This window comes from Lepisosteus oculatus, chromosome 6 (assembly GCF_040954835.1).
Source record: "Lepisosteus oculatus isolate fLepOcu1 chromosome 6, fLepOcu1.hap2, whole genome shotgun sequence".
NCBI classification, from domain to species: Eukaryota; Metazoa; Chordata; class Actinopteri; order Semionotiformes; family Lepisosteidae; genus Lepisosteus; species Lepisosteus oculatus.
This window is the reverse complement of record NC_090701.1, coordinates 15,022,184-15,166,362: the sequence shown is the minus strand read 5'-3', so window position 1 is coordinate 15,166,362 and position 144,179 is coordinate 15,022,184. Positions and strand designations below refer to the sequence as shown.

The 144,179-nt window shown below is 34.7% G+C and overlaps 2 long non-coding RNA genes across 2 annotated transcripts; one reads left to right on the top strand and one right to left on the bottom strand.

Moving 5' to 3' along the window:
- Positions 1-82,477: 82,477 nt before the first annotated feature.
- LOC107078288 (uncharacterized) lies at positions 82,478-97,349 on the bottom strand. The gene is made up of 3 exons (XR_001479228.2): positions 97,285-97,349; positions 84,507-84,595; positions 82,478-82,556 (listed from the first exon to the last, which is right to left on the bottom strand). It is a non-coding gene; the product is annotated as an uncharacterized lncRNA (long non-coding RNA).
- A 1,440-nt stretch (positions 97,350-98,789) lies between these two features.
- Positions 98,790-139,601, top strand: LOC107078284 (uncharacterized). The gene is made up of 4 exons (XR_011189801.1): positions 98,790-98,898; positions 134,748-134,936; positions 135,059-135,106; positions 139,062-139,601. It is a non-coding gene; the product is annotated as an uncharacterized lncRNA (long non-coding RNA).
- Positions 139,602-144,179: the final 4,578 nt, after the last annotated feature.

The window sequence follows — 144,179 nt, the reverse complement described above, 5'->3', positions numbered from 1 at the left end:
TACCTCCAAAAGAGACTTAATCCATACTTTCCATATTGCTTTCTCAAATCATAAACTAAAGATATGTTTATTTCAAAACATCATCTTAAATCACCTGGGACTGCAGCTTTTGACTCAAATTCTCATCTATGAAATTTGACTTCATATATGAGGAATTCTGAAAACAGATGGTTTTAAATCCATTTTGATATAATTCTTCGCATACAAAATAGAATTAAAATAGAAATCTGATGAAAACCTTGCATGTTTTCAGAGATCATAAATCATTCAATCAATTTTAAATGAATGTGCAACACTTTCATCAGTCAAAGTTATGTATAAGGTTTCAGGTACTGTACTTTAACTGTTTGATCAAGGGTATGCGATGTGTGAAATAAAGAAAAATATATTTTGCAAGTAAAGTTGGTACAATGGTTGTTATAAGCTGTGAGGATTCTAATTTTGGTACACCTACTAAAGTAGGCTCCTTCGTTTTGCATACTGCAAGACTTTCCAATGTTTGCATTGTTTGACAATGTGCACGTGTACTGTATATTTCTCAAAAGAAAATGGGAAAGACCTGCTACTTTCTAGGAAGTGCCGAGACTAAAAATTAGGTACCCAGTTTTTTTCCAAGGACCTTTTTGTCTTTACAATTGCAGTCTCTTATATAATTCTCACCTGAAATTTTCCTGAATGTTATAGAATAAATGTCAGTGCCACAAATACAGAAGTGTCTATGTGCCATAGAAATTCATACTTGCTGACCTGTTCTGTCCATTCCCAGACAGCTCCAAGCTTCAACAGGAATTAGAATAAATGGGCTAATATGCTTTTATCTTCTGAATCAATATTTAAATCCTACTGAACATATATGTGGGATATCTTTTAACAACAGAGATTATGTTCTTCAAGAAAAAGACCGAAAACCTAGCAGAGCTTGCAAAGGAATATGTTAGAGCATAGAGTGTTGTCACTAGGTCATATTCAAACTCAGAGTACTGTAAGTCAATGAGGCTTGAATGCCTCTGATAAGGCAACAAAGAAGAGAACACTGGTATAAAACTGTGATTTATTTACCAAACCTCTTATCTTGAGGAAAGAAGTACCCAGGTGACATTTAATGTGAAATAAAATGTAAACAAAATTGCTTCTAAGGTAAAGTGTAAAGTAATAGCATTTGGCCTACTATTGAAAAACAAACATCAGAAAATATGTACCTTATGTCATGTGCATGCTTTCTTTTGCTGGACAGCATACAGTATTTGTCAATGCAATAAATCTATATTTTTTATGTACTAAAGCACTGTACAATACCCCTTACATAATACACAATGCAAGCAAAAAAAAAGAAAAAACACAGCAAGCTGACCAAGAGTTAAACGAATCATATAGTAGAAGCTTTAATAAAAAGAAGTCTAAATCCTTTAAACACCCAGTGTATTTGTAGAGTGGGTCTTTAGTACGGAAAAAAGACATGAATCAGCAGATTTCAGACTAAGAGCTGAATATGCCTCAGGCTGTGGAAGGACAAAGTTTTGTGGTAAGTAGTATTAGCGTAGAAGAGACAAATGTGTTTCAGGTACTAAAAGCACCCACGATTAATATATCCCCAGGGATCAATGAATACCAATAGTATTCAAGAAAACAAGATGTTATTCAGAAATTACAGATGCAACTCTTTCAACAATCAATGTAGACAGGAGTGGTACCTATGGACTAGAAAACGATTGTTTTTACTATTCCTAAAAAGGGTAACAAAAAAAATTATAGACCAATGACTTCTGTTTGATTTCCCTATCATGTAAGCTTATGGAAAAAAAAACTATTAGAAATAAACTGGAGGATGTAATTTTGTTTTGCCAAATTCAGACAGAGTGGTGTATTCTGGAATACTGTATATCCAGAATTATATTCTGCTGGACTCCGTGTGCCAAAGGATGCCCTGACAGCACAGGAAAAAAAATCATTTTAGGATCACACTGATGTTTCTAGTGGAATGTGCAAAAAACCTGAGATCTTGGATATGTCTACATGTTAATATTTAATTGGGGAGAAACTGAGAAGTCTGCTCGCTCATATTTGCAGCTGCTACACTAAATACTCCATCATATTCAGTGATGTTGTCAAAGGTCTAGTTGTAAATCTGTCTTTGAACATGCAAAATTACAATTGAGGAGATATTCAAGCATCTCTTTTTGCAAAAGAAGCCTTAAGCAGAATTATTAGAATTAGAAAGTATAGTCTCCCTCGGGCTGGCAGTTGACTTTCAGGCAACTTAGTTTCTGGTGCAGGTAGGACAGTTTATTATTTGGACAGTGTTGTCTGTAGTCATGTTATTAGCAACAGGAAAGATACCAAGGTTGCAAAGAACAAAAGCAAATGGATTTAGCAACTTTTAGCTTAAATTCTTACCAGAAGTGAATGGTTGTGACAGTGTAGTTGTTCCCTACCTATCAGGTTCCCCATTGGTGAATTATCCGACCTGTTAGTCTGTTATTAACAGAGGACTTCCAGTTAGAGTTTCAACCAGATATGCTGCCTTTGGAGCTAGAGATAGAGGAGCTCTATGGACATTCCTTATTATAGGTCTCTTCATAACGTATTGCACATTGTGAATTGAAGTGTTACATGTATTGTATTTTTCATTACTTTTCTTAAAACTATTCCATAATGAGACATGTTTTCAACTGTTTTATGAAATATATACAAAAAACGGAATTCCACATTTTACACTTAATAATAATTGTTCCTGTTATGTTTTTTACCTTTTTTGTTATATTGGCAAAAAAAATAAAGTATCATTGCAACACTTCTGATAATTTGTAAAATCTCACAAGGCCTGTGTAACAACAGGATTTTTAAAAATATGAGAAAGAAGCATGGGGTAAACATTTTTTTCATTTCACTATTTCAGAAATTAGGTAAAATTCTAATAATAATTAAACAAGACATTCATTTTAAAGATTATAGCATAATTAATATCTTGGTGGTAACTCACCTGGCTGAGGAAATGACAGCGCTTGATCCATCCCCCTCACTTACAAGGGAAAGTGCTGCATCATGAAGCTGGAGAAGTGGGAGGGGGGTAGATGTACAAAGAGCCATGTGCAGCTAGGGAACATTTATGCATAGGGGAGCGAAAGTGTGACATTAGAATTTCACCTCCTCCAGAACTGTATCAACATATTTAAATAATGAACATCTCTGTGAGATGGATCCCTCACCAGATTTTCTAGGCTATTGTGAACCAGAAGAAAAGAGGGGCTGCAGGAGGTTTTGTAGTTGCTGGGAATTAATTAGTTTTAAAATTATTTTAATACAGGACACAATTAATACTTGTGTATTTCTATGTACCTGTATGTGGGTGTTGAGTGGGAATGGGTATTATGTATTGACTGACAGCACTGGATTGGGGTGGATAATTGATTTGGTGATAATTGATTGCAGGTGTGTGACTGGGAAGATGTTACATTCTCACACCTGGTTGCTTTATAAAAATGAATTGGTGGCATATTTTTTTCCTTACTTACATTAATGAAGAAATGAATCCCTTTAGTCTGAGCTGCTGAGAAACCTATTACTTTTTACTATTTATTCCAGTGTTTTTATTTTTCTGTTTTATAGAAAATAGTTGCCTGAAAGTAACTTGTAATTTGTCTGAAGAGACGCAGTCACATATTTGTCTAATTAATTGACTTCTTAACTTTCTTTTTGTTGTGCATCATTTTCCAAAGGTCAAACTATTAACACAATCATCCATTCAGTAAATGCCACGACATAAAAGTCTTGATCCCTACCAAAAGTAGAGGAGTTCATTAATTAGGTGCTGTGTATATCACAGCTCAGAAGAGAGCAGTGAGCATTAAAATAATGTGAGAAAAAAGGTGAAAAGGTTTTAGTTCCTCTAAGTGTTCAGAAATTTTCAACAAAATCATTAAGTGACAGTGGGAGACAAGTCAGTGAAAGGTCATTTCACTGCACTTAAGATAGTTTTAATGTGACTGTTTTTTAATTAAATCAATAAAAACAAAAAAGCACATACAGTAAACATAACAGGAGAGCATATGAAATAAAATTTAATCACTTTCGCTACTTTACCCACTTGCAACTTGCAGAGGCATTGGAATTATTAATCTTTATATCTTGTAATGGTTTAAAAAATACAAGCATAGCATTTCTGGCAGAATATAATTTCATGTGAAAGCCAGGATGGGTCACTTCATGTTTCTTTGCACAGAACTTGCCAAGAAAGATGTGGATCAAGGAGCAATTAAATACTAATTGAACACCAAAGGCTGATCATTCTCACGAATATGAAGATAATTTAGAAAAATAGGAATAGTGTCTACTTAACACATGTATTATTGCTATAACCAAAATAGTAAATTAGTAAATTTAGTAAAAATTGGTTACTTAACTGCACATGGATAAATAATTTGCAATTTTCCATATAACCTATTAAAAATAAATGAATCAATAGCCTTTGGTTCCAGTATTCATCTGTTGTGTTTGAATGAATTTCAGTATACTGTATACAGTATGTGCCTTTGGCAGCAGTCTTACCACCATATGACCTGATTTCATAAGATAAGCAAGGTTAAGCCTGGTTATACAGAAGTAGGAGACTGTGACAGGCGACATTCTGTACAATAGAAGATACTGCCCTTCAGATGAATGTTAAATCAAGGTCCTGATTACTTGGTCATTAAAGATCCCACAGACGTTTTCATTTGAATAGGGCTGTTGACCCTATTCATGAAAATATCCTCTTAATTCATGGTGAAGTAATTACTCACAATCTTGTTCAAACTAGATTGCACTGTAATATTTTGTTCTTAATTTCAAAGTGGATCAGGTGATTGTGTGGGTTTTTGGAGTCCTTATAGTGGATATTGTTAGTCTCCTAAAAATCTGTTTAGCAGCTTTGGAGTAATGCGACCATGAAAACATACTGTTTCCAATTCAGAAATACTCTGTGTCAAAATTATGTCTGAAAGAAAAGAGAAAAGGGGCATGCTGTCAGAATTCCTCTCTAGGAAACCTAGAAACTCTAGGAAACTTTTTTTATTCATTTAGCCATAGCTTACTACAGCACCGACTTAACCTTCAGAGCCTGATTCTTCCTTAATAGGAACCTTGATTTTTTGAAGACAGTGTATGAATACAGTACATCTTAAGAGCCAAGTTATTACTTCTTCAAAGAAACTGATTAAGTGGAGTTTATTATAATGATCCAAGATAATTACCCAAAACACAATTTAAAGACATTTTTGTTTGCACTACAGTTGTATAAATTATGAGTACATTTAAATCACTAATAACATAGCTATAAATAACCTTAAATTGTAAATAACCTTATAATTGATTATAATAATAAGCTCAATAATTACAATCTTATCCAGATCTACTACACTGAATTAATTGCTAGTGTTATTACATTAACTACTGTAAAATGTATTAATTATAACTAAAATGAAAATAATACCTGAAACACGACTAAAGGGAAAACTAAAAATGTTTTACTTCATTATACTGTATATTCAACAGGAAACCGCATTTCTTATACAAATATTCATTACATTTCTGTTGTGACACAAACATGTAGAAACATTATCAACATATGTTGGCTTTTCTGTACTCCCTGTTATACCCCTCTTTGTATGAAATGGTAAAAAAAACAACAATTCATGTTTAATGTTTTAGGTTTAGGTTGCTTTGTAAATTTGCACTTGTAAAGGTGAAGCGTGCACCTCAGAAGGGCAGACTACTGCATAGGTTTTAATAACACTCCAATAATGCAACAGCCTTCAAAAAAGAGAGCGGACATGCTTAGGGAGTGTTATAAGTAGGAACATAACTATACAGAATGAAGTAGAAACAAAGGTAGTGAATGTGTAGAGCAATGGTGCTCAGTATTGCTTGGTAATGTCACACTCCTGACTTTTTAAGAGGGCAAAGATGTGTCGTGGCAATGCCAGGGTAAGTCAGAATTAAGTGTTGCTGTGCTTTCCTAAATGAGGCCCGATCTCTCTTTCTCATCTCTATGGTGCAGCCACAGAGAAGCTGTTCGTGCAGTTCTTATTTAAGGTGTTTTCTCTCAGATAATGAGCAACTCCCAAATGGGGATGCGCCCAGCCATGCTTGGCTATCATGATCAATGGCCATTCCAGGTGCCTACCTGTCTATGAGATTTTTGGGAACATCTGGATTGGGGTCCTTGATGTCAGCGGTCATTGTTACTCATCTCTCACCTTGACCAATCACTCAGGAACCTGCAGGGTGTGGTAACCCCACGTGGGTCTGAAATGCCCGCTAAGCTTTCGACCAATCATCACCTGTCTTGGTCTCAGTTTAGAGGACACTGTACAGCTCAGAAACTGCTTCTCCGGCCAATTTTCACACCCTCAGAGACAATCACTTGATGGCCAGTGTTGTCTTTATAGGGACTGGGACCTTGTTTCAGCAAAGTGTCGGCCCGGGGAATGCCCGTGCGTAAATCGCTAGCCAACACCAACGTGGATGCTTCGCTTGATCACAGGAGTATACGTTTGGACTCTTGAATACATATTTATTCAGCAGCAGTGCTACACCGGAAGCAAACCAAGTTTCTTCCCGCTAAAGGGTGACTTGCTCAGACCCGTGGTCACCCTCTGTGCATAGAGGCTTTCTACTAGTCAGTCGGACTACTAGTAGGTCCCTGAGAGAGACACCATTGGGCGTGTCGACACAATATAGCTTAATTTTTGTAGTAGATGGGGGCAGGGGAAAGACATTTAATTGAATTTGGCTAATAAGGTGGAAATTGTTTAATACAGAAATACATGTGGACACAAGTATTGAGCTCCTGAATATTACACAACATATAAAACTATACTGTATTAAGAAAAATACATTAATCAAAAACATAAGTACAAAAATGTAGAAACAACCCACTAAATGATACCTAAACATTATGTTTAATTTTAGATGCAGAACAAAAAATGATAAAATGAACTGAAATATATAATTGATTATACTGCATATGTACAGTTTGTATGTAATACTCACCAGATAACTCTATCTGCTAAACAAATGATAGTAACATAACAGCAAAAAGAAAATTAAAAAATGTAAGATGATTTTTGGAGAACAGATATCCAATTAAACCTCTATTCTATTAACACGGACATTAAATTAACTTAAATGATGTACAGTTTGGACATCTGTAAGCTTTAACAAATCAAATGAATGAATAATTTTGCTTCAAAACAAATCCGAATCTACACTACTTCTTAAATGTGAGAGTAAGTGTTCAGTTTTTGTTACACAAGTGATAATCTACACTGGTCATGTTTCCAAAACATATTCTATTCTGCTGTCTATTTGCACAAATAATGTGCTATTATGCACAAATAATATATTATATATATATATATCAATTTATAAATGTATAAAAACAGACTTGAAGTTTAAAAAAATAGAGCAGAATGAGAGGCATTTAGCTCTGCCGCACTGCTGACAAACTGCACATGCTGCCAGTGTAGACTAAGAGAAAAGGACAGTGTAGTGTACTGTAACAGGAACGGCAGACAGACAGCGATAATATGACGAATGTAGATCAGCCGGTACTGCCATTACCTTTACATGCAAAACGGATGCATTTCGTATGTATACTCAAATTCTTATGTATTAGTTAAATATCTTTTAAAATATCTGGACATTTTTTGGTATTTCATGCTGACTGATTTCCTTCTTTATTAGTTGTTTGGTTGGAATTAAGCTTGATAAAACCATGATAAGCCATGGTGACCACCTTTCTGTTGTTTGTCTGTGCAAGATTGGAAAGAAATAGCAAGGAAGGAAAAGAATGGGAAAAAAATAAGTTTCATTGTCCAGCACATGTTTTCCTCAAGAACTGAAACCTCCAGGTATGGAACTGTAAAGTGAAATAAGCTTCTGAGCTGTACTTTACACACTTCTGGCTCCTGCAGCCAACCTTTACACACTTGTTCTTGAATGATTCATCACACACATGTCATATGACCTTTTGCTATTTTACCTAGCATTTCTTTGCTCTACTGTATATTTTTGTAGCTCTCTGAGTTTGTTTACCCTTGTGTGGAAGACTGAGTGGACGCCCACCACCCTCAGGCCTTCCCTGGTCTCTTCTCTCATGTACAGTACAGTACTCCTGTTACTAACTCATAACACTCACAACCAGGAAGTTGAGTTTTCATTTGGACTCATTTTTATACAGTAGCACTCTGATCAGTCCTAGAAGTATTCTTTTACATTCTGACTAACTCTTAGGCTTTTTCTCTTGAAGTTTCCATTCTGACTCATTTTATGTACTGTATATTCTGTATGTTAGCCATTGATAAGTGGAACATGGGCCATAGAAACCTTTAAACTAAGTTTAAGAGAAATATTTAAACTAATCTAACAATAAACACTTGCATAGGTTGCATAAAAATCAAAATGAGATGACATACATTTTGGATCCTGAATTTTTAAAAAGAATATCAGTGAAGGCCCACAAATTGGACCCAGTACCTTTAGCATCATAAGCTCTTGAAAACACCGTTATACACATATAAAAATGAGACAAAGTCATATTGTGATGCCTTTTACATTTCTGTAAAATAAGTTATTGCTCACAGCTGTGCTGCAAGAGTGTATTGTAAATTATTCACTCACACTGTACTGATATTTGAATGGATAGTGTAGTTCTGTACCATCTTATACAATGATATTTCTCTGCAACAGATAATCTTCTAGTAAATAACAGCTCACTCACTTTGTCAGGAAATACATTTTGTAAACACAACTGTGATTGCTTGATGTTTAGATTGCTTGACAGCGGTTTGAGACTTATTTATATAAAAATATACAATTATTATGTAGAACAAGTTCCAATGTTATTGTATTAAAAATAAATAAGGCACCACTGTGAATTTGGTTTCTTTTGTGCATAATGTTATTGTTCTCTGTAGACTGAGTGCATAGTTAAATGATTGCAATTTATTTACTTCATTCCTGAAACAATTGTCTGTGTTCCTGCATTACACTCACAGTCAAACAATTTAAGTGCCCAGGGGCTACAAGGAGAAAGCTGTACAGGTTATTGTTTTTAGTAGCTTTTAAAGCAGTGGCCCATAGCCTTGAAAAACATTTTTTAGAGAATATTCTTTTTTATATTGTATTTCAAAAGGCTTATTCATAAAATAGAATTTGGTAGATTGACAATATTGCAGAAACAGGACCGTGTGTTAGATTCTTATTGCATATCCCTGCCTTAAGGGTTTTATGGTAAGATATATATACTGTATATGATTTTCTTCAGTTGTGTTTTAGTACTGAAATACTGTAAAATCCAAGATATAGCAATGTGCTTTTTAATATTTTATTATTTCACTTTATCAAAATCATTGTTTGCCTATGATTGTTCTGAGCACTCCAGATCAATGTGAGTGCTTTTCCTTGTGCTGTCTTACCATGTCTGCACATCAGCAATAGAAATTATGCTTCTATATAATATCTAGATACTGAGCACCAAGTATGAAAAAAATCAGTAAACTAGGAGGTAATTTTTCAAAATCTTAATTTCATCCATTCATTATTAAAATCAATAAAAAAGACCTACAGTACATTATATTACTGATCTACTGCATTGCATTAAAATAACCTGTGTCAAAACATAACCAACGGTCTCTTATTCTGCCTGTTTTTTTCTGGCTTTCTTCCTGGAACACTTTTCTAAAGAGATTACAAAGATTTGAAACATTAAAGGAAAGTCCTGGAATATGACAAGTATAAATGTAGCCAATATGTCTTCAAAGCAAAATACTTATTTTTACAAAGAATTACTGTTTAAGAAATATCTCTTCTTTTAAATGCAAAGTATCATGAAAATAGAAATCACTGACCTTTTCCATAATAATAGCAATTTTTACACGTGCACACACATACAGTATGACATAGTCAAAAACAATAAAAAGTCAAGGGCATCAACAGAACAGTATGCCTACAAAAACTAAATACAATATACAGTATGTCTGTCAATATAGCCAGAATAGGACAACTTGGGGTACCTAGAAAATTAAAAGGAATCTCACTGAACACTCTATTTGTTAATTCAAGGATACAGCCCAGTTCCAATTTGTTTTTTCCCCAGTGGGGTCTGATTGTCTTGCCCAGTCCTATTGGGGCTTTCATCCAAGAACGTCCCAACCGATACTATTGGCAATAGTTATCACAAATGGTTGAACAATAATAGAAGGTTGCCACTTGTGTTGCCACTTCATGTACAGTAAATGCAGCATAGATTAAATGGAGAACATTTCTTTAAATAGTTAAGGACTGCTAGAAACCTAGTGTTGCATTCATCTTTCTAAACACAGAAACACAGGAAACTAAATAAGAGCAGCTTGATGTTTTGTGATAATTCTTTTTGTACAAAAGTTTCCTCAAACTCTTTGCAAATGTCTTGCTTAGTATTGCCTGTATATGTAGTGTTTAAATAATCCCCACCATCTGATGCATGTGGCCTAGAAGTTTTGTTTTACTGTGCTGTAGCTTCGTAGATTGATATGCATTATACACACACTGCACAAAACATCTAGCTACCAGAAAGCCAGAACATTGCTTGGAGGTCAGGAAACTGCTGTCAGGTTAAATACTCAATTGAACACCATTAAAATAAAAATGTCCTAGCATTCAGAAAAGCTTAAGTGAAGAGACAGGGTAAAACATGTTTGCATCTCATATAAAGCTCATCTCTCCCTTTATATTGAGAAATTGAGTTGGATGTGTAAATACTGTTATCTCCTCATATAAGAAAGATGCTCAAAAGATTTCTTAGTGTTTGACATGACAGCTGAAGGCTAAAGGCTGAATACTCTAAGGATTCAGCTAGCTGTCAATCAGTTTCACAAAAAATACAAAAATATTGCCATTTATAGGGATCTGAGTTTTTATATCTAAACACAAATACTTTATACATATACATTTGTTGTTCTTGTATTCTGTGCTGAGCATGAAGCGATAATTGTCATTCTATGCATGTATTTTATGGAATATTTTTAGAAAGAAAGTGATATAGATTTTGAATATTGATTAAATGTTTTTATTTTGTGATTAATTGATCATCCATAACTCCATAACTTGAGTGGCTTTGACTGTTGCATACACACTAAATCTTATTTGGGTATAGGTGATGATTTAACTATTTGAATGTCATGCTTAGTGTAAATCGGTACTGCTTATCAAGAAAACAACACCTTTGTGATGATCACTATCACTGACCATCTGTGCTGTTCATAAAGAGCAAATCTGAGGTTACAGCCACAAGTAGTTACAGTCACATAACTTTTGTCAATGATAGGCCATGGAAGACCAACAGTTACAATGCCTAGCCAAGATCAGTGAAGGGATACAAACATTGTGGTCTGGTAAGAAATGTCTAGATGCTCCAGAAATCACTTGATGGCACTTGATGGATTGATGGCAACCTGACTGCATGTTTTAGAGTGCTTGTGCATTAAGACATCAGTTAATGCTCATCCTGACAGTTAAGTAATGTTGGCAATATTTAGTAATATTCCAGCAGGACAATGTGAATCCTCATGCAGCTCATGAAATAAAATGGCTTTCTTGAGGATGATTTCTTGGTCATGCTATGTATGCCCCACAAGACTTGAGCTCAATTAAACAATTCCAGGAGGATTTTGAGATGATGTGTGGTATCTATGGCTCAGTGACCAGTAAACACAAGCACATGCTTTTCGAGGCTGAGCAAGAAGAATGGGCTAGATTTCTACAAGACAGCTTCTGCAACCTAGCACAAAGCATGGATCAGAGATGTAGAGTTTTTATTGATTCCAACAGTGACCACACAGACATTAAGAGCTTGTGTCTTACACAGTAAACCCCTCTTGATGACAGATGTTAAGCTGTATATTGAGTTTGATGTCATGCATGTTCAATAAAAAAATACTCCGGCTACAAAAAGTATTTTTCTAATAATAACCTTGTGAATTTATTTCAGTTACAAATGATAGACTTGTTTTGATTTTACTGTATACACAGTGTATTTAAGGAAGATGTCACACCTGATTACATTATCATCAAACAGTGCCTTAACTCATTTTCACAAAGGAATGCAGAGCTCAGCACTATGTTCAAACCAGATGAGTCATTGTGGTCCCTATAGTTGGGAGATTTTAACAAATAATATTAAAGATGTAATCAGACTTGCTTAATTGTCAGCTTTTTTGTTAGTGACAAAGGTTATTTTTTACACAGAAATACATTTCTATTCAAGTTCAATTTTTATAGGAACAGGTTCAAGTTTGGACAAACACTTTTTCAATGAATTAGACGTAATATGTCATTTTGCATATTCACAATTAATTACATAAATAATTAAAAAGTACCATTTCATTTCTTAATTTTATCTTAAGGTATTACAGAGAAAAACATTTTTTTTTACTATAAGGAAGAATTAATTGGTTTGAGATCCACTTAGTTCCTTGGATGAGCTATGCAAAGCACTTTAAAAACCAAACATATTAGTCTTCCATTAGTCTTGTCATTAGCATTTAAAGTGTGTAACTGCAAGGGAAAACATTTTCCACTCTTTTCTGTGTTTGCGGAAGTGCCCTAAAGGTGCAGCTTTTTGGCTAAAAAAGCTAAGATTTTGTAGTACATGAAAGCATCCAAATTTTGCAATTAATTCATATTGTCCATTAACATTGTCTTTAAAATAGTTTGTAACTTTTATAATGCACACTTATTTGTTGAACAACTAAATGATTGACAATAATAATCATATACACTGTACCTGCAGACCCAGCCTTTCAAAATGAGCAAGGTACACTGTGTTAAAACGCGGTGGACATTGCGCAACATACCGCCTCATACCCCAACAAATCGCACGTTTTTTTAAATAGGATAATAGTAGCTTATAAAACCACCATGTGGAGCTAATAAAGCTCTTATGTACTGCATTTGATCTGTGGACAGAAAATGCCCTGTTTTGAATCCCGGTCACTGCTGAGGGACCATCTTTTTCCAATTAACAAGTTGTACACTGTTTAGACTTTTTATAATTTTAAATTGTGTATTACAACATGTATAACATTAAACATTAAAAAGTCTGTATATTTTATAAAAGCTAGATTGCTCAGTTGGACAAAAGTACACAACCTTCCACCTTCATCATAAATAATTTAAATTTTACCTTTATTTTTTTACTTTATAAATACTTTATTTATTTTAGTTATTTTCTGTCAGTCAGATTCAACATAAATTTTAACACCTTTTTGTAAATTAATGCTTTTACAAGATGTGGAAGAAGTGCAAGAAATTATTACATTGCAAAATTTAATATGATTGTTTACTAATAGTTTATGCTAACACCTAACTTTCATATTTAGATGTAAATAAAATATTGAAGTATGTGACATTCAGAAAAAAACAATCGAGAATAGTCTGTGGTATTTGTATAGTTTAAACTTTTCAGAATGTTTTTTTAGAAGTAGTCGTCTTAGTGCACGGTGCGCTATTTTGTCAGGAACCGGCTAATCTGCTTAATACCTGTAGAAAACATTATTTTATTACTGTATGGAATGCGTATTGTGTTTAAAATGTTTAATTAAGAAGTAAAAAGAACTTACAGCTTACATAAAGACTCTAAGCTGATTGATTAAAAGAAACACGAAGCTGATAGGACAGTTCTGAGTCTTTTGTTCAGATGACTGAAGCACAGTGGTATTCAGTTCCTGTGTTGATTTAGTTCTGGGAGCTGCAGCTGAAGTGAACATTGGAAGAGGTTAGTCAAGTAAAATTTAGGAATATAATATGTTTATATTCCTAAATTAACATCATTTATGACCTTCAGAGACATTATGCTCCTGTTATTTTTGTGCTCAGCTACCAAAATTTCCTGTTAGTTACATTCCATTAATATTCCATATTAATATTCAATACTAATAGGATTTAAACATGCACAGTAAAGAGATTAAATAAAGCAATTGTTTCAGTAACAACCAATGCACCATGAGTGCCGCCTGTTGGTCATTTTGGCCAGCCAATCATGTACTGCGGTATAACGCGCTAATCTGCAGATAATTTAGTACAGTATGGGGTTTTACCATGCATTGTGAATGGCTGCATCTGTATATTATAGCCATAAACTGTCCTGTATTCCACTGGACTTGAAGAAGATCAGCAATTCAAGTAATATTCACACAAGTGCATTTGTAACAATAATTGCTTGATTACAGTAATTACAGTCCTCCCAGGCAAAGCTTGTATTATTTAGGGATGCCCAGCCACTAGGAGATAGAAAGAACTCAGGACAAAACACCTTCTATGATCTATTGAATAAAAGTTGAAAATGTCTTGAAAAAATCAAAATTAATGTGCCTTTCATAAGCAGCCAGAAATAAGATTTGAATTTGTATATACTGAATGTGGCTTTCTTATGCATTTCTGGCAGAGAACAAGCTAGTAAAGTAACATGCAATGTTCCCCAGGTTTAAGTGTTGCCTAAGGCAAAAATAATACTATTGCACCCCCACTGACAGTGGGTTTAAAGTCAGTATTCAGAGTATTTTGTTGCAGTGTAGAATTTGCTCCATGACCTCATAAATATTATATCTATTTCAATTTCTTTTTCCCACACTTGCTTTTTTTTACAACTACTTTCTATTGTTAGAATTCAGTCTCCATATTAGGAGAAAATTTTACTCTGAAGCAAATATCTTTCAAAATCATTATGTGTATATGCTGTTTAAAATGATTATTCTAAATGAATACTTTATTCACAAGTAACTAAAGAAATTCTTGCTTTAAATTATGTTTTACATTTTGAGTTTAATTTGCCTTCAGGAAAGAAAAGGTGAACTCAAATATTTATATGTACCTTATTGCTATTCTGAGTTATTTATAAAATTGTAAAGGTCTGTAGACAGCACTTTTTTCTTAATTTCATCCATGTTCAAACACCATTTCAAAAATTTTCATTTTGGCCATCTGTTTGTCTCTCGCATGTGTGTTTGGGACCAAATAATAACGTTTTAAATAAACTGCCTGGAGTTAACAAGTTCTCCCCGTGTTTACAATGGTTTTGTTCAGATGCTCCACATTTCTCTCGCCTATCAACTCACATTGGATACATTAATTTGTCACACTAAATTGTTTCTGCATGCTTGTATGTGTCCTCAGCAATGGACTAGTGTCCTCTCAAGGGTTTAATCCTCTTCTTCAGGGATGGGTACTGGATTGCCACATGACACTTACCAGGAATAAGTAGCTTTCTGATAACGGAGGGATACAGTATAATACTAAGACAAGGACATACCGTATTACCATTAACTTTGTGCTGAGATAATGTCAAATTTAACATTAAACAGCAACAACATCCAGGAATCATCCTTACAAAATTCTTAATAAAAACTGGTCATGTACAGAGAATTATTTGGAGCTGTGAAGTAAATCAGTACTGACAGAGGATATGAAGTCACATATTGCTTAATACAGAAATCCTGAAAACAGTAACACAGTCTTAAATCAGAGGAATGTTTTTAGTGCATTTTCCATTACTCCCAGCTGTTTCCAAGTTGGTAAAGTTCATACTATGACTGTGTTTTTTAATTCTTAAATACTATACACTAATAAATGAAGAAAAGAACAAAAACCTAACAGGTTAGTATACCAGTAGATGGCTCCAAAAGACAATACAGACATTTAAAGACTGCTGCTCCATTATATCTGTGACTTAATAAGTAACATGTCTATAGCTCTTATAGTTCTTCTGTTCTTTATTTCTGTACAACAGGCTAATAGTTGTCAACTCCAGGATAAAAATAAATCTAATGTGAAATATCTTCATGGTGCCAAATTACCCTTCAAATCATTAGTATTTTCTTCTTAGAGGAAAAGCTGTTTCTTCAGTGGACTTTTGAATTTAAATATTATTGCTACTTATAATTTTAATTTACTGTTTAATTAAGTGTTATTGTTAATAGTAACAGTAGATCAATGTCAAAAAATGTTTGCCCTTAACACAAATGTGACATCAAGGAAGATATCAAATACCTAAAATTTGAGAGCTACAGTAGGTGGAATATGAGGGCAATCCACCAGCTTTGGAATTTCATACCGCAATAGACATGTAAGGTTCTATTCCAAAATTGTAATTGAGTATCCTCTAGAAAAAAAAATATAAAAGAAAATAAATCTTTACACAAATGATAACTATGTTTAGACAGATTGTAATAAACAGCAATTGCCGGCATTTCATTTATTTGTCTTCAGGGAGAAGAAAAAACTTTTTAAAGCGGCATTTATTAGCATTATAAATTCAAATAGAAAGAAAGCACAATTAGAATGATTATTTATGTAGTTTTTATCTTATGAGTTAGTCTAAACATGCATTCTTATTAAAAGAAACACAATGCTGATAGGACTGTTCTGATTTTTTTGTTCAGATGACTGAAGTGGTATTCAGTTCCTGTGTTGATTTAGTGCTGGGAGCTGCAGCTGAAGTGAAGATTGGAAGAGGTTAGTGATGTAAAATTTTGAATCATTAAAGATACATCAGGATGATACAGGAAATGTAAATGTTGGACTGCTCAAAATAACAGCATTATCAACTCAAATATCCTGCTTTAACATTTCTACCATCATCAATTCATATGAATAAATAATAATATTAATGCTTGATCAAGTCTCTGATATGCCAAGATGGTAACACTGAGTCATAGCTTGTGCAGTCTACCACCTTTTTTCATTTGTTTTTATCCCCTTAATCTACTTTTGGTATTTGTGTTGGCCATCAATCATTGCCTGCCCCATGTTGACACCACTCACATTCTATGGAATGCAGATAAAAAAATATTAAAGATTTTATATTTGCTTTACAACTGCATGCATATATTCTCTTAGTATGACTAGCAAATTGGAAACCAAGTTAGCTTTTTCTAGAGCATTCTCATAAACTCACTTTTCTAATGCTAATGAAATGTAAATCGATCTCATTAGAAAATAATTAAAGTAATTACATTTGCTGCTTACACATTGTATTACATTTCCTATATGTGAATTAGAGCCATTACTATCATGACTGCTGGTCCAGATATTCCTACTGTAACACAGGCATGAAGTATTTAAAACATTTATTGTGGATGTTGATCAGAACAGATGGCATGCATCTAATAATACAGAAAGCAGAGAGAATCCCTTAATAAACTCTACAGTTTAAGTGAAGGAGCTGTGGGAGGTCTATATCATAATGTTGTTACCACCATGCTTGACATTAAGGATCGATGGTTTTGATTGTGCAATGTGCTGTGTTGGGTAAGCTCCAGATGCAACACTTTGTTTTTGACCAAATTGTTTGCAGTAGTCCTTAAATGCATTGTTGGAAACTCCATGTGACATTCAAACTGGGTTTAGTACTCTGCCATGGTAGGCCAGCTTTGTGGAGTGACCAGAATATTGTTGATTCACATTTTCTCCTCTTCAGCTTTCGATCACTGTAGCTTTTTCAAAGTTGCCGTTGGCCTCAAAGAGGCATCCCTAACCAATTTCCTCTTTGCCTGGCTGCTCCAGAACAGTCTGATCTAGGCAATGTCTGGGTGATATGTTGTTCTTAATGATCCACTTTACTGTGCTCAAAGGGATATTCAGTGTCTTTGAATTTTTTATACCCTTCTCCTGATCTGTGCCTTTCTATAGCTTCATCCCTGAGTTGGTTTCAAAGCTCCTTGATATTAATGGCTGAATCATTGCTTGAAATGCACTACCTGACTGAGAGATCTCACAGACAAGTGTATTTATGTTGAAATGATGCAAACCACCATTATTGGCCACTCATCATAACTGTGTGACTTGTGAAAGAAATATTGTGCCCCTGAATTAACTGTGATTAAGAAAGGGGGTCATTACTTACGCAAACAACATATTGTAGTTTTGTTTTTTTTTGCGTGTCATCTGACATTTAATTTCCTTCCCACGTACTGTAAGTGTTCAGTTTGAGCTTTCGGGTTTAATTCAAAATATTCAAAATATATACATTCGTATGTTCGTATATCATTCGTAATTCAACCAAATGGAACAATGTTGGAAGGGAGTGCATACTTTTGGAAAGCACTATATGTATGTTGTATATTTGTGTATGTATAAGTACATGTGTGCAGTATCTATTCTTATGTGCAAAGACAGATTAAGTACACTGTACGTTTCAGCCACCAACCACAAACGGCACATGACTTCTGTAATGGAATGTTTGTCAGAAGTTCTTTGTAATTTCTTTGAAATCCCTTAGAACATGTGATTGGATATTAAGTCAAAATATTGATTTAATGTGGGACTAATGTGTTCTGCTTTCATTTCCTACCTAACCTCCAATGCAAGAACATTTAAGTATGCAATTACTGACTGCATGCCTGCATTTTGTTTACTCTTGTCTTCTTTCCAACAATCAAGTTTTGCTCATGAACACATTCAAAGTATTGAATGTCCAATCAGTAATATTGATTGCTTTGGCAATTGCCATACTAAACTAAACAAGAAAGGAAATGGGTTGTTACGTGTCCATAGCTATTGACTACAAGGCTTAAAAAAACTTGACTTTTGTTATGTTTGTCTTTAAAATGTTTTTTCTTACTGTAATGCATGTGCAAAGCATGGATTTAAAGGGTAAGTATGATTCTCTTGGATGTCTGTTAAATTTAATAGATAGGAATATGTCTGTGCTTCATTAAATCACTTGAAGATCTGTCATTTATTAATAAAATAATTTAGTTTTAATAATTTAATGATTTATAAATAAATGTACACCATCCAGTTTTATAAGTTGTACATGGATAATGGAATTTGCAGTAGCTCACCATTCTAATTTCCATGAAATTTTAAGGGACTCTAATACGGTGATACATGTGCTAATTTAGAATTCCTCTTAATGTTAGATGATCAGCTTTGGTTTTATTAAAAGATCCATGCATTTGACAATGTGTGAATGTGTGTTTTATTTTGTAAATCCACTAAAAGTATAACATTAATAATGTAACCACCTAATGTTATGTATCATGTTATGATGCAAACTATACAAGAAATGATATTTTTCCATTTTAAAGGGGCTCCTGATATATTAGAATTACAAGATAATTCCTCTACATTTGAAGTAGTAAAACTATATTCATCTATTTCTAACCACTTTATCCAATACAGGGATGTGAGGGAGTGGAGCCTATCCCAGCAAGCAACTGGCACAAGGCAAGATACACCTAGAACAGGATGCCAGTCCGTTGCAGGGCACACCCAGACACAAACATACATAGACACACACTAGCGCTAATTTTCCCAGAAGGCATGGCTACACATAAATCAACACCAGACCTTTCCCGCAAACGTCAACACATTCTCACGACCACAATCAGAAGCCAGTCCTTCCCAATTCCCGCAAACGGCGACGCATTAAGTAATCACACCTCTCACTATTCACCACACCTGCCTCTCAGTATACTTATACTTACTCACTACCATCACCACAATGCTCAGTATTAGTTTCACCAGTGGAGCTACCGTCTCTCGCTTTTCGATAAACTCCTGTCTGTAGTAATACTTCTGATCCTCCGGCTTTCTGACCTGTGACTGAACCTCAACTGCGATTCTTGATCCCTTGATTTGGCTAAGTACACCTGGCTTTTTTCTCCGTGCCTCTTTTCTCTCTCTATCTCTCGCTCAAATTGTGAGATTACCAGGTTTTCAACATAAGAGCCATCAAATCTAATTTTTTTTGAGGCAACAGTATTGTTACAACCAGTATGTCTTTGGGCCGTGGAAAGAAACTGGAGCATCCAACAGAAACTAACATGTACTTGGGGATAACATACAAATTCCATGCAGATAGCACCCAAGGAAATAAACCCAGGGGCACAGTTCTGAGTGGCAGCAATGCTAAACAGTGCTCTGCCCTTAATAGAACTAAATCAAATATTTAAATAATCATAGTTGAGTATGCAGCTTTAAGTGTAAGATCTGGTAAATAAAATCTTTTAACTATGCAGAAAATCTTTGAGTTTAAGGGAAAGGTTTTTTTAGAAAGTATGCAGAAGGACACATATATTTTAATTGCAACATGTCCCTCTTATGCAATGTGTTTCTATGGAATGTATACTGTATAATGATATTTGAAACAAGGAAAGTGAGTTTGTTATGTTGAATAGTAAAACTGGTTCATCCTTCAGCCATAAGTATTTTTTTACTGGCAAAACATCCTATTCCACAGCAAGTTAGACCATTTTCCCACAGTTTACCCATATTGTCAACTAAATCCCAAGGTTAGCATTGGCAGAATAGTAACATCATCAATAAAAAATAAGAATTAACTTAACTGTATGTGTTTTATATTTAATGAATGTATTAAAACATTTAAATTCATATTCTTGTAACTAGTGTCACATTTACTAATAAGCATTTACAGTACATGTCAATTTACTGAACGTTCAGATTTAAGACAAATCATGGTGTCGTGACTGCTTTTTCATTTGTGAAAAGACTGATCAACATGATATCACTGTGTGCTTCCCAAGCAGGAAACTGCAACACATTTCATGCGGGTTTTTTCAAGCAAGGTCATCTTCATCTTTATCTTTCAACCTTTAGGAATACAGGCTTCATCTGCATCTCAGAATTCTTCAAATATAGTTAATTAACACATATAGATGAAGAGACAGTTCCAGCCAATGCTATCCACTATCATCAGTAACCAAAAACTCAAGGCTATAAAATTATTGATAAAATACCAAATCATCAGGGATATGCATTTGATTTGAAAATGCTTATGAGTTAATTGGAAATGATTTTTCTTCCCCAAAGATTTGAAAAGAGCCTCAATGAACTTGTGAGGACACTGTGGAAATGAACAAAATTAATTATTGCAATTAGGAACTGATGGCAGGGGTTGAGGAGATAATTGAAATGAAGGTCATAACAAAGTCAGGAGCTTGAGGAGTTCATCCAATCCCATACACAGGTGTCTATTTTCTTTTCCTTAAGCAGGAGGCCTATATTCACCTTAAAACCAAAAAGGTCACAGATGTTATATTTAGCTCATAGCTGGCAGATAATATGAAGTATGCATACAAATGTTCATAGTTTTGCTTTATTTTTTTAAGTAACTTAAACAAGCAATTTATTATTTGTGTCTACTCTTTATTTTCATTGTGAATTGCATCAAATTTTATTTTTATTTTCTACTGATCCAAGGAATTTAATCGAGAATAAAATAACATTTCTGTGCTTTAATTTAACAAATAACATTTCTTCATCAAATACTACATGTAAACAGTTAGCTATGAAACTGTGCAAAGGTAACATTCAGATCAGTACTATTGTATACTAGTATTTGACTAATTCCTTCAGTTGATGGGCATACATTGCTTTCTTTTCTCATGTACATGCCACAATATTGTATTTGTTACATTTGCAATGCATTTTGGACTTTGTTGGTCTTTAATGTGGTAACTTCTGTCTAACGTATTTTGTTTCTAATTCTCAATTATAAGCATCTGAATAGCTAGTCATTTGATTTTCATTTTGGTTTTACTTTTGTCTTTGCTCTTAATAAAATGTCTTATTGGATTTTCTTTTGGCTTCTTCTCCTCCTATTCTACTGTAGTTTAAATGTTTGTGTATTTATTTCTGGATCCTAGTGCCAGGATGACCAGTGCCCATCTCATTTACATACAGTATAATCCATCATGTCTCTATAGATAGCCTTTGCCCTGGACGAAGGTTTGTAGTGGCCAAGAAAGCTGAAGCCTTATTCTGTATTTACTGTATTAATCTGTTGAGATGATGGATTAACATTATCCACCATATTGTCCACATTAATTGTCCATGAAATGAGGCATGCACTGCATATTTCTGTTAATGTCATGCCTAGGTTAATTTTCAGCATGTATAGGACTATTTTTTTACATTTAAGTCATTAGTCATATGTAGTTCATAACTGCCTTTTTAAATCTAGGACAGATTTGAGGTAATACAGAGTAGAAAGGTTTGTCCCAGGTATTATCCTAAAGAGATTGCCAAGAAGAAATCCTGCAATACATTCAGATCTGAGTAAGTGAATGCTGAGAATACAATATGTGAAAAAATGAGAGGAAATGTCATAGTGAATTATGCTAGAAATATCAGTGCCATTTACTGTACATGTGTGCCAATGTGGAGATCTCTTAATGTTACCTGTGTTTCTTTAAGGAAATGTAGTCAACTTAATTTCCAGAGCAACACAGTAAATAAAACCCTGTCCGGCAACTGAATACTATTGGTGACAATGAATGAAAACAGATCCATAGTCCATCTTCAGAGATCAATCCTTCTTGTGAATGCTCCAGAGTAAGTATGGAGGAGGGCAGCAGGGGAGAAGCTGTGGCCTTCTACAGTTCCTCCCATCTAGCTGGATTCCATTATGCTTACCATAATTAATTTTGCTTGGACTATTTAAATCTATAGACTAACCTCAGCCTGCTGCTTTGAAGAGTTCAGATTACCTAAAGCTAGACAAGGGCAATTGTGTTTTAAGACAGAAGCAATAAAAAAGAACTGCAGCCTGGCAGTTCAGAAATTGGTGAAATGGCACTTCTCCTTGTCGCGCATTGGCTAATCATTTATTTAAGTTCCCTTACTAATTAGGATTCATTAGCACGTATCTATGGAATCATTATAGAATTATTACAGCTCCAGGAAGGGTAAGAGTATAATGTTAATTATATTTATAAAAAAAACATTAATTTTAATGTCACTAGCTTGTTGTTCATCACACTTAATACAAATAAGCTAGCTGCTAATGACACCTCAATTGCCAGTTAAGTATATTAGCACAGATAAATCCTGTCCTATCAATGACTATTTTTAGTAAGCTCATACACTTGCTAATGAATCTGATATTCCAATCATCTCAAAGCACATATGGAGTACAATGGCCATAAAGTAATCCAATAATACCTATTAATGCTTTGTGCTAATCATTACTGTATGTCAATGCTCCCATGTAGATTGATGTATTTTTTACTAATACAACATGCACAGTAGTTCACAGTGCAATATTGAACAAACTGGCATAAGAACACAATAATGACACAAATAGGAGGAAGCCATTGAATGTCATGCTTGTTTGGTTGTTAGAAATGTATTCCATCAAACCATTTCTTGAAGGTATCCAGGGAATTAGCTTTGGCAACATGTTTTGTCAGTTTGTTCCAGACAACAGTAATGAGATGGATGTATACTCCCTACTTCAGCAACTTCTTTTATTATAACTTGTGGAATTTTTAAATGTTTTGGAGTATACGAGCCTTCATCAGCATGAACACATTAGGCTAGACTAGTACCTTATATAAACAAACATTCCTTAATTGCTAGCATTCCATATTAGATGAGAGGAAGTCTTATGTTTCAAAACATTAGGGGTATAATTTAATTTGTCTGGTTCAATTAGCCCATTTATACCTGTGAATAAGAAAATTAAAGGGGCACATACAGTAAGTCAACATCAAGTCCCTTTCAACAGTATTCAGGCCCCTGCACAGATTTCAAATTCTGTTGCTTTAAAGCTTGCAGTCACTTTTAAGTAGCAATTAATGTTAGTCATATTGTTTTATACACATCTCACTCCACACATTCAAATCAACAATAAAGAATCAAAAAGTAAGTGGATGATTATTTTGAAAAAAATGGGAAAGTCAAACCTGAAATAGTATTTACCCTCTTTGCTATGACCAATATAAATTAGCTCAGATGCACAAAAGTACTTTGATAAATCACACAATTAGTTGAAGGGCCTTTGTGTTCAATAATAGTGGTTCACACTATTTTAGAATAAATACACATGCCTCCTTCAAACAGGGAGTGAATTTTAAATGAAGCTTCATGAAGACCAAGGTGTTTCCGAAACAGTAAATGGATTAAGTTGTTAAAAGGCAGAGATCAGGAAAATTATTCAAGAAATCAAAGTCTGAATATCCATTTAACCGTAGCGAAGCTGATCATTAAGAAGTGTATTGTATCACCCAGACACTGCCTAGATCTGTCTGTTCTTCCAAACTGAGAAGCCAGTCAAGGAGGAAATTGATTAACCAACCTAACCAGCATGAAGCCAGCAGCAACTTTGAAAGAGCAAATACTGTAGTTTAATAGCTGAGATGGGAGGAAGTGTCTAGAGTCAACAATATCCCAGTCACTCTAAACCTGGTTGGTTGGGAGAGTAGCTTGTTGTGAGCATTATGTTCAGGAGCAGATTCTCATCAGCTGGGATAGGAAAGCTTGTTAAGATTGAAGGGAAGATTAAGGGACAAGTGTACAGTCTGCTAAATATTTTAAACTTGACAACATAAAAATAAGAAATTCACTATTTAACAATGACATAAACCACAAGACCAATGCTACACTGGAATGCCTTAACAAAAGGGAAATTAATTTTCTTGAGTAGTCTAGTCAAATTCCTCACCATTTAAATTCCTGAATTCAAAGTAAAAAATGTGGTAAGATTTGAAAATTGCTGATCATCAACAATCCAAAACCAATCTAAAGCCTGAAAGAGTTTGAGAAAAAAGTGAATCAAGAGCAGTTGATTTCTCCAAGGGACATATGAAGGTTGAAGTTTGTTTGCATTTCTCACTATCAGGTGGAAGTCAGAACAACTTCATTTTGAATGAAAACTGCAGAACTCAGAATTGATTAAAATTGGAGTCAGAGTCACCTCTCAAGATTTTAATAGACAGAATGTTCACAAAAGTTTTACTGCTGCAAAGTTTGAAATGCCAGAAGATGGATTGGTTGGCTGCCATGACAATAGTAAAACTGTCTAACTACAATATGTCCAAACTGAGATCCTTCCATATGAAGGATCAAGAGATAGAGCTTTTAGTGGTTGCTCAAGAGGTGCTAATTTAGATTAAATTATTTTTAATTTTGCTCTAACTGGATTTGTTAATATTTCCGTTACATAGTGTACCAGTACTCTTGAGGATAACGCAAGCCACAGTTAAATGAGAAATATGTCCAATTTGGGTTGAAATATGAGTAAAAATAATTATTTCTGTAATAGTACTGAAGTGCCATCTTGTGATTTTATCAAGAACATCTGCAAATATTAGGTTAGAGCACATTGCATTGTGATATGAAAATAAATATTCATAGAATGACCACATTATGAAACTGAGAGAAAATGGATTACAGAAATGAAATCAGCCCTACAGAACAAGTTATATTATAAAATCATATTATATAATATAAATCATAGGTTTCCACCCTACTAGGCACTGGCTTTCTTATGTTCACATACTGTATAAATATAAACAGAACACTAGATGCAGTGTTTTGTGAGATGCACATGGCTAACATGACTCAAATGATGAGTCAAATATAACATTCATATCAGTTAAATCCATCCAATCATTTTCCAACCATGTTATCCAAAACAGGTGTTTGGGGTAGCTAGAAACTATTCCAGCAAACAACAGGCACAAGCTGGGATACACCCTGGATGGGAATGCACAGACTGACATACTGTACACACACATTAGTGTACCAACATGTCTTTAAACTGTGGGAGGAAACCTGAGCGCCTGGCATAAATTCACAAGAACATGGGGAGAACATACAAACTCCATGCAGATTGCACCCCTAGTCTAGGACCCAGGACCCCAGCACTGCAAGACAGCAATGCTAAGTACTGTGTCACCATGCTGCCCCACATTGGTTCAAATAAACTGTATTCTGAGAGATATAGTAACTAGTTGAGTTATTCAAGTAAAGAAATATGGGACAAAAATTGTTGGATTATAAACTGAAGTAAACACTATTAATGGAATTCGCCTTTATACTTCTATGCCCAAAACAGAAAGCAGAGGGCAACGTATTTAAGGCACTCAGCATTTTATTGGTTTGTACTCTGTTTGCATACAGTATAGCTACAGAGTCATATGATAATCATATATGACATACGATATATGACATTCCATTGCATTATAATTTAGTGATCGAACAGTATAATGTACATTAAAAAATGCCTAGCATTTAAAGACGATTACTTCTAATTATTCAAGCCAGATACGTAATCTGCTAACCTTTCTTTTTTTTATAGAATAAGACTTTGATTTTTGTCATTAAGTTTTATTATTCTTTGTACTCTGATTTCTAAATTAAATTACTGCCAGCTTTGTAGTCATAATTCTTTAACTGTGAGCAAATAAAAAACACTTAAACATATTGTTCCAGAAGGCTAAAGGGTTGAAATGATTTTTTTAAATTGTCTTGCACTAAACAAGCAGAACACTCACTGTCCTTTTCCACAAGGTCAGTAAACAATAAAAAGACTTCATAGTTTATAGCACAACTCAAACATGTTTATCCTATCCAAAACCTTTGGAGAGAACAGACAGCTGTTTCCTTTTGTTCCTAATATGTTCCTTTAAACTGAACTCTGTCATCTTAAAATTATAAATAAAGGGAAGTTTGGAACAGCTTCTGATTTCTAGCTTTCTGAGCTGCCATATCTACTCTCTTACTCTTTATTCTTAGTCAATTCTTGCCCTGTGTGCCCAAAGTATTCCACTAGGGGTAACTTAAAAGAGCTTCCTTCAAGCAGAACACTCCAATGAAGATAAAAAAGTAGTACTCAATAAGATAGAAGTCCTGGTCTGAGACTATACTTAAAATTATATACAATACCCATAGTTTTCTCACACATTTCATGGTGGCCTCAAAGAGCAGCCATCCTTGTGGCAGTCATGACTTTTCTGTTCTCTCTTGGAAAATGTAATGTTACTGGAAAAGCAGCAGAAGAGCAAGTGAAAATGATGGCAGTTACTTGTTGTGTTTGGAAACCGTGACTTTCAAGCACCAAAAGAATGCATTTACTACCTTCACTTGTTGAGAATATAATCCAGTTTTTGTTATTAATATACTTCTTTAAAGTATATGTGATCTTCACACATATATCAGTAAATATATTGTAGATGTTTAGTACAGCCTGTTGCATCATTCAGGCAGATACTGTATTACTCATATTGGATTAATTTGTAAAGAACAGTGCATTAACTACCCTGTACCCTTTATATTCTCCCTGAGCACTGAGAAACATAACAAATTGCAGATGGCAGAGGAAAATCACTTGTAGGGCAGTGAATAATTGATATATATATATATGAATTATATAATTTATTTTCACAATCTCTTAAGAATATAAGAAAGGTTAAAAATGAGAGGAGAGCATTTAGTTAGTCCAACTTACATACTGTAGTTAAGAATTTCACCCACCTTGAAAGACTTGAAAGATCCTAGAAAATTGTTTTCAACTACCTGGGTGGGCTGTGTATCCAAAGACTAAAGTCTTATCCTTAAGACTAAAAAGATTAATTGCTTTTAGTTTGTATATGAAAGCCTTTCTTTTAAAGTTATAAATTAAGATTCATTTCAATTGGACTGATCACAAAGTCCAGTATGAAACATGGTGATGGTGAAAGTGAGAATGAGATTGCTCAACACCAATCTATTACTGTATAAAAGAAGTTGCATTAACATCTGGGGCAGGCCAATTACATTTTCAGCACTCTTGGCTATTCTGATACACCTTTTACTTTATGTTTATATTTGTCCACAATCGCGTCATACCAAATTGACTATGATAAATGTAGTTTACATCCATTTAAGTTACACCTGCAGTTAATCTAAAACATCACCAGAAAATGATCACCACTTCAAGATGATTGATGAGGTTCTTATCATGGAAAAGAATTGAATACATTTATCAAGGTAGTGTTCTGCACAAAAAAAAAAGATTTTGTGGAAGAAAACAAAAGAAACTAATTTGTTTGGAGCTCCAACAGAATTGGAAAGAGAACCATCTCAGTACCAACAATTGTTACATAAGCACAGATATATGCAAAGAAAGGTACAGATCTAAAGCCTGTTTACCTCAATCTTTGTTTATAGACCCAAGAGAAACATGCACTTCTCTTTTATGGGTGTACTCACTCTGCTGCTTCTCCAGATGCACACATTAATTACATCCCATGTGCACATTCAGACTTACCAACAAATCACCATTGAGTTACTTAACACAAGCTTCAGAATTAAAAAGTATTTACACTGAAGATTTTGCACGTCATTCAAAATTAGGTAACACACGTTACAGTTTTTTAAAAGGAATTTCACATGGAAATTCAGGAGGTGAAACCCTAATTTCACCTGCGAATAACTACAGTACTGTATACTCTTTCTGGAGCACCAAACTCATTCATTATCATTTGTATCTCTTCCTCCACCCCAACATCACCCTCACTGCAGTTCCTTGACTCATCCCTAGTCTATAAATCGTTTTAATCATCTTGTCCTTACAGTCTGGTTGACATCCTATCAGCTAGGCACATCAAGTCAATAAAAGAACTAAGTCAAATCACCTAAATTCTGTCTTAAATATGAATTAGCTAACTACTGAAACTACTGAAATGTGAGTAAGCTAGTATCATAAAATTAGTTCTGTATTCTGAATTTTGTAATAATTCATATCATTTGTGCCAATTACATATGCATTAGAAATACATATTTTAGTCTGTGCAAGATCTAAGAACAGAACCATCTGTTTAAGTAATAAAGAATCTATAGGTGTCCTGGAGACATGTTTACATAACTCAACATGAATATGATAATTTTAATCCCTAATCATCAAGCCATCTGTTAATTGTAATTAATTTCATTGGAATGCAGAATAAGCCAAACAATAAAATAAACAAGACTTCTGTTATATACTAGATTGCTGGTACTGAATTCAGATCCTGGAAGAACACTGTTTGCTGTTTTTCATTCTAGCTGAGTTTTAAATCTCCAGTGCTAATTGATGACTTAATTGATCTGCTTGCTTGTTTAGATTTTTAATTAACTTGTTTCTTAAGTCATAAGTGTCAAAACTACCCTATTTCAAGCGTACCATTATCATGAAAATCAGCAAGCAGAATTTTACACAGCTTCTCCTCAACCCGCTTGCCATTTTTTCTATCTAAACAGCGGTTATTAAATACTCAGACTTGCTAGTTAAAACAAGTAATGAGCATGGGTATGGGCATGGAAATATACTAGACACTTACAATGAGTATTTTTTTGTTTCCTTCTGCAGAGGTCTAAAATGCAGGTTGCATTTCAAGCAACAATCCACCTGAATGTGAGCATTTATGATATAACTTGTTACAGGGTTAATGTGAATTTCAAATCCTATCAATTACAAATCCCAATTACAAATCTGTAAGCAAATCTACAAATGTGCCTCAAATACAAAACAAGCATTTAGCAAGTAAGCAAGTGATTTAGAACTTCTGTGGAGTACAAATCAGAAGACACAGTGTTCTTTCAGGACAAGGAGCTGGAGCCACTCCACTCGATTATGTTTTGTTAAGCTGACTCTCCAATTCTGGTTTGGAAATATTTCACTGTTGATGTTCTATATAGTAATATAGTAATCTAGTAATAGCAGTCGTTACTCACATAATTTACAGTCTTGGATTTATTCAGACATTGTTTTCAGATAAATCTGAGGATAACTTTATAATAAAGCTTGTACTTGGATTTACTGATAAAAAGTACAAAACTCTTACTTTTTCTAAACCTTTTCATAAGGATTTTATACAGCTTATACAGTATGTACATCTATGACCTTGTTACATTGACAGACAGTATGTTTATGTTTGACAACTATTTTCATCCTAAAATCTGTGTTGGGACAGGGTAAATCACAAGAATTATGCACAGTTCACTTCATATAAGAAATTAATTTAAATCTTTGAGTAATATGATATTTATGTTAATCTTTAGATGAATTACAGTATATTGAATAAGAAGCCATTAAATTAACATACAGGTACAATACTGAAGAAGATATAATTATATTTATACGGAAGATAAGTAAATTAGTTTGTGTTGTTGTTAAAATGTTCTTTCACCACTTATGTCCTTTTACTTTATATGAAGTATTTAAACATGTGCTAAGCTTGAATCTGTAATTGTTACCAAAGGTGTTTCCACTAAATATTGTTCCCAGTTCTGTGTGTAAGCAAGTTAGCATTTTTTCCACTTTCCTGATGTTTGCTAACATTTATTGTAACTTGTCTTATCCATTAGAGGTCTTTAGTTTGAGAATTCAGATTTTATCTAATATATTAAGTATAAGAAAGTATGTGCACATTTCACATACTGTAGGAAACATCTGAATGCTTTTGTAAAACACTGTTTATTCTTATTTCATAGTGATTAACCATGGTAATACCCTCCAAAGGTATTTTATCTAACATGTAAAACTAATGCTGTACAAACTGTGAATGTACTGTAGTTCTTTCATTTTTTTACAACTTGGTGTTGTGACTATCATCTACCAACTTATTCATCTCAATAAGTATACAGTATACTGTATAAATGTATGCAAAAGACATGATCAAGCTAACAGATGATAATGGTACAGGACTAGTTATTTTTAGTTCAGTGCTGTCAGAATTACCCTTCTGCTGTACTTCTTGATAATGAAACAAAACCACTTTTCTGGTTTCTCAGGGCTCCCCTGTGTTTGTATGGGTTTTAGCCAGGGGCTCCAGTTTCACCTCATAGTGCAAAAAACATATTGGGGAGTTAATTGGCCCTGGTGTAAGTGTATGTGTTTCTATCTGTGTTCTGCAATGGACTGCCATTTCATCTATGGTCATTGGGGACCAGAGCCTATCCTTTCAAGCAACAAAAACTAGGCAGGATATACAGTGCGCTGAATAGGATGCTTATCAGGACACACACAGACACAAACACACACATTCACACCGGGAGGAAGAGGAGGCACTTTTTTACACAAAGAATTATGAGAGGATGGAATTAGCTACCCAGCCAATTTATTGAATCTGATTCCCTGAATTATTTCAAGAAATAGCTAGATGGGATCAGATAACTAATAACTACCAATTGGGCTAGTGTGGCCAAATGAACTTGACATGACTTCTAGTCGGAGAGCATGTCAAATTTAACGACTGCAGTTCTTGAATCTCGCTGCCTTTTCCGTCCTAAAGGGTGTCAGATTATACAACTAGGAATCGTGACTAATTATTAGAGGGTGACTAATTATACGATTCCCTCACGACTTTTTATCATGGTACCAAATCTCATATTGCGCCACGAAAGTACCTCAAGGTCGCCTCAGTCTGGCAGCCAATCAACGTGGAGCACACCAGAATAAGAGGAGGAGCACCGCACAAAAGTAAACAAACAACAAACACGAAACATTGAACAGACATCTGTGCTGGCTCCAAAGTTCGACAAACCTCTCCCCCATTTGCATAGTCCAAAACTCACTTTCCTTCTTTCCTTGCAGCCTCATTGTATGCATCGTACTTCCGGTTGAGAGCTCATTGGCTGTTGACTGTCGGAGACACAAGAGCCCAGCCCTACAACTTGCGACTCGCTACAAGAAAATTTTATCGTTACAAGTCACAGAGAGATGTAGGGGCTATTAAGAGCACTATGACTGAGTTGCTGGGGATGTCACACTACACAAATGACAGTAACGGGCATGCGCTGTGACTCTCTACAACTTCCTGTGATTTTCTTACGATTATGTACATGAAGGCTATGACTGAAAATCCTAGGAAAAGTGTGACACCGGCATTAGCTGTCAACAAAGCCCCCCACACACACACACAAATAAGTATGCTGTTAAAAACTGAAACAAGTCAAGATGTAATTACAAATCTAGTCTAGTGTTAATATTAATGTTAGAAAATTGACTGTTCAAGCCTAAATCTCGTAGAGTCCAACTTCACAAAAAGACAGATTATATTAAATCTAGGTGCCTAAGGGAGACCAAGCTATTCTCATTACATCTAGAGTAATAGAGACAATTACTCCTTACATGTGCTCTTGCCCTGTAACTTACCCATGCATTTTTAATATTTCAATGTTTTTAAACATTCTTTCCTAAAGAGTCTGTGAGTCAATATGGCTGCTGGCACTAACGCAACCTAAAGTGACCTCTGAAACCCATTAACATTATGCCCCCCTAAACACCAATTATTGTTCTCAAGGAGTTATAGGATTTTTCTTTCCAGGATGAGAATACATTAGGGAAACTATATTCATAATAACTGAAAAGATTACTTTCAGATTTAGACAATTTTGAATGAAAAAACTGTGTTGAAGTGAAGTCCACAGGCCCCCCTCATTTTCCCTTAGCTCTGTATAAGGATGGGAATGAAAAGATTTACGTTCATAATGAAAACCCCATGGATTTAAATCTAGGGACAAAAAAGGTCAGTCTTTAAAATGACAACTGAAGGTTATATGTATACTGTGAATCGTATGCTGAAATAACAAAGAGTAATGTAGTAATTTCATAAAAGCTTGTGTCCCCTCTTTCGCACTGCTGCTATGCTATTATGACTAGAGAGTGATCTTCAGTGCTTTATAATGTATTTCAAAACATCTTTCATTGTTGCACTCCAGAGGTTTGCTTCTCCCTGATCTGTAGCAATTTCATGTACAACAACAAAGGCTTTTGACTGGGTTTGATAGTCTTTGAAAAAAATGTATAAACCAAAGACAACCAGTGCATGAAAAGTTACCGGTAGGCAAGTACAGTAATTGTTGTCAGTAGGTTAAACGTTTCACTGATTGTCAGACTTAATAAGCTCATTGGAACATCTATTATTTGATTGGTTTCCTTCAATAAGATGTGTTAGGAGAAAGGATGGTCAAATATGCCTTAACGTTGCATCTATTCTCGACATATAAAAAAAACAAGTTGCACAATGAAATGCATTTCTGAATTACAATAAGTTATACCTGACAATATGGCAACTGAGTAAAGAGGCTCTCAATCACAACATCTGACTTTTTTTAAATTAAGTATACCCTGACAGATCCCAAAAATATGATTCATTAGGAAAGGAGTTGGGCATCCTCAATAGCAAGCAGGCTGAGGAGACTGCTTTTATCTTGCTGACTAGAACTGCAGACACTGTGTTTTCTTTGTTTACATCCACCAGGCATCAGAATGTGCTCAGAGGTACAAAAATAAACCAGAAGAGTTTTGGAACAAAGTTTTATGAGAAACAGATGAGACAAAGATAGAGAGAAGGAACTGCAAACGCTCCATAGAGCACTCCCTCAACTGTGAAGCATTGCCTGGTCTGGACACGCACAACTGCTTCTGGAACTGGATCACTCATCTTTATTGATGATGTAACTAATGGTGGCAGCAACAGAATCAATTCTGAAGTTTACTTTTACTTTCATCTAATTCCATTCAAAATACTTTAATTCTCATTAAGTTATGCTTCACCAGGCAGCATGACAAAGATCCAAAAACATATGGCCAATGCAACCAAGGTGTTCATTAGAAGAAAAGTGGGACATCTTAAACTAGCCAAGTCAATTTCCAGATTTAAATCAAAATTAAATTACATATTTAAGAAAAGATTAAAATCAAAACACCCCAGGAATAGGCATCCCGAGAGGCTATAGAAAAGGCTTGGTCAAAAAGCATTTCAAACAAAGAGTTTGATAAGCTGAACTTGCCACAGGCTTTTACATTCTGAAATTTACAAATAAATGTTTCCCAATACTTATGGTCACCTTAAATCATTGAGTAGCAAAATATATTTTTGGTTTTATATTATATTTGCATATAATATAATATATGGATAGAATTATAAACGTATCCTAGAAAGGTAAAAAAATAGTTTAAAAATAAGATTATTATCATTGTTGTTGTTGTTGTTGTTGTTGGGCTACAGGCAGTGCTAGAGAGACTATTTATAGAAGTTAGGCTGTAAAACTAACCTTTCTAGGATGTGAAGCCAACCAGACAACAAACTGATAACGATTTGTTTGACCTTTACTTGACTGACCTGCAGACAGACAAATCACTATATGGTCAGATTTCACTGAAAGACAGTGTTGTTAACCAAGCAGCAAAATTCACCACAAAGAGTTGGACGGTTCTTTCGAATTCTGTTTCGGGACCCATTCCCTCATCCTTCTTTTCTGTGTCTGATTTGCATTTACTGTATCGGCAGCAGTTTCACATTTTATTCACAGCTTTACATTAAGGACGTTGGGTTTTTGATATTATGCGATTCGGCGAGTTTTTGTTTTAGCCATTATAATTTTACTTTAAAAATGGTAAATTAACAGCTCATGGTCTTTAATTATAGTATATCTTTTTATACTATGATTATGAAAATAATAAAAATGTATTGCTTTGCCAAACAGGGATTTGAAATACACTATTTTAAAGGAGAGGTTGTCTTGTTTCTTATGATATATAGTTTATGGTGCTGTGTTTTGATTTTTTTTCTTAAAGTTGAGGAAAATGACTGGTAGTGTTATATTTGGTGTTATTTCTGAAATCTGCACAGGATCCCTATCCTTTTCATTTGTTTTATATTTAAATACTCCCATGTGTCAGAGGCAGAGGCAATTTCTGCATGAAATTATATCCCATAAAACTTTTAGCAAAATCTTTGTAAGTATAGACAGTAGAGGCTGAGATCAGGGCTTAATTTGAAGCTAAAATATAGTTTCATTGCTATGAAAACAAATTTAATGGTTGGATTTAAGTGATTTTCTTTATTGTTGTTTATTTTCACTACATTTACAGCTTGGGGCAAGACCATAATACCACAATAATTTTCAATTGAGGAAAATCATAACTCATAATGCCATACATTATTTTGAACATTTGTATCATTGGATTAATCATTTTTCTGAATGTCTAGACACATAGCCTCACTAATATTACAAGATTGTCCTGTTTGATAAATAGCTGTATTAAAATTACTGAGTATTGTTATTTATGGTATGGGTTTTCACACACTAAAGGTTGCTGTTGTTTATAGATGTAAATCCATATCTGATGCAAACACAAGTTTGCCAGGAACTGCAGATTTTTATTTCTCAGTCCTCTCTAAATATTCATCAATAATGTTTTTGTAAAGCTTTCTATGAGATCTTCAAATATGGAGAGGGAACCCATACTGTAAAAAATCATAATGTAAAAGTCACAGGGCGTAAGTGATGCCAACAGCCAGCCACCACCTTGTGTTACAGAAGATAACTCATACTAAAATTTTACAAAATAAGAAGAATAAATAATACAAATAATTGTCCAAATAAAATGGTATGCCAATGTCTTTGCAAGATGTACTACTTATGTTTGTACTTTTACTGAATTATTTTAAGCTGATGATAAATTGCTAAAGATTATTTTGCTAGAAATCATTTGTAGTTATTTACATTTAATGGAATTTTCTACTTATCTATGGGAAAAAAATTTCCCCGTTCCCCTTAAAAGACAGTCAGGAGTCCATCTCACAAGTTAAAAGATGTTTTTATTTCTTGCGCATGTGAATATTTTTCTCAAAGTATTTAAATTAGAACAGTCCTTAAATACTTTTCTGTCATCTATCAAGCTTCCCTGTGCTTACAAGATTGGCGATGTTCCAAAATCACGCACATCTTCCTACTTACCTATTTACTAAAGATAATTTTTTTTAATGCAATGGGTTTCTTGAGTTCGTGGCACACATTCCTATAGAACAGTACATAATTACATAGTAGCCCTTGTGTACAGCATTCTTCCAATTCAGTTCAAACCAGTTCTGAATGTTCACCTTATAAAATATTGCATCTTCTGCAGGAAAAGTGTGTACAAAGTTCACAAAGACCCTCTCAACAGTCCACCCTTGCCACTGCGCTATGCATCCAACGGGACTACATCTCATCTTCCAGTGGATCCCAGGGCAAGCCCATTTCTCCCCAATAGGAGTAATTTGAGATTACTATTAAATTATGCCACTGTAACTAGGCTTCACGGGCTTATCGTGTGACATCTTGATAATAGTGTATATGTGTGTCCCTTCAGAAGCGCAGAAGGCTCAAATCCATCTGAGGGAGCATTTTGCATAACAACAAAAAGCAAAACTGATTAATTTGGCAATGAGAGAGATACAGTAGCTAGAGCTACCCAAGGTAGTAAATCTAACCAGGAAAGTAAGTGAAAGGGAGTAATACTGTCACTAGAAGATCCCGCCAGGGTATCTCTTGCAACACCTTGACTTCCCCCGTTAGTTCATTTATTTCCATCTTCACATTTTCTTACACATTTATGAATGACTACTGGTTCATAAAACTGGAGTAGGTTTGTCCCATTCCCCCTTGACTTGCTTCTCCTCACAATGGTAAACATTGGTGTCACCCTTCTGGCTCATATAACGACAACATGCATATGTTCCCAATCCCTCACTCTGTGTTCTAACTGGCCCTGTAAGGTACTCTCCCTCCTTCAACTTAACTAAGATTAGGGAAGTATTGGTTGGTCCATCCCTCTCTGTACAATTCAATGATCTATATTTACTAGTATAGTCATGAATCCCAGTTTTTCTATAAGACCTACATCAACAAACATTTAAACAGGTTGCTGGCACAAATGTCTAATGTCCTCCTTCACATTGCTCCAAATGTATTTTTATATAAATTGAATCAACCCTAGCAGTTCAGTTGGGATTTTGATCAGGTCATTTACTGAACTGTAGATCTTCAGAGGTCCATAGTGTGGCTTTATATCTTTGTCATAAATTATCAAATCCATTTCTTCCCATTTGCATTTCTTAACACCCGTGGTCCTTTTGTCCAGTTTCCATCTGGTAACTTCACATAGCGGCCTCGATGTAAACACTTTGTCCCATCACCAAGTTCCATCAGTAGCATCCATTTACTAGTCCTGTTTAGTGATAAAAGAGAAATAATCGACCAGAACACAAAGCAAAAGCAGCATCTTTACAAACTGCAGAGTTAGCAGGTTGGTAAGCAAAGAAAGTAAGCAAACACTTCTGAAACTGGTCTTTTTCTGGTTCTTGTATCCATCTGACCTGAGACCAGTGTCACCATCCAGAGCCTTCCTTTATTTGAAGTAAGAAGAATTTGGTATGGCCCTTCCCACTGAGGCTTAAGGACCCCACGGACTGACCGTTTCACCATCACCCAATCCCCTACCTCCGGGCAACGATTCGAACAACCTTCCCACCTCACTTCCTCTTTCTCGTCACTTTCCTCCTGTCATTCTCTCACTTACTGTCTATCCCTTCTGTTACTTTGTCTAACTTTTTCAAAAACTTCATAAGCTTTTCTTGAAACAACAAATTTCCTTTTCCTGCTTCGACTGGGGGTGCATCAAGGGGTAGTTGCATTGCCTGTCATTAACCCGAAAGGAGTGAGCCTTGTCACCCTGTTAGGTGTTGCACGGATATTCCACAGAATGGCAGGTAGTAAAGTGTGCCACCTTTTACCTGTCTCCTGAATGGCCTTACTAAGCTGTGTTTTAATTGTACAGTTCATTCACTCTTACCATACCTGAACTCTGTGGATGATAGGGAATATGAAACTTGTTTCACTCCTAACAGCTCCAGTGTTAACTTTACAGTTTTTCCTGTAAAATATGTACCTTAATCTGAATCAATCACGTACTGTATAGAACTCCCCATCCTGGAAAAACGTCTGTGATTAGCAACCTAGCAGCAATCTCAGCTGTACATGCTCTACATGGGAATGCCTCAACCCATCTGGTAAATAATTTAATAATTACAAAGAAGTACTTATTTCCACCACTTGGTGGTAAGGGTCCAGTAAAGTCCATTTGTAGATGTGTTCATGGTCCGAAAGGTCCTATATAACAGTATAGAATTACAGAATAGCCCTTGTGTCCAGCATTCTTCAAATCCAGTTCAAACCAGTTCTGAATATCCACCTCATAAAATATTGCATCTTCTGTGGGGAAATTGTGTACAAAGTTCAGAGACCCTCTCAACACCTTGAATATTATTTGAGCCTTTTTTGAATTTCTTTTGGAACTCCGTCTATTATAGTATTGCTTTGGTTATCACTACTGCCTCACTGTGCCAGGGTCCCAGGTTCAGTGCAAGGGTGGGGTGCAATTAGTCATAGGAATGCAGAATGATATGTTGTTGTTTATATTGTATAAAATACATTTTAAGTAATAGTCATTAGGACGTGATGAAACTGAAAAGAAAGGAAATGTTATCTTTCTGTCACTTAAGTGCATTTATCTGACCCATGTGTAGACAGACCTTTTTAAAATACATTATGATGATGGTTTAGGCAGTAGCAGGTATTTATTGTTTATTGTTGGAATGAGATAATAGTTCACACAAATAATTCTTATATTTTTTTCACTATGCACGTAATTGAGTATTTTAACCTTGTGTTAAACCTTGTGTTGGTGCTACAGAACATATAATTGTGTTATAAACATGGTCTAATTCATTATCAAAATATGTGGAGTAGCTATTTTAAGCATATTCTGTACAATTGGTAATTTATTGCTTTTTGCTAAATATTGCTTCTGAAACAATAGTTATCCATATTGTCTTTCAGTTTACTGAACATTGATTTACTCTATTAAATAACACTAGTGATAAACTGACTGGGTTTAGAAAAGGAGTGGCAGTAATAACTGCAACTCTGCAGATACTGTGTCTTTCAACATTTTTAAAGAAGAGAATATAATCGAAGACACAGGGAAAAGTATTAACTGGTAACTGTCAGTTTCTATGACTCAGATGAACATCGTTTTGCCCTGAAGTATATTCACAATATTCAGCACTTTGTCAGATTCCTGATAGATGCTGAGGGAATTCATTCGCATGAAGAATTAATGTGCACTAAAGTCATGGACCATTAATTAATGAAACATTTCATTTGAAAAGAACTTTGCTTCCATGAATGTATATTGATTGTGCTGGTTTCCTTATGGTGCAGTTTGTCAAAAAATGAAAAAGAGTTTAAAGAAACTTATTGGAAAGGCATGCTTAAAGGTCTTATGGCTACTTAAAAAATGAAACTAACATATAGAATTATATCCCTAGTTTTTGGTGCACATGGTATGCCAATTCCACCAGATTATATTATGAATTTCGAATAACTTCTAACTGATAATGGCTGTATCTGAAGTATGGCATTTCTAGTAGCAAAATAAATGTGAAACCTTCAGCGCAAAATACTTTAATGTTAGTATTATCTGTCAAATTAATTACAGAAGAGTGAGGGCATACATGATTGAAAATAACACAGAAAGGCTGATAAAGATTTGATTTTATATTTAAAACATTTTCTTGAAGGCCAGTTTTCTTGAATTTTACACGAGTTGTGCTCAGTTTATCATTTTTAGAATTGAGAAACAACAATCTTGCTCAATTATATCACTTGTGTCTAACATTAAAAATACACTAGACAGACCACAGATAAAGTGATTATTTTTTGTAATTTGTGATTTTTTGTGACTCACAGAACTGGTATTGCAGTTAATGTCAGGTATGTAATACTATTTCTTTCAATTTTTTTGTAATACTTTTTTTTTCTTTATGAGCATTTATTCCTAGATTCTTCAAACAAAAAAAAATAAGTTCTACTATGACATATGAAAGATGGTTCACAGTGGTTAGCATGGTTGCCTTGCAGTACCAGAGCCCCGGGTTCAGCCCTGGACCTTGGGTGCTATCTGTATGGTATTTATATGTTCTCCGTGTTTGAGTTTTAACTCACAATACAAAAATATACTGGTACAGTAAGTTAATTGACTCAGTGATGGCTTGGCAACCTGTCCAGAGTATATCCTGCCTTGCCCTTTGCTTGCTGGTATAGGCTCTGGCTCCCCTGCAACCCTGTATTGAATAAAGTGGTCAGAAATATATAGTACTATTAAGAAAATGACATTTTATTGCAAATTAAATCTGCAATAGCTGTTCTCACATAAATTCAAAATTATAGTTTTACATCAAATTACTCAACATGGTTACCACCAGTTCAGTATCATATTTTTACTGATAAAACGTTTTTGATTAGTTTATGATTACAAGACCATTAATAAATTGATGAGAAAAAGTTCATAAATGTGAAATATTTCTATTTTGCATTCATATATACAGTATATCTTTAGAAATAAAAAATATCTTTGTAAGATGTAGTGTGCATCTAATAGATTTGAATTGATTTGTGGCTTCTGCTTTATATCCAATTATTTGTATTAATCTCTACGGATTTCTTAATGTGATAATGGTGGTGGCGACATTCCCGTTACCTAGAAGCTTGCAATTTGCCTTTAGCCAGACATTATTAGGTTGTCAACATAATTCAGGCATCTAATACAGAACAAAATTGTCCCACTGGCTGTGGGCCTTCACAAATACATTTCCAGCCCATAATGGCTTCAGATTTATTGAGCTTTCTTTGTGTGTACATAGCTTGCTTGTGAAAATCAAATTTGTCAGAGCAAAACAAATACTCTTAACCTTTAATGTAATCTATTATTGCACAGATTAATCCATGACAGAATCTTGTTGGAATTAAGAGTACACATCTCAAATTTTGTACATGAAGTGATGAAGGGCGAATATCAACATTTAAGCAAGAGATGTGACAAATCAAAACAACCCTGAAATGGAAACTTTAGCAGAATAAACTGATTTAAAATTTGTTTTTCTCTAAGTCATACTTGGACATTTTATATCATCCTTTAACTCACATGAAAATCAATGACACTGTCACTATAACCACTATAACTTTAAAGGAAACTCTATTTATGTCTGTAATATACAGTATACTGTTTCCAGTCGAGTCCTGGAAAATGAACAGCTGGCATTTTTGAAGCCACAAGCATCAAATCATTTATTCTTTTTATTAATGTGACAGTTATTCATGGCGCACCACCCCTGTAGAAAACTACAAACTATAACACAACAGATGCAAAATATCTAACATTTTTAACCTGTGCTGTCAAGTGTTCCACAGGTTTAAGATTCCACTATATTTAGTATATAATATATTATAATATATAGGTATAATAATCTGTTTAAGGCACAACTTCACATTAGTACATTTTATAGAGATGGTTTTCATATATTATATACTGTTATCTGAACATGACAAAAAATATTTGTCATATTATTTATATATTTATATATTTAATCTCTTAAATAGAGTTAAGAGATGCCCAATATGAAAAACCCTGATTGCTAAATTCTCAGGAGTTACAGACCCATATTAAAACAAACTTTATTCCTCCTGCCAAACAATTACTACAGTACGTACAGCATTTACAGTATAATGACAGAGGTTCACTGGAGAGAAGTACCAGAAGTGATAAAAGGTAATATTTCCATCTTTGTTATTTGCAATTAGTGCTTCAAAGATTTGACTTAGTTCTGATCCAAATACCATAAAGCAATCTCATTGCTTTTCTGTAAAAAAGAAATAGATCTCTTTGTGAGAAACTGTGTGAATATTTTCATTTTAATATATATATATATATTAAGCATTTCTTACCTGAATCTAAATATGAATGTAAATTAGCCAGTTGTAATCATTATTTACCAAATATAGCTAAAATAATTTTTTACATACTGTAAAATAAAAAAAAATACAATAAAAAATATCTACTTTTAGGCTACTTTGCCCTTGTTTAGTATATGAAATCTTCTGACTTGCAATGTAAAACATTCACAAATATTTTTTATTAAGTACATAGTCATAAATTTCATGTGATTCGTAACGATTCTGACCAGGGTTATGAGCACAATATGTAATAAGTGATCATCTGCATAATGAGTGGACTGTATATTGTGTCTAAAGTAGGTTGGGCTAATTGGCTAACATGATTTCCTGAATGAGCACCCCATCAGTCAATCCACCAGCAAGTGTAGACATTATAATTATAATGAATGAGGAAAAACTGTTCTCAGTTATCCAACAGAGAATCTCCTCATACAAGGGATTTATTTTTGGATTTAAAAAGACCATCTGGTATCTGGATCACTCTAAGAATGACGTTCAAGAAAATTTTACCTCTTGATTTATTTTGGATATTAGGCCTGATTTACTTTAAGTCCATTAAATATATTTTGCTGAACTGCTGTGCCTTCTGCTCTGACAGATTATCACATTTACTACTGTATGTCTTTATAAATCAGAGTACTGTATATGACACTGTATATAAAATGGTGAATTTCTGTTTTTTTTGTGTTTCATACAATGATGAACAGGTCAAGGTAACACTTGTACTGTTCATATAAGTGTTTTCAATGAATGCAATATGGTTAATGCAGATTTCCTTAATGATTTTAATTTCATTCATAAAGCTGGAGGAAAAAAATGTTTCAGAGGCCAGTTTCTACAATTACAACAATGAAAATTGTTTAATCAAAAATGTATTTTCCTAAACAATTAATAAAATGAATATTTTATAAGGGAAAACTTAAAACATAATGGTTTCAAAAAAGCACTTTATTAAGTAAATTGTGTTACAAATGATAGGGGTGTCATGAAATAAGAGAGCAGGAAATACAATTATTTAATACCTTTGTGGTAGACATAATTTGAGGACTGTGAATTATTTATTCTTTGGCACAGCTCTGGTGAAAGAATCACCGGGGCAAACATAAATGTGCAAATATTTAACAATCACACAACTAAATGACACATAACTTTACACAACATTAACTATTATCCAGTACATTATACAGTACTATTTACAAAACAAGGTGTCTTAGATGCCTATGTTCTTCAACCCAAAAAACCCAACATTGATAAATGAACTGTAAACAATATTTGTCAGCCAACAAGAGAAATTCCTTGCATCCTAAACAAAAGAATGGGACCCAGTGCTAAATCTGCCTTCTAATAACTGGAATGCTTAAAAGTGAATGGGAACCTATTTCCAAATTGTAAGGTACACCAGATTAGAAGAAAATTAGTCTGAGGATTCCACAATTAAGGCAGAATTAAAAAAAAAACATAGGACAACAAGTTCTCTTAAAACATATTAGAACATGAGATGGATTTCTTCTCTATTCTCTCTCTATCTTCCCTCCCTCTTCTTCAAGTCTCCTCCTGTCTTTTTTATGCTATCTTGTAGGACTGATGAAGACTAATGATTTATCAAGAGGTTAATTAACTAGAGTAAACCAGAAAATTTGCTTTGATCCTCTGTGTTTATTAGCCTTTAAGCTCACCTGTTGCTAAGCAAACAGCTCATTTTCTACCATTTGTTCCCTGGGCTGATGTGAAATGCAAACTACAGATTTTTCTACCACTGTAGTAATACACACATATATACTATGTTACTACAACCAATAAATGTCAATGAATTTTTATTCTTATATAGTACTTTTCAAAGGCACTTTACATAAATTATACATATAAAAAACATACTGTATGTACTGTAGCATAAGATAAGAAACTTGACATATAACTTTGTCTATCCAGAAGTGTAGAAATTTATCTTTGGTACCACCATGAAAAAAACAAAAAAAGATACTTAACATAAAATTCAATTATGTAAGCCACACCCAAAGAAGGCTCCACAGCCGAAATATTGTTTTTTCTCTCTTTTCAGCACAGAATAAACCTTTACTAGTTCCATTAAATTAAATTTACATATATTAAATCTCAAAATACATCCAAAAACACAGTTATGCATTTTTAATATCTTTGACTTTAACCAATTGGATGACAGGATGAAACCTGGTTATTTCAATTAGGTAACTATACTACCTGATAGGGTGAGCCAAGGGAACCCTGAGATATCTACATTAGTAACAAGTGATTAATGGAAATCAATGCCTTATCTTCCTCCCAAATTGTGTTATTCACTCCATTATGTTATTGTTTTCATTAGCCTTACAGATGAGCAAGCAGTCAAAATGTCTAGTACGTAGATGCAGACTAGGTTCATCCTAACTGCAGTTCATCAGTGCAGAATAACATTCTTGTCCTCTTTTTGCTGTTTTGCTGTCATTTGGGTTAACATCCATAGATATTCCTAAGGATCAAAAGATACAAAAGGCTTTGCTCAAACTAAATAGCGTATATGAAACCCTTACTGTAAATAATTTTAAGCATTCAAATTTTAGAAAGAACAAGCCATATTGGAATACATTTGAGTTATACTTGTGTAATAAACTGAAGTTCCAAAGTTCCTACTTCAAACAAACTGCATGTTACCTTTTTGTTACCTTTGGTTCATTTTCTCCTGAACAGCATTTGTTCCAAAAAGCACTAATTCCACAATATGAATACAGTATGTCTTAAATATTCTACAAAGCAGTCTGCGTCTCTTTATTTCCCATTTGTTCAGCTGATTAGATTTTTTGCAGCCAAAGCAATATACCATATACCATTATACCATAGCTGTGAATATAAACTGTTGTTGAATGGTGATTTAATATGTCTGGTCTCTATGCAGGGATTTATGTACAGTATTTGCATGTATTTACAACATGTATTTGCATGTATTACAACAACAAAGCTTGGAAAAAGTGGAGGTATCTGATTACTTTCTGAAGGCACTGTATTTCAAAGAAATGTGCTTTTAAATGTTTAAACCTCTTTTTCATTTTCTTCTTTTTGAACTTTCGTTTTATGTATTGGAGTTGCCAACTTAACAGATGCCTACACATCTTGTATTGTTAATGTTTAACAACACAATTTCTTAATTCAATTGTTTCGACACAATCATGTTGAAAAAGTTTCTCTTTCTTGTACTGAAAAAACACATGTTGCTAACAGAAATATTTTGTTACAGTACATATACTGTACATGTTGCTTACAGTCTTACTAGGTATGTAAGGTAAAAATGAGGTTAAGCTAAAATTATGCTTACCCTCTAATTTTGTGACAGCCAATACCTGCACTGCTTGTATATTTTTAATAGTTGATGTTACAATATTATTCCAAATTCCCTGAAAAACATTCCTAATTCAACATCACTTTAGTTAGATAAATTGGCAGCACTAGTACTGATTACTTTTAAGAGCTCTGTGTTTTTTAAAACCAGATGTAGTTCCACTACCTTCCAAATGGGAGAGGAAAAGGATGCCTGTAAGATATTATAAAATAAACTTGTATTTTAAAACAATGTTTTTATCACTAGCGGGTTGGATTTCTGTTTTTAAATGTATTTTATTATTCTTATTTTCACATAAAAGGAATGCTTTTTGAAAGCTGTTCTATGGGTTTTCTAAATTTGCTGCCTTAACAAATGCTCCAGTTGTGAAGCTGGCAAAGATGTTTACAATGATTTGCTCGTATTGGGAATTAACTTTACTTCACAAAATAAAAATGTATTCCCCTGACAACTGGGTATGCAGATTGACAGATTTACTAATATCTGAATGCAGATTAGGTATTATTTTAATTAATATGTATTACAGTACACATTTATGGAACTATAGAACAGTACATTAAAAGGATCAACATGTTTCCAGTTTTTATTTTAATAAATTCTGCTTAATAAAATTAAATTTATTTTTAATTAAAGTTAATAAAAAATTAGCTTAGGTTTAAGTGAATTTTGATCACCAAAAAACTAAAAATAGAAACAACACATTCACAGTGAGTGCAATGATTCATTAAAAAATTAATTCATCATCATCATAATGGCTTTATAAAACAGTACAATACACAATTTGCTCCTAATATATTACTATACAAAAAGTAAATTAATATAGCAAAAGAGAAATTAAAATGAAAAGCATTAGTAATGGTGTGATCAGCAGCTTAGGGTTACTTTAGCAGTGTTCTACAGTGTCATCCATAAGTATTGGGTCAGTCAAAACTCACTTTTCTTTTATAATCAACCAATTTGTGATCATTAAATTAATATGAAGTACTGTAGTTCGGCTGGGTAGCTGTGTCAGCATGTGTAGGCTGCAAAGGAATAAGTAATAGGTTTATTCCATGCTGAAAGGAGAAGAAACAAAACACCAAAAATGCGTTTTTGAAAAACATGTTTTCTTTCTTCTCTTTTCAGCCTGGAATAAACGTACAGTATTACTTGTTCCTTATTAAATTAATATGAATGGTACATACTGTACAAAATAGTACATTTTGTATTTCCAATGAATTTATTTCATTTTTGGTTCAGTGACCTTAATTATTGGGAAACATTCACTTTAAGGCAATAAAGTCTATGACATGAAGTCTATGATCCATTGCACTTATCAGATTCTTTGTATAATCAGACTCAATCAGACTTACTGTAAATTTACAGATTGACTTGGCTTTGATTTTCCACTTTTTTCCTGATAAACTTCTTGATTGCATTGGCTATATGCTTTGGGCCATTGTCATGCTGCATGGTGAAGCATCACTTGATAACTACATAAGTATTTTCTTTTATCTAAGCAGACAAAGTTTCTGTAAACATGTCTGTAAACTGCTGCTACATTAATGAAGATGAGTGAGCCTGTTGTGCCCTTCATAACCAACTGGTCATAAGACCACAATTTGTTACTTAATAATTACAACAACAGATGAATATAACATCTGACCATGTTACATGTTTCTTCCTATAGAACTTCTTTTGCATTTCTGGATGGTATTTGTGGATCAATTAGCTACTAACTACCAAATGGGCTACATGGGCTGAATGACCTCCTTTTGTTTTTTTATCCTTGCTTACAGTTTGTCCAATAGTGCATAAATCCTGTATTGTACGTTTGTATACAGTACATATGGGATCTTACAGGATAAATCAGGGGTGCTTGGCTCAAACACAATGGTTGTACAGTAGTTTTCCTTCCATCTGTGCCCTTAATTACTTCATTCACCTCATAATTTGATTAATTGAAGCCATTCCGTTTTAATAAGAAGCTGCAGATTTGAAAAAAAAAACGAAAAGAACCTGCTGAACAGTCACTCAAGAACACAGTAGTCTCTCTTACAGTATGTGTGATATTTGTTTCAAGTGCAAGTCTGTTAGTTATGCACACTGCCTTAACTTTTGTTTGCTAATGTGTTGTGCCACGTTCTACAATGTTAGAATATTCCAGAATTACTGAAAATTATCTCTACAATACCTGCATTTCATTGCTTTTGGAAGACTTTTTATGGCTTCTGGTGTCATGTATCCTAGTATCCTTGAAGCATTTATTATGCAATCTTCCTTTGTTCCATTTCTACCCTTAACATCTCAATTAAAACATTAGAAATTTCTGAAAAATTACTTGAGAGAATCAAGAACACCTATCAGAGACTGGTTTGAATAGAAATCCAATGACAAACTGTATAACATATTTCTTTGTGAAGAGAAACACTCTCATCTTTGCAAAGTGAAAAATAGGAAATACTTGTTATTTGAAACCAATACAGTTTCCATTTGAATTATATTAATACCGACAAAGACAACATTTATCTAAATTGCTTACAGAAAATGTAAATAAAAATGTCAAAGCTTTTCTAAGAACATGCTTTTGTAAACATGCTGGCTGTCAAAATACCTTTTTCTTAAATGATTTGCTACCTTATTCAGTTGTGCAGCAAATTACAATATAATGAAGTTAGTTTACTAAATTAAGATTTTTTAATGTTTATTCCTACAAGAAAAAGACAGCAACTAGACAATGAATGCTATTAAAGGTAGAATAGGCAGCTTTATTAATTCTTTACTCAATCCATAACACAATAGAACAAATGGTTCTAATTATATCCAGTGCTTTAAAAGCGTGAGAGATGTATGGTAAAAATGACTCATAATGCATACAGTTATCTATGCTCATACAACCACAAAGGATGTGTACATATTATAGTGACTATTTTAAAATAAAACTTCAATGATCAAATCACACACGTTTATGGGTCAAAGACATTAAATGATATTTTATTTTAAAAATAAAATAAGTTGATTACATAAATATTCACCCCCTTTGTATAATTAAATAATATAAATCAGTTCAGGTCCAAAAGACTTTGGTAAATTGCCTCAGTCTGTGTGCAATAACAGTGGTTCATATGTTTTCATAATACATACAACATTCTCTGTATGGTTCCTCACTCAGGTAGTGAATTTCAAGCAAAGATTCATCCATCAGGACCAAGGAGGTTTCAAAATAACCCAGTGATATATTTGTAAACATGGGTATAGGGTAAAAAGAAGGGTAAAAAAGGCTTACAATAACACCAAATATTGATCTTTACGAAGTAGAAGGTGTATCATATCACCCAGACCCTGTCTAGATCAGGCTGTCCATCCAAACTGAGCAGCTAGGTGTAAGAAGAAACTACAGTAGTCAAGGAACAAAATAATTATTACCATGAGGACAACAGCAGATTTAAAAGAGCTACCGAGTCCAGAGGATGAGATGGGAGAAAATGTCCATGAATCAAAAATATCTCAGTCTTTCCACAATGCTGGTATGTATGGAAAACTCATCATGGAGTTTGCAAAAAAGCATATAAGTGATGCTAGAAACATGTGACAAAATGTTTTGTGGTCAGATAAAACAAAGTTGATCACATGAGAGATTCTGCAAAGATGAGGCAAAAATGTTGTGACCATATTAAAGTTGGAATATTTTGGTCTAAATTCAAAGCTTTTTGTGTGGTACAAATGTAATACTGTACAGCGCATCACCCAGTGAACACTATCCTTACTGTCAAGTGTGGCAGTGGTAACATTATGTTTCTCACTAGCAGGGACTGAGAAATAAGCAGGGATGCTTGTCAAGATTGAAGGGAAACTAGAACAAAGTATAGACAAATCCTAGAGAAAAACCTGCTTTAATCTGCTAAAGACTTAAGACTGGGATAAAAATTAATGTTTCAACAGAGAAATGTTCAGAAGCATAAGGCCTAATCTACAATTAACAAGAACAAGAAGAAAGTAAATGTTTAGCAACTTTCCTACATCTCTTTGCTGAAACTCACATCTTTCGTTAAAAACTAATTACTTTCATAAAGAGAAAAAATAGACATGTACAAGATAAATACAAGTAGCAGGCAATTTACTTCATTTACATTTTGAAGAAATCATGTTACTGAAGCAGTGAACTTGATTAGTAGATTCTATTAGCATTCATAATGCAGATTGTTCTTAAACAGAAGGAAAGCATGGTTAATATTGAAACAGACAGAAACGGAAAAAAAATCACACAAAGACACCATCACCGCCATTATGTGTGAAATGTTAGATGACTCTTAAAATATCCCTGAAGGATTATTGAATATATAGGAATCACACTCGATATATCTGCCAGGAAGATGTGTCACTTTTCATAAATTATGAAGGCCTTTGAAAAGAACCCCAGGGAGACAAATTCCTGAATGCCATTTACATGGATCTATTTGTTTTATTATTGCTTCATTTTCTCATTGAGTTTATAGATATTTTGAAAAATGTTTATATTGGTATTTTTGAATGTGATGTATGGACTACTGGACAAGAGTGTTGCCTTTGGCAAATGTGCTCTTCAAAGCCCAAGTCATTTTCACATTCATGAACTAAATTTTGACATATGTAAGTAGTCAAAATGATTTACCTTTGTATGACTGGATATTTCAAATAAGTCAGGCATTTTGTCATTTTTATTCTTGCTTTGGTAATTAATGTATTATGGTGAGAATATATTGTATGTTAGGTTGTATATTATATACCTTTCATATATTGTTTTCAGTGACAGAATACTCAGAAAACGAACTGCATGTTCGGTTAACTTCTTTTTTACAATTTGAATTCTCACAGTTATTTTCCAGAATATGGATTTTAAGAAAATAAAATCTAGTATAAATAGCCAGAATATGTTTCTTGGTTAGATTTTCTCCTAGTAATAATGTGGCATTAGAGTAATGAGAATAATTTATACACTTGAAACTTAATGTATCTGTTAGATGGTAATAAGAAATTATAATATCTTTGTTGTAAATTTGTTATTTTGAATTTTATGAGCACAGTGATATGCTTTTGAAGATGGAATTTGAATTTGAATAAACCACCTGTCTAAGAGAACACCACCTTAACATAAGAACATGGTTGTTGGAGCTATCATCCTTCCTTTAGTGTGGGATGTACTTAGCAGCTGAGCTCAGCAAGGGTGATAATGAGGTGAAGGGTGCAATGCAAAGTCATAATGCACAAGCAGTTGCACTTGAATTACGATACTAATATGATACTAATACTTATTTGAGTGATTTATGACTTTTGATTTTGATTTAAGGCTCCATTTCTAGGTAATTGAAGTCACCAGTATTGCAGTGTGTTCCCTGTTTTATCTTGAATTGTTAGCGGAACATTTTGGAACCTTCATTTAGTGGATGTACTGTATATAAAATTCAGTCCAAACCAGAGCCACGGTGGCTCATTGAGCCAGAGCTTATTCCTGGTTTCTGTACTGTTAAGTGAGAGAGAGAGCATGTTACTTTCCCCTGTCATAGGACATGTCTCGGGGATAACTCCCGGCAATGCTGGTCCCCTCTTATACAACTGAGTGGACTAGAGCAACTGGGTTAGGTACTGGACTCAAGAGAACAACAGTAGTGTTAACAGTGGAGACTTGAATCCACAACCTCTCAGTTACAAGCCCAGAGTTTTACCTACTATGCTATCCCATCTTCATTTTCTGTACAGTAGTGTAAAATAATAAAAGAATATGATGTTTTTGCTCTGAGCAATCTTAGGCACATAGTAATGCTCATATGACATGTATGATACAGGCTTATACCAAAACGTTCTACCAGATATCAACAACCCCCTTTCTTTTCAAAAGAACGGGTTTCAAAGTAATTTTACCATTAAAGCTCTAAACACAGATTGAGCTTTATGACTTCCTCCACACTTGCATTTTACATAGTTCCTAGATCACTGCAGTCAACTCTTTCTCAAGTACTGAATGATGGTCTCAAATTGTAAAAACCGCTGGGCTGGCCTGATTTTTTGGAGATACTGTAATTCTGGATAAGGCCTCAGGTTGTCGATTGCAGGACGAATTCTGGCATGATGTATTTGTAGAGCCTACAACCTTCCCTTGGCTGCCTTTTCATAACCTATTACCAGTGAGATTAATCAGCAAGTCAAACTTGCCAGCAAATACAAACTATAATTAAGATAGATACATAAGACTTTATTGATCCTGAAGGGAAATTGGGGCATTATAGCAGTCCGGCAAAATAACTACAGCATTAAAGTAAGTAAGTATATAGAATACAAAATAAAATAGAGTTAACAAAAAAGGTGTGTGGATAATGTATTAATATTCACTGTTAAACAATAACAAACAAGATGTGCAAAATGCACATAGGTATATATAGATTAAAAATACCACAGTATAAACAATATATTAATGCAGTGTCCAAAAGTACATGAGTGCAATATGCTGTCCATAGATGAGCAGATGAAGGACTAACAGTCCTAGCCTAGGGCAGTGTTATACACCCTAGCAGGCGGCTGGAGGAAGGACCTGTGAAAACATTCCCTTGAACACCATAGCTGGAGCAGTCTCTTACTAAAAGTGCTCCGCTGTCTAATAACAGTTCCATATAGCAGATGAGAGACGTTGCTCATGATGGCCGTGAGCTTGGCCAGCATTCTCCTCTCCGCCACCACCTCCAGGGGGTCAAGGCTCAGCCCCAACACAGAACCAGCCTTCCTGATGAGTTTATTAAGCCTATTTACATCTCTTGTCATGATGCTTCTGCCCCCAGCACACAACAACGTAGAAGATCGCCGCTGCCACCAGTGATTCATAACAAATGTGTACCAGTGTTCCACATACACCAAAGGACCTGAGCCTCCTAAGAAAATAGAGTCGGCTGTGACATTTCTTGTACAGGGCGTCAGTGTTAACAGTCCACTCCAGCTTATCATCCAGGTATACCCCTAAGTACTGTAGGATTGAAACAGGGGTCACCAAAGACTTATTCCTCCTAAAGTCCAAAGGCATTGGTACAATTAGAAGGGAAATGGGTAAAAACACTTGTAACCTGTGATATAGTGTAACCCACTATCGCTGCATCTCATATTATAAGTGATTTGTCTTCATTCTTGTCTGGTTTGGACTCCCTCTGTGATCCTACTTCTTTCACGTTGTTCCCCTTCATTGAAAGCTGAGTGTACTTGTTTCTTTCCTTGTTTAGAATCAACAAAACACTCAACGGTTCAACACTCTAATCATATCAAAACAACACGTTCTCTCACTCCAGCTTTCAAAGGTGAGCCATGTGAAGCCATGCTGCTACCTTGCCAAACCTTAACTAACTCATTAGATAAACTATTAAAGAAAACTGTTTCTGTGCTACCTGCAAATTCCTCAAGTAAATGTGTTATCTTTTTAATCTGATGCACTCATACAAATGAAAAAAGTGTCCTGTCTTGATTTCCTGTTACTGCAGAACTTATTTCTTCCCTTTGGTGTCTGCGCCAATTTTGGTTATTTTACACTTGAGTTCCTTTATTTTGCAGAATCTTCAATGGATAGAATTAGATATTTTAAAATTGTTTTTCCTGAAATGAATACTCCAGAGGTATAATTTATGGTAACCATTTATGCTCTGTGATACCTCACCACCATGACCACCAATAAGCTTTCTGACAGACACTTCTTAGGCTATCAGATGCCTTCTGGTGCAAAGTTTATATCAGATTCAAGTTCAGCTTTATGGAGTTGTGAACTGATCCACTGAGTTTGAATGCTCAGCCATGAGTTAGAAACCTGACTAAGGAGCTTCTGTAAAAAAAGGGCTATAGACTTTCTTTCTGCATTAATTAAATTCTTATATTTTTGAAAGTTATTTTTACCAATTCATTTTGAATTTTAATTTACTTGTTGATTGGAAATCACCATAAGTTAAATACATATGTAAACATAACAGTGTGAGATATGTGGTGATAAAACATTGAATCATTGCCAATAAATATGTAAAGCAATCAAACGTTATTAATCAAAAGGCAACATGTTTCTTCATATCATTATCATTTAAATAAACTGAGAAATAAATCATACTGACTTCAGTGTGACTGCATTAGAAGTAATTTTATTAATTACAAATGTTATTAAATCTACAACCAAAATGAATGCCAATAATTTTTAAGATGTCCTTATGTCTGGAAAATTAGCATATAATTTTTTGTGACATTAAATATTTACTTCTGTCAGGTGGATTGTAACCCAAGGACTTTAGGGGCAGAGTGTATGACAAATATTCTTCATAGGCAGTAAGCTTAATGAAGCATGAGCTGCCAGTGAAAGCTACAGTGAGCCTGAAGCAGTGTTCTCAGCATATTTCTTCACTGGAGATTTATAAGACATAATGCCATATGAAGCATGATTGTGACATTCTGCTGCTCACATGCTTGACAAAATGACCTACTTTAGGAAAGATGTTGTACAAATAAAGTATGAAAATTTTTTACTGAAGGGCTCCTGGAGTTGGGATTTTTTGGATGTACAGTATACCTCTCACAGTTATTATAATATTTTTTCCTTTGTTGTTAAATTTGATTTGCAATTTGATACCAAACCAGTTTTAATTTGATAGCCATTTATTGAAGACGTTTTCTTTTTGAACCTTTGAGTTACTGTATATACTGTACAAAGACATGTGAATGCATGTCTAAACAAATGTGTTCAGGTATGAGCTATTTGTCATTCTGTAAATTCCTTAATTTCAACAAGTGAGTTACCACTGATTGGTAGAATGCCACGTCTCTCACTGATGTCACTTGAAGCTCACTGATGCCTCACAGGAAACCTTGACTGACTAAAACCCAACCCAGCAACACTGGTCAAACTAATATACTTCTTTAAATGTGAGTAGGCTGACTTTAGATGCTCCTTCTCTCTCTTTGTATTTAATGTTTGTGTGAGAACCAAGACATTCTATACTGTACATTGTGGTTTTGGTTTTCAGAGGCTACTCTGTTAGAAATAGAGAATTATCTAAAACTCTGTGCACTGATACAGGACATAGTACAGATTGTAATCTATTTTGTGTGTTTATTTGACTTTTATTTATGTAATTTAGTGAAAACGAAACTAAGGTTTCATTTGCAAAGAGGGACATGGGAATTCGAGCAGGAGTTATTTCTGACTGGAGAGATTGCAGTACATAGGGGATTCCAAAGAAAGGTCGAATAACAGGTGAAGTTAAAAAAAACTGATGGTCTGAGATGAAATCCAGGTCAAGGTCAAAGCCAGGAGCCAAAGCCACTATACTGAAAAGTGAAGTACCAAGCCATTTTAATATATTAAACATCTTCCAGTTTCTCCACAGCAGCTATTTCAATTAATTACTAAAATGCAACCAACCACATGTTTATTGGATTCTATTCCTATTGTATTCTTCTGTTGAAATTTAATTTTGCCACTCTCTGTCCCATCGTCCTATATACTGATGCACAAGCTGTATTGATGGTCAAAGAGCTTAAAACAAATTGACATTTGTAGTCAGTACTTAAGCTATAACTATAGTATTCTCATTCCAGAAAATGTTGCATTTCTTTTTTCCATCAGTATACAGAATACCCAGTACAAATGGTAAGACTTGATATTCTTTCCTCAGCATTTAAACTTGTCCCACCAAAAAATGGAACTTTGACTCCAACTTGATCAGTAATTATCACCAAATATTTATCTTACTATGTTTTATTTCATTTGGTAACATTGATTTTATCTGTACATATCTTTATTAATCTGTTGGAGTAAAGCTAAGATGTATCTTCATTTTATTCAGGCCTTAATATTCAAATGCAATGCTTTTTGGTTTCTAAACACATTCTTAATAAACAAGTTCAAAATTTAAGTGCTCAGAAACTAAAACTAAAATTCAGGGAATACACCCTGGTTTAGTTTCCACATTCTAGCTCTATCTGAAGCTCAGACTGAAATTCAAAATACTGGGACTCACCTTTAAGGGCTTGAATGGTTTCGCTCCTCACTGCATCAGCGAGTTGTTATCTCTCTATTTTGTTTGCACGTTTTGTATGTTGGGCTCCTTTTAGTTCCTAAATCAAGGTTCCATACACTGGGAGGCCCTGCTTCTGTTCTTTTTTTGCTCCAAGGCTGTGGATTGATCTCTCAGCTTACATCAGTCCTTACATTTGTTTAATCATAAAACACACTTTTATACAAATAATTTTAAAATGCAAATTGCAGACCACAGATATAAATTTTACATTTGTTTTAAATAGATTATTACTAACTTAATTTACTGTATTTATTTATGAAGACAGCCAAAAAATATCGCTTACTATGCAGTAATATAGGTATTGACAATACTGGAGATTTCAGAATCTGAGAATATTGGAGGTAATTACAAATATGTTTAATTTAAAAACATGAAGTAATGTTTAAAGACATGTTTTTACTGGTATGTTTGGTTAAACTTACAGTATATAAACATAACATACACCAGAGCAAGAGGCAACTTGGAAATTAAATTGTGGATTTAAGCACCACTCTTGCTGTCCGGCTGGAAAATGCTGCTGCTGTTGCAGCTAATATTGTATAGATAAATGAGCATGATCTCTACAGCACAGATGACTATAGAACTAAAAACAGCAAAATACCTGCTGTAGACTGAATAAATAGAATATATAGGCCAATGATAAAACTTTTAAATGATCCCTTTAAGGAAGCTACATATACAGTAGGTTTAGTTTGTGTAGCAATATTTGGTTTGTGCAAGTTACTTAAATTATAGTTGAGAGCCCAATAGCAAAAAGTCATACATTAAAGGTGCACGTAGAAATGTGTATAGCATTGCAATTTTAAGAACCAGGGTCTTTTAAAAAAACTGAGGGAAAGAAAGATTAAGGATTACACAGTCAGACATGCCTCGTGCTTTGAATTAGATCACAGATGCATTACTTAGAAATCGAACAACTATCAGTTTCCTGATTGATCAGCGATGGCAACGTCAACAAAAATATTACTTTTATCAAACAAATAGCTTTCCATCTGTGCTTGCGGCAACTGAATACGCATGCGGCATGGTGAACATCTACAGAGGGAGCTGCAGTATACCTGAACAAAAAGAGATACTCTTGAGTACACACACGTAAGTGATGGAAAGTATAGAATCTTGATTGTGTATGCCAGCTCCCCTTGGTCTTGTAATAATTCATATATCTTAAAGTATTTTCATTACTTTACCTGTTTAAAGTAACCTGTTTTAAGGAGACAGTTGTATGTATGATAATTTTTTTTAATCAGATTTGATCAAAAGTGTCATATGCTATACAATCATTGCTAAGTACACTTGAATTACCATAAAGTAAATGCTGGTCCATTGACGGAAAACATCACTGCTTTTAATGCATGCAGTATATATATATACAGTGTGTACTGTAACAGTTACTGGCTAAGCATGAAATAATGTATTGTGTACAATTCCTAGACATTGCATACAATGTCAAAAAATCCAAGCAAAGTTTAAAAAAAAACTTTCCTCCATAGATTGCCTTGGCATTTTATATAATATTATATATTAATATTATATAAGAACCTCAAAACCTCTGGTAACTTATAAAGCTTTAGCATATAATGGCATATAATGGAGCATATAATGGTTATACAACAAAATGAAAAACGTATAAAGGCGATTGAGGAAGGAAGTCCTGTATTGACAGTGAATCATTTGATGCACAACATATTTATCAGGTGGGCACGCTGGATATGTGAGGCTATTCAAGAGGCTCTTAACTAGGTATAAGAACAAGGTATAAGAATATTATTCCTATTTAACTGTTTATTCAGCTCTGCGAACTTTGTAGGCAAAAACGAAAAGCCTGTAAAAAAGGCGTCATTGTTAAAACATTTATTTGTTTTGAACTTCAATAGGAATGACAACACCTAAGATTAAAGTGTCATGGAGAGAAATTTTGTTTTAACCCGGTTAGCTGAGGGCTGGCCTCTTGATCATGGGACAAGGAGGCCAGGACCACCATGCAAGGGGTAGCTGCAGAGGTGGAGATGGGATGTAGGTATGCTGCAAGAAACATGCAAGAGAGAGAGATAGGGATCTCATGGGTATTTATAGCATCTGGGAGAGAAATGGATGTCAGGAGCAATTGTTAATTACAGACAGCTGAGTCCGATTGAACTTGGTTGTTGTCATCCCTCCCGAACGTTCATTATAAGCTCAATTTAATTTTCACTGTCAAATTGATCTAACTGACTTTCAAACCCATCCAGTTGGTGAATTCAAATTTATTTTAGTTTACCAGCACCACCTTATGAAATTTGTTGTTCAAGCTTTCAAGACCAAAAGAAACTATGAGGTGTCTTACAACTTGATTGATAGTTTTACTCTTATTGGAGCTCCATCTGTCTTGCAGTCTGTCTGACAAAAGAAGAAAATTCACTAACAGCATTGTTTCAGGCCTCAAGGATTATTGGCCTGAACTGAAAATTATACGTGGGAAGCCCTGTCACATTCAATGCCAGAGGAAAATCAAGAGTGTGACTCAAGATATAGAAATATGCTCACAACATGGATGCAAGTGGAGAAAAACGAACATTGGGATGAAGGTCTAAGGTGCCTACCATGCTGATATAAAGAGGTCACATTATAAAGTTCTTTTGGGCTGCAAAAACAAAAGTCAGTTTAAACACATTGAATCTTCAGTGAATCTTCTGCAATAAATTTGTAAAAACCTTGAGGAGGAAGTATTAGAAGAGACTGTTGACTCAATTGAGAAAAATATGAATAATAAGAGAGTGAGTGAAATAGTTTCTCAACCTCAAGGTAAGCTTAAATCTTTGCATAACAGTGTAGTGTATATCATCTGAAAAAAGTACAATGTGTGATTTCATGTGGTGTGCATGGTCCAAATCTACTAGTGTAGGTAATCATTATCAAGACTGTGGGTCATACTCGTGTTATCTGTGGCAATAATATTAGTGAGAATGAGGAGGAAGAAAGATTATGTTCCTGTGTTTTGTGTCCTCTGTGAGTTAAAAGCGAAACTCTTTTAGTGGTTGACAGATGAAAAGACTACAGTATATGACAAATCATTCCCACCAGATCAGCAAGGTGCAACAGTTCAAGTTCCTGTTCCTGAGACAGAGACAGAGGAGATGGTCTCAATGTTTTGTCCGTCATCATGAATGTGAGAAGTGATGGGTTTTATCAGATGGATACAAGACAAGAAATAGAGAAGACTATGCAAGATAGCAGTTCACAGAATGTCAAAAAGGATTCTTAGGATTAGAAGATGTCCCAGTGAACAAGAAATATCTCTCAGATTGGCAGCTACTCAGCTAGCTACAGGGACTGGAACAAGGATGTGTTAAGTGCATGTGTAAACGAAAGTGCCAATTCATGAAATGTTTTTGTGTGAAAAAGAAGGTACTTTGCACTGTAGTTCCAAATACCAATCTAGTTTTGCGTGCTGCAATAAATTGATTTATTACATACAGTAGATACATAAATAGTACATGTATTTTGGAATCATTTTCATTCTTTTATATTTTTGTAATTGTTTCAACTATTTAATATAATTGATTAAACTATTAGTTCATTAAAATGTTGACAACAAACACCATGTACAATTATTTTCATTACTAAAAAAGTTACACATTTAGCTTACTAACTTTTTATTATTAATGTAGCTAACGTACACTGTGTCTAAGCTAATTTGTTGTTCCATATAATGCCTAGGTATTGTAGTGTGCTCTCACGAGGCACCAGTTGTGTAGGGGTTTGGGCATTTACTGGGACAATTATTAATTGTAGCAGTAAATCACAAAATGATTTTTTTTAATGGCTTTAGAATCCAACCTTGCGAAATAACTCAAACAACGCACCCACACAGGTACTAATACACAAGAATATATTTATTAATACATAGAATATGCATGTAAACCTAAAAGATCTTATCATGAGGGTTATCAGAATACAAAAGGTATATATTCAAAGAGTTACACATATCAGGAGGACATACGTTCAGTATATCATTTATTTAGACCGTTTCGTAAATGAACTTGGTTATAACTTCTATATTAGATACTCAAAACAAGAACATAACTCTTAGGAATTAAATTGATATCAACTGGTTGGGATAACAATTGAATTCTTGAGCAGTAATGCAGTGAAGTTGAATTCTCATCCAATCCCTGGGGATTCAGATCTCCTGCGGGCACAAAGAAACAGTTGCAGGCTGTGTCTGTCCAATCCGTGCTCTCTGGCTCGGTGCCAAGCTGTGCTGTGCGGCTTGCGACGGTGCGCTGATGATGCTCTCTGAAGACCGGCTAGTTAGTTTAGGCTTTAACTAACAAAGTTGTGCTCAGGAGAAAAGATGACTGTGGGTCCCAGCAGGTCAGGAAGAGGACCGGTTTGTTCCTGATGAACCACTAGTTCTGAACACTGATTCAGCTTTCCACAGTTCCGACCTGTTCACGAGGCTTGCTTCTCGTGCTAACCTCGGGTGGATCCTTTGGTTACTCGTGGCAACCTCCACGAGTAAGGAAAGTTCTGGCACTCGGACACACTGGCCATTACATGGTTGTCTGGGCTGAGTTTCAGGATGTTCAGGAGGCGTGCTACGAGAATGTCCTGCCCTTGGGAGCCTTTCTGCTCCTGGGCTGTCCTGCTCTGGAATTGTCTCGCACCCCTGGAATTCTCCTTCGAGATTCTCCTTCCAGAATAGTCCTCTAGAGGCCCTTTGTGTTGCCTGTTTTTACCTGGAGGAACTTCAGCTCGTTCATTGGCTGAAAGTTTACTGGGAATCAAAGACCCACGTGGGTTACTCGGCCCTACCAGTCCCTGATTGGTTGATCAAGGTGAGATATGAGTCACTTACTACTGACACTTAGGAATGCAGTCCAGATGTCCATCTGGCACTCCCTAGACAGATAGGCGCCAATGGATGACCATTGATCATGATAGCCAGGCTTAGCTAAGTGCATCCCCATTTGGGAGCTGTCCCTTATCAAAAGAAAACATCTTTAAATCAGCCTGCATGAATAGCTTCTCTGTGGCTGACCACAGAAATGAAGAGGGAGATGGGGTGTCATTTAGGAAAGCACAGCAACACTTAATTCTGTCTTATTAACAAGCATTGCTGCTACAGTATTATATTTGGATATTACTCTTATTTTGGTATTGCAGTATTGCAGTAGATTCATCATCAGGATATACAGTACATTGTTCACTTACAGTACATCTGTCACTCTCATACATGAAAGATATATCAGTACTATGAAATATTTTTACATGTTATTACCATGCAAACATGATGTGCCTCAGAAATCAACCCACACTTATTATTCTACCTCAGGTGGACGGATAATAAGATTCCACATTATGAATGTAGCATTTGTGATCCACTGAGAAGATAGGAAAGCATGGAGAATTTCTCAAGGGACCAATCCCCTAATGTAGATGTGCGTGGATGAAGTGAAGTCAAAGATGTCTGCTAAAAATAAAACAAATTCCTTCCCCAGGGCAACCAAACACTCTTGCCTGCTGCAGTTGGATGGGGGAGGTGTGCATATTTAGCATGCATGATAAGCATTGTACTTAGGCCACAGGGTTAAATTGCAGGCTGCATACAGTAATTTCTAGTTATAACATTTACTGCATATGACATTCAATTGTGTCCAGCGCTTCCCTACCTCTTCGTTACCCTTCAGTCATGAAATATAGCAAGTATTACACTTCTACTCATTTGAGGTGTAGTAGATGCTCTCAATTTTGTAGGCTTATGTGTAAGACCTTTATACCTTTTATTTAATCTCTGCAAATCATATTTATTATATAAACTATATGTATGTATATTCCTTTAATATTCATATGATAGATTAAAACATTATCTGATGAAAGCAATAATCATTAAGGAACCCTGCTGAAGATTTGGATAATGGGTTTATAATAACACAGGATAGTCATCAGATGTAACTTTGGCCTTTTGAAGATGCAGTTCATACCTACAAAGGGTTTCATTACAATATGATCCTGTGACAGTTTGCAACATAATTGTGGCATGCTACATGCTATTGAATTATTCATAATATATCTGTGCTGTGCAATTTGCATGAGCCATTGGGGGAACATCATTATGAAGATTTTTGTGATCCTTATGATGCAGATATGGTAGATTTCAGACAGAGGCAAATGGTATGGAATGGAGTAAACAATGATTACTTCACAGTACGGTGGGCATGAACATAATGCCTATGTATGATATATACCTCTTTAGATTCAAGATTTCTTTATGTATCATATTACAAGCTTTAAAAATCATGTATTTTAATTTTGCACGTAGGCCATGAAAACCTAAATATCCAATGGTAATACAACAAATATTTATTATACAAATTTTTCATTCTTCATGACATTATTGGTTTGAAGATACAAAATACAAAACTAAGCTTTGAAACAAGAGAGATGAAATACAGTGTGAAGAACGTAAAGTGCGTATTTAAAGCATAGAGTAGTTATCCAGTAATCCAGTGGTTAATATTGCTGTGCCATGCTGGAGGCCTGGGTTCAATTATGTAGCTTTAGTTCTTTCGGCGTGGTGTTTGTATATTCTCCCCCTGTTCACCTGGGATCAGTCCAGGTTCTCTGGTTTCTTCTCACAGTCCAGAGAAATACCAGTAGGTTAATTGGATTCCGGGAAAACCGATCCTGGTGTGAGTGTATGAATGTCTTTGTCTGTCTGTGCCCTATAATGTACTGCTCTCACCTCCAGGGTGTATCCTGCCTTGCACCCATTGCTTGATGGGATAGGTTTCTGTCACGGACCTCCAAAGGGACTAACCGTAGGGAGCAGGAGAGCAGAAAAAGACCCATATGCGTAGCGGCGAGACGGGAAAAAGGCCCGGGCTCATTAGTGGAAAGAGTTCAGGAATGCCGTATAGAAACCTATGCCCTCAGAGAGCGGACGTGGGGCGCCCTGGTGCTAGGCGGGTCTCAGGACATCCGAACATCAATGCTGAGCCAGGACAGAGTGCAAGACCCGGAAATATATAGCCCAAGGGAAAGAGAGGGACAGGAAGGACAGCAGACCGGAAACTAGGGACAGGACAGAGAAGGAGCGCCCTCTGGCTGCAGAGGGCGTGACAGTACCCCCCCCTTCATGGGCGGCTCCCGACGCCCATACAAATAAATAAGCTGCACAGCACTGGGGGGAGGAAAAACCTCATTTAACTGAAAGGAAACCTCCGGGAATCCACGGCTGAGAGCTACACCTTCCTCCGGGGTATAAACCTTTATTGGGAGGAGGAAGGGGGGGTAGAGAAGAGCTCCGGAGACTTAAAACAAAAAAGTACACAAGCACAAACACAACAGACAAAAACCTGGGAAAGACCAGGGAGACAAACCACAAAAAAAAAAATAGGAACCAAAAACAGGTAGGAACCAAAGTTCCGAGACACAGTGAGCAGGGGGGACCAAAAAGGAGGGGAAACCAGGAAGAAAAAAATCAAAACAAAAGGCAAAAAACAAGAAAAAAAAACACAAAAACCCCGGGGAAAAATACCGCACTGGGCAAATGGCACGTTCACATTCTAACGCTGATATCGGAGTGGACAACCTGAGGAAAGCCAGACCGAAGTCCGCTCACAGACACAGATGCCCGGAATGATATCCAGCAAAAGAATGGAGGAACGGCAAATGGGCACGTTCGCATACTAACGCTGATATCGGAGTGGACAACCTGAGGAAAGCCAGACCGAAGCCCGCTCACAGACACAGATGCCCGGAGTGATATCCAGCGAAAGGCATGGAGGAACGGCAGAAAGCTTACCATTCTATCACTGATATCGGAGAGAGCAAGACCAGGAAGAGCCAGGCACGAGAACCCGCTCCAGACACAGAAGCTCGGAGTGATATCCAGTAATGAGAATAGGCAAGCCAGCTCAACATTCAATCACTGATATCGGAGTGATCTACCCGAGGAAAGCCAGGTACAGGACCCGCTCACAGGCACGGAAGATCGGAGTGATATCCAGTGATTAGAATAGAGGAACTGAAAAAAAAAAACAGCCCAGAGAAAAAAAAGAAAAAAAAACTGCGGCAAGACAAAAAAAAAAAGCGCCGCTCGCGGGGTCATTAGGTGGCTCGGCATTCTGTCACGGACGTCCAAAGGGACTAACCGTAGGGAGCAGGAGAGCAGAAAAAGACCCATATGCGTAGCGGCGAGACGGGAAAAAGGCCCGGGCTCATTAGTGCAAAAAGTTCAGGAATGCCGTATAGAAACCTATGCCCTCAGGGAGCGGACGTGGGGCGCCCTGGTGCTAGGCGGGTCTCAGGCCATCCGAACATCAATGCTGAGCCAGGACAGAGTGCAAGACCCGGAAATATATAGCCCAAGGGAAAGAGAGGGACAGGAAGGACAGCAGACCGGAAACTAGGGACAGGACAGAGAAGGAGCGCCCTCTGGCTGCAGAGGGCGTGACAGTTTCAGCTCCCCTGCAGCCCTTATTGCATAAAGAGTTAAAAAAAACAGATTGATTAATTAAAAGCAAACTTGTAAATTTCACCATTTACACTGAGGCATTTTCTTCTTAAACACAATAAATTATGAATTATACAAATGGTCTTATTAAGTGTGTGACAAGAAGGGAACATCTATAGCTTTAAAATTGAACAGTACAACATCTGAATTGTAGACAACATGCCATTAATAATATGCAAATATGTTTGATATGCATGTTTAATTTTTAATAAGACCTTATTTATAATTTAGTCAGCAGAGGGGATAGCAAGTCAATAATAAAGTATTCCCCTCATGTAATTACAAAAAGCAATTTACTATAAACTCAGAATTCTAAACATACAAAGTATACATAACTAATTGTAATTTATCACTTTATATGCAATATACTTAAAGGAAAACTTCAGTTATCCCAAATAGATTCAGTTTACATAAAGCAGTTATTGGATGACTGTGTCAATATATGATGCATTGCAGCTGTGATAGGAAACATGTAAGGTAGAAAGAGCAGATCTGCCAGTCTTCATTTTTATCATTACCATCATCATCATTATTGTTGTTGTTATTGAATATTAGGCAATGTTAAAATGACTATTTATAGAAGTCAGACTGTCCTTTCTAGGCTGTAGAGCCAACCCGATAACAAACTAATAACAGTTAGATTTTCACCTGACTGACCAGCAGACAGACAAAACTTTATATGTCTGATTTCACTGAATGACAGCTGGTTTCACCAATCAGAGCAGCAAAATTCAATGCAAAGAGGTGGACACTTCTTTTGAATTCTGTATCAGGACCCATTCCCTCGTCCTTCTTTTCTGTGTTCTAATTGGGCAATTATGAAAATGAACAGTATGTGCAATAGATGCATACAGAATGCTAAATCTATGTGACTTGTATGTATGTAAGCTCTGTACTTCTCTTTAACCTGGTTGAACCAGTTGAGTGAGAGTCGGTAATTCTGTAATACCCCAGTGCCGAAGAAATAAAGTTGCACTACTATTCACTTTAACATATTATGCCTGCACTGTTTTAGTTTTCAAATAAAAAAAACAAATAAACAGACATAGCTTTTACATCATACAGAACTAGTGAAGTAATTGTTGCAGTTATGATGTAACAGTTTCAATGGCATTCTATTAATGTCTTCCATAGAGGTGGCCATCTCACTTGATTGTGTTACAGCAATGTCTGATAATAAAAGTATCATTTGCATTTTCGGCATAGATTCTGACAGATCTATGAGGGAGTGAGTTGTGAAGGATACGGCTGGTGGCTGGGATTCACATTGTGAATGGATTAAGATTATATCTCAGTTTCCATCTTTTGCTGTGCACGCAGATTAATTCGTATGTCATCTGGAATTGACTCCTAAGAGTTTCATTTTATTTGACATTGTTGTATCATGTTCATGAAAACATCAATCTGGAACCTAGAATATATTTTGCAAGACATTATTTGCCCATGAAACAGAACTCTCTACAAGGGGCAAACATTCCAGAGCAGCACAAGTAGATGGACCCCACTTACCACATTAAATGTTTCAAATGAATGCAGGTTCTATTTAGTTCCTTTAGTGGTCCGTCAGTCCCTGGAGTCCTTAACAATGTTTCACAATTGTTTTTTTTTTGCTGCCTCTCTCTGCCAAGGTCTGGTCCAGGCTGGTTGAGCACCACCAGCCACTTCCACGGTTAGTTATGGAAATTGAGCTAACATCATGCTCCTCCACCCTTGTTCAGTGCCTCCTGCCCCATGGTCTGTGTTTGATAACTTTGATTATGGGGAGGAAACAAACACACAGGAAAATGACAAACACTAGCCACTATATGTAACCTCGATAAGTCACAGCCCATAAGCCTCAGTCGCTCCTTCACTGTTGGCGTTCTGTGACATTACCATTAATGCCTAGTATAGTACAGTATATGAGCGACTAAAAAGCAGTAAGCTAAATTTCATTGTACAAAATAGTAGCACTCAGTGGAGGAAAGACATGCATACTTCATTTACCACCTGAATGAGGTCTCATACCTCAAAATGACACCAGTTAGTTCTATCTTTTCTAAGGCACCAATTCTCATATTACCGGGGGAAGCTCTTTGTGATACTGCCCACTACCTGTTGCTGTCACATTTTTCTGCATTGCATCAACTGCTTTTCACTTTTCACCGTTCAGGAAGAAACCATTTTTCCTTCACATCCCTTCTGTGTGTGTCCAGGTCTCTAATGATAAAGGCATTGACAGAGGTTACTATTTGCTTCCAGGCAGCTTTCTTCCTCTGAGTCATCACTGGTGCTAAGCAACTCAAATAGAGTGTTTTTTATAGTCTACGTACTGTACTGTACCTCAACTACAATTACTTCAGCTTCAGAATCTGTAAATCGTCTTTTTGCGTTTATGTTGTGTGTTTTCTGATGCCACCCTGAGTGGTTCAATTTGACATACTGTACATGGCTATATGTGGGCTTTGGAATGCATATTCCTCTGTCCTAACACTTTCAGCAACACTAGGGTTTTTAAGTGCTTTAACTTAAGAAATGTGAAATACAGTAGCATGCTTTACATAGGTTTTCTTAAACACAATTTAATTCTGATGGCAAATGAGCTGAAATTAGTTCATAGGAACATTTACGTCTTATGAAAATTGATGAATACAGCTTTTTATAAATTTTGGATCTCTTTCTGATTTATTCATGTGTGTTGGCAAAAACACATGCTATAGAGAGATTGTGACCTTCCCATAAACCATACTACTTCACCTATTAACCATAATAGGTTAAAATGCATTACTGATTGCAAAATATTTATAAACCTAAGTTGGGCAGGTAACTGGAATGCTTGAGAAAAAAGCTCTATTTACAATGACCCTTAGTGTACCCAATTATTCAACAGGGTGTTTTACTGGAGAAGTTTGAGTCAAGTGGTTTACAGAAGCCTACAATAGCACTGTCACATGTATAATTTGAACCTGAAACCCTCTACTTACAGGTCTAGAGCTGCTGCTTTTTAAATTTAATTTGTTCTTCAGGAGAAGTGATGAATATTTGCTACATGCAGCATTTCAGCTCTGGTGAGTTGCCAGAGGATATTCTACAAGGAGGGTTTTCCAAAATAATTCTTCATCTACAATTGAACTATACAATTCAATTTTAGATTTAAACAGCAGTGATTTTAAAACAAACAGGAATGCTGCTAACTAGGTAATAATATTTTACATAAGCTTGTAGGTTTACTGTTTATAAGCTCTATAAACATAGTACATGAAATTGCAAGTGTAATGTGTATGTTTGTTGTGAAGTAGAAATACGTATTCGAAGTGATCCAGGGTACATTTAGTGAACTGCTAACAGAATAAATCTGAGTCTGTTACTGTTGTACCTTCAACAGGAAATCAAGCTACAAAAGTGGATTACTACTAAAATATAGCTTTTTAAAGTTCAAAAGTGTACAATATCTCCCTAAATATTTATTTCAATGGTGCTTACCCAGCAGATGTTATATGTAATGATTTGCAACAAATGTAAAGTGAAATACAAAAATCAATACATTTTCCATCTGAATACCACTGATTGCCTATTATAGTGTTTATTTATTCTTATGAAATGGCATTCATTATAGATCTGCTTTAAGAGAGCACAATGTAATTGAAGCATGCCTCTTTGAACTCACATACAGTACATTCATAATGGATTCTGACGGAGAGAACTCTTCTTTGTGGACTTCTCAAGTTCAAATAAAATATATTGAGAAGAAAATGCACATTGTTCTTGGGGATATTGAGTTTCTGAGCCTGGGGCTATATTATTAATCAGCTGTGTCAATTAGTCTCAGGCAAAAGCACAAAACTGACAAAGCCCCATTGAAATTTTACAGGCTTGAACTGACCATAACTTTTTGGATTTGGCACACCAGTGACTCCTTTTACCATCTGCCAATGAAGTTGGTAAGAGATGTTCCAATCAGAGCCAACTCTTGTAGGGCAATATGAAGCTCCCAATGTATCAAAAAAATCAATGGTTCCTACATAAGGGAAGGTTGAAGGATTATGCTAAAGTGTCTCCATTCTTCCCATGTAGCACACAATAACAGTAGCAGTAAGGTAACTACAGGAAAATCCACATTGGTAGCCATGAAGTAGAATATAATTGATTATCACTCAGGCCATTGAAAAACAACATATTTTCTTATTATTTCCCTTTACATCAATCCAGCCTTTCTTGTTTCAGTTGTATATTCTTTTCCTTATTTTTGTTATTTTTATTTTTTTAACTCTGTTCTAGTGCGGTCTTATTTATGTCATTGTACAGTATAACCCATTCCTTGTGTAAGCTGCTTCTTATAAAAAATAAAAATATCACCTTAGTACCTTAAATTTATATAATCAGCATTTTATACAGTATATGGAACAGATTCCATATTATTTTTAATACATAATGCCTTGGAAAAATACAAGAAAAGATTTACCACAAATAAACCCATGTCACTGCAGTTATTTTTGAATGTAAAAATCAGTATGCTCACCTGCCTAAGTACAGCACTATGATTGCTCTTGTATGAACTTCACACTCTTGGCTAAACGTTACAGACCAGACAGCCAACTGTGTTGAGAGAGCCACTTGCCGGCATATCCAAAGCCTTTGATCATGAGGATCGTTTAAAGCTGCTGCATCATCAGGTTAATGTCAAATAGTGTCCCAGGATATTGTGTAAATTGTGTTAACCGGGCTACTCACCTGGTTAAATATTATAGCTATATTGTTGGAAGAAGGAAAAAAAAACTATGACCAATGGTACTTTTAGACCCTGGACAGAATTAACTTCTGTTGTGTCCCTAAGAGGTGTGGGTTCTCAATATCTATTCTTCCTTCATGTGTCCACCCGAATGACTGTCCTTAATGACACTCTGAAGAGAAGGAATGCTGATGATATTGTACTGTCCTCTCAATATTGATACATCCAATGATACGGAGGCTAAGCAGCTAGACAAGTAGGCTGCAACCAATAACATGCTACTGAAAGGAAAAAAGTCTGAGGAGAACAGGATTTGTTTTTCCAGAGACTCACCACAACTTGCTCCTCTTATTTTGGGAGGACAGGAATTGCCTGTTGTCAATTCTATCAAGTATCTTGGGTTCTATTTAGATTCCAGTCTCAGAGGTAATATAATTGGGGAGCAGTCAGTGAGTGAACCCTCAAAATGGAACAGCTTCAATTTCAGACTGTCTTAGCCAGACATAGTATACCTACTGAAGACCAAGTGACTGTTCATACCACCCTGAGTAGGGGGCAATAAGACGTTGGGGGTACTGTTAGATAAAATGCAAAAAAGATATCTGAAAATCACTATTTAAAGAAGTAGCAGTCCAGTCACTGCTTCCATTACAAAGATATCACACAACAAAGAAGAAGAGACCAAGTAGCAGTTGATATCGAAACTTTGATAACATTAACACTATCTTTCATCTATTTTTTTTAATAATGTTTCTTTATTAGCCCTATACAATTGGGATACATTGGACATAATAGTGTATAGTAGTACTGCTACTATAAGTGTATAGAAGAAGAAAAAAATATTGACATTCATTTCAGAATTGTTGTTGTCATGTAATGTTTTGGCTAATACAGTACATTTATTATGCATGGCTTGCAATGGTTACAATTTTAAAGTATAAAAGTAGAAAGTATGAGGTTAAAGCAGGATACACCCTAGGTCTAACCATTCCATTGCTGATCCATGCAGGGTACAATACATGCCCACGCTGGGGACAATTTAGTAGTGCCCATTAACCTAAGCAACATATCTTTGTGCTCTGGGAGGAAAACAGTGCACCTAACATAAATTCTCTCAGCCACAGGAGGAAAATTCTAAACTCCACATACAGTAGCCCTATTGGGAATGAAACACAGGACACAAAAAAATAGGTATGCTCCAAGGAATCAGGTTTATAGAATTAAGTCAATGTTTAGTGTTTGTGTGGTTAGAATTAAACATTTCAGTAGCAACCTAATTTTGTGGAAATAACAAAAACCTTTTTTTGATACTGCAAGGTAGGCCTTGTTTATTAAACTCTGTATAAGGTTTTTAAGATACTTACACAGTATAAATATTCACTTTTAACTTTATCCCCTCTTTTTAGCCCTTGCCTGAATGTAGTGTTTAGGTGGTTTGCTGATTTATGTTGGGTTTGTTTTGCCTGTTTTATTGGCTTAACAATTGACCTTGTTATTTGACCTAGTAACAATTTCACTTAGCTTTACTGGCATGTCCAGTTTTGTACATGAATGTTGTGTGTTTAACAGGCTACACTGTCTATGCTAGGGGTACCAGCAGATTGACTTATACAGTAAGTGAGACTACATATGCAAATGTCTGGTGAAGTGATTAAAACACTAGTGGGAGTGTTCTTTGCATAGAGACGTTGTGAAATGACTATAAATCGAAAATATAAGGCAGCCCTAGGTCATTTTATAATCAATATTATAAAATGGTGACAAACACCTATAGCAAATCATTTTCTGTATCTTAACCAGACATTTCTTGACGGACCCAAGTGAGTAAGTTTTAACAACAGAAATAACTCTGAAAGCTGCTTTTTATTTTCAAAATTAAAAACAAAACATACTTCAAAACTTTTAGATGAGTACTTTTTTACATTATTACAACCTTCTGAAGGAATGAATTAAATGTTTTTATTTTTGCATATCTCAAAGAATGAAAAGTAAAACTTGCTCTGATATATACACCAGAATTTCACCTCAATTCAATTACAAGGTCTAATAGATACTAAAAGTAGTATAATCCTGTAATTTACTGACAGGGTTACAGGCTTAAAATATCATCTGACCTATGGGAAAAAGGATGATTTGATTCATTATAAAGATCTGGTTCAGAGGCAAAATGAACAAGGATGTGAAAGTTTATAAATCTTTGTTTAGTGAAGTGTAGAATAAAAGAAGAAATTATACCAAGCCAAATCAGATTCAAATTTTATACCTTTAGTTTTTAAAATGACACCTTGTTATTTTAATTATTGTATATTATATTTTTAACCAAGTCCCAGATTTTTGAAAGATGCTAGAAATTTCTGATTTATGAATTCAAAAAAGCATACAATAGCTACCAAAGTGAGAGGTGAAATCCGAACTTAACAGAACTTGTATTAATTTAAATAATTGATCCCGAAACCAATGAAGAGAGGACCAGAAAAGTCCTGATAAATATAGGTGCCCAGAAATGTTCTGTTGCTTTTTCACTCACAACAGTGTATTCTAAAACCTAGGAACTTATTGAGAACTTCATGAAATTAAAGAAAGCATAAAAGTGTCTCAGAGTTGCCCGAATGACCGATCTCTTGGAAAGGAACAACTTCATATTTACCTAAGATCTCCCAATACTGTTTCATAAAAAAGGAGCAAATTGTGAAAATATTAACATTTGTATCTTGCTGTGATGTTAATATGGCTCGGTATATTTAGAACTTTCATCATCTTGTTCTTGAGGGAGGAAAAGGCAGCTTACAATTTGTAATTCTTTAGATAAATATTGAAGATTTAAATTGATATAACTAATATTAACTCTTTGTCTGTTTGCTTGACAAGCCAGCTGAAATGTTCCCTATAGGGTCATCATTATTAATTATTGTCTCATCTTTTGCATCAGACCAAGGACTAATTTGTCTGCATTTTAATTTCATCAGTGATATTTAAAAACCTACTTATACAGTATGTACACTTTATAGTCTTTCCTAAAATATAACATGCCATTTTAATTATTAATTATATTGTTTACAAACTAAATACAAAATATCAGATACATACTGTATGTAAGCAAACAGACTTGTCTGCAGTACATTTAAGTTTTTAGCAGATCATGTCCAATACTCATAATATTGACATTTATAGTATCATGAATGGACAATTTCCAAAGAGGCGTTAATAGGGGAGGGGGGACCTAGGGCAGCCTACTGTAGGTCAGCAGTGCTAAGGAAAGCTGTACGATGAACATGGACGTTGGGATCAACTGACTTAGTGTAACGAACAGTTCTTTCCGGACCCTATGCGGATGACACAATCTGACGGAGTGGGGAAACACTAGGGAAACGTCATGCAGGAATACGGGGCAGAAGACAGGGGGGCGTGTCCACGGTGCACTGGTGCACGGGGGAGGTGTGGCCGAGGCGAACAATCCGAGAGAGTAGTCCTTAGGGAATATCCAAAACACACGAGTAAGTCCAAAACCAGGAGATCCATCAGAAGAAGGAATTAAAAACACGAAGGCCGGGTCGGAACCGGCGGAGAGGGAACAGGAACGGGAACCGAGATTAAAACCTTAACGGGACCAGGCGCTTCCAGGTCCCGGACTCGCACGATATGGAAATCACATGCAGAGCCCGGATGAGCGTCAGCGCCTGGCTTTTAAGGTGGGCTGGGAATAGGAAACAGGTGCATCAAATCAAGTCTTGAGAGAAAGGGCTGGAGTACCCTTAAGGAGGGGGGACTATAATCGTGACACTTAGCTCCCATATGGCACTCATACCAGTGGAGTGGAGTAGATATCAGCGACCAGGGGTTACTACGGGGACAACGAAAAGAAGGATTGGGGAGAGGGCAAGACAAAACAACATACATTGCCTGTAGTTTGTTCCCTTGACCAGAAATAGAGAGGAAAAGGGGAAAAGGGGAGACAAAACTGCTGCAGGCTTGACAACACTGAGAGGAATGAAAGAAAAGTGCAGACGTAGCAGAGCCGCTTTTTTCAGTTGAGGATTGAAAATGGAAAGTATGAAGAGGCGAAAAAATGGCTCTGGTCCTCACTCTTAGAAGATGAACATAATAAAGAAAAGATCCAAGGAACGCCAAATGTGATACACATCCATCTGAGATGAAACAAAACAATTCCATGATCAGCCAGGGAGCTTTTTTGCATATGGAAGCAGAAGTACGAGATTAGAATTTGTCCAATCTCTACCTGAAGTTCTATTAAATAACTTGTTATCACTTGTGTTTTTTCAGGACAAACCCAGACCATAAAGGAGATGATTTCTATTTATAGTCTGACAATTATAATCATTTAAAATCATTATGTATAAAATAAAACATAATTAAACATACTAATAAACTTGTTTTTTCTGTGTTAGTCTGCAAAAAAAATACTCATAGAGTTTTTAAGATTTGTGATACACAAATCCAAACTTAAACACTATAGCTATTCATCATAACAAGTTTACTGATATCTTTAGCTGATGTGAATTTGATTATTATCTGTGAGGATCCCTAAAAGATTGGGCATTGTAGTTTAAACCATATATTACAACCCCAGTTTTTCTTTTACCACATTGAAGAGCCCCTGGACATGCCCAGTCTCAATATTTAATTCACTTTTCAGACAGTAGTAGGTATTTGATTTCATAATTATGTATTCAATATTTCATGTTTTCAACCACAGAAATTGCCTACTCTGATATATTGTTGGTTAAGATTGCCTCATGGGCTTTTCAAGAAAGATTAATGAAAATACATGCAAATGAGATTCAATATTTTACACTGCAATTTCTGGAAAGATAAAATATTCTATTTTTGCTATGTAACAGTCAATTTACTGTGAATTAATATTAGCTTACACTGATGTGCAAATGGGAGTGGTGTTTTGTGCTGTTAAAAATTGATTGATAAGTATAGATTGATAACTGAATTGGAACAACACTGTAGTAATACTTCTGTACAAAAAAGAAGATAGAGAACGGTTAAACAATTACAGAACATTTAACTTGTCATTTACAATATTTTAACAAGGGAGCATAAGATACCATTATGCATAAGATTCACCAATTGAGGAAGTGATGAGGTAGCATTTTAATTCTGTATTCACCAAATTTCTTTGGATAACTTAAAGAACTAAGGAAATGAAAAAAATGGTCAATCAGTACTTCATCATTTTCAATGAGACTACACAAAGACAGTGCAAAATAAAATTTGGATTGTCTGCCAAGAGGATAGCATTTCTCTAAAGCTCTTTACAGCTATGTTGGAAGATATGTTGAAGACTTTGGTCCAGTAACAAAAAGGTCTGATAAGGGAACTTTACTTAAAAAATGATGCAGTAATGACATTTATTATAAATACATGTGTGGAATAAACACCAAATAACAAACCTAAAAATCAGTTTGGCAAAAATAACAAATCAAAGTTAACCTAATAAACATTCCTTCATTCTTCAGCTTTGACACAAATTGAAGAATTCAATGATCAAAGACAGTTTCTGTTAGTCTTCAAAATGATCACTTTTAACTTGACAAATTGGTTTTCTTTGTACTCTAGAGTCATTTTTTTCTTATTGAGCAGTTCAAGTGAAGACTTGCCACTGCTGACATTTTATGTGGGAAAGTTATTGATTTTCACTGCTAGTATTATATAGAGTATATACACAACTGTTGTAGTCTCTTCATACACATGGCCCCAAGATGCTGAGTGAAAGGATGTTTCACTAATGAACATCTGGTGTCAGTCTTTATTTTCCATACTATACCGAATAATCTTTCAGATGAAAACCTGCAATGTGGGATTCATTCAACAATTTCAATTGTACTCATATATTCATTTTGGGGACTTTATTTTTTCTTAATCTTAATTTTATATTTGTTTTCTAAAACAGAATAGAACAAAACAATAACATGGCAGGCTGGCCTAATAAGGGACTGCAATAAGAGATGACCTGTCACTAGAGGCTGTCAAACTGGGAAGGTAATTCCTGTAAATAGACTCACTCTATCTTAATTATTTAATTTTTTGATTATTGGTAATGGGTGGCAAAATGTACATTCTCACGTGTGGTTAATTTAGTGTGAGCTTGGTATATACAAGGTTTTCATGACAATAGGGGAATGTATATTAAGCAAAAAAACTATCAAATAAAGTTTTTTGTGCCTTCATTTTTCTAACCATTCTGACTAGATTTGTGGTCAAATCGCTGAGACCTCCCTGGCCAAGGATGGATTCAGTCCATGTTTTTTCTGCTTCCTGCATGGGTTTTCTATTAAAGGACCATTTAAATTAATAAGCCACAATGGAAGTGCTACTCAAAAAAGATTTTAGGTCCATGTCAGCAGTTGCACTATAAGCCACCAGCGACAGCAATTATATACATCCTATTGTTAAGGACATCTGAGTGATAACACTTGTATCCATTAGGTCCTGGAACAGTGAGATAGAAAAGTAATAAGGCAAAAAAAAAAGAATATTCAAATTTTGACATACTGTACTATACGTGTTAAGACATACATTAATACACAATGTTTATTACTATTATTTACAAATACACTGACTACCTGGGCCCAGCCCTTTAATAAACCAGGAAAAAAGAACCATGTTCAATCCTAAAAATAAGGGAAAAAATTATGAAAAAGGCTAAATTTATTTTATACAGTGAATAACCAGTATCAAGATTAATTTGATGCTGAACAAATGGGAATATCCTTTACCAAATAGTGCATAACAATAAGAGTGAGAGTTTTAAGCTTGGTGGATACCAGAAATAGCAAATACAGTACATACAGTATTTACTTAACTATAAGGTATTGGTACCTTATAACAGTACCTTACCTGAATCCTAAAAGCATTCTCTTCAGTTTTCAAATTACCTAGAATACCTAGGTAGTCTGTTCTGCAAAAGAACTGTACCTTCCCTCAGTACAGTTTTTTCTGATATATCTGTATCTTCTATTCATTTAAGTTGTCAGTTAATTTATTGTACATTGGGTCCCATTTATTTTACTAGTGAGTTGAGTCATTGTTACGTCCCAGTGTGTGTTCTGTGTGTGTTTTTTCTGTTATGTCCACACTGCTGACCCTTGATTGTTCTCCCTTCCCCATTGGCCAACCATCACACCACTATTTCAATATGATGTCATCATCAATCAGCCCTCAGCCAATCAGGACACATTTTATTCACTATATAACATGGAGGCTTTCAGGAAGAAGAGGCCTTTTGTTTGACTTCGGTCCCGTTTGGTTTTGGTTATCGCTTCGCTTCGCTCCTGCTTATTGCTTCGGCTTTGGCTTCGTTTGTTGGTTTGTTTTGCTTTTTGTGTGTGTATTTTCGTATAGCTTCGGCTTTGTTGTTTTGTTGGTTTTACGTTAGTTTCTTTGTACTTTTGTTTGTTTGTGTGTTCTTCATTGTTTTGTCATTACCTTGCCCCAGTGTTACATGTTCAACTTATGTGTTCTTTTGTACCCTGCTCCTGTTGATTACTCTTGTTTTCCCTTATTTGTATTCCTGGTTCACTTGTGTTTTTGTGTGAACTTTTGTATATAAGGTTAGTTTAGGTTGTTGGGTACACTTACACACTTAGTTGATTTTGTATTAGTACACTAGTTTAGTACGGGTGAGTGCCGTTTGTCTTGTATGGTTTTGGGTAGTCAGTGCAGGTTAGCTAGGGTGTTGAAGACGCCGAAGACCGTGTGTTTCGGGTTTTCTTTTGTAGTCAGATTAGCTTTCCCTCACTGTCCTAGCCAGCTCCATTTTGTTTGTTATTTTCTTTTCTTTGGCACCACTTTAGTTCCTTACCCTTATCATGCTTCCTAGTCCCTCACCAAAACCCCCCCTGCTTCCAAAAGAATTATCCTAAATGTTACACCCCTTTTCCCCTAGACACTTGGGGTTGTAATAGTCATAAACAGTGAAAACGACAAATGAATGTTATCCCAGTGCTCCCATTCTTTGTTTTGTTACATTATTAACCACAACTCTTAGTTAGTTGCACATTATTATAAACAAAGAAACAAGGAAAAAAGCTTGTTGAGGTTACACTCCTACAGTCACACAATAGGCATGTGACTAGTTTATAGCCTCGGAATAGGCAGCACAAAGAAAAAAAAATATTTGAAAGTTTAATCAAATGCAAATATCAAACAACAAACCCATCTAAAAACTATAAATAAATTTATTACAACCAAAAGTAAAATTATCATCTCTGATGTACAAACAACTTTGTATTTTCTAATTTCCCCTCCAAAGGTCCTATTCACAAAACCTATCAAATCAAATCAAATCAAAGTTTATCTATCAAATGCACAACAATACAGTGTGCAGCAGTAGTTGCTGGCAATGAAATGTCTATATCCTTCTAGCCATGTAAAATTATTTGACCTAACACGGTCTAAGTCAGTGGCGTCAAATGTATCAGACATATGGCCCTCAGGGCTGGGTGCAGCCTGTCAAGCTCATTTGTTCAGACTCTGTGGCATGTGCAGTCAGTCATTGGTTGGGATTCAATTCACGAAATGTCTTAGCCTGCACTGTTTACACACAAAGCAAGAGCACTAGGTGATGTTACTGCAACAGCCTTGCATACACATAATCCCCTGGGGTTCTCTACCTTATCCCAATCGTGCTGCTCATGTTTGATGTTGTCACAGTTCAGAGGTACCTTGCACAAAAAAGGTGGGAAATAAATGAAACTGTGAGACCTGTCCAGACATTTTCCTTACAATCCTTATCTATAATTTGGAGGGAGCACAGTGTCTGAGCTATCATTGGTCTCAATGTAACTGTACTGTATCTATTGTTTTTAATGATCTGAAAAGAATATTTGTGAACATGGTAATGAGGACCTTGAAATTATGTTAGAGAAGAAAAGAAAAAAAAGAAGCCGTGTGGCGCAAGATAAGTGAAGAAATTTGTTTCATCATGAACTGAATAGAAAGCTAACATGTCTGATTTGCACAACCATTATTAGTAGAAGTGAATTGATTGCTGTCTTACACCTTACCCTTCACTCTTACTGCACAGCTGGCCAACATTTATCCACAGTGACAGTAGATTTGAAACTAACATCCTATTCAACACCAGCAGGGAAAGCAATCATACACCTAATTTAAACTATGTTAAGGCCCAAATCCTTCTACAAACACTTTCTTTGAAAAGTGTTTGCAACCTTAAACTCACATTTGTCTTGAAAGCAAAACATGCTCCCACCTTTGCTGCCCGACAAAAATGTACCAAAGGGCCCTTCTACACTAAAGAACAATGTCTCATTCATCAAATCATTCACCAAACAACTCTAAAGAAAATAACAAGGAGAATGACACACAATATTATGGCAAAACAACCAGTTAACTTCAGCCTCAATTGCTCTTAAGGCAAATGTTCCAGAAAACCTTACAGGCAGCACAACAAATCCTTTCTAAATCAGCCAGCAGATGTTAATCCCACAGTGGTTTAAGCTTTCCCACTAGCCCTTAATTGATCCTAAAGCATCTCTGGGTCTTGAAGGATAATGTAGCAGTTAGTTTTTCTTAGATTTATTTCCAAACTGTGTCCGGTTTAACTCCTGGAGATATCCAATACAGGGTCACAGAGGAGCAGGAGCCTGCCTTTCGCAGCAAATAATGGATACAAAGCAGGATACACTCCGAACAACAATCCAGTCCATCACTGGGCATGCAGAGATAAAAAACACTCTCACACTCACACTAGGGCCAATTTTCTCAGAAACCAGTTAAGGGGGAACTGCAGTCCCAATTTCTCAAACCTGTTATTAAGTCTTGGTTTGAAAATAAATCCATTGATGGTACAGAAAAAAATGACAAATTCCAAATTTCCACAACATCACGAACTTTGTAAAAGTACTGTAAGTTTTCATGTTGTCACAAACCTCTGGATCTCTTTACCTGACAGAAACCCATGCAAACATAGGGAGAACATTAAATGTACGACCATCACACAGACAGCACTCCAGGGCCGTAACATTGTAAGGCTGCAATGCTTACCAGTGCACCACCATATCTCCCCAGATATCCCTACCAATACCACTTAAATTGTCCCCGTCATAAAGAAAATGTTCTAAAATTCAGTGCAAAATGCCATCTTTTGTTTTTTTTTAATAATGTACAGTAGTATCCTGTTGGTTTAAATAAAAACTGGAGTAAAGTTCTACTCATATTTACTTTATTATAAACTTACTTGAGGTTCACATAATTTTTTTTAAGAATGAAAGAGTGCAGCAGTTTTGATTAACCTATGTTGAAAGGTTTTAGTTGAAAAAAGCTAGAATGTGTTCAGTTGCTCACAGGGAGCCAACTAAGTTTGATGTTATATGACAGTAGGAACATCTTCAAAACAACCATCTGTTCACTGCATTCTTTTAAGTGATAATATACAGTATATGCATAATCACACAGCGGTTTTTATTAATAAATGGGAATTTTATAGGTTATCACATATAGTAGTTTGAGTAAGTGAATACATCCCTTGCAGTTTTTCAATTCTATGATAACTGAAAATGTTTAGTCTTATGTTAATGATGCATGGCAAAGAAAACTATTATTTTAGTGGTTAAACATTTTTACTGAAATAAGGTCTTTGCATAAATGTATTTGATCTCTTGTGACAATCCTTATTATTCTAGTACTTCATTAGTATTCTTTCTATTGATGTCTATATTGGACTGACATCAGTATAAGCCAAATTTATAATGTTCAGTGATCAAAAGGCTGCTTGAAACTCAAAATGTAATTGAAGTAACAAGTACATTTTTGTTCTTAATATTTTCTGACTTTTCTTCAACCTAATGATAATTAAAAAACTAATAAAAAGTGTATAAATAGATTTGTAGTGAGACAAGTGAAAAGAGATCAAAGTTTCAAGTAAGAGACAGCTTGACATGTGAAACTAATAAAAACATCTTAATCTTAAATAATAAGGACACTTTTCTACATACAGTACATACATGTCCTTAATCAGAATACTTTTTTACTCTTTTTTTCAGAATTCTTATGTTTTGAGAATTAATTTACAGCATAGTTGAGGCTCAGATATATATAATCATGATACACACTATATAAAAGAACGCTGATAAACTGAATAGATCAAATTTAGATTTATTGGGAACTGAACCCAGAGTTCCATGACAAAGTTCTGAAAATGTCTGAAAGGCAATGCACATGCTGAAAGTAACAACTATTGTTAAACTGATATAACAGCACAAATAAATATACATTTTATTTATTAAAGTACAATATGCATTTTTAGAACATGCGTAGTTTAATATCTGTCCATACATTTTCTAACTGCTTCATCCAATTCAGGGTTGAGGGACAGCTGGAGTCTATCCTGGCAAGAAACAGGCACAGGGCAGGATGCAACCTGGATGGAATGCCAGTTCATTGCAGGGAACTCGCAGACACAAACAGAAATACACACACTTCACAACAGGACCAAATTTCCCAGGAGCCAATTAACCTGCCAGTATGTTTTTACATTATGGGAGGAAACCAGAGAACCTGGACAAACCCATTAAAGCAATGCTAATCAATGTGACACCAGTCTGCCTTATGTAGTATATACAGTATAAACCCATCTACTTTCGGTAACCACAAAGCCAAACATACAGTATGATCACAGTGAACGAGAGCTTAATGGCAGGAAAATAGCACAATTATCATCATCACTCTTAATGGGATGTCAGTCCATAATAGACACAAATATCTTTATACATGTGCTGTAAAGTATACAGTACATACCTGTACTAATATACTGTATACTGTATGGTTTTATTTATCAAATGTGATTACATGAAATTTGAAAATATCGATAGATTGATTTTCAAAGCATGTTAAAAGGAAATATTACAGAAAAAATATATGAAGTATAAAAGTACAGTAACTTACTTTGGTGACATATTCCTCTTCACATTTGACCTAAATGATGTTTGGATCTTGAATGGTGCCATTAGGGTTATTTAGTTTAAAAGCAGCCAAACCCTCAAAAGTAAAAATAAATGACCATTGTGCGGAGAGAGACAGAATTTTGGTTTCCATTTTGAAATGTTATGTCTGGATTGCCTTCCCCCCTGGTGTCCTGATGGAATGAATATACTGTAGATGCTGTATACTGTACTGTATATCAAATGAATTAGCCACATCTGGAAAAATCTCACTTCAGAACTATAAGACCACCTCAAACATCCACACAGGGCAAGGTTTGGTTGTGGAATAATTTATATTACTGTTTATGCCCAAAATCCACAGGTTACACTTCTCTTCACCTATCCTGACTTCATACTACCTGATTGGGCAACTCTGTATGTCCCCTGCTCCTGCCTCCCACCCAACCTCTCTTCCAGCTTTTGTTCTCCTTTGTTACATTACCGTTGCTTACTGCTCTTTCTTTCTCACACCTGAAGAAGGCTCCATGGCCGAAACATTGTGTTTTCTTTCCTCTCTTTTCAGCATGGCATAAACCTATTACTTGTTCCGTTCTATAATCATATTGATGTTCAACTAACAGAACCAGTCTAACAACATTTGACAACATAGCAAAAGTTCTCAGATTTATTATCCACAGGACTCTGATTTTCTACTTGTTAACTTTGCCCTTTTATCGATTTGTAGAAATCAAATAGATAAAAAGGGAGAGCTTGTGTAATACCGAATTCATGACCACTTCTGTTGTGCAAGACTTTTGACACATTCATTTTTATCCTGCTAGTTATGATACTGTTCTTCAGTGCACAACTATTCATGTCTTCCTATCTGTCTTGAACACATATAGCTAAGAATTTTATAGTTGCATCCAATATTCTTAATCAGCATTGGAATTTGGAAGCTCAACTCCCTATTTGACTAATTATCAATGATGATTCAACATTGAATGTTATTGAAAACATTTTTTTAGAAGAGACAAAAGAGCAGTATGTGTTTTAATAATGTGATATTTGGATTTGAAACACACTTATCTGATAAGTACAACAGCCAATATTCTGTAAATGTCAAGCAGATAAAGTAGAGCCATTTAAAGTTGTGAAATCAAGAAGCTATAGATTTTAGCCAAAGAGGTATGATGCCATTGAATGTGAAAAGCTAAAGGTCTGGCTTGTTGATAATCAAGCTAGCTGTTTAGACAGTTTTATGCTGCTAAATAATATATATTCAGCATGAACAATCATACCCACTGTAGCCACCTAGTGAATCACTCTTCTACTTTTCACTCTTCACTCTTCTGCTTTTTTTTTGGGGGGGGGGGAACTAAATGTTTATTATAAAAGTTTTTATTTATTTTCTAATGGGAAATTTAGATTATACATTTTTAAATATCCCTATCCATGTAAAATCCTATCCTAACCTATCCAGGTTTGATTAAGTAACACGAGAAACAGATTGAGTATGTGAAATGAAAACATCTGGTTTTATTTAGATCCTAAAATCTTTAAAAAAAAACGTTTTGTTATATACTTTTAATGTAGACTAAACTTAAGATGTTGGAGCAATTGACCAGAGCTAATAGCAAAGGATGAGTTGCTAATCAGTGCTTTTCAGCATTTTAAGACATTTGTACTAAAAGGATAGGAGTTATAGAAAAAGACAGTGGTCATTCACAAAACACAGGAATGATGGACAAAAAGAAATTCACAGGGTTGGAATTGAGCATTCTTTTCCCTTCTCCCAACTCACAATTAGATCAGGGGACAGAGCAAGAGCTCAGAAATGCAATGAAATTAACCGTGTTGCTTTAACTCATCAGCATTTAAGCGAGATAACATTGCACATGAGACTGCAAAATGCGAAAGAAGGGTGGGAAGTAGAAAAGCACTCTGTTCAGATACCAGTACACAGCAGCCCTCAGACAGGAGTGGGAGACAGACATCTCTGGAGACAAAACATGCTGAGCACAAGTTTCATCTCAGGGTGAAACTACTGTATGAGGTTTCCTGGAAGCTATAGTATAATGCCAAAGGAGAATAAGAATGAAGGAACACTGTAAGCTGTGCAGAAATTGCACCTAAATTGCCAGACCTGATGGAGGACAGTACACCTAACAAAACAATAAATGGAATAAACCTTGAATCTGAATGTTGAACAGCATCACATTGCCTTAATCATCAAGGTTAGAGTTTCAGGTGTCTTAGTGTGCTTAGTCTAATTTATATGTAATATGGTTTAAGATATACAGGAAGTGTGTGGGTGGATCAAATCTAAGTAAATATTCTCTTAATCACTGTAATGCTAATACACATTTAGCTCCAGTAACTCTTGAGACATAGCAGAGAGATATTATTTTTAGTCCTTTATTTAACCAGGTTAGTTCATTGTTAGCTATTAATAATTATTTACATTCTTATTTACAAGGATAGATGTATACAGTGTGCCATTTACCAGAACAATTTGAGTAAAATACTTTGCTTAAGGGTACAACAGTACTGTCTCACCTGGGATTAAAATCCTCACAGTTGTAAAGTCCTATCAACTACTTCACACTACTGTCTAGTGAGATGTCAGGGTTTCCTGGTGAATAGAAAAATTGAAAACTTAGCTCAGTTGGTGACACTTGCTGTAAATTTAGTCATTATAAAACATAAATAAATGCTAATTTCACTGTTAACAAAACAACAATTCCACCGTTTAGGAACAGTCCTACAGAAAGCAGCAACCGCTAGAAGACAGTTGTAGTTTAATGTGGCGATCTATTATTCGATGAATCCAGAGGTAGTTAGGTACAGTGCACCTAAACTATTCAAAAAAGAAGGAAAAGCTGTTTCCTATCTGCTACACAATGGTAAAAATAAAATTGTTTCAATATAAACTTATTGTTTTTCAGTTTCTTCAGATTTCAGTCTTCTTCTGTTTGTATATTTCAGAGTCTTAAACTTTGAATTTGAAATTTCAAACGTTTTAAACCTGAGACACTTTAAAGCATTATATGGCTTAATACTAGCAACAGTGCATAACCATACTGTATCTAGGGTCTTTCAGAAATACAAAATTGAAATGCTTGAAACCATTCATTGTTTATTTTTCCAAATACAGTTTCAAAAGAAATAACATTCATTGTAGCAAAATAAACCTTATGGCTGTTAGTCCAATTAACACAACACAGACCCTAATTTCCGCTGCCAAATGTATGGCTTAAGAAAAAAAAAGCAATGATGTGTTGCCATTCTTATAGGCATTTAGGAAATCCACATTATGTTGTTCCATATTGCCCTGTGATTTGATTATCACATGTTTAGCAATCTTTTATTTTGTTTTGTTCAAACCTCATTATTTTTATATTTATGCATTGATTTTTTCAAAATAAACGTGAAGGATTGCAAACGTAAGAATAGATATGAAACAAAGCAACACACTTTCTCTGTAAAACCAAAGGCAGACTTTATAGTTTGCTGTCAGCTTTGATTCAGTGAAATGTAAGAGCATTTGCAAAATCAAGAGAAAACTAAGAAACAACAAATTGGGAAAACTGAATTTTCTGTAATTATGACCTACAGTGTTTTCTGTAATTTTGTGTTATAAAGCTTTGGGTTGAATGCAACTTCACAATTTCTATACTTTTCCATTTGTTAAGGTAAACTGGCAAGCAATCGTGTTTGGCTTTTTGTACTTGGAAAGAATGCAAAGAGGAAAACGTGAGCTGTAACATTTCCTGCAGGGATATCACAACCTTTTCTAACAGAAGAGACACTGCATAATTAAACATTTGGGGGTGAAATTACAAAGCATTTAAGCAGTAATTTGATGGAATTTAAATCTGAATTGTTTAATAGAGTTAATTGTTTTTTATGATGATGAAATGATGAAAAAATAATGTTTTTAAATCATACATGTAGTGCAATGTTAGTCAGCCATTAAATGTGAATCATGTTCAAACATAATGTACTGTATATACTGTACCTTTGTTAGGGAAAGACAAATTTCCACAGAAGTGGACAATAAGGTATCTATACAGTAACAATTTACAGGTATGTTAGTCTGTGTTGGAGGTTGCTAATAAATTGAACAGTGACATGTTCCTTCCTTTACTTTCTGAATAATATAAAAAGCAAATGGTTTTAAACATAAATGATGTTGCTTTGGTATTTCTACACAAACTATTATTTTTATACAGTCTGTGTGGACCTACAGTAGTGTGAAATCTGTGATTTAAAAGCAACTTTCCAAAATTTGAAAAGGTTTGTAAATCAGTTGAAGGAAGACAGGAAAGCTTTAAATAAAGGCCTTTATGCAAGGAAATGGATTTCAATAATGTATTTTCAACTCAGAGATTGTTCTATGTTTAAATAAGATATGCAATTGTCAAAATACTGAATACTACAGTACCTCATGTTTGTATCATTTTAATTGGAACCCTTGAGAGTAAAAAAAATCACACTAAATAAAAATGTTCTCAATAATTTATGCATTGTGAATTTTAGATTAAAGTAGAGCATTAAGCATAAGGACATATGTTAAACTTACCTTTGGTATATTTTTTATAATGTCTCCTAAAATTTGAAATTCTGTTATGTGAAACATCATGCCTTGGGGTCTTGCAGGCTCATGGAAGTCTGCAAATGAAAAGGCAGATTTTACCTAAACCTTTTAAAATATATTTGAACAAAAGTACATTACATTTTCGAATAAATAAACAATATTCACAGTGCAAGACAACTAAGCCCTTTCAGGTTCAAGAAAGACAGATGAGGCATAGTGCACCCAGAGACGATATGAAATGAATTTTATTGAAAAAGTAGGAAGACCATGGGCAACAGAGTGGACTGTAGGATAGAATTACTAACTTAGTGCACACATGCCCTGGGTTTGTTTCCAGTCTAAATGGATTTTACATGTTTCCCACATGTTCTCTTGGGTTTTCATGTTTCTGTTCGGTTCACCTGGAGAAGAAGAATTAGTTAGTTTGTTCTCTTTTTGTGCCTTAGACAGTTTTTGTTTTGGTTTCTTTTTGTGTTTTAGTCTGCGAGACTAGTTTCAGTTAGACCACTGCTTGTGCTTTTACTGTAAATTAGAAAAGTCATTTTCAAATTATACTATCAGCATTAGCTTGTCAAATAACTATGCCCTATACCTGGGACGACAAACTGGGTAAACAATTGGGTGGACCTTTTTTTTCTAGTTTTTTGTTCTCACCAAAATCCAGTTCTGATATTTTCCTCTCACCAGAATTTAGTCAAGTTGTAGATATGGATTTACATTTAAAGGATAATTTTTTACTTGCACATGGATCACTCAACAGTTACAGCAGAATGTAATTGGAGCTACAGAAATAAAAAAAAATATATATATGTATTACTAGATAATGAAGCTAGAAAACATCACACTCATGGAAGTGTTCACCCCAAAACACAAGGGTGCCAACATGGAGATGTTGATGGAGAGGAGTTGGTCCCAAGTTCTCAAAGGCACAAAAATACAGAAGTCTGTCCATACAACCCCTCCAAAAATTAATCAAAAGCATGCTGCACTCCACGACATGGTTGCAGTCACATCTTCGCATCTCAAATCAGCAACTTGCTGGACAGCTTTATCACAGAAATGTATCAGTTTCATTGGTGCTTATGGCATCAGAACCTAACAAGAAAAAGAAATAGTGCTTGTTGAGAGTCCGAAACTGAGTGCATAAGGGATCCAGAGCAACAGAAGGTTGTCCCCCTGCAGCTAGGTGGTTCACCTAGGAGTAGACAGGCTTCAAGCAAAGCAGGTGACGTATCGGCTATTGTTATTAATATTGTGACAATTCACTCAGCATTGCACTTTTCAGATCATTCATTTCACAAATGGTTAACATGGCTAACACAATAACCTCAACACATACAGTATAATGTACTGTATAACAGTCAGGACTGGAGGAAGTTTGCTGGGTAGAAATCATTCAAAATGAAACCAAGCAGTGAAAGCCATTTAAGGTACTACAAATATTAAAATATCACTGTTTTCTAAGTATTCTTTTAATTTAGCTCTATCATTTCCAAAAACATTACCTACAGTATGACACAAATAAAACTGATTGGTCTGTAGAATAATGGATCGAAAAATGGGTTTTACATCTGCAGTTCTCCAGTCTGTACTGTACATGCTGCTCCCTTTACAGATTGGAAAAGCATGAAATTGATCTCTTCAACATTCATGTATTAATAAAATAAATTCTTAGGAGGGCTCACCAAACCTGCCCTCCCACACACACAATCAACAGCTTTCTCTTCCTCACCCTCCCTCCATCTCAGGTCCATTTTCTTACAACCTCACTATTTCTCTCCGTCTTAACAGCATTTATTCCTGTTTTGATCAGCTTGCACAATAGTAAACCAAGCTGTCAATTATAGGATAATTCTAGCTGAAAATATGAATGCCACAGTTTAAACATTACTAAATTATATTCTATAAATAATAGACCTAAGCTTTGAATATAGGTTTAAAATTTTTTTAAAAATAAACGTTTTTTTTAAGGCTTTATTCAGTGGGTATAAGAGATATCAGCCTCTTTTATCTTTGCTTTCATTAAAATTTTAAACACATCCTACCATTTGAAAGAACAAGGTCATTCTGTGATTTGTAGATTCTTACATTTGTACAAATTTGTGTAGTAGTAATATTAGTAGAAGAATTATGAGTTCCAGAGGATTAACTAATTATCTAATGGAGCCATAGTCCAACACTTTATTTGATGTGTTAATATTTAAGCACAGTCCTGCAGTTTTTTGAAGCACAAGTAATAGGTGTTGAGAATTAATTGCATCTTCTGCATGGACGTTTTCAAAATGTCAGCTCATTTTAGGAACTAATACTAAAACGCCAGGGGGGCTGTCTCTTAACATTTGGCCATGCAGGTGTAGTCATTTGCTACTGGAGCTAACAATGTCCCAGTTGCCCCACTTCTAATTTGAATATTATTTAAACAGGTTTTTTAAATCACCTTTTTTGGCAGCAGTTATTATACATTTCATATTCAATTTAATCATATTCATTAAATTATATGAAAATCTGAAAATAATTGAAATCACGAACAGATTCCATCTTCCTTATGAAAAATAGACTGTCGATTGGATTACAGGTTTTAATTTGACTTGATTTTGAATATAGATTGTAACTATGACTTACAAATACAAAAATGTTTGATCTCATACATGAACCATACATAAAACAAGCACTATGAGGTTTAATGAAAATTGTATTCTTGAAATAAAGGTTAACATTAAAAATCTTATTAAGAAAACTATACTTATTATTAGCTAATATATTCTATAAATATGTTCTGTATATTAATATATTGTTTATCATCTAGAATCTTCCAAATCTCTAACTACAAAGTCATTCAGAAAGAACACCGATTATCCATTACTTTTTCATAGATCATTTTTCACAACTATCAGAGATTTAGGGCAAATAGGGCAGTTCATGTACATTTAAATTGTTTGGCACTAAAAAATACTAAAGCATTTCAAATTTCAAAATGCTGCACTTAAGTTCTCTTGATAAAGTTAGAATATTTAAATCAAGTGATGTAAGTGTGGTCAAAGTGTTCAATACTGTCTTACAATCTTATTTAGGATAACATAAAATACCGCATACCAAAAAATATGTTCTGTATCACAGAAATGATATGCCCTAGCTTAAAGAAATGTCTTACACCATCAGATTGAAATAAGTGAATTATTTCATTCTTGAGAGAAGACTCAGAGAGTATATATTGAAATAATTCAATATGTTGAATTATTTTGGAAATATACACAATATACAGTAGGCCTGATTAGGGTATTGAATTAAAGAAGACCCCTTGGACTTCCTGACTGACCCTTCAGCTTTTTGATGTCTTACTCAGTACACACACTAGATAGAAATATCTAGAACAAAAAAAGTGGAAAAACACAGATTTTCAAAAATCAACTTCTCAAGTTATGGCACACCGAGGATATTCTTTTTTATAGATCTTCTCTAAAATGTCTACAATCTTTGATTTAAAAAAAAAGAAAGTATCTGCATGATTGTTATGAAGACAGGATGTGGAGTGGTTGCCTCAGTCATCCAAATATGTAAAATAATAAAAATTATAAATCACAAAATAATAAATTACTTACTATTTACTCTTGTATTTCACTACTGCCAGTTGCAGAGAGGCTTTTTGTAATATTTACATTTTAAAGTGTTTTTTACATTGTGTTTTTGATGGTATATTATTCACTTGTTGCACAGTTTCTGTGCTTTGGTGTTAGTATTACACTATTAATTTGTGTTTATTACAAAATAGTTTAATTACTGTGAAAGCAAACTTAATAGTTATGTTTAGAGGATATTAGAGATCACTTGCATTTGGAATATTTTGAGAAAGCTTTTTTTAAATGTTGTTTTTGGTAATGAAAGCATAGTGTAGATAGAAAATATATAGGTATAGTACATGTGTAGTCTGATTTGCCTATCTGGAGGTCAATACTGAAAGGTATTGACAAAATCAGACCTCTGGTCCTCTTTGAATGAACAGTAAAACATAAACTAGAGGACATAAGTGAAACCTATGTAGAAGTGTGTTTAAAACTCAGAACAGGTGGCATTTATTTACAAAAGGTTTTATGAGGTTCTGGAACAAGCTATCCTGCCATGTCGTCAAAGCTCAAGCTCTCCTGCCATGTTGTCATAAGATCAATTACTGAAAACCACACAAGCTAAGGCCTTATGGCCTACTCTTGTTTGTAAACATTTGGCAGCCTATTCACATTACTGAAAAAAATAGGCAGCAGTGTTAACAATTGGTTTGGGTTTTAGACTTCTCACTGGAGTGTGGGATCAAATTCCTGATGGGGTACTGTCATTGTACCCCTGAGCAAGATCATTTTTGCAGATTAAGTAAAATGCTTATCTGTTATTTTAGTACAAATATACATGTAAACTAACAGAAATCTTGTGGGTATTTATGCAAGTATTGACAGAAAATATAAAGTTTCAAATTTTCAACTGCAAGGGATCAGCTGCACAAGATCTCTTCAAATGTTGATGAGATACATTTCAAACCGCCATTAAATAACATATACAGTATACTGTATTTATATATTATTGTATGCATTGCCTTGAGAGCAATACTCATTTATCATATTACAATCTGGCCATTGGCATTCTGATTTTTGCTGTTATTACAGCTGGCTAAAATCCAAAGCAGTATTACAAATTGATTTAGAAATAATGACTTTTCAAAGTAATCCAACTGAATGGAACAAGGAGAAGGGACTCAAGTGAATGAAGAAGGAAACTATCTTTTAATCTCCCTTTTCATCAGAAATCGATTAACTGGTCCAAAAGAATTAATTACATTCAGACTTCAGTATAATTAACAACATGATGGCTGTCTCCCTTAGTGTGTATTGAATATAGAAGGACAAGAGGAATTTTAAATTGAAAATGAAATTATATGTACCATGAGACACTAAAATTCAACAAAGTATTAGAACCAATAGCAGATATTTTGTTTTGAATTGCCACTTTGCCTTTATATAATATGTAAATAAATCTTATTTCCTACAGGGTAGATAACTATTTTGGGGAAATCTGTTTGGGAAATCTGCAATGAAGGAGAATTCTGTAGATGACAGATTAGGCTTGAGTTGCCTCGTGTCTTATTTCAGTTTTTGTATGTGTATATTTCTGTATTTTTTTCTGAGGGAGGAGTTTTATGTGCACTTTTTCTTTTTATTGGTTAAAACCTTTATATATATATAAATTCTATTATTAAATTATATTATAATTATATATATATCATTATATTCATATACTGTAACTCAAACAGTAGTATAAGACTTTCTATTGATATGTGTATGGCTGCTTTCCACGTGATTGTGTCTGTTGTGTGATGGCTTAAGCGTGTGCCTTATAAGCCTGAGGTCCGGCGTTCGAACCCAGCTGTGGCCATTAGTTTTCTTTTAACAAATAAACATTTCTTTGAAAAACTAAAATAGCAAATATTATGGACACTATATTGACATTTTTTTATATTTCTAAATATCACAACATGTCCAAAGCTAAGTCATTTATTAATAACAACGAATTATTTCAAACTGCTACTGATATTATTACTGACAATAAATATTTCAGGTGGGTAGCTGCATCAGCATGCGTAGGCTGCAAAGGAACAAGCAATAGGTTTATTCCATGCTGAATTAAAGAAGAAAGAGAACACAACGTTTTGGCCGTGGAGCCTTCTTCAGGTGCGAGAAAGAGAGGAAAGTCAACAGATAAAAAAGCATGGGAGAACAAAAGCTGGAAGTGAAGAGGAGTGTAAACTGAAGAGTTATAGAGGAGACACGTATTACCTCTTTTTACACTTGTAAAAAAGAACATTCCACTCACTGGGCAATGCATTGTTATCTCAATCACCTGCTTATTCGTTTTACACCGTGGGAAGACAGGAGAATGTGATTGTGACTGTATCTGTATGGAATGTGAATACTGGTGTGTATTTTTTCTTTAAAATACCAATACCATCCATGTACAATTTACGTAATATGTTTATGTTCCTAAATTAATATTTTCTGGTGACAGCTCAAATGCTGTACATGAGAGGTTAAGCTTTATTAGCTCTACTCCACCTGGCGGTTTTACAAGCTGATTCTGGATGCTATTAACATAATCTAATTTGTATGCGGTAAAATGCAATATGATGCGACACACCCACCGCATTATACCGCAGCGTACCTTGCTTGTTTTGAATGGCTGCATCTGTATAGGCTCAGGAAATAAACCTAGAGCAATCAAGATCTTCAGAATCTGTATGGGTTATTCTCTTTACAAAACACATTCTAAAGTTATAGTGCTAACACTATAAAGATTGACCAGAATACTGTATATTAAATAAATACACTGTATTGACCAATAAATAAATGTATAAATTATCATTATCTAATTAAAAAAAGGAGCACAATAAATTATAAGCACAGATAAAAATGGATGTCAGAAAGGCCAAGAGAGCTTAAAAGAAATATTACAATGTAGGCTAAAATATGTAATCAAAAAGTTCTCTCAGTACTACAACAGGAAAAGAACCAGAAAAGGTCAAGTAGGAAGGCAGTGGAAGCACAAAGGATATGAAATTGTGTTACATAAAAGAGGCAGAATTGTTTGAGGAACTAGTAGACTAGATGTACAGTAACTGATCAAATGCTTTAGTTAATTAGCAAGAAATGAAAATTCTAAAACAAAAATCAGTATTTTTAACAATATTACTCCCACCACTTCAATTTTTACATGTTCCCCTCCATTAGCAAACCACCACCACCCTACCCGCCTGCTTTATCTGCCCTTAATGTAACTTAATGTAAGGGTTGCAGCTGCCTTTCAGTTTAATGTTTTTATAAACCCCATTGTGGTAAATAACACAATAGCAATATATCATAGTGCTGTATCTCTTCACCTTACACATGTAACTGTCAGATTTGATCAATAGGAGAGTATAAAAATCTGCTGTAAGTAAGCAGCTTCTTTGTATGTGTACTCATGCTGTTTTGATCACCAAATGAAACTTTTTAATGCTACACATGCAAGCCCTAAAGGTGATATATTCTTTTACATTGACCGGGGATTGTTGCATTTAAAATAGACAGAGCATTTTAAAACACTTTCAGAATGTTAAAGGTGGAAGAGGTAGAAAAAAATCAATACTCTGACAGGGAAATGAAAAGCCTATGCATATAAAAGATTTCTAATGATGCACCAAAGAAATCTGTGCAGAAAAACAACACAAAAACAAAGTATCCTACTAATGCATTTCACCAGTATATCTGTATTCTGTCTCTTTAGTTTTTATAACGTGATAAATTATTTTAATTAGTTTAGCATCAACTACTGTATGTATCTGAAAAGATTGGTTACTAAGAGCTAGTTTTATTTTAGTTTGTTTTATTTTTCCATTATTTTCATATAAGTAATAAATGTTTTTAAACTGCCTGACTAACCCTGGGTATGAATGTGTGTCAGGCTCCGCCTATATTCATGCCCATGTGATGTCTGTGGCCCCTGTGGCATCACAAAATATAGACAGTACCTACTATATTTATGCTTTCTGGATCTTTAGACTTATTTTTGTAACAGTTGCAGTGCCTTCTTTACCATACAAGCTCTTTATTTCATGAGTTATAAATGTACCTCTATGCTCCATTCTCTAAAGCATATGAAACACAAACAAACCCCATCGTTAGCAAATGACCTACAGTATCTCTATAGGACATTATTGATATCCATCCATCCATTTTCTAACTGCTTTTCCAGTTAAGTGTTGCAGGGAAGCCAGGCTAGAACCTAGCTTGGCAAGCAACAGGTGCAAGGCAGAGTATACTCTGGATGTGACATCAGTCCATTGCAGGACAGACACAAACAAACACACACTCACACAGAGGGTCAATTTTCCAAGAAGCCAGTTAACCTACCGGTATGCTTTTGGACTGTGGGAGGAAAATATGCACCCGGAGGAATCCCACAGAAACACGGGAGAACATACGAACACCAAGCAAATAGCACCCCTAGCCCATTCAGGGAGCAGTGCTAACCACTGTGCGAGCATGATGCCCACTATTGATATTCCTGAAATTTAAATCCGTGTAGTACTTGTTTTATTATTTTTGCTTTTTTATATAGTGTTAGCATTTTAGTGTATTTTTTTAATTATTGTTTTTTTTTAAAAAAAACTAAGACATACAAAACAGATAACAAATAACATTCATTGCTGATTTTACAGAAAAAAAATCTTCTTTACATAGATAGATACTTTATTAATCCTGTGAAAGAAATTGCAGTAAAAGTGATGCCCCTAAAGGCAAGGATTGATGTGCGAGCATCAGTCTGGCGCACAGCGCTACTGGCCGATGCCCAGAACACACACAGCTGCCCGGACTCCTCTCAGACCTGTTTTGGCAGATTTTGGCCTGTAAATCTGAAGTCTGTTTAAATGAGGGTTTAGTGTATCTTATATTTATGTAAATAATGTTTAAAATGGTTATAATGCATTAAAAAAGTTGTGATATCTTTTTCAAATCGTATTATTTCAAAACATCTCAGAACAATTTAGTTTCTAACTAATCTTGATATACCCTAATATATTCCATGGCATTTGCTAATTGCAAACGTATTTAGACCTTTACACAGTTTTCACATTTTGTTTGTTTAAAGCAGTTAAGACTTTGAAGTATGAACTATTAGTTTAATTAAAATGAAACACATAAATAGATCATTAACAAAAATGGAAAAAGTCATGATTGTACAAATATTCAAACCTTTTGCTGTGGCAAACCTAAATTAATTAAGGAGCAGAAGATGTGGTATATATTGATTTTTTTGTAGTTCGGTACCACCCATTTGATATTCTAAATTTTAAAATGTACATTTTTACCAGAATTAAATACCTTGTACTTATCCACATAGCCTTGCCCTTGCCAACTATCTGCCCAATTTTGAATTTTGTCAAAGCGTTGTGCTTTGTGCTGATTTTAAACAATTTAAAAATCCACAAATCCACAATCTTTGACAAGATCGATTATTATAGCACTGTCTACATCATAGATATAGATTAGAAATACCATTAATCTTAGCACTGAAAAATGACATATTGACTTCACTCCAGTCTGGGTTAAGTCCCCTTACCAGTCCTCTATGTTTTATGCTTTCCAACATTGTTGGAACTGTTTATCTATGTTCACACATTACTTTGTATTTCTACAATTTTAATTATGTGGTCTGGTGTTATCACCAATAAAAAATCAAAGTAACAAATGAAACACCTCATTTTCTGAATGTCCAAATATATTATTCTGTATGCTCTAAATTTACTGCAGTAGGTACATGTTTAAAGAAAGAAGGCAAGTTAGTTACAATCATGATTTATGTCTTGTAAATTCAGGACAACTAAGACCTTGAATGCAATTTACATTTCGAAAATCAGGCATTCTTTAGCTCTTTAGTCTCCTTTTTACTATTGGGTATTTCATTTGCAATTTTCCAATCAATAGGCATATCCTCTTCCCAAAGAGCCATTTGAAATATTCTAGTGGGTGTTCTATGAATAATAAGTGAGCAAATAGCATCTGGTTCAGAAGATTTATGTGTCTTAAAGTCTCCTATTTGCTTTAAACCCATATCCTCTGATAAGCTGAAATCACTATGACATATTACTAATTTCCACTTTTGTGCATATGTGTTGATATATGTGTTAATAATTTTGGAAGTAGTCTGCCATTCTTCTATAAAAAAAAAACTATTTCTACCTCTGATAAACCTACTTCTTCTTTAATTGTACTATTGTACTACTGAAAAATACTATGACTAGTTTTGACAACCTTAGGTACTGTAGATTTAATTCTATGACTTTCACACTTTTCTGATATATTGCTTGAATTGTGTTTGCAGTCAAGTGTACTATCTGTGCTTTGTGTCATATTCATGGATGTTGTATTCTCTACAAAATATTCTATTTATCTTCTTTCTTTGTTTCTGTCCTGAGTTTCAAAATAACAGTACTTCAGGCCAGTTTTTTTCTGACTTTATTGCACCAATCTTCAAGCGGATTGCTCATCTTTCATAACACTATTTAACTTCAATTTTCTTTATTCGTATTGCTGTCATTCACAAGAAGATACTCATGAAAAGACTTAGTTGCTAATGTTTATCATTTGGTGACAATGCCAAGGCAATAACAAATGTTAGAGGAAATATATAAAAGCTTATACTTTTATTTTAGTGATTTAATGCTCTTGTTTTTAACCATTCTTATGTTAAACAGATGTCTTGAGTCCCTGCTGATGTACAACATTCTGTTTAAGTCAGTTATTAGCAATGAGAGAAAAAGGGTTAATTTAAAAATAAAGTTATAAAACCCTAACACTGTTGGATTTCTTTACAAAATAACACTCAATGTTAAGGATATGCAACAATTATCAATCCATAATTTAAAGAAAGTGTGTTAATATTTTTTATCCAACAGATTTACACATTTTAGGATTCTGTTGTGCTGAGGAAACAGGGCCAGATGTAAGGTCTTCTACAGGGTAGTATATATTTGATGCACGTTTCCATTTCTCATTTGTGTTTTCTAACATTTGTGCTCTACTTCAATTTCTGCTGTTATTTCCTTTAGTGTATGCCATCATAACTAACAAGTTCATTAAAACCAGTTTCTGCAAAGATTTTTCAAATGAATCACCAGATAGTGTATGAAACACTGCTGAAAAAATACATTTTATTCTGAATACACTTATTAAGACCTAAAATGAGGAAGGACATTAGTGTTTAATATCTGCTGACAGTCTTCCTAAAAAAGGACTTTTGGAGTTTAATGCATATATTAGTTTTCTTAGTTTCAGGAAACTACAATTGGTCTGAAAGGATACTTTTATCGGAGTAATCTGATTAGAAATAAACAAAATAGGAAAACTACAGAGGACATATATCAATAGGATTTGCACCAAGAAATAAATGAAACAGTAAAATGCAGATTATACACATTGCTAATTTCAAGTATATCGTATTTGATCTGAGCCAATTTAATCACTGACTTCCTTGCAGAAAAGTACAATTACACAAGAAACAAAATGACTCCTATTTGATTTCTAAAAGAACTGCCTTTTCATAGAAATGTTATTAATATGTGCTGTTTAACACTATTGTCTTACGGGAATTCTTTATGGTCTTTGTCAAATCAATACATTACATTACAGTACGTAGAGCTTTGCATTCAAAGAAATCACCATCCACCAAATAGAATCTTCCATTACTGATGTATAGTACTGATTGATGCTCAACAGTCACTATTCACTTTACTGTTTACTCTTACTTTCTAGTATTCTACTCTTTATAAAGTGTCATGGAGATCTTTAACGATTACATTAATCAAGTAGTAGGTTTTGGAGGTCTAACATCCCATTACAGTCTAGGGACAGTCTTTCTTAGTTTTGAGAGTTTAAGCTACAAGTTGGTAACTCTGCATACCATTCAGGCACAGATAGAATATATTGATACTTGAAATCAAATGACTGCCTAATATTCAAGGTTTAATTATTTTATTAACGATCAAATGAATTAGATAGACTACCAACATGACTTGGCTATTTGACTTTTCTTATGTTCTCATGTTTTACTTAATTGAGAAATTGCTAAAAAATATTTTAGATCAAAGCTTATTCAGTTCTACAAAATCATCAGGAAAGTGCATCCTAAGCAATGCATTTTATTTTTTTATGCAATAAGGCAATGTTAACTTATAAAAGCCTGATGCAAAGAAGAAAGGCTTAGAACGAAATTATTTTTACACTGAAGGGTAACTGTAATAACTGTAATAAGGGTAACTGGGTAACTGTAACTCCTTCTATCATAAATATCTATAAAGAACCGATAGATATACATTCAAATTCTTACAATAAAGTAACAAACTCATATTAATAAAGTAAATATCTGAGACAAAGTTTATATATGTTTAGGCATATTGTGGTAAGGCTGATCTTTGCATTCAACTGTTGCCTTTATAAAATACGTCTTACCTTTCACTGAAATTGTCACATCAAAATGAAAGAAAAAACCAAAACCGCTATTGATAAAATAATAATTTTACTTCTCAAGTCTCTTGAATAAAAACATCGAGCACTGGGACAAGGACATCAAAGTGATAAAGAATGCTTTTTTTCAAAATATATTCTGTTGACTTTAAATCAATGTCTTAAGGTTAAGGTGACTTACCTTTCATGGTATAATATATATATATATTATTTTTTCTGCATTCCAATATCTTTATCTTTCACATTTTAATTCATTGTTTTCTTCAGAACAATATGTAATAAAAATGTTAACCAAAGAAAGTGTTGGCCATGATATATCTTACAGTGATAATGGTTTCATAATTTGTTTTCAAATAATATGTGAATATAAAATAGTCTTCATTTTAAAAGGACACTTTTCAAAGAAAACCATTGTCATTTGCTGATGCCAATATGCTAGCCAAACAAGCCTGCATTATTAATAATGTTAAGAACTACAGTGTATTGTTTTTTCACTGCACCAAAAATAGTGATTTAAAGAATGTCATATTCTATCTTTAAAAAGGAGAGAAAAGTGTGTCCATTTCCATTTTATGAACAAAGCAGGAAAAACATTTTGAAACAAATCCCCTAAAATGTTATTTGACTAAGGTACTGATTTTCTTTCAAGTGAAAATACAATGCTACACAAAAAAAACATGTAAAAACCCAGTGCAAATGAAAAAAAATAAATAAGCTCACACCTGAAGAAGGCTCCACGGCCGAAATGTTGTGTTCTCTTTCTTCTTTTTTTTAGCATGGAATAAACCTATTACTTGTTCCTTTACAAAAAATAAAACCTGAGAGTTCTATGACAAGTACACTACATTGCTATAGTAACATAAGCAGACAGAGCATACACAAATATTGCAGTGTATTTGTTAACTTGGATTGTACAGTTTACAGCACCTCCTGCAGACGTTTTATATACTGTATTTATCCTAATTTATGTGCTTGGCTAAGTTGTTTTTAATACGGCACGTTCACCGAAGAGCATGTCAGTTTGTTTGACACATAATCTTAATGATTTGATGTCAATGTGGACTACATTAGGGGCTTTCTTCATTTAAATGGAGTTTTTTAACAGGTTAAAAAAGGAGGTGACATTCTATTTGTACCCATTTTTATTCTCCTAAACATACATATCTTGCCTCATGAACATGTTTTGTGCATTTTTTCTTGTACCGCACCCTCCAACAGATCTTCATCCTTATTGAAACTCCCTAGCAGTCCTCATGAAGCAAAGTCCTGACAGTTTCATCCTTATTGTCATGTTGTGCCTCTTAGTGTGTCAACAGTAGTACATTTGTCATGGATAACTATGGAAAACAACTATTATTTGGCTTAGTCTGAACCTGGAACATTGAGAGCAGTTGACACTGCTCTACAGAAGTTAAATTTGCCACATTTTCATATTTTTCAAGATGTGATTTACATAAGAATTTGGCATCAACATTTTTTAAATGCTTTAAAATATTTAACCAGTGGTTGAACGGTAATATTTTCAAATGCGTTGACATTTTCTTTAGCTGTTTTAACATCAACATCAGATTACCCCCTTTAATTTTCAAAGAATATACTCCATGCATATTAATGTATTTTAAAATGTCTTTCATGTAAAATGTAACATCACTTTCCAGTACTCCAATTTTCAGTCATAGCTGTCTGTTTAATGAGGTATTCATGGTGATTCAGAAGTTAGGTCTACAAATCTATGGTTTCTGTACTTTGGTTAAGAAGTTATTTGTGTTTGTCTCATTTCCCACTTCCCCTAGTATTTCTCTGACCATTACATTCTCAAGTTTTGAGAACAGAAAAATGAATAATTATTCATAATTATGCTTTCACAATAAAAATGGGAATTTAATTTTACCAACAAAATAGAAATAACAACAACAGAAAAGTTAACTGTCAAAGAGTTTGGATTACCATTGCAATTCTTTAAGATTTTCATCAGTGAACCTGCTGGAAGCTCATATGCCTCCTGCATTACTAATAAAACTCTGTTTATTTTAAGTTGAAAAAACATCTGTGCCAGATCAATGCATAACCCCTTTTTTACCAAGTTATTAACCAAAATCTTAAGATTAATATTTAATTAAAGGCCAGTAACGTGTGTAATGGCTTCTCCTATTCACTTTTCTAAATGTGCAGGGGAATATAATAGGGTTGCCTACTCTCTCCACTGCATTTTGTTTTCACAGTTGAGCCATAAGCACAAGCAGACTGTGCCCCACAACAATTCCATTGTCCTACAATGGAATGAATGTGATGGACAGCACAAAATACCCATCTACTCAAATGATTCAGTACTGTTTGTGAGTAACCTTCACCTATCTGTGCCCAACATTATTTTGATAATCACTCAAGAAGCAATAATCCCTTTTGCAAGCATTTTGCAACAGCCAAAAGCACTTGGATGCCCAACATTGCCAGATTTTAAGTTGTATTACAGTGCAGCATAATTTCAAGAACTGCTGGAAGAGCATGATAATTATAAAAACTGCCACTGGTTTTCTTTTGATTAAGAATGTTTCCAACTAATAACCTTGAAAACCTAACTCAAGTTAAATGTGTTCTACATATCAATACCACCCAGGCATAATTGTAATCTAAGGCACTATACAGTTTACTCCTGTATTGTATTGAATTACATAGTTCATGAACTGCTTCTAAAGTAAAAATTCCAAACAAATTATAAGGTACACATTTTAAAGAAAGGTACAAAGGGAGATGTCAATAATATACTTAGCATTAGTTTTTCCCAGTATTTGTAGTGGCTGATATAAAAATGAATGATAACATGTTGTTATTTTTTTATTAAACCAAGAAATCTAATTGAAACCAATATCTTATTTTGAAGAGAAGCCTGGTCAAGAACACAGGAGTAATTCAGTGAAAATAGAACAATAAATACATTTCATATCAATAGAACTCTCTCAAAAAAGAGTCATGTAAACGAAATGCTTTTATCAACAGGAAAATACCCTCACATGACAGTGATCAATATCATGTCAGACATTAAATGGTGTTAATGGGACCAGTAGGGAGTGCTCATTCTACAGTCTGTGTATACAGTAAATCACCAGTATAGTGATAGGGAAACTATACTGTAAAAAAGGCACAGTCCTTCTGATGAGGCATACATCCAAGATCCTGACTCTCCATGGTCATTAAAAATCCAAGGGCATGTCTTGAAAAGAATACGAGTTTTACCCCGGTGTCCTGGCCAAATTTCCTCCTTGGCTCTCCAATCATGGCCTCCTAATAATCCCCATCTTTGAACTTCGTTACTCTGTTATCAGCTTGACTGAGAACTGATTTTTTGTGAGCATACTGGCTGCCATCGCATCATCTAGGTGGTGCTACACATTTTGGTGTAGGAGGGGAGCCCCCATTACCTATAAAACACTATGAATGGAATATACATAAAGATGTTATGTACAGTAAGTGTGAGGTTTATTTATTAATTATACTGTTTTTATATTATGTTTTGAGGGGTTTTTAAGAACCAGGAAAAAAATAATAGCTTGTTAGTCCCTTTAACCCTGTTCTTTACAACACAACAGCATCAGCAAATCCATCTACTATTTGTGCCTGCCCTTGATCCTCTTTTGTTAGCTATCTTTCCTCCACACTGAGTTATTGTCCACATCTTTAGTGTTTTTTCTTCTCAGCCTACAATGATCTGTACTCCATCTCCTTTACTTGCTGTGTTTGTTCCTCCCTACTGTTCTGTATCTTTCCTTAGCCCTTGCTGCTGTGCTGCAGCCTCTTCTGTGTCCACATCCCCCCACCTGCCACACATTTGTGTGCTCCAACTACTACAGTGGATGTTACTGTTTATTTCCCATCTGCCCCTGCTTCTTCCTGTTATGATGTTAATTGTTCATCCTTTTTTCATTCACCTGTTTAAAAGGTGGCCCTGAAAGTATGACTACTATGTAATGAAGCACAGATTCTGATGTTTGAAACCAGAAATTGAGCAATTCATTTAACTGTTTAAACTGAAAATATTCTGATTTGAAATTAAATTATGCAGTTTGATAATGCAGTAAAGAATATTCAGTGGTATATGAAGTATTTGATAGCCACTGTATATAGATTTGAAACTTCATTTAATATAATAGGTTATTGTCTTCTTCTAAACTAATAATAACATCTAATATGCATCGGGAATAAATAGTAAATAGCCTGTCTGGATGTTAAATTAAAACAAAATGAAAGCCCTTACTTTAAATTTACTTAACCTGAGATGCATTTTACATATAAACAACATTTATGTTTCATAATTTAAAATATACAAAAAGATTTTCTATGTCTCATTAACCTACTTCTCAAAGTGTGATCCTGATCATCTTAAGCCATAAAGGTATTTACAGTATTTGGATCTCTTCTAAAATATATTTAAAGATGGCGCACCACATTAAAGTAGAGTTTATATCCAGGCTTGTAAGTAACGTGTACATTGAGTAAAGCTATTAAATAACTCTATGAGAAATAAGACTAAAACTGCTGCATGGTTTACATCAATAGTAATACTGTGGAATTAAAAGTAGATACTGGTGCAATGTTATATACTGTAGGAGACAACCTTCAAAAGAGCAGAGAAAATGAAAAACACAACAAACATTACCAAATTAATTGCACGTGGAGGAAATGTACTGGATACAAAAGGTTCAATGGGACTGACGTGCAATGGTGCAAAAAAAGATTATAAAAAGCAGTTCTATATAATTGAACAAAAAGCTCAACCACTGACTGGTCTTGAGGACTGTCTCAACTGTCTTAGAATTCATTCTGAAACATCACACCCATCTCAGAGTCCACAGAATGGGTTTCGTCAATGGTGGAATCACTTAATGGGGAAAAAATGAGATAAGAATATGTAAAACTCCTCAAGATCTTAATAAAGCACCAAAGAGACCACACCTTCCCATACACATAGTCGAAGAAGTTGCAGCACATATGCCTGCATAGAATTTTCTCTATGATGGATGCAATTATTTAATTCTGGTAAAATTCACTAGAAAAAAAATATTTAGCACTTACTACTTAAAACACTCTTTTTGGAAGAGACAATATATGGATGCCATTTGGAAGAAATTCTGCATCAGAAGTATTTCAACATGTAATGGAGCAAATCGTTGTCGAATATCCATGCTCAATAATTAGAACACAATGCAAATTTAAAGAAAGTCTAGTATCCTACATGCAAAGATAATATGAAATTAAATCAACTCAAGTGCAGATTCAGATTGAAAAAAGTCAGATACATGGAACATCTTTCACAAATGAAGGATTAAGACCTGATCCTGCAAACATTTTAGCAATTGGAGGCATACCCCCCCACCAGAAGACAAATCCGCACTCCAGAGATTTCTTGGAATGACAAATTATCTCAGTAAATGTATTTCAAATTTTAGTCAAATGTCTGCATCACTATGACAACACACCACAATACAGAATATTGCTGGCTAAAACAATTCCAAGCTGCTTTTGAGGCACTGAAAAAACAGCTCTCCAGTTTTAAAATACTATGATGTGAGCAAGCCATTCACTCCAACATGTGATGCTTCACAATATAGATTGGATGCTGTCTTTCTGCAAGAAGGGAAACCAATTGCCTATGCTTGAGGCATGCTCACACAGACAAAAACTTGGTATGCTCAATTTTAGAAAGAGATTTTGACTTTAATATTTGCTTGTTTCCAATTTTATGATTACATAAATAGGAAACCAGTAACTGTGGAACAGTTAATCAACCCTGAGTTACAATTTTTTAACCAATTCTTACCGCAACTGCATGACTGCAACACATGATGTTTAAACTATAGAAATTCAACTTGACACTTATCAGTGAAAAAGGAAAATGCCACTACCTTGCATATGCCATATCACATGTTCTGTTAAACAGCAGAACTCAATACTAAAAAGTAGAAAGAGTATTTTGAGGTGTAAGCAGTGAAGAAGAGCTTTGTGAACAAATAACATTGGACAAACATACTAAATTAAAGATTCAGATTCTATGTAAATATTAATACTTAGATTAACTAAATTGATCAACATAAATTTAATGATTTGAAAATGACTTTAAATCAAATGATTCATATCAAGTTTTGAATAAGCAAATGGTGAGTGTATATGTATTGGGAGACAAATATGTAATTACATAACACATAAATACACATTTATAATATATTCACAAACTCACAGACACTATATGTTACACAATGTACGTATATGGTTCCCCACATATATATGTAGTGTAGAAAAAAACTGAAAAAGCTGTTAGCACACTGCCTACAGAGGTATCAACATAATCATAGTGTCTTTTCCTGAAGCCAGCTGGTATGAAATGATAATATATGAATTATTCAAAGGAAGCATCATACCCAGGACACCAACAAAAACATTCAGAGAAGAATTGCCTTATCCCTCGCTTGCCTTCTGCCCTAGGAAACATATGAAGATCTAACACCCCCAGAGGTTTGCAACCTATTTATAAAACAATGTATTGAGATAATGCTCCTAAATCTAATCTTATAAGGCGATTATTCCCTTTATTGCCATTTCTCTTGTCTGTTTGCCATAAATATTAGCAATTCAAATATAATTAGCAGAAATGAACAACAGGTTGGAAGATGCTTAATTTATTTTTGTGGATCATCTACAGTATATAACATTCCTAGAAATTAAAGGATTTTCTTTTTTCTTTCTTTGTCTGATTCATTTCAAATGTATTTAAGTAGGAAAAGAGAATCTTAAGTCTGTACAATTTCTCCAGCTTTAAGATAGAAGTAACTACAGTACAGTATGTCATCAGTCTAAATCATATGATCTTTTCATGCCTCAGATGTTCAATAAACTAAAACAGGGAGTCAATGGCACATAAGTGCAAGATGGCAGCATTATATTAGTGTGGCAAGTTAAATTCTGATTAATCTTGGTCTGAAACCTAAGATACACTGGTGCCATGTGCTATAAGCTTTCCATCTTTCAATTAGTGTTTCACATTTCTGTGTAAATTCTGTTATAAACATTTGGGACAAATATATTCTCTGCTTATGTGTCTACTAATTTTTAGAGGTAATATATGTATTACAAATCAGTATTGGAAGATTTGTTACCCTTTTTTGTTTTTTTTTATAGCTTATTTTATTATTTAATATTATAGTGATCAAACATTAGACAGGCTTTAGGTGAAGGAGTCAGTGATAATCAACAGAAAATGTTTCGAAATGAAGAAATATGAAATAAATCATCAAACAAAAACTTGCATAAAATTACTGAGAAACACACCAAAAAACAGCACAATATAAATCAAAAACATTTTGTCAGAATTATTGAAGCACTGTTGTAGCAAAAGTGTGGTGCCCCCCAAAAAAGCCTTTATGTAGTGCAGACCTATAACAATCCAATACAACTTGCAATACTCCATCATACATCATTCAAGTGACTACTAGATTATTGTTTTGTTTTTTATGTGCTTATTTCCTTTAAATACATTATGTTTTTGAGGTCACAGTGCATACCAATCAAAATTTAAAGTAAAATTGTTTTCTAATTACTATTTATACACAATTACTACTAATAATAATATATACCAACCTGGCTGTTTACAGTGTAGTGCAGTTCTGCATCAGATATTAAAAAATTAATTAAAAAATGGCAAGATGCAATACACTTCATCATGTTATGGCACTTGTTGCTGTATGCTGCCTGCTGGAGCATTTTAGTTGGCTGGATATGCAGTTTGACAGCTGTCACTCAAAGCCACTAAAGTCAACAATAAATTAGTAGCTTTTGGTGCTTTCCTGCATTACTCAAACTGCTGTTTCTTGTGACTCCACTATGTTCTGTGAAATAGAAAAAGTCACAAACCCAACACCACTGTCAACAAAAACATAACAATCCTATTGCAAAAATGCATGAAAACAAACACTAACAATATGGACACAATTGTTTGGTACTTTGAATTTAAAGAATAAACATATCTTCATTGAACCTACAGTAGAGGTCTGTAACTATGACCCCCCCTCAAAAACAATGGCACATATCACAATGGTAGGTGTCTGCCTGCTCCACAAATGGAAGATGAGCGATGATATGAAGTGTAGCATTAAATACATCACAATCTGCCTACTCAGATCTATTAAAAGAACCATGACCTTTCTCCACTCTAGTAAACAGGAATCCATTGAATGGATTTTTAAAATAGACATTCAATTAAAGCTTTCAAGGTAAAAAAATAAGAACTTTTTTTCACTAAATATCATATCTCAATTTCAATAGTGTGCATAGCTTGTTATTATAAAAGTCACATCTTAGACAGCTCATGGAACAGAAAAGTACTTCTAATCAACACAGCTAAATATAATATGTTTCTTTTGTTTTTGTAATGAGATTCGCGGTGTGACACTTTTCAAACATCAGATAATAAATAAGAAGCAAAACATGGCTGTGCTTTATATGCTATACAAGAAAAGAAACCTCACATCATGATCAGTGTCAAAGCAATTTGCAAGTGTATCATTCAGATGTTTGTGGCATTGAAAGTGTGAAACTGTTTAGTAGAAATGAAAAGTAAGTGCGGTTCTCTTTATTCAACCTACTGTGTATAGCTCCTAGTATGCATTGATGATTGCACTATAATATCAAAATACATTATATGTGGTTTTTTTTCTAAGCAGTCATGAGAAACATCCAAAACGTCTTAGAATAAGCTGTGTTTATACTTTATTCTGTTATTAAGGGCTCAAGTGTACAGCTCATAACTTTCCTCATAACCATCTAAAACTCTTATTATTGCTTGACAGAAATTTGTCTGGGGTGTAGAAAACGGACTAGAATCAAGGCACGAGGTAGAAAAGGAAAGGTAGTAGTGTAGTGTAGCAGTAGTGTTTCTAGATAATATTGTCATTTTTTGTATTCACTTTGATGGCTGAAAAGAGCAACTGAGCAGTTCTAATTGTATATACTTCGTGAACTAACACATCTTCCAGAAACATTCCAATAAGGAACCTTTTATAAATCATGTGATATCAAGTTTGTTTTTTTCTTACAGCACTCAGCCTTCCCCTTACAATGAGGATAATTTGATTTCCTCAAAAGAAGTATGCAAAAAAATTCAGTCTATGTGTCAAAATTAACAAAAGAAAAAAACAGTAGCTGCTCCTATTTGAAAAATAACTTTAAAGATAGTTATACTTGAACATACAATAGAATGTCTGAGACAAAAATAACAAAAGTGAAAGAGAAAGACAATGTTTTCTATATTAACCAACACTTAACATGATTTGAATTTGATTTTAAGCCTCTTCACACCATAGAAATAGGTTAACCATTTTTCCAATAAGGTAGAATGATAGAGAAAAGTGAAACCTGAATACCTGGGCTCTCGTGAGCCCCAATAAACCAAATTAGACTGGACACTAAACCGAGATTGATTAAAAGAGCAAATTAGATTACAGTGATTTTATATCCAAGAGATAACTATATATTAGAAGAAAATGTCTCACCTGGTTTTGTCTTCCCTTAGGGAAATATTCCCTAGATTTCCAGTTTTTGTTACTACTTATATATCCTTTCAACTAATTTTTAAAACTGCAAATATATGATAAGGCACACAGAGAAAGAGGTAGCATAACGCATATTCATTTAAGTGGAATATGATTTTTATTCTTGCAATATATAAGAAATTCTTGAATTACTAATAGTACACTGGAATTTGAATTAAATCTAAACCTGTCTGTATTACTGATTTTGTTTACTGAAGTCCTCATGAATGGAAGATTTTTTTAGGGATCCAGATGGGTGCAGTGGGTGTTTCAAAGTTACAGCTGTGTTATCACATTTCTATTTTTATTATAGATTTCGAGGCAATAATGGGACTTTTTAAAAAGAATTTTTAATGACCTCAGCTGTTAAGTGTCAACAGCTCTTGAGTTTCTTTGATCCAACCCCAAATTTAACTAGCAAATTGCAATCAATTTTCAAAGAATCAAAGCAAATTCACACCAAGGTACTTTAACAACTGTGAGTAAACTAAAGACAAACAACTGTAGAATCATATTAACCAAGTCTGGAGTTCATTGGCCAACTAGCTTTTGAAGAAGAGCAGTTAGTGTTAAGGCACACACTTTTTCAAGTAGGTGAGGACCTAGTGAGGGCATATAAAGAGATAAGGTATCTTTTAAAGTCTAAAATGGGTTTTAATGGGATGAAAAAAGAATAAAAAAATAAACTTAATAGGTTTCAAGATTCTAATATATCAATACAGCAGTTCCCTAGATAATGAGTTTAGTAAATTTGAATAAAATGATGGTCAATCAGCCATTTTGGCATATGCAGGAATACCATTTCCCCATATCTTAACAGAATGATGACTAGAATGATACCAACTTAGTTTAGAGTTATTTGAGTAAATACTCCTTAAGCAGGAGCAGTTTAAATAAAAAATAAGGTCTTGCTTCTTCAAGCTGTTGATTTGCTGAGATTCTGATTATTAACACAGCAGTTTGTAAGTGAAAATCAGAAGCTATTTGGGTTTTTCACAATATCCATCAACATTTTATTCAGTTTGTATAGTGGTTCCCATGACAATTTGAGCTGTGAAAATAGAAATATCAATCATGTGGCCATCTTGATATACATAGGAATTATAGCATAGCACTTTTAAATCATTTGCAAACTAATACAAGACTTAGAAATTTGTCAAACAGATTTTTAAGAAGAGCAGACAAGTCTGTGATGGCCCTGTGTTTCCTCTTTTAAAGTGGTTTGTCTTCTGCTCTTATATAATTTATCAGACCTGTTATAGTTCCGAGCTACATTCTCTTGGTGAAAAGTGCACAGGCCTCTTCCTTTGCCTTTTCCTCTTCTCACAAACTCATTAATTAACCATACACACACTACAGATGCAGCCATTCAAAACGAGCGGGTTATACCATGGTAATATGCAATGGGTGTGTCACAGTATAACACGGGTTACCGTATAATACCGCAAGTAAGATAATAGTATCCAGAATTACCGCCAGGTGGAGCTAATAAAGCTCAACCTCTCATGTACAGTGTTTGAGCTGTCGCCATCAAAGTCTTTACCGAAGACATTACTAATAGTATTAATAATGAATGACCTTGGACAAACTGTAAACTCAAAGTATTACCCTGGTCCACATTCTTTGTAACCGTCTTTGTAAACAAAAATACTTTATTTTTTCATTGACAAAAAGTAACACCACAGCATTACATTGATCAGATCATGCATTTGTTTCCAATCATACAAAGTAATTCTTGAGAATCTCCGATGCTCATAAAAGATATTAATTTAGGAACATAAATATATTACTGTATGTAAACTGTACTGTTTACGCACTAACTGGAACCCTGTGTGACCGCTGTGTACACCACGGGCTTCTTTCCTCCCCCCTACATTCTCAGAGTAAAATAGAATTTATTATTAGCACAATTTATTACAGTGTTAAATTTAATAATTATTTATTAATAGTTTATGCCAACACCTAACTTTCTTAACGCAAGAAATACTGCTCAATACGGCTTCGTGTGAAAAACCTGTATATCACCATAGGAAGCATAACAGCGTAGCCTCCAATTACCCAGATCACAAAACAAAGGAATAAAGCTTTGTTTGATTTCTGAAACCTTCTTTATGTCCTGTTTTCATTCAGGTAAGGGTCAACTATATACACAATACTCCTGACAGCAGGAAAATTCATATTCTTTACTCAGCAGCTTCTTAAAACCAACACTCATGGTGTTCAAACCGATTTTTTTTACACAGAAGACTGACACAGCTTCACGTTGTGAATCTGTTTTTCTAAGAAAACATGTGAGTGGGGGAGGTAGACTTGCCCTTATTCTACTTTGAAAATACCTGTGAAACCGGTTTGTTTATAACAATGTAGGCAGAGAGAGAGAGAAAGAGAGAGATGCGATAACAACTGCGCAGCACCAGGCGAATGCACATCAATGTAGGGCTTTTGGGCTCATGTGAATTTGCGCCATACAGTACAACCTGTGGTACCCCTGTGTACGTACAGTACGAACATGTTGTGATATTTAGAAATATAAAAAATGTCAATGCCAATAATATTTTCTATTTTAGTTTTTCAAAGAAATGTTTATTTGTTAAAGGAGAACTGATGGCGATAGCTGGGTTTGAACACTCAACCTCAAGATTATAAGTCAGTCACTTAAGCGATCACACCACCGAGGCAGTCATGTGACAAACATATATCAATGGAAAGTCTTATACATATATCTAATTTCTTTAGATAAGTGATTCCATATTATATTCCCTATTAATCAAATTCTTAAAGTATGCTTCTGTTTACTCCGATATCGAGCGTATTTGCAAAAAATCTTAAACTATCACTTTTCTCACAAAGTACTGTATAGTGTATAAACGTACAGTAACATGGTCAGAAGGAGCAAGGAGCATGTAAAAACGTTTCCGGAATAACCACATGTAAGACTTTGATGCTTAAAATATTTAGGGAGAAATGGAATACTGGTGTGTATTTTTTTATTTAAAATACCAAGACCAGCAATATACAGTTTACATAATATGTTTATGTTCCTAAATTAATATAATTTATGACCTTCACATGCATTATGCTCCTATTCTTTTTATGCTCAGCTACTAAAATGTCCCTTTAGTGGTAAAATTCCATATAAATACTCAATACTAAGCGGATTAAAACATGCACAGTAAAGAGATTAAATTATTAAATCTTTCCACGACCGACCAACGCACCACGAGTGCCCCTGTCGGTCATTTTGGCCAGCCAATCACGTACCGCAGTATGACGCGTTATGACACGCTATGACATAATGATTTGCACACGGTATGGGTTTGTACCACGCACTTTGAATGGCTGCATCTGTATATGTCCATTTTATATGTCCGTTTTCATTCAGATTAACTGTAATTTACAGTTCTCTATATCTTCACCAATAGATATCAATACCTTTGTCCAGACACTAAAATATTCAATTAGACTAACTCTGTGTCTCTCAATGCTTTATCTTCACTAATCACATCATCACAAATCTTCACTCAATCAACAGTCCTTTTCCTGATCACACAGTTAGTTACTAAACACTTGTTTCACTGACAGCTTGCAGCCAGGTTTGTTGTTTCCTTATTCTCTCTCATATCAATCTTTCAGAGAAATCTCATCTGTCTGCTGATGTTAAGGCATAGGGAGTGCTCAAGAATCACTCAAGCCTGTGCTATCTCGACTCCTCTCTTTATGCTATAAAATAGAAGATATGCTGCAGCATTGTCAAGCGATATCTTACTCTTTAGAACTACTGTAACACCTCTAGCAGGTCAACCCTATTTGGCAGCACAATTCATTCCCATTGGGCCTGGCACAGAAAATACCATAGAACCTCCTGTCAACAACCTGTGATGCCTCTCACTAGAGACTAAGCCTTCCTAGGTCAGCGAGTTCCACAGGCCTGTAATCCTACCCAATCCATTATTAGTAAAAACTCCCATCTGCAGTTTTCATTCTCTCTATCCTTTCATGCTGGAACCTAGACACAGACTGAAAAGTTTTCCCTCCCAACCAGTCTTTTAAGTTTTTTAATTCACACAGAGGAGTGGCTAATTCCATGCAGAGCCTATCCAGACAGCTTAGTTTCCTCACGTGGAATCTAACTCCCTCTAAGAGCCATGATTCATTCAGACAAGCTACGTGTGCTTCATTCTGCAGCTTTTCTCAATTAACAGGCTTCAGTCTTGGCTCTAATCCATACCATTGGGCCTGAAGTTTCAGCAGAGATGTTAACTTCCTCACATAACCTGTCATTACCCCAGTGTGTAGAAATGATTAATACGACCTGTGAGGTTTTAAATAGGAGGAGTTAGTGTTTTGGATCAAAAATTGACAACGACATAAAAGAAAGTGATTGGGCAGCCATCTTGACTCATGCAGAAACCCATTTTTCATATATATATATATCCTAGAAAGTATTACACTTTTACCTATAAAATGTGGATTTATTTATCAAAGGTGTTTGAGCAAGAGCAGTTTGTGTGATGGGCTGCATTTCTCAGTGTTTTTTTTAATCCATTACATTTAATCCATATAAATTATTATAGCACAATTTAATGTGTAAGTGAATGTTTTGTTTTCTTTTTAAAAGTTACCTTTCCCCCAATAAAAATGGAACATTACTGACATATGAATAAAGTACATGACAGAAACATAACTGTAGTATGTTTATTACTCTTTCAATCCTTTCGGTGTCTGGGCTGGGTGAGTTTTCCCACGCTGGGACGAATTAAGTCCCAGGCTCCACTCCTGGTGGTGCCCTTCCGTCAATTCCTTTAAGTTTCAGCTTTGCAACTATACTCACCTCAGAACCCAAAGACTTTGGTTTCCTGGACACTGCCCGGCGGGTCATTGGAATAACACCACCATATCGTTTATGGTCAGGACTACGACGGTATCTGATCGTCTTTGAACACAAGCCAATCCATTCATTGTGGTGCATGTGCAGCTCCGGAAATCTAAGGCCATCACAGACCTTTTATTGCTCCATCTCATTACATTTTCCTCACCCCATCATAATAATCTTCATGAGTAACCAAAAATATAGTGTTGCTGTATATAATTTGTCAGGAAATTGCTTTTAAATTGGTTCACATTGTATTTCAAATAATGTTTCCCCATCACAGTTATTTGGTTATTTACCTACAGATGTGCACATGGCATATATGTATATATAAACAACGATAATATAGCTCATTGATATTAATTCACAGTTGCCAATTACCTGTTTTCAGTCTTGGTTTTACAATTTTAAAGAAAGAAGATAATTTATCACTGTTATTAGGCATTTCGGGGTAATCTTAACAGGTTTCTGAGTTTGGAGAGCAAGAAGTATACAGCACAAAAAGGCCTTTAGAATTAGATTTGTTTGTAAGAATGCTCTTTCTTAGACTCACAGTACTATGTCTACATGGAAACATCATTTTTAGTAATCTTTCATATTTCTTGTACAGTATATTTTGAGTGCAATGGATTTTGGATTTTTGTTTTCTTTTTTATTTGTATTCAGTTTAAATCTAATTAGCAAAGTACTTTTATTATTATGTATTTTTTAAAGTGTTTTAAAATGTTCATGTTATAATTAAAATCTAAACTTTGCTTAATTCCATGGTGTAGAAAGGTATGAATTACAAGTTGGAAGGAGAGGGTGACATTGGATGTACCCAGTTTCTTCATGCAAATACTCTAAATCATGCCAAAAACTCCATTGCCACAGTATCCCCCTCAACAGTTTATACTTTCACCTGACTCAAAACCTCATTTTCCATATGACATTGGTAATTGTGGTTTGGAATTTAAATTCTGTCATCTTGAAAAAAATAAATCTATAACTATGGGTTAGCAAATAGAACAATGTGATGCTCAATGGTGTTGTCTTAGTTTTGTGACACAATCTTAACAAACGCTTAGAGATCAATTCTGTCTCTCATGGAAATGTTGTCAAACTAGAGCAGAAGGCAGACAGTGTTTTTTTTTCCACAAGACATCACACACTGTCACAAGCATCTTGGAAATCAGGCATGAACATTCACTTAGCTGAGAATAGCACATGTCACCACTGGATCTGGTCCATCAGTGATGTTGTCAACAGGAGTCTAACCATGCCTCCGAGTAACTGTCATGAGAGGCACAATGTATGGTTGTAAGTTTCTCTGATTTGGACTCTCTCAGAGTTGTAGATTTTTGTAGCGTACTGCATTTTTTGTTGCATTTTTCAGTGCACCATATACTGTAGTGCCCTAATGACCAGTAGTCCAGATTCTGTCTGAACCATATAGAAATGCAATCTGTGTACCACTGGGACTACGACCATAAGCAGATGATTGCTTTTAAATCACGTGGTAATATACATTTGCACATTAAAAGGTCAATTTAATAAACCTGGGTCCATGGGTAAACTTAAAACCTTTCTTTTGTTTGAAATTTAAGAAGGGAAACTGCAAGACTTGCATGGCAATTTTTGTCAGGTTTTAAGACATGCGTTTTAAAAGGTACAGTATGTACTCTCTTCTCTCCTTTATATCACAGCCCTGTAAAAAATGCATGGCTAGAGAATTTCAGGAATTTCTTGCAATTGAGTTAGTTGCTGGGAAGCTTTTTAATTAAAACTCACTTATTTCAAGAAATATTGTTAAATCTTATTTGTTCTGTCAGATTTTCATTCGATATCAAATGAAAGTGGATGTATGATAATCAGAATATTTTATACAGATTTACGTTTTTGTTAAATACAGATGGAGGAACTACAGTGTGTGAGGGGTTACACAGTTTTTCATGTCTCAGAAAATGTAACACTTTCCCTGATGTTAAACAACATTGACCCAATTCCATATTTTTTCAATTACTTGTGAAATATTATAATTACAAACATTACCATTAGCTTTATTAATCATGTCTGCTGTACCCCATGGCTATTGATGACATACACCCTGCTGTGTGATTTAGTAGTAACTCACTGACAGGATCAGTGTTTTTTAAATATAGTTTAACAAACAAAGTATAAACAGATGACCTGAATAAAATTTGTGGCTTAGTCCAAATAACTGTAAGTAAAGGAAAAGACAATTTGGATTTTTTTAATAACAACAAGGAACTCTGAGAAGATTATACATTTTCAAATTTTTGGAATATGTTGGGTTATTCAGGGCTAAACTGCTTGGTCACAGTAAGCTTGTCAGAAATTGGATCTGTCCTCACTTTGGCAGAGAAGTGACAACCAATCACTATACATGTTAATGTGTTATTTATACTGTACATAGAGCATAATGACTAAAGAAACAAAATGTTACTGAAAATGTGCAAATAGAGCAAGGACTACTTGCAAACAAGTTCATGTGAAGCTGATAGTACTGGACACACAAAAATGTAGGACAAATAGAATCTGTTGATTACTTTTTGTGCTGATGAACAGATTTTAAAACAGGGCAGTGTATGAAGTTAATGAAGAGATGTGAGATTGTGAGACCAACAAAAATGGATATGAAGTGACAAGCTTGGGGGAAGACAGAAAAGAAGATGCATGGCTGTCAGCAGGCAGCAGGCCAAGTGGGGCTGCCAGTAAATTTCCAGCACTGATGGGGGTTTGAAGAGGCTGCAGGGAGAATGTTGAAGCACTGCTGTTCTATGAAGGTGGCTGTGGTGAGTACAGTAAAGCTGCAAACAGAAAAGAAGCATTTGGTACTGGGCTGTTATTGCCAGCTACAGCCTTGAAGCCTAAAGTACTGCTGATCCTTTCCCCAGTAAAAGTCTGGTTCCTTCCATCTGACTAGATTACTTTTTAGCAGTATCCATATTATATATGCTTTTTTAAGCACATGTGGAAGGTTTTGTAAATGAATTGAAGTAGTGCTGATTAAATAAGCAGAGTTTTTTCATGTTATTGTCATTATGAAAAAAAAATAGAAAAAAGGGTAGGATAGCAGTGCTTTGTATTTCATTTTCTATACCTTTTTATATTTTGGTCCATTCTGTTTTAAATGTTGATCTTTTATTTTTTTTGTATTAACTGTTGAACTTTATCTTTTAACTTTTGTTATATAGTGTAGGGTTACATAGCTGTGTGTAAAGATAAGGGATATGCAATCTTAAACTGTGATATCTGTGGCAACTAATTTATAATTTTTAGCATGTAATTCAGTAACTGTGCAGATGAAATATCGTTAGTATTTCTTGCTGCATCCCATGGCTTCTTTCACCAGAACAATCACATAAATTACTGCTGCCCCCTGCTAGATTTAACCAGGAGGTGATCTTACCATCTTCATACTTGAACCCAAAAGTAGGTTCATTCCACAGATTTTTTGCTCACTTATTCAAGATATTGTTCTACTCATTAGTCTAATTTCTGTAACTATTTCTATGATTTTTAAAACTGTTGATAGGTCAGTTAAAACCATAGAACAGCATCAATGGACAGTGCTTCTTAAAATGAGGATTTGATTAGAAAAATAAACTATAGTTCAGAATATAGCAAATTGTTGTATAATCATTGTAGTCTGTTAATCATCTCTCTCGTACCACATGGAATCTAAAAAATTATCCTATTATAGGGTAGTCTTCTTATCTAAACAAGGAGAGATGTGTTCTTGATGTACAACAAGGAAAGACACTAGTACTAACACATTCTGATGCAAGCCCATTACAGTGTCCATGAACACATACTAACATAAATGTAAATGTAGAAACTATACTTAGAACTTTTTGACCAAGAGGGTAAAAGCAATCTCTCTCAAGTCTATATTACGTATTCGTATATTTGACTTCTGGTCCTCCATAATATTTTAACAGTTTGCAAATTAAGCTGGTGCTACTAATGTTTTGAGGACAAGATAAAGGTTCATAAGAAATAAGCTCCCTAACAAAAAAAAACATTAGAGCTGTTGTGAATGAATGCATCACGTCCTGTATGATGAGACTTAGAGTGACAAATAGTGGGTGTGGGATTAAATTTATCTGGGTGATTGATCTTAAATGGGCATTAAATGACCAGTGTAAGGGTAGTGCATTTGTTCTTATCCTTAATCAAAAATGATGCCTGCATGTCGGTGTCTCTCAGACCTTTCCCCCATTTTTACCTTTAAAATACATACAGTAGGTATACATAGCTAGCTACTGTACCTTAAATTATGTATATTGAGAAAAGTTATTGTACTTTTAAAAAGCAAGCATTTCAGGGACTGTACACATTCATTGTAATAAATTATTTTAAAGATTCTGGAAAAGAACTTTTGGAAGTCAGCAGTTAAAATGATCTATGCAGTGCTTACAGTGCCTTGCGAAAGTATTCGGCCCCCTTGAACTTTTCAACCTTTTGCCACATTTCAGGCTTCAAACATAAAGATATAAATTTTTTATTTTATGTGAAGAATCACCAACAAGTGGGACACAATTGTGAAGTGGAACGAAATCTATTGGATTTTTGAAACTTTTTTAACTAATAAAAAAATGAAAAGTGGGGCGTGCAAAATTATTCGGCCCCCTTGCGTTAATACTTTGTAGAGCCACCTTTTGCTGCGATTACAGCTGCAAGTCGCTTGGGGTATGTCTCTATCAGTTTTGCACATCGAGAGACTGAAATTCTTGCCCATTCTTCCTTGCAAAACAGCTCGAGCTCAGTGAGGTTGGATGGAGAGCGTTTGTGAACAGCAGTTTTCAGCTCTTTCCACAGATTCTCGATTGGATTCAGGTCTGGACTTTGACTTGGCCATTCAAACACCTGGATACGTTTATTTGTGAACCATTCCTTTGTAGATTTTGCTGTATGTTTGGGATCATTGTCTTGTTGGAAGATAAATCTCCTTCCCAGTTTCAGGTCTTTTGCAGACTCCAACAGGTTTTCATCCAGAATGGTCCTGTATTTGGCTGCATCCATCTTCCCCTCAATTTTAACCATCTTCCCTGTCCCTGCTGAAGAAAAGCAAGCCCAAACCATGATGCTGCCACCACCATGTTTGACAGTGGGGATGGTGTGTTGAGGGTGATGAGCTGTGTTGCTTTTACGCCAAACATATCATTTTGCATTGTGGCCAAAAAGTTCGATTTTGGTTTCATCTGACCAGAGCACCTTCTTCCACATGTTTGGGGTGTCTCCCAGGTGGCTTGTGGCAAACTTTAGACGAGACTTTTTATGGATATCTTTGAGAAATGGCTTTCTTCTTGCCACTCTTCCATAAAGGCCAGATTTGTGCAGTGTAAGACTGATTGTTGTCCTATGGACAGACTCTCCCACCTCAGCTGTAGTTCTCTGCAGTTCATCCAGAGTGATCATGGGCCTCTTGGCTGCATCTCTGATCAGTCTTCTCCTTGTCTGAGCTGAAAGTTTAGAGGGACGGCCAGGTCTTGGTAGATTTGCAGTGGTCTGATACTCCTTCCATTTCAAGATGATCGCTTGCACAGTGCTCCTTGGGATGTTTGAAGCTTGGGAAATCTTTTTGTATCCAAATCCAGCTTTAAACTTCTCCACAACAGTATTACGGACCTGCCTGGTGTGTTCCTTGGTCTTCATGATGCTCTCTGCGCTTTCAACAGAACCTTGAGACTATCACAGAGCAGGTGCATTTATACAGAGACTTGATTACATACAGGTGGATTCTATTTATCACCATCAGTCATTTAGGACAACATTGGATCATTCAGAGATCCTCGCTGAACTTCTGGAGTGAGTTTGCTGCACTGAAAGTAAAGGGGCCGAATAATTTTGCACGCCCCACTTTTCATTTTTTTATTAGTTAAAAGAGTTTCAAAAATCCAATAGATTTCGTTCCACTTCACAATTGTGTCCCACTTGTTGGTGATTCTTCACATAAAATAAAAAATGTATATCTTTATGTTTGAAGCCTGAAATGTGGCAAAAGGTTGAAAAGTTCAAGGGGGCCGAATACTTTCGCAAGGCACTGTATATAGTTGCTATTTAAAGTAATACAGTATATATTTTAAAAGCAATTTCCTCTAAATCTTTTATAAGGAGTAGGTGTTCATAATATCAATAAATATGAAATAAGATAGTTAATTAACCACTTAAGTAATGTGCCAAATTGAACATTATTGTATGGGACTCAGAAATACACCAAAAACACACATCAAAAATAATTAAATTCAGTGTATTATAAGAATAATTTCTGTTTAGATTTATGGACCACATCATTTTTACCTGCATCTTCTTTTCTTGTTTATGAAACAAAGAACAAAGGAGAGTTGGAGTAGATGGAACATTCTTGCTAGATATAATTCTTGAAATAGATTACATGATGGACATAATGTTTTTCTGTTTGAGGTGGTGTAATTGGTAAACGCTTTGTTAATTTTAGTGGAGAGAAATAAAAATATGATTACACGTTCATTAAAACTATTTTTTTACATCACCAGGTCTCCTCTTCAAAAAATATTTTCCTTTAGATTGGAATTTTAGGGATTTTTATGTTTGAATTAGAATGACATTGCTTGTCTGGACTGTTTGTATAGCTTCATGTTTTGTTATTCAAACTTATATGCATTTTCTGGTAATATTTTCGATTAAGTTGGTTTTTTATGAGTGCAATAAATATCGAACATACTGTATACACCCTCGTGTCACTAATATGGTGACTTTAATAAGGCAATACTTTATTGTTATGGCAACAAAAGCAGATAAAGATGATTTGAGGTTTCTCCTATTCCTACTCCCTCTACAAAATGTGTAGACGATGAATACACATTTATGATCATTACTTTAAAACAAAATCATTAATGTGTTTGTACTTACTCTATTTCCAGTAATTGTCATGCTCTGTGCAAACTAAAGAAAAAAAGTTAAATTAGTGCTATTGATTCTCTTAATAGTAATTACAATTACATTACAGTGACAAGAACAAAAACGTTTTTCATAGATGGAAATAGGGATTTTAAGTTATTTCTTTGTTCTTGATCTTCAGTGCTTCAATCCTGAACCCTTCAGCAAGCTATTGTTAACATGGTGTAGGTTCAGGTTGGTTAAAGCCTCCTTCTAGAGAGTAAATTGGACACACCTGCCTTGATTGCCTGATTTGCCTGCTGTGAAATGGATTTCCAGAAGCAGAAAAAAGGTATGTCTGATTGGGTCTGTGCATACTCAGGAGTAGCAGAAGGCAGAATAGCAGCAGTCAGATGCAGAGGACAGGGAGCTGCATCTAAGTTCCTTGAGTTCAGGAAAGGAGAGAGTGTTAGTGGTATCTTGAATTGCACTGCATTTCTGTGGTGTGGGAGTGTTTATTCAACTCAAGTGCTTTAGCACCAGCAGTCAGTTGGCAGTCCTACTGGAAGTTTTAGGTTTGAAAAGGTAGGAAGATACTGTATAGTGAAGACTTGCAAGGATTTTGTTATGGATTGGATTTAGAGAGGAGAGATGGTTCCAGAGAGAATTTAGCATTTGTTGTTTTTTTCCTAGTATGTATTATTAGAGTAGTAGATTAGTGTTTATAGTTGGAAACTGGGCACCAGTGGCTAAGATGGGTATTGAGCCCTGTCTTAGAGACCTACTAGCCCACTGGTATAGTACCTATGTCTCTTATAGTGAAGAGAAGACCCCCTGTGGATGGGAGAGCCAAGCTGAGTGTGGCAGGGGTTCCATGGAATGAATACATTCCTTTTGTAAGGAGGAGAACTAGAGCTGGATAGGAATTAGTGTGTGCTTGCTCTTCCAGTGGCATAGAGTACATTAGAGTTATTTTGCAATTGTCCTTTGCATACTGTACAAATTTTGAGATTTCAGCCTGGATTCTGGCTTTCCCCTTTGTTTCCTGCCTGGTTGTCAAACAAAGCTCCAGTGCCCTGGAGTTCCATAGCTTGACCAATATGAAACTGAAACGAAACCCCGGTGCTATCTTTTCATAAGTATCCCAGTATTTGGTCTCACTTCAATGTTCTCTATCTATCCAAGTCCAGCCGTGCAGTCTGCTCACAAGCAGTAGTCAAAACCACATCTGTGTTCAGTCCTGCATGTGTGCTCTCCCCTCTGCTGAGCTCAATCTGCTCAGCTTAGCCTATTCCACCTACTCATCCTCTCTCCTCTGAGGACTTTACCTTTGCCCCTTCACTTCATATTCTACCTAGACCTCTCAACTCTCCCTGGTTGTCAAAAATGTTTCTAAGACTAGGAAGACAGGTATTCATTCAGTGTCTCATCTGCCTGGCTGCAGCTCTACACTTCCTGACTTCATCTTGGTCCATCACCAAACTGCATCAATTCAATCATCAAGCACTTCTTTACCCTGTTTTACAATAGCTTGCCTGGCCCTGGTGCTGGCTTTCCTTTTTTCTGTTTTGTGTTTTAGGATTAGGGAAAATTGTATTCCCCTTCAAAACCACTACTCCTCAACAAATTGACAGCTAATGACTTTCTACAGGTTCCTACACCACTCCCTCAATGCAGTTAATTTACCTGAGCACCAAGAGATTTGCAGCATCCTTCATGGTTCACTGGGGAATCCTGAATGCTGCATTTTAATCCCTTGAACTCTGGTACTCTGAAGTTAGACTTTTATCAAATCTGTACCCAATTTTAAGCATTGTCACCCTGTTCCACAATTAAGGATTCTGTTTTGGTCTTTTGAGATTCTTATTCTCTCTCCTTTTTCACCTCTAGTCACTATCATGTGGAGCAACATTTTATCTCTCTTGATGATCTGAAAATGCTGTGAAAGTTCCTTCAGACATTTTTTTTTCTCTTAGAGTATATGTTCACTCTGCTAACTTTATCCAAATTTACACTTTAGTGATTTAGACTTAAACATTCACTGTATAATCTATAGTTTTCATAACATAATAATTCTGCTTTGACTTTATGTTAGCATCACTTAATCAGATTAAAACTGCACATAGTACACACTATTAATACATTTGTAGAGGTTTATTTGGTGTGTTCTCTTTTGCAAGTTCAATTATCCTGATTAAGCTTGCTATTAATGCTGTCTTAAAAATAATTTGACCAAACTACTAAAGCTATATTAAGTACAAACTCATGCTATTCAATGCCATTCGGTTCCATGCCATTCAATATGGACTTTTGAGTTATGATTCAGTACTGTATGTCCCCTTTTAAACTTCTACTGTGCTTGCCAAGCAAACAATTGTTTTTAACAATCCAGTGAAGAGGTTAGAAATGATAATTACAGTATACATAATAAATATGCCATGAGAATATTACTGAATTATTAATTCTACTTCACAAATATAATTTACACATTAAAACTTCCTCACTAACTAATTAAAACCTAACTGCATTGTTATTATACTGTACATAATTTTAACAATCCTTTAATGCGAGTGATACCCATTCGTAATTCTTGATGCTCGCTTCAGTATTTCTCTTGTGAGAAATGAACTTTGATGTTGTTTTAGGTTTCTTTCTTTATTGACATTTTGAAGAAAACTTAATACCTACAGCAGAATTGATTACCTACCTATATGTAGTTCAAGACGTCCTAGTGTAAGCTAGAAATCAAATGATTATCAATAACATCTCCAAGGCATTTAAAATGACATAGTTCTTTCAAGCTTTTCATTAGTGAAAGAGCTGTGTTCAATTAATTCTCTGACAGCTAACATTTACTGTAGAAAAACAGTAATTAATACTAATACTACAAATTACCTGAATTCCTATGAGGAGTTATCTTTTTGATTGCTGCCTATTGATTTGGCACCAAACAATGTTATTACTAAAATTTATTTGTCTCCTGAACATCCTTTTTTCAACTGCACCATTGGAAAGTGATAAAAATGTGTCTTTATTATTGCACAGACATCAATTCCATGACTGAGATTTTTTTTTTATTATGTGTATGCTTGTAGGTAGTAGAAATGAAATATGCTTCAATCCAGGATAAGGTGAAGTTATATTCAGATTTCTGAAATTATATTTATTAACTTAAAATAACATTCATCCATCTGCATATCCTTTGAAACCTTTTTTAGTGACTGTTTTGGCCTTTTTTCTACAATTCCAAAATACAGACTGAAGACAAATAAGAGTTCAACAACCTTGCCTTTTGGAAGTACTGTATTATAAAGATGGGTGAGCTTTTTCTCTATCTACCATTTTTTCATTCATGGCTTCCCCTTTCAATGTTGATCATTATTGTCCCAGAGTTATCACTTATTACCTTAAATGTTTTAAACATGTGAATTATTTCCTTTCTTTCTATCATTAATATCAGGTACTTTCCTATGTAGGGGCTTCAATGTATCACTTGTCATTGTAAAATACATCCCTAGTAAATGCAGTGCCTGTAATTTTAACATGTGCACTTATTATACAGTATATTGGTTTTATCCTTTTTTTTAACTTCAATGGATCACATTCTGAATTGAACTCTTCAACTCCATGTGTGTGTTCAGAAGCAGTAACCATCATTCAAGCCAGATGCATCAAACTACTAGCCTTTGTTTCCTCCAGGATTTGGTGATGACCAATATGCAACTGATGTTGATGGTGATAAACTCTTATAGTTCCTGGTGTTGTGATTTCATGGGGATCATGGATCATTTCTGTGTCTTAAGAGAAGTGTAGAGGATACGGAAGGAAAGGAAGAAGATACCGACAATATGATTCTGTTTAATCACCAGATATAGGAGATTAGAGACATACTTTGTATGAAACTGACAAGTGCAAACAGTGCATCAAGACAATATACAAACAAACAGTAGACAATGTGCAAGTAACTGTGCAAGTAACAAGTAATGTGCAAGAAACTGTTAACTAGTTTTGGCACACGTTCTAATGGTTGCATCTGTAGGTGCACAAGTCTAGTTATTAAAGGCGAAAATCCAGGAAATTATTTTAAAAACAGCTGGATTTAATTGCAAACTTTTTAATTAGTCCAGTTAAGTTAATAATTAGCTCGTCTAGGACATTAAGGGCACAGATGGAATGAAAATCTGCAGTGTGGGGCATCAAGACTGGAAACAAGATGTGTAATTAATATGTTGAATGACAAATATGGGAGAGTAATATTGAGATTACCAGGCAGAACACTAATCCTGCACTCTGCAGACTGTGATCTGCCAATATTTATTGATGAATTACATTCTGGGTCTATTTCTAAGAGGTAGAAAAAATGTAGACTGTATTTCAGTTTTAGTAAACAGCCAAGTTATATATTTTTACATTGATGGTAGAGGGTTTTTTTCTGTTTTTTCAATTTTGTGGATCAAAAATTAACTTCAACCATTTTCTGTCCTATGTATCTATAGAAATGAACTTTAGAAACAAACTAGATCTGTTATTCATGATAGTATGGATTTGTATGGCTCGATAGACAATATTTCAAACATTTTATACCAAAAGATGAGATATTATTGAAGACATCTTACAACTCTGATGTACAGTATGAATTTTATCTTAGTAAATACCTATATTATGGTATTAATCAGATATGAAACAGATTTATCAGAGACCAGCCCAATTCATTCTCCAGTAAGTGTAATGAGTATGTAGAAAATGAGCAAAAACAGTGTGCTATTAAATTTTATTTATAGCTATCTTCAAAACTATCACAGATCTATATAGAAATTTGTTAGTAACTCACTTTTAAATATTTTCTTTTTCCTTTAGTATCATTGCAGAAAATTGTATTACTATTATCAACTATAAGTGTGAACATCAGGTAAAATTGCAAGTAATGATTTAATTTTACACTTTTCACAGCATAAGGGTGTTTATATTGTAGATAAATAATTGCCTGTTTGCTTCTGTACAATTTGAAATAAACAATTTTCATTGCTTCTTATCACAAGACATACATTAAAGACATCAATCTGAGAGACTAAAATTGTATCTCCAGGACTTAAACTTGTTGGATAAGCTGCTGATGTTGCAAATCACTTTTTTTCTTTTATCCAAACACAGATGGTTAAGTTTGTTAGCCAAGCATGGAGACACTGCCATGCTACATTCTTTCAATTCCATTCATACATCTGATTAACAGAAATAATACAACTATATGACAATAACTGTTCTAGCATTACTACCTACTGAGTGAGCTGCTGTTAATGCAAATCATACGTTTTCACTTAGAGATAATGAATGGTTAACCTCTAACCCAGCCACAGAACATTGCATTTCTACACACTTTCTTTCTGCTGCTGGTTCTCTTCATTCTGAACCTCCAAGGATCCTGCTGACTGTCGTGGCTAAAAGTTCACTCCTTTTACCCCAGGTCGCATGTTTCTGTCCATCATGGAATCTGAGGTGGGTGACCTCATCCAATCCAGGCTATCCTATCTTTAATTTTCTGTACATCTGGTGGTACCCCAGCAACTTACATTTACAAGTGACCAGGCTCTGGTAGTAGACCTATGCAGGTTCAGTTGACACTCTCAAAAATATTTTCTCTATCAATTGCCTGGCAAATCTCAAGCCGAACTACTGCCTCATTCTTTGTTCACTCCTAAAACAATTTACAAAAACACAAACAATCAGGCACTGTATATATTGGTCTGTTGCACCAAATAGAATATTTTAACAGTGACAAATAAAACATTAAATACAAGTTCATATCTTCATTCATGTCTTCTTCAATAATAATGTATCTGATCTTGTAGTTTATTTAATTTAATTTTTAAAAAGGTTTTAAAGTAACTTCTTTTAAACAACATACTCTTGGCTTATACTATATATCCATCCATCCACTTTCACACTTCTTTAGAAAGATCATTTTATAGAGAGATCACTTTATTAGCCATATACAATTTCTTGCATTAGGAATTTGTCTTTTTGCATACCCCAACTTGGACTCCATGAGACACACAGGCAGACAGACAGGGAGAGAGAAGCTTGGGGTCAGAGCGCAAGGTCAGCCATTTATACAGAGCCCCTGGAGCAGCTGGGGTTAAGGTCCTTGCTCAGGGGCCCAACAGAGTAGGATTTCTCTGCCGGCTGTGAGATTTGAACCGGCAACTGTCCAGCCACAGGTGCAGATCCTTAGCAAAAGTGCTAAAGGTTCTGAGAGTGGCATCAACTCACCTCTTACTCCCTGGTAATGAGCTCAAAACTACAAGAATTGGTCATGATAGAATAAACAATATGATCATTACTTAAAAAAAAATAATTATTTTTTCATATGATGAGTAGTTGTGTTTGAAGTATAGAAAAGAGACAGGTAAGAGGGTAGTAGTGTAATCTTTTGAGAGTCCAGCAGATTTAAGACAGATCTTATTGTTGTGTAAGGCAGGGTCATCACCCAGTGCTAGATTAACAACATCATCAATCCTGTCAACTCACTTCACTGCTGTCATTGTCTGAATTTGTTTTGGAACAGCTCCAGGCTGTCAGAGTATTTCAGCTTCACTGACCAGTATATTTACTAGACCTATATCTAATAAAGCACCTTTGAGATTGTCACCTAAGATTCAGTCTAGCCTAACTACCATGTACCCAAGAGAACTATTGGGTCATACTAATAATTTCAATATTGCTAGGTATCAGTTTCTGAAAACTTAAAACAATATAGATGTTTATGTTATGTTAAAATCTTAAAATCTTAACATCTGTAACACTTATTTCCTTTTGGTAGCTCAGTAATCATTTTATAATGCTTTCCTGAATTTGTTTCCCTGACTTTTGCATCTTGACCTTGATACATGTAAGCTAAAAACACTCAAAACCTGCATTGATCAAGTTCCTGAATCAATTTGTTTCTAGCTAAATGAGAAGAAAGCACATCTCTCTTAAAAAAAACTTTGTTTTAATATTGATGTTATCTCAATCGTTTTTTTCATGACTTTGGTAGAAGTGCCGCACTGTATGTTATCTCAGATTATCAGATTGAGAGGAGGAATATAAAGGTGACATCTATATAGGATGAGAATTAGTATGATCTTTCCTGATCATCAAAAATAATATACTTAATGTATTTGGGTATTATAATTTAGGAAGTAAAATCAAAATTAAACAAATAATAGTTAGCCTCCATAAATTCACAAATTCATTTATAGATACAAAGTAAAGTTAGCATTCAGGAAAAAAAAATGTTTCACATTCAGGAAGAGGTAATTTTCACAGTGAATAGTTCAAGTTATTACTGTCTTTTTCAATTCCATTTGCTCCCTTGGGTTGCTAATCATTGTACTCTGCACAGCAACACTTTAGATTTCAATTTAATTTTTTGAGGAAAGTTATTATTTCTGCCATCCCACATTTTAAATCTCCTGGTCCTTTTCAATTTGTGGAAACAAATAGGTGCAATTCATAACCACACCATTTTTTTCCATTTTTACCATGAATATGAATACGCCTTAGCTATCGTTTAATTGCTTATTACCTAAAGCAATTGCTTTATTACCTGAATTTAACTGGATACCATCAAATGTGTTATGCTTTAGAAGGAATAATTTTCTTTTAGGATAAAATGGTAGTTTTTACATTTTTGCCAGACGGGTAAGGTTATATTCAGTACTGTAATTGTGCTAAAATTGCTGTAGAGTATATACGTTTTGAGTCTGAGCTGGTCATTAGAGATTTTATGATTGATGCATTAGATATTGCTCAGAAGTATTTACTATTACTATGTTATTTTTGTTATTTCTTTTGAAAGCTCCAATTCTGCTTATAGAGTCCCCCAATTACAGTCTACATTAAATGTTAAGGTGTGGTTAAAAAGCTTACATTTTCCTCTTTTTAGAAAATAAATCTAACTCATATGGAGGGTAAAGGGACAATGTCACTTTATGTTTTTTTTTATTTTTTTGTTCATTTGATTTTAATTTCTGGTTTTTGGTCTGCATTGTTAAGGAACAAAATAAATGATAAAATGTAGTTCATGTGAGTGAACCTACTTGCATTGGGCACCTCAGTTAAAACAAAAACCTAAGCCTATTACTTTTTGCAAGGTTAAGAACACCCCGATTTTGAAGCTGGTACTAGCCAGTTTTAAGTTCACAGTCATCTAGGAAAAGATAAAAGCTTTACAGCTTCATTTGCTCAAGGTTATTAAGCAATGGTGATGTAATTGTCAGAAAGGTTAAAAAAAACAATTACATTCTCCATCATTCTCCGTACCAGAGAAGGAGCGGGACGTGTTTATTTGTGTTTTGTATCATTGTTAAGGGTGTACTATGAAATCTATTATTGAACATCCAATTGGCCTCCAATATGTATTTTCTGAACCCCACCTGACAACTGACATGCCTTCTGCAGAGACCTGGAGAATTGAAGGAGTTTATTTGATTGTATTTAATTCACTTTTTGCTTTCTGCTTGTTTCCTTGTCACCTGCTGACTATGTATATGTGATGTTTCAGATCAGATTTTTTAAAGATGCGAAACAACAACCTCAGTTCTGACATATTTTTGCATGTTTCCTCTTCCCCTGTTGGGTGTATATGATGTACTGGGTGCAGATGGGTGTGGCTACTGTGGGGTGCAGTTAGCGCAGGAGCCCTCGACCTGTGAGCATACAGTGGTATGAACACAGAGGTGGGCTCCTGCCTTTTGGGAATCTGGTTGCGGCAAGGTATTAGGTTTCATTTTAGGTTAAGTGTATTCGTTTTGTTTTTTGTTCTTTCTGTGCCGTAACATCCCCTTTTCGTGTGTTAATAAAAGTGTGATCTTTGTGCTTAGGTTTTACTCACATCCTTTCAATATATATTTAAAAGACTTTTATTATCAATGAATCTGAATGCAAATTGCAGGGTTTCATTCGTCTTTGTTTAGATGAGAAATCTTTCTTTTTGGTGAACCAGCAGGTGGCACTTTTACTGTACATTTGAATTCTTAAATTCAAAGAAGTCTAGAAACCAGGAATGGGGATTATTCTTCATGAGTTGTTGTATTTTTGGCTTTCTAGGGATATTCAAGGTTGTTAAGATGTTCTATGGCTTTCTTTTATGTATTCTTTTACCAATCAATTGTATACTTTTAGAGTGAATTTAGCGTGAAGGAACAGTGAATTCAGAGCTTTTCTATACATGTGTGGAATTTACCTGTTGCCTGTTTACCTTGTTGCCATTTTGAGCTCTGGTCTTTGAAAATGACTCCTACAGTACATGGGTAGCATGGGATAAAGAAACACACTCATGCAGTTTTTTTTTATTCCAGCAATCAAATGTATACAATTTAAATATATTTTAAATATTTTCTTTAATATCCCATTTCATAATTCACTTTTTTCTGTTTGTTTTATTACACTAATTAAAACAAGTTGAAAAGCCTTCTTATTACACGCTAGTAGAAATTGTTTTGCTTATGATGGTCTTAAACTGAAAGTTTCGCAAATCAATTGTGTTTTAGTATTAATGAGAGGTGTTTAAAACCCATTCTTAATCTGCATGTATTAGCTTCTCTTATAATCACATTTGCAAACATCTTCCGAAGATGTATTATTTTAAGACTTTAAAACCTGTGACTTCTATTGCCAAATGTAGCAGCAGATGAACTTATAGCCTGATAGCCAAAATGTTATCAAAGATAACATATTTACCTTCCAAGGCAAAACATCATTATTTTACTCAGCCTCAAACACATTGAAATAGTTGTCCTTCTTTCTGTATTTTTTGCTTGTTTTCTCTGTAACAACCTTAAATTATATCTTTGTCAATCAAAGATATACTTAAGCTCTTACAAGAGCCTACTCTTCTAGTATTTAGCCTACTCATCTCTACAAAAGTTTTGTCCCTGTTTTTATATCTTCTGTAACATTAATCTAATGGTATTAAAAAGAAACACTACTTTTTGTGACTTGCATTTTGTATACTTCTGAGTCTCTATGTATCCATTGAAATGAATTGATATTCTGACTCTAAGTGTAATAATAAAATTTCAAATTTAAAAGAATTTGAAACTTGGCTTGTTTGTGGATAGCAAAATAGAAAGATGACAGAATTGAGGCTGCTATATTGCATCTTTAAAAAATCTGATCCAAAACATCACATACAGTAAACATACTCAAAACAAGTAGTGAATTACATACAATCAAGTCCTTCAATTCTCCAGGCCTCTGCAGATCTTTATTAAATATTTACATAATCTATCATGTAATGAAATCATAATAGTTTCAGATACTTAAACTTTAACTCAGACTTATATCAAATGACTGTATTGGACTGGAGTCCAACACAACCACTGAGCTACCATTTTAGAATGCACCATTGAATGTGGTGTATGCATAATGTTTGATTTCTGACAGAAAGATCCATATAAATATTTTGTGAATACTAGCAATAAAAACATGTAAATTACTATGAAGTTTCTCACTAAATATGTTTTTTCTATTTGTTTCCTGTGTCCATATCTGCTCTGAGTCGCTAAATATATATTAATTTAATTGTAAGAAACATCTTAATTAGGAGAGGTGTGAATCATGGTTATTGAAATATAAAGGTCAAATGTAGCTTTCTAAATTTGAAGCTCTAATCAGCACTGACAGGGAAACCAACAAGATGATAAACTGCATAGAAGTATAGATAGTAGCTACAGTATGCTGTTTGATTGTTTTATATACAGTACGTAAGTGTCTAATCTGCAAGAGAATTAAGATAATTTTAATACATAACTAACAATTAATATGAGGTCAGGGATAAAGTAATGTACAATATATGTGGCTGAGAAAAACAAAATATACAGCACAATTGATTATTAGTGACATTTCTAAATAATAGGAGAACAACTGAACCTAAGCGGAACTTATATTTGTTTTGTGCAATCCTTTTGAGTGAACAGAACACAGAAAGACTTCAACAATCCATAAATAGTATGTGAGCCTTGTGACTCACTCTTTCTGGAACAGACTGGACTGAAGCAAACTTCCACTATACTTTTATTCACTATCATCATTTTCCAATATTCCTCTGTGCCTTGTGTAATTTTTGTATCTTTGATTATTGAAATGTAACTAACCTTTGAGAACTAATATATGGCTTAAATAACAGCTTAAGAATGTTATTCAAAAGTGGTGCATAACCTTCGATTCAGGTCTTGTTTTATGCAAGGTCTTCTTATACTTGTATAACTAAAAGTATGTTCAACTGTGACTTTGTCCTGATAAAGAGAATTCTAAAGAAAGCAAGAAAGTTAAAAATTATTGTAAAAGTGTCCAATGATTTAAGTTAGAATCAACAAATTATTTTTATTAACCCACCCAGTATTGATGTTTTGTCTATACGTCTTGGCTCACAACAATGTCTCCAGAAAATTATAAAATAAAACAGAATAATGAAGGGAGGGTAGCATCCTCTGACCTGCCACCAGTTGAGCTGTTTGTCCTCTTCTGCAGAGACTTACAGGGGATATTGGAGTAATGCACATTCTTTACCAATGTCTCTGTAAGCCATCACAAGGTTCACTGTTTTGCTGAAAGCTGAGAGAGGTATGGCTAACTAATTCCAACCCTCCCCCTTATGACACTGAACCAAGTGTGCACTACCTCTTAGTGAATCACAGTCACAGTAGGATAGTGACATAACCCAGGCTGGAAGTGCAACATATGGAACACTGAATATCTTTATAGATTGAGGCAGTTAGTGAGCCACAGAAATCAATTTATTTTTAGCAATCTGACACTCCAGAAATCAATCTGAGAAAGTATAAATACACAAATGGAAAGGAAACACATTCTTTGATGCTGTGTGAATATTAGTATGCTTTCTCCTTGCTAAAATTCTATAACAACTTAAGAAACTTTACAAGTTTCTTGTAAAGAGGAAGCTACTATTCATCCTACTGTATGTGGCTTGTTTGGTTGTTAGTATGAGGAAGCAGAGGGTTACGGACTTTTACAGAATTCTAAATTTGTCTTCTGGAGGTAGAAGGCCAATCTACTGGGCTGCAGAGTAGCAGTGGAACAAGGACCTGAACAAAGTAGAATCTGGGACCTAGAGTTAAACCTAGAGAAAAAAAAGATAAAAACCCTTTATGATGGTGATGGTTAGAAGTGTAACTGGCTTGTTTAAATTACTGAGAGACTGAAAATGTCAGAGTTCTGAATGGATCTAAGCTTTTCATTTAAATTATTTTCAATAAACAACCTCCTAAACAAAGTTTTAAACTATCACCATTGTGTTAGAGTGATTCTAGTGCATTAGAAAGCAGAGGAAAAGAAGCCAATCTGTTGAGGTCAAAACACCAAGGTGTTACACTATATTAAATCCAAATACATAAACGTATACTATATTTGTCAGTCACAAAAATCACAGTGCCACACTAACACCCTGAAGGACATATATCACATGTTTAAATGTATTTCAAAAGCTTTAGGCCAGTTTAGTCTCTGAAAGATTTGAGATAAAGATGTGTTTATAGCTTGGCTGGGGGACCAACAACCTGGGCAAGTGACAAGAACATTGGGACAAACAGAACTACCAGCCAGGACCCCCTTTTACACAAACAGAACTTTTAAACAATACATATTTTTATAGTTGTTTATGACTATTTTAAGAAACAAGAAATTCATTGAATATAACTTTGCATAATTTGCAAAGATGAATAATTACAAGTAGAAGCCAAAAATAACATACCCTATTAATATTGATAGCAACAAATGAGGAGAACCCATTATTGATTATGTACAGCATTTAACAGCTGATATACAGTATGGTTTTAGAAATACAGACCTAAAAATAAAATTGAGATTGTAAAGTTTAGAAGCAAACAAAGCTGTGACAGAAGGTCTCTTACAAAGAGAACAGTCATGGCAAAGAAAAGAGAAAAGCAGAGGCCTACCAACTCATTGTAGAATAATTGCAACAGAGGCAGAGGCTGAAACAGTTTAAGACAGACATGAAAATAAGGAACATAGGACAACAACATTGCTGGTGCAGAGGCCCAGTTTGACTGGCAGAAGCAACAAGAATTAAGATAAAAATGGGGGGCTGATGGAGCAATTGCAAGGTGGAAGCCATAAGGAAAGGAGTTGTGCTTTTAGCCTGTATGAAGTCTGATTGAGGGAGTAATAATTAATTAATATCAGGGGGTGCTGATGCTTTGGCAAATTGTTGGGCTGGCTTATTTGTTTGATGCATTTGAAGAACCTGGTCTGAAAGGAGAACCTATTGTACCCCTGCAAATATTAGGCAGCAAGGGCCAGTAGACTGGCACAAGCAGGAGACATGGACTCCATGGACTTTTGGATTGGGCACAAGAATTAGAAAGTATTCCAGGGGCTGACACTGTGCCAGTAAGATGTCAGTCAGGTGTCCAAAAGTTCAGATACCCATTGTCTGAACCCTAGGTAGGATGTCTGTATTGAAAGGCAAAATTAAGGTCACAAGAGAAAAAAAAGATGAAAAGATAAAGCCAGGCCCTAGGGCATAGGAAATCAGAATAGAAGATAAAGAGTTCAATCCATATAGCATGCCAGTGCAGATTGAGAGGCAGAGGTAGAAACGAAATGGGTATAAGAGAAAGGATGAACTGCCTGGGGCCAAAGGCACAGTGGGTAGGATTTGTTAAAGAGTAGGTAAAATTAGAGCAGGAAGCTGGCTGGGACAGCAAGGGAAGGATTGGGAGATTAAAAGCAGTGGCAAAGATTGAGATTCATTGTACAGCATTGATAAAAAATATGAAATCCTCTACTTACACTATAACACATCTGTTGTATAACACAGATGGAGATTCCTTTTTAAAGCAGAGGTTTTTCTTCCAATGTACAGTCAATATGTCATTGAAGTGAGGAATAGTTTCTTTGAGGGAAATCTGAATCAAACTGATAACTGTTGCATACAGAGTGTTTGTTAGGATTAATCCCACTGGCAAGGGGACATCTGCTGAACAATCCTCATTGCCAGATGTCAGTAATGTCAGCTTTGTCTACATAATTCTGAGTAATAAGCAAGGAAACACCTACATTAAGCATTGCCCTGTTTACTATCTTATGTAAAACGTTTTGGTCAACTGATAAAAAGAGTTTTTGATCTTACATGGAGAGAATGTGAGTAGAATACAACAACTCAACACAGACGTGTACCACAAGTTGGAGAATGTGGAGCTATTAGGAATGGCATTTATTTTTTATTTCAAACCACAATGCTGCTGTGCCGCCCTCGATAAAGAAGTATAGGAGGAGTAATTCAAATTAAACCAGATGTCTCTGGAGATTTGTGACTGTAGCATATAAGTACTGTATATTGAAAGAAATGTACAAGGGCATCTAAACACAAAAGCTTGTATACACACAGACCTTGATGCAAATCACATGTGACAACAGTTCATTGCAGAACTATCCTTAATAAGCAAAGAAGCATGTAGAGAATCTGATGTATTTTCTGAAATGTTCATTGGTATGATAAATTGAAGTTATAGAAAAATAAATATATTTATGCTTCTCAGAAAAATGAACATGCATTTTCGTAAAAAAGTATAGTCTTATTAAGAAAGAAAGTTTACCACATCTAGATTTAAACACTGAGGTAACAGCAATGTTATGAAGCTAATTCAATAGCTCAAGGTCTGTCTTGTCATCATGTAATTTTGAGAGATAATTTATATTGTATATTGTCTGAGGCATCCACTTGAGTTCATTATTTAATTTAATTAATTGAGAGTGACATTACATTAGAAGATTATGAAAAAGGCAGTTACTGATTACAATCAGCATTAACATGTTCCCACTTGGTCAGTTTTTAAGATCACATGGCCTCAGCTTTCATTTTTACGCTGACGATACTCAAACATACATCCATACCAAACCCGACACTGATGTGGCTGTCTCTATTCTATCTAATTGCATCTCTGACATAAAAATTTGGATGACTCAAAACTTCCTTCATCTTAACTGTTTGATTGAAGTCATGCTTATTGGTACCCCCCATCAACTTCGTAAAGCCAGTCCTGTAACCCTGTCTGTAGATGGCTCTGTACTTGAGCTTCAATCAAAATTGAAAAACCTTGGGGTTATTCATATTTTTTTCACCTTAGAAATATCACAAGACTACGCCCTATGCTATCATTAACTGTGGCTGAAAAGCTGATCAACATATTTGTATTCTCTCGAATTGACTACTGCAATGCTCTACTCCCTGGGGTATCTAAATCTACTCTGAACAAGCTGCAGTATGTCCAAAATTCAGCAGCCAGAATCCTGACCAGGTCTAGTGCAAGTGTTCATATTACTCCTATTCTGGAGTCCTTGCACTGGCTTCCGGTCAAATTCCGCGTAGACTTTAAAATCCTCATGCTCACCTATAAGGCTTTACATGGCTTGGCACCTCAATACCTGTCTGAACTTTTATCGCCCTACTCCCCACCTCGCAACCTCCGCTCTTCAAATTCTGCCCTCTTTACTGTCCCCCAAGCCCGTCTACATTGTATGGGCGACAGGGCCTTCTCCTGCTATGACCCCAAGCTCTGGAACTCTTTGCCCAAGGATATTAGAGAGTCACCTTCTCTAAACTCCTTCAAATCCAGTATCAAAACCTTCTTCTTCAGAAATGGTTCCATTCTTCACCCCTCTGCTCTTCTTAATACCACCTTCCACGGTCTCCTCTATTGTAATTGTTGTATTGTTGTAATTACAATTGTGTCCTATCTTGTGAAATCTTCTTATTTATTGTTGTAGTCTTCTTATTTATTGTTATTGTCATCCTGTAAAGCGCTTTGAGAAGCCACCTTTAAAGGCGCTATATAAAATAAAATTTATTATTATTATTATTATTATTATTATTATTATTATTATAAACACACACAAAATATATAACTTGAAGGTTTTTGGTACAATGTGAAAGAAAAAGAAAATAGGTTTAACTTCGTAACAGGTGCCTTCAATAATCTCTGAACAAATATTTTGGGTTGCCAGTTTTATGCACTTGCCAGTAATAGATAGAATAAGCAAATTAAACAGACTTGAAACAGGCAAGATGGGGTATTTGTTAAAGTAGTCCTCAGTATCACTCACAGTCATATATCTCATTTGAAATCCTGTTTTGAAAATATGCTGTAGTGAATCATATCCTTTATACTGGTATTGAGGTACCTCAGACATAGAATTCCTGCTGCAGCAATCCTATTTTTTTTATATTTGTTGCCACCAGTTTTCATTTCATTATTGCTGTGTTGATGTTCCAGATTTCTGGATATCAAATGAATACTGACCCTTCTCCAAGTAAGAAAAATCTGAACAGATTCAATTCTCCTGACCTAATTAAAATGGCCACTCAATTGAGATGAAGGTACTATTGCTTCAAACTGAGATGGCAGCGGTGAGCTTACATATTGCTGTTAAAGGCATGGACTTTTTCAGATTTCAAATATTCAGTTATTGGTCTAAAAACAGGACTTGATCTCCCATAAACAGAGGAAACAGAAAAAACTACTTAGTGGGCCTGTAGTAAAGCTTGAGTGTATGGAACACAAGATAGTGGAGATGGAGGACTGCTCCCATCACAACTTTTGCATTGTGGGTTTGCAGGAAAAATGAATTGGGACAATCAAATTGAATTCTTGGAAAGGATAATCACCTATTCATTGTTTCCAGCTCTATTACAGTACAAATGGTCATTCTAAGGGCATATAGAACCTATGGAGACCTCTCTTGATTAGGTTACAATAAGTGCTGATTGTTTGCTTTTTTATTTCATTACTACACTGAATGACGGTCCAGCCCCTTTTCACATTGGGGGATCTGTTCTGTACATTTTCTCCAGACTGTAGCCTAGCAACTGCCTAGAAGAGACATGCATTTTCAGGATTGAAGATATTACTCCAGTCCCTCCTGTTCTTCCACACTGTGCTCAGATTCCTCCAAGCTGGCTCACAGTGTCTGTTTACTGTACGTCTGCACAGGAGTTGGAGGAGTTCATGTGATCTGAAGGTCTGCTTTCTTCAGATTGAAGGTAATCATGTTAATTTTATTCATTCTAAAAATGTTATTTGCTGCTGTCACACTAGTGACAATTTGCAGGTCCTACACCACTTAGCATTTTTAATGTTTCTAGGACCTTTCTCCCCACAACAGGTTTTTTGTATCTCACAGACCCACCAGTCCACCTTCAGAACAACACAAGTAAGTAGAAATGAATCATCGCTCGATTATTACTGTAGCAATTTCTACACATCCCTGCCTAACTATAAAAAGAACATGCTACTCACTCAAAAAAATATAACTTCCTCATTCTGTCAGTCCCATATCAAATGTTCTGTTATACTTCCCCCTACTTTATGCTCCAGGTAGATCAAATGAGACCTACAGTAACTGGCTGTTGACCAGGTGCTACAGTGCTGTGTCCCTTCTTGCTCTCTCCTCTGTCCCCATGTCCCTAGTCTTGTCGCCTGTTACACAGCACTACAGAGTCTAATGTGGCATAACTGACTGTGTGGTAATTGCGCACTGGACAAACAATGTGTCATTCCATTTTTGTTCATTATCTCCTGCCCTATTGAACCAGGAAGGCTAAGACACCTTGATTAGAGGAAAAAAGCAAATACAGACAAAAACACCAAACCTGTCAAAAACACTGGCCATTATGTAAATGCATAAAGTCAATTGTTTCAAAAACAAGATAGCTAGTAGTGAAGATAATGGACCCTATGCGGTGGTTTTGGAAACCAAACCAATGCCGATGGTAATGAAAGAAAGCACGGTCAAATGGGTTCAGAGCAGTGGTTTTAAAACCCAGGTTCCAGATCCAGAAATTGTAATCCAAAAGGAAAAAAGTCAAAGTCCGTTAACCAGAAAAGCACAGTTGTCGGACGAAGTTCCAAGGACGAGATTCAAATATTGTAGATTAAAGTTAAGCCATTGTCACTAAACACTAAACAAGAAGAAGACACTAGCACAAGAGGAGTGTAGTTGAGCTCACCAAGAAAGTTCCTATACTGAACATGGAATGAGCTGTGAACTAGGCTAAAGTAGTTTGGTAAATGTTGCTAAGGGAGATATCTGATTGGTTATCTTGTTAAAGGTAAATTAGACCTTCCCGTGTAGGCTGAGGTAGATGTTCACGGGCAGGGTACCCTCTGTGGTCGGGGAACCAATCTCTTAACAGTCAATATAGCTCTCATGCCATTGCCCTTCACCCACTTTTGACACTTTATGAAATTTCTTTGTTACAATTAATGTTTTTTTTCTGTGTCTTTTTTACTTCTTTCCTTTTGACTGCTATGGTGACAAGCAGTCTAATTTTATATGAGTTTCTGACTCACATACAAGAAAGAGAGGGAAAGGGCTCCTTTTTAGGAAGGTCACTTCTGTCTCAATTTGTGTTTTGAAGCTGTCATGTACTGTATATTGTACATTTTGCATTCAATACATTATTTTTTAACTTTGAAACAGTTTACATTTAGTTCTGGAATATGTATAGGAAAAACTATCAAACTTAAAAAAGTACTTACAGTATGTGGATATGCTGCAGAAGAAAATTATATATATTTTATATAGTTTATATATACACAGGAATATATATATATAGTAGGTCTGCTGATATTACCATGTGACAGCCAACTCATGCAGAAAACACAACAAAATGGTCCTTTATTTGAATTACAAAGACATTTTCAATTATTTCTGTTGAGCGGCAGTGGGAGATTAATAAGGAGACCTTCATGTTTGAAAACTAATATTTCAAATAAAATAGAAAGTTTTTTCTTGTTAATGCCCCAGACTTTAAAACCCCAGACTTTAAAACCAGATTCTTTTTAATCTCATGGCCAAGTTCCTGCTGGAATTTGTTGAGTTCAACGTGATTCTGTATGCAGATGTGAATGCTGTTGTGAATCATATACTTGGCAGACTTTTCCCCAGAATTAATCATATTTTAATTCTGTCTCTACCCATGTTGCTATGTTGCAGATTAGTGCTATAATATCTTCATGTGCCCCCGGATGATGTTTTAATATTATGCACTGAAAGAATGTTTTGAACACAATTATAATCATTTTTACCACAGTTCAGTGAACATCACCTGCATACTGTGAGATGCAGTGGAAACGTTTATGTAAGATAATTCTATTGTATTTGCACATTACTGCATACAGTAAATATTTTACTGCTGAATAAGAAACCAAGTTGGCTTTTCTAGAACAGAATTTTTCTGACAATGATGCAGTGGAACTCAACCTTCTTGTAGATTTAAAAATAATTGCTATAATTGAATCTGTCGATTCAACATCATGCTAAATTTCTTCCACAGAGATCTAGACAGAACTTTAACTTTAAAAGCAATCAAACCAGCCAGGTTTCAGATTTTGTAGATGTGAACACTTTGTTTTTATTTTTCCTCTAAATAAATTGTATTCAAATACAATGCTGATAGACTCCACACGCATACAGATGCAGCCATTCAAAACAAACGGGGTATAAAAAACTCAATATGGTGTCCACAATATTGCTATTTTAGTTTTTCAAAGAAATGTTTGTTAAAAGAAAACTCATGGCAGTAGCTGGATTTGAACACCTCTTACTTATAAGTCAATCACTTAAGCCATCAGGCCACAGATGTCAAGTACTGAAACAGCCGTACACATATCACTAGAAAGTCTTATACTACTTTTTGTGCTACAGTACATGAATATAATTATATCATTATTAATTTCTTTAGATACGCGATACCATATTATATTTCCTATTAATCAGTACAACCCTATTAATTCTAAAAGTATGCTTCAGTTTACTCCGGTGTCGAGCGTATTTGCAGAAAAGCTTAAAACTATCACTTTTCTCACAAAGTACTGTATAGTGTATAAACGTACAGTAACATGGTCAGAAGGAGCAAGGAGCACGTAAAAATATTTGCGAAATAACCACATGTAAGACTTTGATGCTTAAAATGTTTAGGGAGAAATGGAATACTGGTGTGTATTTTTTCTTTTAAATTCCAAGACCAGCAATATACAGTTTACATAATATGTTTATGTTCCTAAATTAATATCATTTATGACCTTCACATGCATTATGCTCCTAGTCTTTTTATGCTCAGCTACTAAAATTTCCATTTAGTGGTAAAATTCCATATAAATATTCAATATTAAGCGGATTGAAATGTGCACAGTAAAGAGATTAAATGATTAAATCTTTTCACTACGAGTGCCCCTGTCTGTCATTTTGTCCAGCCAATCACTTACCGTGGTAGGGCGTGGTGGCGCAAGCGTAGATGCCCGTGGTACGGGTTTGTACCGTGCATTTTGAATGGCTGCATCTGTATATTTTATTCTATACAATTTGGACATTCAATCTGGAATTTTTTTCCCCCTACTTTTACCTACAGAACTGTCTGTACTTGAATCACATACAGTATATCTCCATCTGAGTCAGAAGAGGTGGTCAGGACATGACAATGGATAAATTGTCTGTCATTGAAGTGATCCCTCCTGAATGTTATCTGACTATTTGTCCCAAATAGGTCATCTTCTACTTGAGATGATGTATTATACCATCCAGAGGATCTTGGTTTTCTATGGGATACAGTAAAAGGCTTCATTATAGAAAATTCTATTGTATTTGCATTTCAAATGCGTTAATCTCATCATTGCAAAATTACTGAATAGTAAACCATGCTGATTTTTCTATGGGTTGCTCAACATTTCACATTTTCTGTGGCCACTGCCTTTAAAATAAACCTTGTTATAAAGGTAAGCAACAGCTGTTTTGTGAAGTTTCGTACTTAAAGAGTAGAATTATTTATTTTTAATGGCTTCAGAATTAGCCAGTTTTGAGATTCAACAGCAAAGAACACATTGTAAACATTTCTATTTTTAGACAAAATACAGATCCAATGCAAATACTCTGATATCCAACGCAAATAATCTGCAATTTCAGATTTTTATTCTAAATTATAAAATCATAATTTTAATTAATCTCCAATTTATTAACCTAGACTACTGAGAATTTCCTGACCTACAGCGGCAGCAATTGTGTACTTAATGTTTGATCCTGGTAATGTTTTGGAAATGATAGAGCTAAATTAGAAGAACATTTCAGAATTCTGCATGACTAAAAGTTTCTGTCTATTCCTATCTTTCAGGTATTCATACGTAATTTCAGTTTGTCTCTCAAACTGGTTACTTGATAGACTCTGCTACCAGCACATTGCAGATTACTTCCAAGATAGGTCATGGCTTCAACACCTTCCACATTGTCACCTCCCATTGTTCCTTGATTCTGACCCGAATATCATCTTAGTCTTTGTCCATTTGATATTCAGATCAAAGGACATTCCTTAATCTGCATGATTTCTAGTGAAAAAAGTATGTAAAACACTGATTACTGAGGATCTCTGCCAGGAAACTCTTGTCCTACCAGCTGGTGCACTTCTGGATTCAGTCAATTGATGGCAAGAACATATTTGGAACAAGTGTGTAACCCTGGGAGACTCTACTGCATTCCTCATCATGACTTGGTTTCAACTGACAGTAACCTTTTTACAACACCTTCATCAGCTGTATTATTTTTGGCGGGAGTCCCAAGAATTGGAAAAGGAGCCACATACTATAGAGTTGTGATAAAGTGAGTCAAATGCAACTCAGGACCCCATACACTATCTTATCCATTAATCTTAGTGATATACATCAGAAGTGAATATTAGAGTATTAAGTATGAGAATGTAGTCTGTAGTTTTTGACCAGGTGTGAAGCTGCTTTGCTTTTTATGTCAGTAGTGTATGTTTATTAAGGATAAGACCATTTTTTTCCAATAAGTAGACCTCATCTAGGCACACATAGTATTAGATGATTTTGTTTACATTTAATATCTATATTAAGTTATACATTGTACAATTCCTGACAGTCAAGGTTTTCAAAAAGTGTTTTTTCTTCCCCAATGAATTGCATTTTTATTAACTCAGCAAAGATAAACCTTGATGCCCACAACTTTATCACAAATATGTCCATGTGAGTTTTGATAATTTTATTAGCAAGGTTGCTTAATATTTTCAAAGTACAAATATATGCAAGGGCATTGTATAACCTTATGTCAACAAGGACCTGCATATCTACTCCCAGAAAATAAAAACTGTTTGCATTTCACAGATTTTCCAAGATGAATGTGGAGTTATAATAATAAACAGAAATGTACTGTTGGATTGAATTTGTTAAGAAGACAATGCCTTTCTTAAATATTGTCAGAAAAAGCCCTGCAATGCAATGGTGTGACTATAAACAGTATATATCTAGTATTTGGCAAGTGAAAGAATTAAGAAGGGCACTACAATGATAAGTACTTCAGAAAGGGAGTAAATGGCCCTTTCAAGTTGCTTCTTTCTGAAGGCTTAGCCTTTCTTCAAAGGGTATGGGGAGGTTTTGGAGGTCTATTAAAATACTGAGCAAAGAAAGTGAGCCGAGTTTCATCCTTTAGATCTCTGGACACATCAAGAGCCAAGAAGAAGCCAAGCTCCTTTTTTCTGTCTTCATAAACTTTTAAGAAAGGCATCACCACTAGCTGCATTCCTTGCACAACAGTGATTAGAGACAGTACGTTCCTTTGTTTCTTTTTCCAAGCATGAATTAAGAGTGTCCAGCCCAGGCTGTTCTTTATGATTCGCCCATCCTGTGATTTCTTCTCATGTTTGACAATACAGAGGGAAAAGTAAATGGGGTACATCAGTGACACTCTTCTTTCAGTTTCAAAGAGATTACTTTCAGTGAGTTTACAGTTTGGTTATTAAGTACAATCGTAACTATGAGTTATTTCTTTTGAAGTTTACAATGTTCTCAGAAAATGCTTTAATGAGAATTTGGCTTATAAAAAAATTAATCCAGAAGACATTTTTACATATGTATATTTATATATTTGTATAGGTCCTATTTAAATATTCCATAATGTTCTGCAAATAATGTTAATTTATATAACCATTATAACTAAACCAATGCATTCCAGGAAAATGTCTAGAGCAGTCATCAATAGTCATGTTAAACTTATGCAAAACATGCAGAATGTTTACTTTGTTATTTGGAATGAGTCAGGTAAGTCATTAATTTCAATGCAATAATAATTAAATTCATAATGTAGTAATTTCATTAGTGGAGTTTCAACTTGTATTTTTTCACATTCAATATAGTGCTTAAATAACCTCATTAGTTATAATAATAGTACTGATAGTTACAATGTTTTAAAGATATATTTATTGAAATGTTTCTTGTTCAGATTTGTATGTACCAAAACATTGTTTAAAAAAGCTAAATAAGTGAAATAAGAAAAATATGGTTTTAAAACTTTGTTATATTAAAAACCACCGTATATGTTTCTCTGCCCAACATAGAAATGTCAACTGCTGAAAATCGTATGAAGTGTGACCTTTCTGTGCACTTAATAAATAAAATAATATTTAATTACAGCTCAAAGATAAGTTATACCTTTTAGTTATACCTTTATAAATTGAAGTGCAGTATACAATTGGCTGGAAAAAGAAAATGAAGAATGTTTTTTTAATGTTGTACAACATTATAAAGTTGAATGAGAATCATAAATCTGAAAATATACTTTATTTTATATAGCATGTTTAAAGTTGGCTTCTTAAAGCGCTTTACAGAATGGCAATAAAAAATACACAAGATATACAAATGAGAATACACAATGAGTGGAGAGAGTAGATTGGGGTACTGAATACAGTATATATTCTATATAAATACATTTCTATTAGAATAAGTTAAAGTCTTTAAAGTGGAATTAAAGAAAAAAACAGTTTATGTTCTATACCCTTCTATATCCAGAGAAGAATAGCTGGGACTACATATATTCTGGTGTGTCTGGTGTGTAATTAAATTACATTTGTGATTCTATTGTGTTACTGAGTATTAGGTAACTATAGAGTTTCTGTTGAGTATCACTGGGAGTCTAAAGCTTCCCAATCTCCAGAAAACCTGGATTTCAACTGATTATCTGTGAATCTGTGAAAGAAAATAATTTTCTTTGACCATGGAAAGATTAGAAAATTACATATAATTCCAACTGTAAAATAAAAAGTAAAACTTTTCTAGACAGTTTGTTGCTATTTTGGCTTTACTCTTGACTTTATTGGCTTTATTTTATTACTCTTTTTGGTCTTTAGTTTGAACTAATGCTGAGATGTCTTTTGTTAGTCCAAACTCTTTCCTCCTACTTTTAATTTCAAATAAAAAAAAATGTTGCTGAGGTCATTCAGATTTATAGGTGTTCTTTGAGTTTAAACCTAATTAATTTTTATTTCTGATTATGTTCGAATCAACTGCCTTCATTGCTTAGGTTTCAGCAGTATCTTTTACAGTGACATTATCAGTTCCAGTGTAAAGAAAAGAAAGAATGGAGAGCATATTCTCAGGAATCCCACATAAGCTCTTCTTTTTAACTTTTCATCACTCTGCCCTAGAGATCATTGATTTGAGACAGCAGAGTACAATCCTTGTCTTTTCTGTTAGGTTTATTGTATTTTGTGGTTCATCCTGCCTTGTCACAGTATCTTTACTCCTTCTTTTATCCCATGTTTCATATATATAATATTATTTATTCAAGCTTATCAGTGATGGAGGTATAGTTAACAAGCATCAGCACCTCCAAGGAAAGGAAGGTGGCTGATCCTCTGATAAATCATTATTGATGTTCCTGAGTTTTAAGACATCGAAAAGGGTGGGGAATGGTATAGAACTGCTCAGTCACTTTCCTATCTTCTTTCTGATCTCTGGTATAGTGGGTCTCTGTTCTTTTCTGGGGATGCTCACGCAATATTGATTCCCTGCTGGTGCTTGTCAAATTTGGAATTCCATTGAATTGTATCCTACTTGAACTGAAACAAAAGTCTAACTGTATAAAAAAGTTGGAACACGTACTATATGTAGTAATGCATAAGTCATTACATTTTTTAATTTTCATGAAACAAATTAAAGTGCCCTAAGTATGCACTTTAATGTTCAAGAAACAATGAACATACAGTAAGATGTATATTTTATTTTATTCAAACTTCTATAAACACTGTCAAAAATAGCAAAAAAAAACAGAATCAATGATTTTGCTTAACCCAATGAAGAATGAGATCATGTTCTCATTATAGTTCAGGTGGGTACAGTAGCTGCGTCAGCATGCGTAGGCTGCAGAGGAACAAGCAATAGGTTTATTCCATGCTGGAAAAAAAGAAGAAAGAAAACACAACCTTTCGGCTGTTGAGCCTTCTTCAGGTGTGAGCCTTTGTTCTTTTTTTTCAGCATGGAATAAACCAATTACTTGTTCCTTCATGTTCACATTATGTATACTGCTTTACTCCATAATTAAATAGAGGAATGTATAAAAATGAAAGTCAGCTCACCGTGGATTGAATGATGAAAAGCCTCTGGCCCTCATCTGAATTAAGTGTCAGAAAGACTGACCACCCACAAAGGCACTTTTCCATAATTAGGAATTGTTAGACTGGGGCTAACAGAAATGTGATAAATACAATTTTAAATAAAAATGAAAATATAAATAAGAACATAAAAATACTGCAAAAGTTTGGAGGACATTAGCCCATTTATAATGTAATATTTCCACATAACTCATGATATTGACCATAAAACAAATCAACATGCAGTATACTGTGGTATATGTAGAACGCTGTCATAATTAAAAAGAATGTTAAAAAATTGTAGACTTTCACTAGACAATTTTTCACAGCACTTTTTTCACCTGCATTTAAAATGTCATCCTGTGTAATGCTCAAGACTAGGCTACAAGATACAGATTTATTTTTACAGTGCAAGCTCAATTTAATGCTTGGTGTGTTTATTACAGTCATGATAATCACGGTGTCAATGATGCTTATTTACCGTGGCTTTGTATATGAATGTAACAAGAAAAGCCATCTCAGACATAACAACTGAGATTCAGCAGATGTTCTTAAGTAGAATGATCCTAACAAGTGTTGCAGAGGAATAGCCAGCCTCTATTTATCAATTTAACTGCTGAAGCAGCCAATGGTCTAGCATTTGATGACATATTCATCTCTGAAATGATACATGGGGTAGTGAAACTTGAGCTAAATTATATTAAGCCTTGTGTGTCACTGGAAGAAATTTAAAAGATTAGATTTTTATTGGCAATCAGAATATGTGCATTAGGGCTTATGAGATACATGCAGTGAAGTTTACAGAAGCATTGAATTCCTCCTTGAGAATTAGATACTGAGTTAGACTTGTTGAAT